Source organism: Ornithorhynchus anatinus, chromosome 3 (genome assembly GCF_004115215.2).
Source record: "Ornithorhynchus anatinus isolate Pmale09 chromosome 3, mOrnAna1.pri.v4, whole genome shotgun sequence".
In the NCBI taxonomy this organism is placed as follows: domain Eukaryota; kingdom Metazoa; phylum Chordata; class Mammalia; order Monotremata; family Ornithorhynchidae; genus Ornithorhynchus; species Ornithorhynchus anatinus.
In genome coordinates this window covers 5,743,567-5,859,370 of record NC_041730.1, presented here as the reverse complement: position 1 = coordinate 5,859,370, position 115,804 = coordinate 5,743,567, and the positions used below count along the sequence as shown (strand labels likewise).

The 115,804-nt window shown below is 55.3% G+C and overlaps 8 protein-coding genes and 1 long non-coding RNA gene across 12 annotated transcripts; 3 read left to right on the top strand and 6 right to left on the bottom strand.

Moving 5' to 3' along the window:
- Window positions 1–1,249: 1,249 nt before the first annotated feature.
- Window positions 1,250–12,350, bottom strand: DRAP1 (DR1 associated protein 1). 2 transcript variants are annotated; one of them, XM_029061540.2, is made up of 7 exons: window positions 12,312–12,350; window positions 11,802–11,874; window positions 11,540–11,633; window positions 3,194–3,313; window positions 2,053–2,143; window positions 1,785–1,876; window positions 1,250–1,385 (listed from the first exon to the last, which is right to left on the bottom strand). In XM_029061540.2, the coding sequence occupies exons 2-7, from the start codon at window positions 11,854–11,856 to the stop codon at window positions 1,286–1,288; spliced, it is 552 nt and encodes a 183-aa protein (XP_028917373.1). In that variant the 5' UTR covers window positions 11,857–11,874; window positions 12,312–12,350; the 3' UTR covers window positions 1,250–1,285. The 2 variants fall into 2 exon arrangements, with proteins under 2 accessions (XP_028917373.1, XP_028917372.1); XM_029061539.2 differs by lacking the exon at window positions 12,312–12,350 and adding an exon at window positions 12,012–12,126 and having other exon boundaries at window positions 1,251–1,385.
- Window positions 12,351–16,134: 3,784 nt separating this feature from the next.
- Window positions 16,135–18,528, top strand: C3H11orf68 (chromosome 3 C11orf68 homolog). The gene is made up of 2 exons (XM_029060659.2): window positions 16,135–16,323; window positions 17,725–18,528. The coding sequence occupies exon 2, from the start codon at window positions 17,741–17,743 to the stop codon at window positions 18,494–18,496; it is 756 nt and encodes a 251-aa protein (XP_028916492.1). The 5' UTR covers window positions 16,135–16,323; window positions 17,725–17,740; the 3' UTR covers window positions 18,497–18,528.
- Window positions 18,529–37,893: 19,365 nt separating this feature from the next.
- On the top strand, window positions 37,894–46,349 carry FOSL1 (FOS like 1, AP-1 transcription factor subunit). The gene is made up of 4 exons (XM_029059458.1): window positions 37,894–38,206; window positions 42,182–42,394; window positions 44,665–44,772; window positions 45,279–46,349. Exons 1-4 carry the CDS (start codon window positions 38,120–38,122, stop codon window positions 45,675–45,677), a joined length of 807 nt encoding a protein of 268 aa, XP_028915291.1. The 5' UTR covers window positions 37,894–38,119; the 3' UTR covers window positions 45,678–46,349.
- A 573-nt stretch (window positions 46,350–46,922) lies between these two features.
- CCDC85B (coiled-coil domain containing 85B) lies at window positions 46,923–47,785 on the bottom strand. The gene has a single exon (XM_029060628.1). The coding sequence runs from the start codon at window positions 47,625–47,627 to the stop codon at window positions 47,022–47,024; it is 606 nt and encodes a 201-aa protein (XP_028916461.1). The 5' UTR covers window positions 47,628–47,785; the 3' UTR covers window positions 46,923–47,021.
- Window positions 47,786–54,468: 6,683 nt separating this feature from the next.
- Window positions 54,469–67,604, top strand: LOC103166352 (FGF1 intracellular binding protein). Of its 2 annotated transcripts, XM_029060613.2 has the most exons (10): window positions 54,469–54,625; window positions 56,541–56,739; window positions 58,747–58,873; window positions 59,932–60,032; window positions 60,145–60,278; window positions 60,794–60,902; window positions 60,980–61,043; window positions 66,587–66,673; window positions 66,907–67,004; window positions 67,440–67,604. In XM_029060613.2, the coding sequence occupies exons 1-10, from the start codon at window positions 54,541–54,543 to the stop codon at window positions 67,507–67,509; spliced, it is 1,074 nt and encodes a 357-aa protein (XP_028916446.1). In that variant the 5' UTR covers window positions 54,469–54,540; the 3' UTR covers window positions 67,510–67,604. The 2 variants fall into 2 exon arrangements, with proteins under 2 accessions (XP_028916446.1, XP_039767292.1); XM_039911358.1 differs by lacking the exon at window positions 60,145–60,278 and having other exon boundaries at window positions 54,507–54,625.
- Window positions 67,282–68,634, bottom strand: LOC120638263. The gene is made up of 2 exons (XR_005659829.1): window positions 68,277–68,634; window positions 67,282–68,184 (listed from the first exon to the last, which is right to left on the bottom strand). It is a non-coding gene; the product is annotated as an uncharacterized LOC120638263 (long non-coding RNA).
- Window positions 68,635–69,795: 1,161 nt separating this feature from the next.
- On the bottom strand, window positions 69,796–77,306 carry LOC114810313 (cathepsin W-like). The gene is made up of 9 exons (XM_039911656.1): window positions 77,220–77,306; window positions 76,460–76,559; window positions 73,485–73,598; window positions 73,148–73,293; window positions 72,547–72,646; window positions 72,346–72,426; window positions 72,080–72,202; window positions 70,352–70,416; window positions 69,796–69,813 (listed from the first exon to the last, which is right to left on the bottom strand). Exons 1-9 carry the CDS (start codon window positions 77,304–77,306, stop codon window positions 69,796–69,798), a joined length of 834 nt encoding a protein of 277 aa, XP_039767590.1.
- Window positions 77,307–83,028: 5,722 nt separating this feature from the next.
- Window positions 83,029–91,967, bottom strand: LOC114810172 (cathepsin W-like). The gene is made up of 11 exons (XM_029060614.1): window positions 91,908–91,967; window positions 91,092–91,191; window positions 88,192–88,305; window positions 87,861–88,006; window positions 87,192–87,291; window positions 86,731–86,811; window positions 86,434–86,556; window positions 84,618–84,682; window positions 84,068–84,155; window positions 83,912–83,970; window positions 83,029–83,843 (listed from the first exon to the last, which is right to left on the bottom strand). Exons 1-11 carry the CDS (start codon window positions 91,932–91,934, stop codon window positions 83,739–83,741), a joined length of 1,008 nt encoding a protein of 335 aa, XP_028916447.1. The 5' UTR covers window positions 91,935–91,967; the 3' UTR covers window positions 83,029–83,738.
- A 14,930-nt stretch (window positions 91,968–106,897) lies between these two features.
- LOC100088953 (cathepsin W-like) lies at window positions 106,898–115,371 on the bottom strand. 2 transcript variants are annotated; one of them, XM_029059467.2, is made up of 11 exons: window positions 115,277–115,371; window positions 114,452–114,551; window positions 111,961–112,074; window positions 111,617–111,762; window positions 110,986–111,085; window positions 110,526–110,606; window positions 110,223–110,345; window positions 108,567–108,631; window positions 108,020–108,107; window positions 107,864–107,922; window positions 106,898–107,795 (listed from the first exon to the last, which is right to left on the bottom strand). In XM_029059467.2, exons 1-11 carry the CDS (start codon window positions 115,361–115,363, stop codon window positions 107,691–107,693), a joined length of 1,068 nt encoding a protein of 355 aa, XP_028915300.1. In that variant the 5' UTR covers window positions 115,364–115,371; the 3' UTR covers window positions 106,898–107,690. The 2 variants fall into 2 exon arrangements, with proteins under 2 accessions (XP_028915300.1, XP_028915301.1); XM_029059468.2 differs by lacking the exon at window positions 108,020–108,107 and having other exon boundaries at window positions 107,703–107,795.
- Window positions 115,372–115,804: the final 433 nt, after the last annotated feature.

Below are 115,804 nucleotides of genomic sequence, written 5' to 3'. Positions count from 1 at the left end.
GCAGTAAGCGCTCAGTAAGTACGACCGAATGAATGAATTGAATGCACTGTCCAATAAAGGAGCCCCACTGGACACATCACTCGCCGGAACGAGACCGGACTGGGCAGACCCCTCTTCACAAGACCCTTCCCTCCGGAGCAGGAGCTGACAGAGGAGGGAGGGGTGAGGTAGCCCAGGTGGTGGGGGGTTGGAGGAAGGTGAAATAAGGAGTTGGGGCGGCGGGGGGAGGGAGGAAGGGAGAAGCAACGCGCCCAGTGGCTAGCACCGCGGGCCGGGAGTCAGAAGGACCTGGGTTCTAATCCCGGGCTCCGCCACTCGTCTGCCGTGTGACCTTGGGCAAGTCGCTTCACATCCCTGGGCCTCGGTTCCCTCCGCTGCCAAATGGGGATTGAGACTGAGTTCCACGGGGGACGGGGACTGCGTCCAACCTCATTTCCTTGTACGATAATAATAGTGGCATTTGTTAAGCACTTACTATATGCCAAGCACTGACCTAAGCACCGGGGACGGACAAGGTAATCAGGTCGTCCCACGTGGGGCTCACAGTCTTCGACCCCATTTTACAGATGAGGTCACTGAGGCACAGAGAAGTTAAGTGACTTGCTCAAGGTCACACAGCTGATCGGGGCGGAGGCGGGATTAGCACACACGACCCCTGACTCCCAAGCCCGGGCTCTTTCCACTGAGGCACGCTGCTTGTATCCACCCCAGCGCTTAGTACAGTCAGTAAGCGCTCGACAAATACCAGTTATCGTGAGAGAGGCCGGGGCAGTGGGCAGCTCCCCGTAGGAGAAGGGATAAGCGAGGAGTCTCGGTTCCTCCTGGACCCCACCCTTGCCAGCTTGGTTCCCCTTCCCACTGAGGCTTCCTCAGGCCCCGGGGTGGGGATTTTGCTCAAGTGGACGTCGGGGAGGGTCGGACAAGCGACCGCCCGGAACCGCACACCTTGCGACGGGGGATGAGGGGGACGAGAGCTCGAGGGGGGCGGGAGACCGGACGCTCGTGGCGGGCCCGGAACGTGGCTACTGACGCTGTCACGGTGTCCTCTCCCCCAGCGCTCAGTCCAGTGTTCCGCACCCAGTTAGCGCTCAGTAAAATCCACGGACCGCCGGGACCGAAGAATCCTGGGCCCTGAAGGACGACAAGTGACACGCAGACTCGGCCGCTTTTCTGCTTTTTTTTTTCCTTTTTTTTAATAAATTTAAGAACGTCCCCACCCTCCCCGCCTCCCCCCCCCGGCAACTAAAACCAACTAAAAGGGGGTGCGGGGCTGGGGGGGGGCGGGCTATGAGTCATAATCTTCTTCTTCGTCAGCAGCGGCGGGAGCGGGGGGCGGCGGGGGCAGGGGCAGGGTTGAGGTGAAAGGCAGGAAAGGGGTCGGGGGGCTGGAAGTCGGGGCGGGGAGGGGGAGAAAGGAAAAAGAGGGGTCAGCATCGCCGACGGAAAACGGCCCCCACCCCGCCGCCCGTGACTTCTCTCTAAAACGGGGCCTCTCCCCTCCGGCGGCCGAGGCGAAGCTCTCCGCTCTCCCCCGTCGCCTGCCCAGCTCCAGACGGACGGACCTGCCGGACCGGGGCGGCCCCCCGCCCCTCCTCTGCTCCCCTCACGGCTCGTTCCGGGCCCGCCCCGGGCCCTGCCCGCCCCGAGGGGTCCCCCGCTCCCCTTAAACCCCTTCTTTCCTAGGAGGCTTTGGGCCAGGAAGGAGACTCCGCCCGGCAGCCCTTCTCCCCGCCACCGCCCCCTGGTCAGGGCCCCCTCGGCCCCCCGGCTCGGCCCGGAGCTACCTCTGGAACCGGGGCGGGGGGGGTCTGCCGGCCTGGGGCGGTAGCGGCGCCGTCTCCTCCTCCCCGTCCGTCTCCGTGCCCTCCGAGTCGTCCTGGAGGGGTCGAGGCGCGTCGGCGGGGACGGCACCGCCGGTCGACGGGTGAGGCCCGGGAGGCGCAAGAGAGGGAACCCCCGCCCCGGCCCCGACACCTCCCCCGACCCCCCGTGGCTCCCGCGGCGGGGAGGAGGGTGGGCGGCCCGCCGGGTTTCTGGGAAGGCTCTCCTCACCTCCTGCTCGGAGTCCGTCCCCGACTGCTTCTTATCCTTCCCTTTCCCGCCGGCTCCGCCGTTCTTCCGCCCGCTGCCGGACTTCCGGCCCCTGGAAGCGAGCGGAGGGAGAGCGTGGTCTCGTTCATTCACTCGATGGTGTCTGTCGAGCGCTTACCGAGTGCAGAGCACTCCGCCGAGCGCTCGGCAGAGGACGATACGACAACAGAGAGACACGCGCCCTGCCCGCGACGAGCTGACGGTCTAGAGGCCTGCCGGTCCGTCCCGATGCCCCCTGCCATCCCCTCGACTGCCCTGGCGCCGACCTTCTAGACTGTCGGCTCGCTGTGGGCAGGGAATGTGTCTGTTTATTCTTTCGTTGTGCTCTCCCAACCGCTGAGTCCAGCGCTCCGCACACGGTAAGCGCTCAATAAATACGACCGACCGACCGACCTCTCCCTCCACACCCCGCTTCCTCCTCCGTCCTGCTTTATTTTTTTTTAATGGTATCCGTTAAGCGCTTACGGCGCGCCAACCGCTCCACTGAGCGCTGAGGGAGTTATACGAGGTTAATCAGGTCGGTCGGGGGCCCGGAGGCTTCATCCCCATTTTACAGAGGGGGGAACCGAGGCCCCGAAGTGAAGTGCCTCGCCCAAGATCACACAGCAGACGAGTGCAGAGCCGGGATCGGTAGATAGGGCCTTCCGACTCCCGGGCCCCTGCTCTATTCACTAGGCCATGCCGCCCCATGATAATGATAATCAAAATAACTGTGGGATCTGTACAGTGCTTACGACGTGCTAAGCGGTGTGGTAAATGCTGAGGCGGATCCAAGCAGACTGGGAGAGACACAGTCCCTCACCATCCCACGATCCCCATTTTACAGATGAAGGCACTGAGGCCCAGAGAAGTGAGGTGACTTGCTCAAGATCACACAGAGCCAGAATTAGAACCCAGGTCCTCCCGACTCCCGGGCCCGAGCTCTAGCCACTAGGCCACACCGCTCCCTCCCTCCGAGGGAAGCCCCCCAATCCGGGCTGTGCCCCTTGTTCCGTTCCACCCCGTCCCGCCGCCTAGGACCCTGTGCCAGCCCCGCGCCCGCCCTCTCTCCGTCTCCGCCACCCCCCCCTCCAGCTCTCTCGGGGGGTCCAGGCTGCCCTACCTGCGGGTTCCCTTGTCCCCATCCACGTGGTTGTCCTCTCCGTCTCCCTGCATGTCCGGCACCGAGGCCACCAGGTCCTTCAGGAAGTCAAACTGCTGCTCCAGCTCAATGCACTGCTTCCTGGAGGCACAAGAGCCGGTGGGGGAACGGGAAGGGGGAGAGGTCGAGGCGGGCGGGGGGCGGGCACGAGACGAGGGCGAAGGAGGGGCAGGGCGAGGCCAGCTTTGGGTCTGAAGGGCCGCCCCCCTCCCTCTGATTTTCCGGATTTAGGAATGAGAGGATCTGGGTTCTGATCCCCGCTCTGCCGCCTGCCTGCTCTGTGACCTTGGGCAAGTCACTTAACCTCCCTGGGCCTCAGTTCCCTCGTCTATAAAACGGGGATTCGATACCCGTTCTCCCTCCCCCTTAGCCGGTGAGCACCATGTGGGACAGGGACAGCGTCCAGACCGATGACCTTCTAACTACCCCATTCATTCAATCGTACTTATCGAGCGCTTACTGTGTGCAGGGCACCGTACTAAGCGCTTGGAAAGTCCAAGTCGGCCACAGCTAGAGACGATCCCTACCCAACAACGGGCTCACGGTACAGAAGGGGGAGATAGACCACAAAACAAGTAGACGGGCAGCACAGGGCTTAGCAACCAGAAAGCACATAACAGATTCTGTCATTATCATTAATAAGAACCATCGGTCGTACTTATTGAGTGCTGTACTAAGCGCTTGGGAGAGTGCGGTGCAACAGTGTTGACAGACATATTCCCTGCCCAAAAGGAGTTGACAGTCTAGAGGGGGAGATAAACGTTACCATAAATAAATTACGGCTACGTACAGAAGGGCTGAGAGGATGAGGGAGGGATGGATAACGGGTGCTTAAAAAGGGGACTGATCCAAGCGCAAGAGCAACACAGAAGGGAAAGGGAGTAGGGGAAATGAGAATTTTGTCAGAGCAAAACGGTGTGATTTTAATAAGACGGGGAGCGCTGTCGTATACGACGGGGGAAGGGAGTCTCAGGCCAGAGAAACACTGAGGCCTGGTGGAAAGTCAGTCAATAGCATTTATTAATAATAATAGTGGTTTTGTTAAGCGCGTACTGTGTGCAGGGCACTGTATTAAGCGCTGGGGGAGAGTACGCTGTAACGAACACATTCCCTGCCCACAACGAGCGTACAGCTAGAAGGGGAGAGAGATATAAATGCATTTAAATCAATTTACACGTATGCGTGTGAGTGTTCTGGGGCCGGGAGGGGAGGATGAATAAAGGGAGCAAGTGGAAGAAAAGGAAAAGAAGGCTTCATCAGGGAAGGCCTCTCGGAGGCGACGTGCCTTCGATAAGTCTCTGAAGGGGGGAAGAGTCACTGTCTGACGAATCTGAGGGAGGAGGGCGTTCCAGGCCAGCGGCGGGACGTAGGCGAGGGGTCGGCGGAGAGGTGGATGGGCAAGGGTCTCGAGGATTTGGGGAGACGTGTCCGAAACGTTTCTGTAGAAAAAGGCCCCGGGCAGCAGAGTGAAGTATGGACTGGAGTGGGGGGAGGCCGGAGGCTGGGAGGTCAGCAAAGGAGGCTGATGCGGTCATCCAGGCGGGGTAGGATGAGGGACCGTATTAACACGATAGCGGTCTGGATGGAGAGGAACGGGTGGATTTTAGCGGTGCTGTGAAGGTCCAACCGACAGGATTTAACGAAAATGTGGGTCGAACGACCGAGAGGAGTCAAGGATAAGGCCAAAGTTCCGGGCTTGTGAGACGGGAAGGAGGGTGGGGCCGTCTACAGTGATGGGAAAGTCAGGGGGAGGGCAGAGTTTGGGTGAGGAAAAAAAAAATGTTGATATTTGTTAAGCGCTTACTATGTGCAGAGCACCGTTCTAAGCGCTGGGGGAGATACAGGGTCACCGGGTCGTCCCACGTGAGGCTCACGGTCTTAATCCCCATTTTACGGATGAGGTCACTGAGGCACAGAGAAGCGAAGCGTCTCGCCCACAGTCACCCAGCTGACGAGTGGCAGATCCGGGATTCAAACCCATGATCTCCGACTCCCAAGCCCGGGCTCTTTCCACCGAGCCACGCTGCTTCGCTGAGAAGATAGGGGCATGAACCTGGGAGTCGGACGATCTGTGTTCTAATTCCAGCTCCTTCACTCGACTGCCGTATGACCTTGGGCAAGGCTGGGCCTCAGTTACCTCACCTGGAAAGGGGGGATCAAATCCTACTTCCTCCCGTATAGACCGGACAGCCCAAGTGGGACAGGGTCTGTATCGGAACGGACTGCCTCGTATCTACCCCAGCATTTAGTACAGTGCCTGGCACCCAGTAAGCACTTAACGAGCACCATAAAAGAAAAGGAGGGAGGATGTGGGCAAGAGGTCACCGGCAAGAGAGGCGAGATGGAGGTACCGCGGGCAGGTTGGCGTCAAGAGTGGGAAATGAGTGAGGTAAAAGAGGAGGGTAGGAGTTGACCGAGGGCTTTAGAGCCAACGGGGTTTCTGTTTGAGGCCGAGGTGGAGGGGCAACCGCTGGAGGTGCCTGAGGAGGGGGGAAATGCGGACTGAACGTTTTGGTGGAAAAACGATTGGGGCAGCAGAGTGAAGTAGAGACTGGGGTGGAGAGAGAGAGGAGGCTGGGAGGTCAGAGAGGAGGCCGATGCAGCGATAATAATAATAATAATGATGTTGGTATTTAAGCGCTTACTATCTGCCGAGCACTGTTCTAAGCGCTGGGGGAGATACACAGGGTCATCGGGTTGTCCCACGTGAGGCTCCCAGTTAATCCCCATTTTCCAGATGAGGTCACTGAGGCCCAGAGAAGTGAAGCGACTCGCCCACGGTCACGCAGCTGACGAGTGGCAGAGCCGGGATTCGAACCCATGACGTCCGACTCCCAAGCCCGGGCTCTGGCCACTGAGCCGCGCCGCTCCTCATCAAGGCGGGATATAAACGCTTCGAGCGGCACAGTAGCCGGATAGGGAGGAAAGGGTCGGACTGCGATCCAAGCGAAGGGCGGGTCGGCAGGATTCCCTGGGCTGGACGCGAGAGACGAGTCGAGGAGGAGGCCGAGGTTTCGGGCTCACGAGGCAGGGAGGACGGTGGTGCTGCCTACGGTGACGGAGAGTCAGGAGGACGGGGCTGGAGGGGGGAAGGCGAGGGGGGTCGTTTTGGACGTCCTGGAGGCGGGAGGAAACGGGAGACCGCGGAGAAGGAGAGAGGAGAGAGGTCGGGGCTCGAGGGGGAGACTGGGGAGCCAGCCGCACAGAGACGCGAGTTGAAGCGGCGGAAGCAAGTGAGTTCTCCGAGGGAGCTGGGGGGGATGGAGAAGAGAAGCAGAGGAAGCGGCAAGAGCCCGGGCCTGGGAGTCGGACAGACCTGGGTTCTAATCCCGGCTCCGTCGCTCGTCTGCTGCGTGACTTCGGGCAAGTCACTTCACTTCTCTGGGCCTCAGTTCCCTCATCTGGAAAATGGGGACTGAGACGGTGAACCCCACGCGGAACAGGGACTGGGTCCAACCCGACGATTTTCTATTTACCCCAGCGCTTAGTAAGACCTCATCAGATACTTTTTTAAAATTTTTATTAAGGGGGCGGGGGGAGGTACCTTATTAGACTAGAAGAGAAGGGCGTCTTCTTCCCGCACCTAGAGACTTATCTCTAGACTCTAAGCGAGGTAAAGAAGCAGAGCACGGATCTGGGAGACAGAAGGCCCTGGGTTCTAATTCCAGCACTACAACTTGTCTGCTGTGTGACCTTGGGCGAGTCACTTCACTTCCCCTCTAAACTGAAGCTCATTGTGGGCAGGGAATGTGTCTACTGTTCTACTGTCCTCTCCCAAGCGCTCAGTACAGTGCTTTGCACGCAGTAAGCGCTCGATAAAAACGGAATGAATGACTTCTCTGGGCCTCAATTCCTTCATCTGTAAAATGGGGATTACGACCGTGAGCCCCATGTCGGACGGGGGCTGTGTCCACCACGATTTGTCCGCACTGACCCCGGCGTTTGGTACGGTGCCTGGCATCTAGTAAGCACCTATTGAATACTGCAGTTCTTACTATTCTAGGTGGGGAACGCAGAGAAGCAGCGGGGCTTAGGGGATAGAGCCCGGCCTTGGGAGTCAGAGGACGTGGGTTCTAATCCCGGCTCCGCCACCTGTCTCTGCGCGTAAGCCGCTTAACATCCCTGAGCCTCAGTTCCCTCATCTGTAAAATGGGGATTAAGACTGTGAGCCCCACGTGGAACAACCCGATGACCTTATATCTCCCCCAGCGCTTAGAACAGTGCTTGGCACACAGGAAACGCCTAACAAATATCATCATTATTATTATACCTGCCAATTCTGTTGTACTGAACTATTGTACTATCCCAAGTGCTTAGTACAGTGCGCTACACACAGAAAGCTCCCCAATAAATGCATTCATTCATTCATTCAACTGTATTTACTGAGCGCTAACTGACCGATCAGAGGGGGTCACCTGCGGTAGAGGCCACTGTGGCCACGGAGTCCGACGGGGCCCTGGCCCGCTGGCCGGATGCCAGGGCTTCCGTGAAGGGGCTGGGCAAAGGGGACCCTGGTCCCTGGTGGGGCCAGGGAGCAGATCGATCAATCAATCAATCAATCAGTGCTATTTACTGAACGCTTACTGGGTACTAAGCATTTGGGAGGGCACAATAAGGCCTTCCCCGATTAAGCCCCACATTCTTCTTCTCCCACTCTCTTCCGCTTCACCCTGACTTGCTCCCTTTTCGTTCGTGCATTCAACCGTCTTCTCTGAGCCCTTACTACGTGCCGAGCACTGTACTAAGCACTTGGGAGAGGACAGTATAGCAATGAACAGAATCCCCGCCCGCAACCAACTCAAAGTCCGGAGGGATCGAGTTGGACACAGCCCCCGTCCCACGGGAGGTTCGCACCCTGAACCCCCATTTTACAGACGAGGGAACTGAGGCACGGAGCAGCAAAGTGACTTGCCCAAGGTCACACAGCAGACAAGCGGTGGAGCCGGGATTAGAACCCACGACCTTCCGACGCCCAGGCCAGTCACCGGGGTCCGTATCTCTAATTTTATTTATCTGTATCGACGTCTGTCTCCCCTCCTCTAGACTGTGAGCTCGCTGTGGGCAGGGAAGGTGTCTGCCACAGTTGGATATCGTCCTCTCCCACGCGCTCAGTCCAGCGCTCTGCGCACAGTAAGCGCTCGATAAATACGACTCAAGTAATGAATTACCAGACCCGTTCCCGGCCCATACGGAGCCTTCGGTCTTTTGGGATTCCGGGAAAGGGCTAGAGGTTGGGAGCCTCGGAAGTCTCATTCATGCAACTGGATTTAGCGAACGCTCACGGTGTGCAAAACACTGTACTAAGCACCGGGGAGAGCACAATACGACAACAAACGGACACCTGCCCGCCCTCCACCGGCTCACGATCTAGAGGACACGTAGCCTCCCGCCAGGGCTGGCGAGATTTCTCCTGCTTCCTCCTCTCGATAAACCATCCTGGGACTCGTCTCCCACCTCTTCGTAAACTCTTCTTTCAGTCGTTTGTATTTACGAAGCGCCGACTGCGTGCACGGCACTGTAAAAGGCGCTGGGGAAAGGCCCTTACGTGGCGTAGCGGAGGGCGCACAGGCCCGGGAGTCGGAAGGCCGTGGGTTCTTATCCTGCCCCTGCCACTTGTCTGCTGTGTGGCCTCGGACAAGTCACTTCACTTCTCTGGGCCTCAGTTATCCGTAAAATGGGGACTGAGACTGTGAGCCCCACGTGGGGCAGGGGCTGTGCGTCCAATTTGCTAGAGAAGCAGCGCGGCTCAGTGGAAAGAGCCCGGGCTTGGGAGCCTGAAGTCGTGGGTTCTAATCCCGCCTCCGCCACGTGTCAGCCGCGTGACTGTGGGCAAGCCGCTTCACTTCTCTGGGCCTCAGTTCCCTCACCTGGAAAATGGGGATGAAGGCCGGAGCCCCACGGGGGACAACCTCACACTATCCTGTATCTACCTCAGCGTTTATTCTTGATTCTATTTATGGTGATGATTAAGTTGTCTTGTTTCTGTCCGCCCGTCTCCCCCGATTAGACCGTGAGCCCGTCACCGGGCAGGGATGGTCTCTATCCGTTGCCGAATCGTCCATGCGAATTGTACATAGAGCAGCAGCGTGGCTCAGTGGCCAGAGCCCGGGCTTGGGAGTCAGAGGTCACGGGTTCTAATCGCGACTCTGCCACTTGTCAGCGGTGGGACTTTGGGCGAGTCGCTTAACTTCTCTGGGCCTCAGTTCCCTCATCTGGAAAATGGGGCTGGAGACCGGAGCCCCATGGGGGACAGGGACCGCGTCCAACCTGATCTGCTTGGATCCACCCCAGCGCTTACTACAGTGTCTGGCACATAGTTAAGCGCTTAACAAATGCCATAACTATTACATTGCAAGCGCTTAGTTCAGCGCTCTGCACATAGTAAGCGCTCAATAAATACTATTGAATGAATGAACGTTTAAAAGAGTGCTTGGCCCATAGTAAGCGCTTAACAACTACCAATATCATTATTATTATTGAGAAGCAGCGTGGCTCAGTGGAAAGAGCCCGGGCTTGGGAGTCAGAGGTCGCGGGTTCTAATCCCACCCCTGCCACCTGTCAGCTACGTGGCTTTGGGCAAGTCGCTCCACTTCTCCGGGCCTCAATTACCTCACCTGTAAAATGGGGATGAAGACCGTGAGCCTCACGGGAGACAACCTGATGACCCTGTATCTACCCCAGCGCTTAGAACAGTGCTTGGCATGTAATAAGCGCTTAACAAACACCATCATGATTATTATGATTTTTATTAACAATCAACAGTTGCTGCCCACAACAAGCTCACAGTTTAGAAGGTGAGGAATAACTTGGGTCTCGTTAGACTCTTGCGGTGCTTGGTGACAAGGGCCCGGGCTCGGGAGTCAGAGGTCGTGGGTTCTAATCCCTCCTCTGCCGCTTGTCTGCCGCGGGACCCTGGGCAAGCCGCTTCACTTCTCTGGGCCTCGGTTCCCTCATCTGTAAGAGGGGGATGGAGACTGTGAGCCCCAGTGGGACGACCCGATCGCCTCGCTGCCTGTCTCCTTGTTTTGTTGTCTCCCCCCTTTTAGACTGTGAGCCTGTCGTCGGGCAGGGATCGTCTCTATCCGTTGCCCAATTGTCCATTCCAAGCGCTCAGTACACTGCTCTGCACACGGTAAGTGGACCGTCTCTGTTGCCGACTTGTTCATTCCAAGCGCTTAGTACGGTGCTCTGCACATAGTAAGCGCTCAATAAACACTATTGAATAATAAACGCGACTGAACGAATAAAGCCCCCCTTCTAGCCTGCGAGCCCGATGACGGGGCAGGGAGGGTCTCTGGTGCCGAACCGTCCTCTCCCAAGCGCTCAGTGCAGCGCTCTGCACACGGTAAGCGCTCAAGAAATACGAATGACTGAATGAAGCCCCCCTTCTAGCCTTTGAGCCCGTTGCTGGGGCAAGGGTGGTCTCTCTCTGTTGCTGAATTGTCTTCTCCCAAGCGCCCAGTGCAGCGCTCTGCACAGAGTAGGCGCTCAAGAAATACGACTAAATGAACGAAGCCCCCCCTTCTAGCCTGCGAGCCCGTTGTTGGGGCAGGGAGGGTCTCTGGTGCCCAACTGGCCTCTCCCCAGCGCTCAGTACAGCGCTCTGCACACGGCAGGCGCTCAAGAAATACGACTGAATGGATGAATGAATGAATGAATGAATGGGGCAGGGACGGTCCCTATGGTTGAACTGTCCTCTCCCCAGCGCTCAGTACAGCGCTGTGCACACGGCAAGCGCTCAAGAAATACGACTGAATGGATGAATGAATGAATGAATGAATGAATGGGGCAGGGACGGTCCCTACGGCCGAACTGTCCTCTCCCCAGCGCTCAGTACAGCGCTCTGCACACGGCAAGCGCTCAAGAAATACGACTGAATGGATGAATGAATGAATGAATGAATGGGGCAAGGACGGTCCCTATGGTTGAACTGGCCTCTCCCCAGCGCTCAGTACAGCGCTGTGCACACGGCAGGCGCTCAAGAAATACGACTGAATGGATGAATGAATGAATGAATGGGGCAAGGACGGTCCCTATGGTTGAACTGTCCTCTCCCCAGCGCTCAGTACAACGCTCTGCACACGGCAGGCGCTCAAGAAATACGGTCGAAGGAAGGAAGGAAGGACTAAGTTGTGTGGGTCCCGACCCGTCGGGGCCGTGGTCCTGCGGTTGGGGGCGGGGCCCGGGCCTCCTCCTCCTCCTCCTCCTCCTCCTCCTCCTCGCCCCCCGGGGCTGGGCAGAGCGTTGTGCGCACAGTGGCGGGCGGGGAGGGGAGGGGAGGGGAGGGAGGAGGGTCCCGTCACTCACAGATGCGAGGTGGTCATGGTCTTGGCGTTGCGGGCCTGGGTGACCTGGCAGGCCTTCTTCAGCAGCGACTCCAGGAAGAGCTCCAGGGCCCGGGCTGCCCGGCGCCGCCGCCCCCCGGTCAAGGAAAACCCCGTGCCCGGCTGGCCGGGGGGGGGGGGACGACGACGACGACGACCCCCAAAGGCCGGGCCCCCCGGGGCCTCCCTCCCCGCGCCGCCCCCCCCCCGCCCCTCCCCCCAGGACCGGCCGCCCCCCAGGATACAGATGATGACCGGCACGGCCGCCGCCACCTTCCCGATCTCCTCGTCCGTCTGCATGATCTTCTTGATCCTCGCCTAAGGCGCGGGGCCGGGACACAGAGGGGGGAAGGGGGAGCGGGATGAGGGGCAGGGAGCACCCCCCACCCCCCCGGGGCCTGCTCCGGCTGCTCCGGCTGCTCCGGCTCCTCCTCCCCGCCGCCCCCGAGCCTCACCGGGGGGAAGCGCGCATTGTACTTCTTCTTCTTGCTCGGCATCGCGGCGGCTGCTGCTCCTCCCGCTGCTCCTCCTGCTGCTGCTCCCTCCTCCCTCTTCCTCCTCCTCCTCCTCCTCCAGCAGCCGCCGCCGCCGCCGCCGCTTCCCGGGCCCCGCGCCGGCTCCCCCCGCGCCCTAGCGCCGCCCGACGGCGCGCTCCTCCTCCAGCCCCACCCGCCGCCGGCTCCCCTTGGGTCCTAGCGCCGCGCCTCGCCCGCTCCTTCGGCCCCAGCGGGCCGCCGGCTCCCCCTGGGTCCTACCTTTCATTCATTCATTCCATCGTATTTATTGAGCGCTTACTACGGGCAGAGCATTGGACTCGGCGCTTGGAATGGACAAATCGGCAACAGATAGAGACCGTCCCTGCCTTTTGACGGGCGCACGGTCTAATCGGGCAGCTCCCTCGTTTCCCCCCCCCCCCCCAACACCCCAATCTCTGGGCCCTGCTCCGCCCGCCCGGGATCCCTCTGGGTCTTAGCGCCTCCGTGCTCCAGCTCTAGCCCCACCGGCGGCAGACTCCCCTTGGGTCCTAGCGCCGCCCTCTTCCTGCAGCCCCACCGGCGGCCGGCTCCCCCTGGGTCCTAGATCTCAAGTCTCTCTCTCTCTCTCTCTCTCTCTCTCTCTCCCTCTCTCCCATCTACGGGCCCTGCTCCGCCCGCCCGGGCTCCCCCCGGGTCCTAGCGCCTCCCGTCTCCTCCTCCTCCAGCTTGACCGGCGGCCGGCTCCCCCTGGGTCCTAACTCCCTGCCTCCCCCATCCCCCGGGCCGGGTTCCGCGCGCCCCTCTCCGCCCCCGGCTCCCCCCCGGGTCCTAGCGCCGCCCGACCGATGTCCTCCTTTCATTCATTCGTTCAGTCGTATTTATTGAGCGCTTACTATGTGCAGAGCACTGGACTAAGCGCTTGGAATGGACGATTGGGCAACAGATAGAGACCATCCCTGCCCAACGACGGGCTCCCAGTCTAAAAGAAGGGCTTCTCTTCCTCCAGCCCGCCCGGCGGTCGGCTCCCCCTGGATCCTAGCTCTCTGGTGGCCCCCAGTTCTCAGCTCCTAGCGCCCTCCGTTTCCCCTCTCTGTAGTAATAATAATAATAATAATAATAATGATGTTGGTATTTGTTAAGCACTTACTATGTGCGGAGCACTGTTGTAAGCGCTGGGGGAGATACAGGGTCATCAGGGGGTCCCACCGTGAGGCTCCCAGTCTTCATCCCCATTTTACAGATGAGGGAACTGAGGCTCAGAGAAGTGAAGTGACTTGCCCACAGTCACACAGCTGACAAGTGGCAGAGGCAGGATTCGAACCCATGATCATAATAATAATAATAATGGTACTTGTTGAGCACTTACTATGTGCCGAGCATTGCTCAAAGCCCTGGGGTACATACAAGGTAATAATAATGTTGATATTTGATCAGGTCGTCCCACATAATAATGATAATAATTATGATAATAATGACGGTATTCGTTAAGGATTTACTATGTGCCAAGCACTGTTCGAAGCCCTGGGGGAGATACGAGGTGATCAGGTTGTCCCATGGGGGGCTCACAGTCTTTTTATCCCCGTTTGACAGATGAGGGCATGGAGGCCCAGAGAAGTGAAGTGACCGCCCCAAGGTCACCCAGCAGACAAGGGACAGAGCTGGGATTAGACCCCACGACCATCTTAGTCCCAGGCCCCGGCTCTATTCACTCTGCCACGTAATGGTATTTCTATTAAGCACTTATTATGCGTCGGACACTGTACTAAGCGCTGAGGTGCCATTTAGTTGCCATTGTTTTTACGAGATGTTCTTCCCCTCGACTCTATTTATCGCCGTCGTTCTCGTCCGTCCGTCTCCCCCGATCAGACCGTCAGCCCGTCAAACGGCAGGGACCGTCTCTATCTGTTGCCGACTTGTTCATTCCAAGCGCTTAGTCCGGTGCTCTGCACATAGTAAGCGCTCAATAAATACTATTGAATGAATGAATGAATGAATGAAGGTGGATACACACGACCCGTCCCCTATGGGGCTCACAGCCTTAAGCCCCATTTGACAGATGAGGGGACTGAGAGGTGAAGTGACTCGCCCAAGGCCACCCAGCAGACAAGGGGCAGAGAGGGGATTGGAACCCACGACTTTCTGACTCCCAGGCCCCGGCTCAAGCCACTAAGCATGTCGCTTCTCAGCTCAACGGTTTCCCTCCCTCCCTCCACCGGTCCTACCGCCCTCCGTTTCCCCTCATTCTGGTATTGTCGCTAAACGTTTACTCTGTGCTGGGCACCGTACTAAGCGCTGGGGTGAATCCAAGCGGGATTTACTGAGAAGTGAAGTGACCTGGGGCCCTGTGGATAGAGTCAAGCAACTCGGATTGGCCTCGGACCCCGTCCCACGTAGGGCTCACGGTCTCATGCATTCAGTCATATTCGTGAAGCGCTTACTGTGTGCAGAGCACCGGACTAAGCGCTTGGAATGGTCAATTCGGCAACAGATAGAGACCGTCCCTGCCCAACGACGGGTTTGCAGCCTCGAGCCTCATCAGACAGATGAGGGGCCTGGGAAATGAAGTGGTTTGCCCAAGGCCACACAGCAGACCAGGGGCGGAGGAGGGATTCGAATCCATGACCTTCTAACTCCCAGGCCCGCCCCCCTGGGTCCTAGCGCCTTCCGTACACCCCTCGTTAGGTTTGTGGGTTTTTAAAATAATAATAATGGTATTTGTTAAGCGCCTACTACGTGCAAAGCACTGTTCTAAGCGCTGGGGGGGGGGAAATACAAAGTGATCAGATTGTCCCACGTGGGGCTCACAGTCTTAATCCTCATTTTGCAGTCGAGGGAACTGAGGCACAGAGAATGAATTAATTAACGGTGGTATTTGTTAAGCGCTTACTCTGTGCAGAGCACTGTTCTAAGCGCTGGGGGAGATACAGGGTCATCAGGTTGTCCCCCGTGAGGCTCACAGTTAATCCCCATTTTACAGATGAGGTAACTGAGGCCCAGAGAAGTGAAGTGACTTGCCCAGAGTCACACAGCTGACAAGTGGCAGAGCCGGGACTCGAACCCATGACCTCTGATCCCAAGTCTGGGATCTTTCCACTGGGCCACGCTGCTTCTCTAGTTTTAAGCACTCATTCTGTGGCAGGCACTGTGTTAAGCGCTGGGGTGGATCCAAGCAAGTGGGGTTGGACCCAGTCCCCGTCCCACGTGGGGCTCCCGGTCTCCATCCCCATTTGACAGATGAGGGAACTGAGGCCCAGGGAAGTAATAATAATGTTGGTATTTGTTAAGCGCTTACTATGTGCAGAGCACTGTTCTAAGCGCTGGGGTAAACACAGGGGAATCAGGTTGTCCCACGTGGGGCTCCCAGTCTTAATCCCCATTTTACAGATGAGGGAACTGAGGCCCAGAGAAGTTAAGTGACTTGCCCAGAGTCACACAGCTGACAAGTGGCAGAGCTGGGATTTGAACTCATGAGCCCTGACTCCAAAGCCCGTGCTCTTTCCACTGCGCCACGCTGCTCCTCTGGAAGTGAAGCGCGACGGGCCCCAGGCCACACAGCAGACAAGGGGCAGAGGTGGGATTAATAATAATAATAACAATAATAATAATGTTGGTGTTTGTTAAGCGCTTAGTATGTGCAGAGCGCTGTTCTAAGCACTGGGGGAGATCCAGGGTCTTCAGGTTGGCCCACGTGAGGTTCAGTCTTAATGAATCCCTATTTTAATAATAATAATAATGTTGGTATTTGTGAAGCGCTTCCTATGTGCGGGGCACCGTTCGAAGCGCCGGGGGGAGGCCCAGGGTCATCGGGTCGGTCCACGTGAGGCTCCCAGTCTTCAGCCCCATTGAACAGACGAGGTCGCCGAGGGGCCGAGAGGTGAAGGGACTGGTCCAAAGTCACCCAGCGGACAGGCGGCGGGGGCGGGATTCGAACCCACGACCCCTGGCTCCTAAGGCCGGGCTCTCGCCACCTGACCCCCTCCCTCCCCCCTCCGGGCCCAGCGGCTCCGAGGGCCGGCGGCCGCCCCCGGGTCCTAGCGCCCGGCGGGTGTGGGGGTGCGTCGTGGCCCCGCCCCTTCCGGTGTGGGCGGGGCCTCGGGCGGGGCCTCGGGCGGGTCCCGGCCCGCTCTGCTCGGCTCCGCTGTTCTCCATAAAGTTGTTGTTGAAGGCAGCGCTGGCCGGCTAAGATGGCGGCGGGCTGAGGGAAGGGGAGGCCGGGGGGGGGGCGGCGGCGGGCCGGGCTCAGCCGAGCGGAGGCGCCTCAGCGCGGCGGAGACGAGCGGGCGGAGAGCGGGTGAGGGGGCGCCGGGTTGGCGGGAGGTGCGGGCCCGGCGCGGGGCCTTGGGAAGCGCCGCCACACTTGGGCCATCGGGAGGGGAGGGCACGGGAGACGGGGGGGCGGCGAGAGGGAGGGCGGCCGCTCAGGAGGCTCAGCTGCCCCGCCCCCATCCACTCCACCCCCCCATTCTCCTCATCCCCTCCCCCATTCCTCCATCCATCCGTCCCCCCCTTCCCTCCATTCCCTCTATTCATCCTTTCCTTCTATCCATCCTCTCCATCCATCTCCTCTATCCATCCATCCATCTCCTGTATCTATCCATCCATCCCCTCTATCCATCCATCCATCCATCCATCCATCCATCCCCTCCATCCATCCATCCATCCATCCATCCATCCACCCACCTATCTCCTCTATCCATATCCATCCATTTCCTCTCTCTGTCGATCCATCCCCTCTATCCATCCATCCCTTCTACCCATCCATCCCCTCCATCCATCCTTCCATCCATCCATCTCCTGTATCTATCCATCCATCCCCTCTATCCATCCATCCCCTCTATCCATCCATCCATCCCTTCTATCCATCTCCTCTATCCATCCATCCATCCATCCATCCATCCATCCATCCATCCATCTCCTGTATCTATCCATCCATCCCCTCTATCCATCCATCCCCTCTATCCATCCATCCCTTCTATCCATCCATCCATCTCCTCTATCCATCCATCCATCCATCCCCTCTATCTATCAATCCATCCCCTCTATCCATCCATCCATCCATCCACCCACCCACCTATCTCCTCTAACCATATCCATCCATCCATCCCTTCTATCCATCCATTTCCTTTATCCATCCATCCCCTCTATCCATCCGTCCATCCATCCATCTCCTGTATCTATCCATCCATCCCCTCTATCCATCCATCTCCTCTATCCATCCATCTCCTCCATCCATCCATCTCCTCCATCCATCCATCTCCTCCATCCATCCATCCATCCATCCATCCATCCATCCATCCATCCATCCACCCATCCCCTCTATCAATCCATCCATCCATCCATCTATCTCCTCTATCTATCCATCCATCCATTTCCTGTATCTATCCATCCATCTCTTCTGTCCACCCATCCATCCCCTCTATCCATCCATCCCCCATCCATCCTCTCCATCCATCCATCCCCCACCCCCCCATTCCCCTATCCCCCCTTCCATCCATCCCCTCCATCCATCCCTCATCTATCCCCTCTATCCATCCATTCCCTCTATCCATCCTCTCCATCTATCCCCTCTATCCTTCCCCCCCATCCATCCTCTCTATCCTTCATCCCATCCCTCCCTCCCCCCCATCCATCCACCCCCCTCCCCAACCATCCATCCATCCATCCGTCTCCATCCCCCCGGCCCCATCCCCAGTCCCCCCTTCTTTAGGATGGAGCCAGGGGACGAGACGGAGGAGGAGTCGTCTCCCGGAGGCGGCGAGGACGGCTTCACGGCCGAGCACCTGGCCGCCGAGGCCATGGCGGCCGACATGGACCCCTGGCTGGTCTTCGACGCCCGCAGCACCCCGGGGGCGGAGCTGGACGCCTGGCTGGCCGCCTACCCGCCCTCCCGGGTCTCCCGCTACGGGGGACCCGACGCCCCCAACCCCCAGCCCGTGGGCTGGATCGCGGCCTACGGCCCGGACTACGCGCCGGGGGCCGGCGACGTCCAGGGGCTCCAGGCGGCCTGGGAGGCCCTGCGGGCCGGCGGCCGCCCCATCACCCCCGCCACCCTGCGGGACCTGGCCCTGACCCACCGGGTCCTCACGGGCAAGTGGCTCATCTACCTGGCCCCCGGCTTCAAGTTGGACCACGCCTGGGCCGGCATCGCCCGGGCCGTGGTGGCCGGGAAGCTGCAGGTGGCCAAGGTGAGCCCCCGGGGCGGCGACGGGGAGCGGCAGGTCATCTGCGTCTACACCGACGACTTCACGGACCGGGCGGGCGTGCTGGAGGCCGACGCCGCCATCCGGGCCGCCGGCGTCAAGTGCCTGCTGACCTACAAGCCGGACGTCTACACCTACCTGGGCATCTACCGGGCCAACCGCTGGCACCTGTGCCCCACCCTCTACGAGAGCCGCTACCACCTGGAGAGCCGGCCCCGCTGCTCTCGGGTGCTGGACCGCGCCCGCAACGTGGAGCTCACCTAGGGGGGCCCGGGGTGGGGGGCGGCCGGCACGGGGAGGGGGACCGAATGGAGCCGGGGGGGGGGGGGCGAGGGGAGGCCTGTCGGGGCCGGGGGGGGGGGGCGCGGCAGCGACCGTATACCCCCGAACCCCGCGTCGTCTTCTCCCCGCCCCTCGGCGGGGTCGGCTCCTCCCTCTCACTCATCCGGAGGGGAAGAGGAGCCGCGCTGGCTCCCGGGAACTGGTTGACTTCCCGCCCCTGTCTCCGCGGGTCTTCCCATCGCTGCTGCTGCTGCTGCTGCTGCTAAAAATGTCAGGGAGGAAACCCGGCCCTCTCGGAGGCAGATCCCCTCTCCCTGCCGCCTCATCCCCGTTCCCCGGCTTCTCCCCCCCGAACGCCGCCGGTTTCTCCCTCGGTTTCCCTCTCCGGCGACTTGGGTGCCACAGCTGGGTGGAGAGGGGAGCGGTGCATGTTGAGAGTCGTGACCCTGATCGTCCTGGAGCAGGAGCAGCGGGGTCGGGCTGGGGGGGGTCCTGAGTATAAAACTCAAGGTCGCCACACTCCCCCCCAGCCTCTCCCCACACACATAACCTTCCCCCCCGCAACCCTGGACTGAGACCACGACCCCCGTCCTCTTCTATCACAGTTCCCTCTTCCTTTCCTATTCAATAAAGACCTGTGGGGTCCCTTCACGTTTTCTGTTAATTCCCTCTCGGGGTGGCCGCGTTGGTCGCCCGGCTCGGGGGCGGGAGTTTACGGGAGGCGGGACGGGGCCGACGGTTACGGTAGCTGTCGAGCGGTTACTCTACGACGAGCACCGTCCTAAGCGCTGGGGTCAACGCGAGATAGGTCGGACACGATCCCCGTCCCGCTTGCGGATCCCAGTCTAAAGGGGAGGACGGGTCTTTCGGCCCCTTTTGCAAATGAGGAAACTGAGGCCCGCGGAAGGCCAGGGATTTGCCCCAGGTCACCCAGCAGGCCGGGGGCAGTACTGAGATTAGAACCCAGGTCCTCTGATTCCCCGGCTCAGGCTCTTTCCAGTAGCGGTGGGAGAAGCGCTGTGGCCTAGATAGAGCTCTGGTCTGGGAGTCAGAAGGACCTGGGTTCTGATCCCGGCTCTGCCCCTTGGCTGCTGTGTGAGCCTGGACAAGTCACTTCTCTGAGCCTCACTAACCTCACCTGTAGGAAAAAATGGGGGTGAACATGGTGAGCCCCGTGTAGGACGGAGACCGTCCGATCCGATTTGCTTGCATTCACTCGAATTCGAGTGCCTACTGTGTGCACGGCACTGTACTAGACGCTTGGAGACTACAATTCGGCAATAGAGAATCCCTGCCCATACCGGGCTCAGAAGGGGCGAGACAGACATCCAAACAAGTAAACGGGCATCAATAAATAAATAGAATTAGAGATCCGTATACACAACGGAACAAGTGGAACGGGCATTTGTATCTACCCCAGAGCTTAGTATAGTGCTTGGCACATAGTGCTTAGCAAATACCACAATTAGTAGTATTGCGATGGTTATGGAGCAGTGTGGCCTAGTCGATGGAGACTGGGCCCGAGAGTCAGAGGGACCTGGGTTCTGATCGCGGCTCCGCCATTTGTCTGCTGTAAGATCCTGGGCAAGTCACTTCACTTGCCTCAGTTACCTCATCTGTAAAAAAAAAATAATGGGGATTAAGAATGTGAACCCCATGGGGGACAGGGACTGGGTCCAATCTGATTTGTTTGCGTCCGTCCCAGTGCTTGGCACCTAGTAAGTGCTCAACGAATGCAGGTATTTGTTAAACGCTTACTATGCGCCAAGCGCCGTTCTAAGCACGGACGCAAGGCAATGGGGTTGTCCCACGGGCTCACAGACGTAATCCCCATTTTCCAGATGAGGTAACTGAGGCCCAGTGAAGTGACTCGCCCAAGGTCACGCTACCGATAAGTGGCCGAGCTGGGATTAGAACCCACAACCTCCGAGTCCCAAGCCCGAACTCTTGCCGCTAAGCCCCGCTCGCCACTATGGTGGTTATTAGGCCACGCCGTGTCAGCGCGATAGGGGAGAAGAGCCGAAGGGCCTCTCGCTGGCGTCGGGAGAGGTGTCGGCTGGGGAGATGGGCCCCGGGGGGCACTGAGGGGAGGTGGGCCTCGTTAAGGGGGGGGGGTCCCCAAAAGGCTGCGCTGGCTCTGGGGAGGGGCAGGGATGGAGCTTACTGGGAGGCAGAGGTGGTGAGGGAAGGCGAGGCAAAGGAGGCCGCCGCGCCGGCCTTGACTCAGTCCCGGACCATTTGCCCCTTCCCGCCGTAGGGCCTCGCTCTCTCTTTCTCTCCCTTCGCCAGCTGCCCCCCTCCATCGAGGAACCGGTCCCGGGGGCTCATCGGTTGGCCCCGGGCCCGCCAGGATGCAGCTCTCGTGCCAGAGGTGACTCAGGCCCCAGAAGCCTCACGCCAATGGAATTCCAAAGCCAGGGAGCGGAGATGCCACGGGGGTGACTGGTGTCTCTGCGGGGGGCGGGGGGAGAGGTGGAAATGGGGTGAGTCACGGGGAAGTGAGGCTGGGGAGGGAAGAGCCAACTTTCCCCCTTTGGGGCTCCTCGGCCTCGGGGCGGGAGGCTCCCCGAGACGGAAGCCGGGAGTCCGGCGACCGCCGCGTCCAGCCCGCCCCGCCGCGAAGGAACCGAGGGGGCCCGTGGTGAGCGCTCGCTGCTCCCCCACCCCTCCATCCTGTAATCGGGGGTGATTCATCCGCTCTTCCGGGGATCCTTTGTCTCCCTTTACCTCCAGGGCCCACCGCCCCACCCTCTTCGGGCGCTATCAGGCCTGGCTCTTTGCCGGAAGCCTGCCAGCTTCCCGGGGCACACGCCGTTTGATGATGATGATGATGATGATGGCATTTGTGAAGCGCCGACTGTGTGCAAGGCACTGTTCTAAGCGCTGGAGAGGATGTACAAGGTGACCGGGTTGTCCCACGTGGGGCTCACAGTCTTCATCTCCATATTCCAGGTGAGGTCGCTGAGGCTCAGAGAAGTGAAGTGACTTACCCAAAGTCACCCAGCTGATAAATAGCAGAGCTGGGATTAGAACCCGTGACCTCTGACTCCCAAGCCGGGGCTCCTTCCACTGAGCCACGCTGCATTGGACAGCAAGGGATGCGTCCGTGGGTCTACCACCCCCGACCCCGCTCCGCTGCGATCAATCATTCATTCGATCGTATTTATCGAGCGCTTACTGCGTGCGAAACACGGTACTAAGCGCTTGGGAGAGTATGATAGAACCCTAAACAGACACGTTCCCTGCCCACGAGGAGCTCGCAATCTGGAGAGGGGAGACAGACGTTAATAGAAATAAATAAATTACGGAGCCGGACGTGAGTGCTGTGGGGTGAGGGAGAGGCCGCAGCATCAGTAATAATGATCTCTGTGGTATTTTTCTAAGGGCTTTCACTCACCCGTTCATTCAGTCGTATTTACTGCTCGGGAGAGCACTGTACTGAGCACTTGGGAGAGCGTCATATAACAGTATGACAGTCACATTCCCCGCCCACGGAGAGTTTACAGCTTAGGAGGGGGAGATGGACATCGATACAAATAAATACACGACGTCTACGTCCGTAAGTGGTGTGGGGCTGGAAGGGGGGAGGGATGAATAAACGGAGCGAGTCCGGGCGACGCAGAAGGGAGTGGGAGAAGAGGAAAGGGGGACTTAGTCAGGGAAGGCTTCTTGGAGGAGATGGGCCTTCAGGAAGGGTTTGAAGGTGGGGAAAGTTTTAGCAGCGTGGCTTAATAGAAAGAGCCCGGGATGGGGAGTCAGACGTCGTGGGTTCTAATCCCGGCTCCGCCACTTGTCAGCTGTGTGACTTTGGGCAAGTCACATCACTTCTCTGGGCCTCAGTTACCTGTAGAGTGGGTTTGAAGACTGTGAGCCCCACGTGGGACAATCTGATGACCCCAGTGCTGAGAACAGTGCTTGGCACATAGTAAGCGCTTAACAAATACCGTCATTATTATTATTATTATGAGGGAGGGCATTCCAGGCCAGAGGCAGGATGTGGGCCAGGGGTCGACGGCGAGATGGTGTGCCAGGGACTGGGGCAGAGGAAAGATAATCGGGCCGGGCGCAGTCCCTGTCCCACGTGAGGTTCCCAGTCTAAGGGGGGGTAAGGAAAACGGCCTTCTGGTATCACCGACCTTCCGGGATTGGGCTTCAGACCCCGCTCTATTTAGAATAATAACGATGGTGATGATGATATTTGTTAAGCGCTTTCCGTGTGCCAAGCTGCTGTTCTAAGCACTGGGGTAGATACAAGCTAATCAGGTTGGACGCAGTCCCCGTCCCACACGGGGCTCACGGTCTGGATCCCCATTTTATAGTTGAGATGACTGCGGGCCGGAGAAGTGACGTGACTTGCCCAAGGTCACGCAGCGGACGGGTGGAGAAACCAGGATTAGAAGCCAGGCCTTTCTGACTCCTAGGCCTGGGCTCTATCCACTAGGGCAGAGGAATCAGGCGGGAGAATCCCTCCGTTTCCCGCTTTGGAATCCTCCCCCTGCCCTGGGCCGGGTTGTAAATTCTCCCTCTAGACCGAGAGCTCGCTGTGGGCGGAGATGTGTCTGTTAATTTTTCTACTGTACTCTCCCAAGTGCTTAGTATCGTGCTCTGCACACAGTGAGCGCTCAGTAAATACGATCGCCTGGAGTTGCAGGGAGGAGGGGAACGTAGTGGCCTGGGGAGGGGAGGTGGGGTCCCCTTCTTCCCCCCCCCGCCCCCGTCATCATCATCATCATCATCAGCGGTATTTATTGAGAGCTTACCATGTGCACAACATTGTACCAAGTGCTCGGGAGAGTCCAGTACAACAGTTCTCTGTCCACTTAAAGGTCCCAGGCTGTAACCTGGGCATCATCGACTGAGAAGTAGCGTAGCCTAGAGGAAAGAGCCCAGACCGGGGAGTCAGAGGACTTAGATTCTAATCCTGGCTCGGCCGATGCCTTGCTGGGTGACCTTGGGCAAATCACAACTTCTCTGTGCTTCAGTTACCTCAACCGTAAAATGGAAATTAAATCCCTGTTCTCCCTCCTATTTTGTCTGGGAGCCCCACACGGGACAGGGACCGGGTCCGGACTTCCATTCATTTATTCAATTTGATCGTATCAATTGAGCACTTACCGTGTCCAGAGCACTGTACTAATAATAATGTTAATAATAATGTTGGTATTTGTTAAGCGCTTACTATGTGTAGAGCACTGTTCTAAGCGCTGGGGTAGACACAGGGGAATCAGGTTGTCCCACGTGGGGCTCACCGTCTTAATCCCTATTTTACAGATGAGGGAACTGAGGCCCAGAGGAGTGAAGTGACTTGCCCACAGTCACACAGCTGACAAGTGGCAGATCTAGGATTCGAACCCATGGCCTCTGTCTCCCAAGCCCACGCTCTTTCCACTGAGCCACGCTGCTTCGCTTGGGAGAGGACAGTATCACAATAGACACATTCCCTGCCCACTTAAAGTCTAAAGCTTTAAAGTCTAGTCTGTAATTACAGTCTAATTTGACTTGTAGTAACAATAATTGTGGCATTTGTTAAAAATAATAATAATAATAATGATGATGGCATTTGTTAAGTGCTTACTAGGTGCCAGGCACTGTTCTAAGCGCTCAAGGTAGTCAGGTTATCCCATATTATTATTATGGCATTTGTTACGCTCTTACTATATGCCAAGCCCTGTTCAAAGCGCTGGGAAAAATACAGGGTAAATCAGGTCGTCCCACGTGGGGCTCACAATCTTCAAACCCATTTTCCAGATGAGGTAACCGAGGCCCAGAAGAGTGAAGCGACTGGCCCAAGGTCACACAGCAGGCAAGTGGCAGAGCTGGGTTAAGCACCGTGTGCCAGGCACTGTACTAGGCAGTGGGGTGGGGACAAGCAAATGGGGTTGGCCGCAGCCCCCGTCCCACGTGGGGCTCCCAGTCTTGATCTCCATTTTACAGATGAGGGAACTGAGGCCCGGAGCAGTGAAGTCATTCGCCCAAGGTCACACAGCAGACGAGTGGCGGAGCCGGGATTAGAACCCGTGACCCCCTCTCTCCTCCTGCCCCCTGCCCCACATAAACACGTACCCATGACCGTCTGACCCCCGTGCTGTGACACATAGTAAGCGCTTAACCGACACCATTAAAGAAATCAAAAAACCGTCTCCCTCATGGTTATTCCTCTCCCCCCGCCACCCCCGAACTGCGCCCCGAGAACCCCCCCTTCGTCAGAGGTGCGGCAGGAAGGGGTAAAAAGGCGACAGGAAATGGGTGAGTGGAGAAGGATTGGGGTTTGGATGGGCCTCAAAGCCCCAAAATGGGGGAATTCCCTGGCCAGAGCTGCTCCACCCCTGACTCCGGGCCCGGGAGTTGGGAGGGGCCACCGATTTCCTCTCACGCTGGCCCATCCCCTGGCTGGGCCGGGCCCAAGCCGGGCCCGGGCCGGGCCGCCTGACACAGATCCATCGGTGGGTCACTGGCTGATTCACCCTCCGAGGGAAACTCCCGGCTTCTCTCCCCTCCGTCTCTGCGGTGCAGAGCGGTAAGCTGAGGCACGGGGAGGTCCCACCCAGGAAGATCAAAACCAGACGTCCACCCCTCCGGCTCCTAGTCCTCGGCCCGGGCCCGAGCCGGCCGGGCCGGCTGTCTAAGCGCTCGGGACGGTGCCCCGCACGCTGTAAGCGCTCAATAAATACCGTCGATCGATTTAAGAGGGACGACATTCGAAGAGAGGAGCTTATTCCGATGAGAAGAATTCGATATGAACTAAAATTAAAAAAAACAAAATGATGATAGCAGCTGGGTCCTGAGTATCTGTTTGAATTTTGGGAAGTTGGTCATACACTGAACAAATCACCCCCAACGTGAAGACCCGAGCGGGGATCTAACTCGGATCTAAATCTAGCGGGACTTATCGATCAGTAGGTTGGACACAGTCCAATAGCTCGGATCTCTCCCAGCGCTTCCAACAGGGCCTGACACACAGTGAGCAGTTAACAAATACCATAATTATTATTATTAGTTTTAATTGGGTATTTCTGGAGTTCTTGCAGAGCAACCCGCTGAGGGCTTGGGAGATAGTTAATACACCCACGATCCCTGCCCTGGAGGAACTTCCCATCTACCTGGGGAGAGACAGACATGAAATGAATCACAGGTAGGGGAAAAAAAATCGAGTACGAAAAAGATACGTCTTTACGTGTCACGGAGTGGCGGGGTGAGTATTGAAGTGCTCGGGGGAGATGGGAGTGTTGGAGTCGGGGTGAGATGGGGAGAGATTAGTCATTCATTCAGTCAGTCATTCATTCACTTACTGAAGCAGCCCGGTATAGAGGATAGAGTCATAATAATAATGATGATGATGGTATTTGTTAAGCGCCTACTGTGTGTCAAGCGCTCTTCTAAGCGCCGGGGTGGAAACAAGGTAATCAGGTTGCCCCACATGGGGCTCCCAGTCTTAATCCCATTTTCCAGATGAGGTAACTGAGGCCCAGAGAAGTTGAGTCACCCAGCCGATAAGTGGCCGAGCCCGGCCTGGCCTGGGAGTACAGGACGGCAGTCAGAGAGCCGGGGGTTCTCGGCCCGCCCCCCGCCACGCGTCGGCTGTGGGACCCTTGGGCAGGTCAGTTTACTTCTCTGGGCCTCAGTTACCCCCTCTGGAAAATGGGGATTGAAGCGGGGAGCCCCAGGTGGGACAGGGACTGTGTCCAACCCGACTATCTCGTATCTACGCAAGCACTGAAAACGGTGCCTGGCACATAGTGAGCGCTTAACAAATACCATAGTAGTGAATAATTATCATCTACCCCAGAGTTCAATACAGTGCCTGGCCCAGAGGAAACAACAAAGACCATCCAAAAAAAAAAGGCAGAGGTGTGCTTGGGTTGGGAGGGCGGGGAGGGGGCCCAACCCGAGGAACCGTTCCTCATCCCAGGAAATAGCTCCATCCTAAATTTTTAGGCCAGGCGGCCAGAGGCTGGATTAGAGCGGAGAGAAGTTGTTCCCACCAATAACAGCCTCCTTCTGAGGCTTGAATCCCTTCCAAACCCAAATCCCTTTCTTCGGAGTCAGACGCCGTGGCGCTTCCTGTCGTCCTGACCTCTGGCTACGGGACGGAGGCCCGTGGATGAAAGACCCTGCCCTCTGAAGCCTTAGAGAGCCCCCCTTCATTCATTCGTTCATTCAACGTATTTATTACTATTAATAATAATCATGGCATTCGTTAAGCGCTTACTATGCTCCAGGCACTGTACTAAACACCGGGGTGGATACGAGCAAATGGGGGTGGACCCGGTCCCCGTCCCACGAGGGGCTCACGGTCTCCATCCCCGTCTTACAGATGAGATGAGGGGGGCCCAGAGAAGTTAAGCGACTTGCCCAAGGTCACACAGCCGACGAGTGGCGGAGCGGAGATTAGAACCCAAGGCCTCCCGACTCCCAGGCCCGTGCTCTGTCCGCTACGCTGTGTATTTATTGAGCACTCACGGCGCGCAGAACACTGTACTGAGCGCTTGGGAGGGTACAAGAGAACAAGAAAGAGGCACATTCCCTGCCTTGGAGGAGCTTGCAGCCTAGAGCGGGAGACGGACATTAATAGAAATTTCTCTTCAGTGAGACTCTGAAACCTTACTGAAGCCTAGGAGACCGTAAGCTCCCCCCTCTAGACTGTAAGCTCGCTGTGGGCCGGGAACGTGTCTGTTTATTTTTGAATCGTGCTCTCCCGAGCGCTCAGTACGGTGCTCCGCACCCAGTAAGCACTCAATCAGAAAGGTTGAATGAATGAACGAATACAGGGAGGGGCCGAGGGGCCTCTGAGTGTCGCAATCGTTGGCCAAGTTAGGTGGCCATGGCTTTAAATCCTTTCCGTTGGCTGGCTTCGACGCCCTGGCAGTTTTCACCGCTCGTGAGTCACTCCTCCCTAATCCCCGCTGAGCCGCCGTCATCTAGCTATTAACTGGGTGACCCTGAGTTGCTTTCCCTTCTCAGAGCCTCAGTTTCCCCAACTTTAAAAAGGCAATAAGATCCATCCCTTGTATGTCTCCGACCCGGGGGTGCGAATAACAATAATCGTGGTATTTGTTAAGCGCTTACTATGGGCCAGGCACTGAACAAAGAGCTGGGGTAGGTACAAGATAATCGGGTTGGACCCGGTCCCTGTCCCACGCAGGGCTCACAGTCTCCATCTCCATTTTACAGATGAGGTAACTGAGGCCCCATTTTTCAGATGAGGAAACTGAGGCCTAGAGCAGTGATGTGACTGCCCCCAGGTCACAGAGCAGACAAGTGGCAGAGCTGGAATTAGAACCCAGGTCCTCTGACTCCTAGGCCCGGGCTCTTTCCGCTAGGCCACGCTGCTTCTCAGGGCGGCCCTACGGCAAGAGCAGAACACTGGGAGTCGTGAGATTCGGATTCTAGTCCCAGCTCTCACCCTTGTCTGCTGGGTGACCTTGGGCAAGTCACTGAACCTCTCTGGGCCTCAGTTTCCTCAGCTGTCAAATACAGACGTGCCCCTTACACTCCTTCCCTCTTGGGTGGCAGAACAGGGGATGTGTCCAATTTGATAATAATAATTATGGTATTTTTTAAGCGCTTACTATGTGCCGAGCACCGTTCTAAGCCCTGGGGGAGATACTAGGTCATCAGGTTGTCCCACGTGGGGCTCACAGTCTTCATCCCCCTTTTACAGATGAGGTCACTGAGGCACCGAGAAATAAAGTGGCTTGCCCGAGCACAGCAGACAAGTGGCGGAGCCGGGATTAGAACCCACATCCTCCGACTCCCGAGCCCGGGCTCTTTCCACTGAGCCACGCCGCTTGAATGATCTTGTGTGCACCCCAGCTTCTAGTCAATTCCACTATTATCATTAGTCACATGTCTGACAATTCTGTTGTATTCTACTCTCCCAAGCACTCTGCACATAGTAAGCGCTCAATAAATAGCACTGATTGATTGCTTTTTCTGGGGGCAGGGTGCCTGACTCCTTCGGGACGAACTTGACTTGAGGGGGAAGAGCCAAGAGACGGGAGGAGAAACCTGGTCAGAAAGTAGGGTCTTGAGATAATAATATTTGGTATTTGTTAAGCACCTACTATGCACCTTGTGTTTATTTGAATACATGATTTCTTATTCTATTTATTTTATCAATGATGTGTATATAGCTATGTTTCTATTTATAATAATGTTGGTATTTGTTAAGCGCTTACTATTTATCTATCTATTTTGATGGTATTGATGCTTGACTACTTGTTTTGTTTTGTTGTCTGTCTCCCCTCTTCTAGACTGTGAGCCCGTTGTTGGGCCGGGGTGGTCTCTATATGTTGCCGAACTGTAATAATAATGATAATAATGTTGGTATTTGTTAAGCGCTTAGTATGTGCAGAGCACTGTTCTAAGCACTGGGGGAGATACAGGGCCATCAGGTTGTCCCACGTGAGGTTCCCAGTTAATCCCCATTTTACGGATGAGGTCACTGAGGCCCAGAGAAGTCAAGTGACTTGCCCACAGTCACACAGCTGACAAGTGGCAGAGCCTGGACTCGAACCCATGACCTCTGACTCCCTAGCCCAGGCTCTTGCCACTGAGCCACGCTGCTTTTCCAAGCGCTTAGTCCAGTGCTCTGCGCTCAGTAAGCACTCAAAAAATACCGCTGATTGATTGACTGATTGATGGATAAGCTGGCTGGGATACATAAACGGGTCCTACAGGCCCTCACCGTCTCTGTAGGAGGGAGAACAGGGAATTGATTGAGCACTTATTGTGTGCAGAGCGCTGACCTAAGCACTGGGGGGAGTACAATAGAACAATGAGAAGACACATTTCCTGCCCACAGAGGGCTTACTGTCCAGACAATTCCCATTTTACAGATGAGGACACTGAGGAAGGGAAGTGACTTGCCTAAGATCACAGAGCAGGCAAGAGGCGGAGGCGGGATTAGAACCCGGGTCACCCGACGTTCAGGCCGGGGCTCTTCCCACGCGGCCACGCTACTTCTAGACTGCAAGCTGGTCGTGGGCAGGGAATGTGTCTGGTTGTATTGTCCTCTTCCAAGCGCTCGGTACGGCGCCCTGCACACAGTAAGCGCTCGATAAATACGACTGAATGAGTGAATGGCTCTCTGAGAAGAACCGAAGCGGCCAGTTTTTTCTGGCCCTTCTCCCCCAGCTCTTCCATTGACTCACTGGGCAACCTTGGGCAGCTCCCGCTCCGTGACTCAGTTACCCCAGTTGTTAAGGCGCTTTGAGCTCTTCGGATGGCGGGAGGCCGGGGTGGGGCCGATTTATGGGCCCCAGCGATTCCCCCGTCAGAGCCTTTCATCCCAGCATCTCAAAACCTGCCCCGGCCGGAACGCCAGCCGCTGCCAGACAAGACCAAGGAGCCTTTTCTCCATAATAATATAATAACAATGATAATAATAATGATGATGGTATCTGTTAGGCTCCGACTATGTGCCAGGCACTGTACTAAACGCTGGGGGGGATACAAGCAAATAGAGTTGGACACGGTCTCTATCCCACGTGGGGCTCGCAGTCTCAATTCCCATTTTACAGGTGAGGTCACTGAGGCCCAGAGAAGCAAAGTGACTTGCCCAAGGTCACGCAGCCGAGATCAGACAGAGAAGCAGCTGGCTTAGTGGAAAGAGCCCGGGCTCGGGAGGCCGAGGTCATGGGTTCTAATCCCGGCTCCACCACTGATCAGCTCGGTGACTCTGGGCAAGTCACTTGACTTCTCTGTGCCTCAGTGACCTCGTCTGTAAAATGGGGACGAAGACTGTGAGCCCCACATGGGACAACCCGATGACCTTGTATCCACCCCACTGCTTAGAACAATGCTCGGCATATAGAAAGCGCTTAACCAATTCCATCATTATTATTATTACTAATAACTCATGATCTGCTGACTCCCAGTACGCCATGCCGCTTCCAAAAGCGACCCTTCCCCTTCCCCCTCACCTCCCCTTCTCAGGAACCCCTCCCCGCCCCTGAGTGTCCCGATCCAGCCAACACCATGGAAGTGAAAATAATAATAATAATGACATTCACGATTAAGTATTTAACGGGGGCCAAGGGCTGGGGTAGATACAGGATAATGGGAATGGGCACGATCCCTGCCTTGCAAGGGACTCGCAGTCCAAGACCCCTGAAAGTGTCTTATCCCCGTTTTACAGATGAGGAAACTGAGGTCCAGAAAAGGGAAGTGAAGATTCTCTCATTCGGTTCATTCATTCATTCAGTCCTATTTAGTGAGCGCCTACTGTGTGCAGAGCACCGTATTAGGAGCTTGGGAGAGGACAATAGAACAGTAAAACAGATACATTCCTTGCCCACGATGAGCTGACGGCCTCGGAGGGGGCTAGGCTTCAGTAAGGCTTCAAAACCTTATTGAAGGTCCAACTCCTCCAAGAGGGCTTCCCTGACTAAGCTCTCATTTCCTCTTTTCCCACTCCCTTCTGCGTCGCCCGGACTCGCTCCCTTTATTCATTTCCCCCCCCCCCCAACCCCGCACCGCTTCCGTCCATATCCGGAATTTATTTTTTTATTAACGTCTGTCTCCCCCCTCTAGGCTGTAAGCTCGCTGTGGGCAGGGAATGTGTTTCTCGTGGCGCAGTGGAAAGAGCATGGGCTTTGGAGTCAGGGCTCATGAGTTCGAATCCCAGCTCTGCCACTTGTCAGCTGTGTGACTGTGGGCAAGTCACTTAACTTCTCTGTGCCTCAGTTCCCTCATCTGTAAAATGGGGATTAAGACTGTGAGCCCCACGTGGGACAACCTGATTCCCTTGTGTCTACCCCAGCGCTTAGAACAGTGCTCGGCACATAGTAAGCGCTTAACAAATACCAACATTATTATTATTATTATTATTATATTGTGTTGTATTCTTCCAAGTGTTTAGTACAGTGCCCTGCACTCAGGAAGCGCTCAGTAAATACGACTGATTGATCGATTGACCTGCCCAAGGTCGCAGCAGGGAAGTGGCGGAGCTGGAATTAGAACACTCCCAGGCCTGTGCTTTTTTCATTAGCCTTCCACCACTCCACGTCCCATAGAGAGAGAGTCCAGGCATCCCCCTGAGCCCCAGATCTGGTCCAGAGGATGTTTTTAAGGGTTGGTGGGAACCTCCAAGAGTCTACCCTGCGCTAAACGGGCCTGGAAGTCAAAAAGACCCGGGTTCTAATCCCGCCTCTGGCATTTGTCTGCTGTGTACGACCTTAGTCAAGTCATTTCACTTCTCTGGGCCTCAGTTCCCTCATCTGGAAAACGGGGATTAAAAATCTGCTCCCCATATGGGACATGTACTGTGTCCAACTTGACAAGTCACTTCGCTCCTCTGGGCCTCAGTTCCCTCGTCTGGAAAATGGGGATTAAAACTCTGCGCCCCATGTGGGACACGTACTGTGTCCGACCTGATTAGCTTGTATCTACCCCGGCCCTTCGAGCAGTGTCTAGAGTATAGTGAGCACTCAACAGATACCATTAAAATAAAAAAGTTATCATAAATCCTTGTCCAGCATGACGTAGTGGAAAGATCCCGGGCCTGCAAGTCAGGACTTGGGTTCTGAACCTGGCCCTGCCATTTGCCTGCTGTGTGACCTTGGGCAAGTCACTCAACTTCTCTGGGCCTCCACTCTAAAGTGGGGCTTCAGAGCACGTTCTCCCTCCCACATGGACTATATGGGACAGGGATTGCGTCTGACCCGATTATCTCGAATTTACCGCAGTGCTTGGCGTATAGCGTGCCCTTAACAAATGCCAAACTTGTTATTAGATTTTAGAAACCACCCCCAACTCCCCACCTCTCCAAACTATCCACTCCTCCACCCGGAGTTTCGCCTAAGGTGAGCAGACACTTCAAGAGTTTGAGCGGACTCTGGGCAAGCAAGAGGGCTCGAGCCCTTACCCGGAATCATTCATCCATTTGTTCATTCGATCGTACTTCCTGAGCGCTTACCGTGTGCCGAGCACTGTAATCAGCGCTTGGGAAAGTACAATACAACAAAAGCAGTGCCATTCCCTGCCCACAACGAGCCTGCAGTCTAGACCAGCGAAGCAGCGTGGCTCAGTGGAAAGAGCCCGGGTTTGGGAGCCAGGTGGCATGGGTTCGAATCCTGGCTCTGCCACCTGTCAGCTGTGTGACTGTGGGCAAGTCACTTTACTTCTCCGTGCCTCAGTTCCCTCATCTGTGAAATGGGGATGAAGACTGAGCCTCCTGTGGGACAACCTGATGACCCTGTATCTACCCCAGCGCTTAGAACAGTGCTTGGCGCATAGTAAGTGCTTAACAAATACCAACATTATTATTATTATTAGACCGGGGGAGACAGACATCCATATAAATAAATACAATTACAGATAATTTCTGATACAGATAAACTCCCCCCCTTCTAGATTGTCTCCCCACTTCTAGACTGCAAGCCTGTTGTTGGGTAGGGATTGTCTCTATTTGCTGCCGAATTATACTTCAGTACAGTGCTCTGCACACAGTAAGCGCTCAATAAGAGAAGCAACGTGGCTCAGTGGAAAGAGCCTGGGCTTGGGAGTCAGAGGTCATGGGTTCGAATCCCGGCTCCGCCACTTGTCAGCTGTGGGACTGCGGGCAAGTCACTTCACTTCTCTGGGCCTCAGTTCCCTCACCGGTAAAATGGGGATGAAGACTGTGAGCCTCATGTGGGACAACCTGACGACCCTGTAAATCTCCCCCAGCGCTAGGAACAGTGCTCTGCACCTACTAAGCGCTTAACAAATACCAACATTATTATTATTATTATTATTATTGATAAATATGATTGAGTGAATAAATGAATGATAGGTTTGAGGTCCCTTCTCCTTCTCCCTCTTACTTGTAAACTATCTTAATGTCTGTCTTCCCTGTTACATCAGTAACTCCTTGAGGACAGGGATATATCAATCAATCCATCAATAGTATTCAGTGAGTGCAGAACCGCATGGCCTAGGGGATACAGCCTGGCCCTGGGAGTCAGAAGGTCCTGGGTTCTAATCCCTGCTCCGCCACCCGTCTGCTGCGTGACCTTGGACAAGTCCCTTCACTTCTCTGGGCCTCAGTTCCCTCATCTCTAGAACGGGGATTCCGACCGTGAGCCCCGTGTGGGACAAGAGACTGTGGCCAACCCGATTTGCTTGTATCCACCCCAGCGCTTAGTACAGTAGTAAGTCTTAACAAATTATTATTATTATTATTTCTCAGTGCCTGGAAGAGTACCATACCGATCAATCAATAAATCATATTTATTGAGCACTTACTATGGGCAGAGCATTTTACTAAGCGCGAGGGAGAGTACGACAATAGAACAGACACGTTCCCCTGCCCACAGTGAGGAGGTTGGCATATGTTAGAGAAGCAGCGTGGCTTAGCGGAAAGAGCCCAGGCTTGGGAGTCCGAGGTGGTGGATTCTAATCCCGACTCCGCCACTCGTCTGCTGTGTGACCTGGGGCAAGTCATTTAACTTCTCTGTGCCTCAGTTCCCTCATGTGTAAAAATGGGGATTAAAAAATGTGAGCTCCATGTGGGACAATCTGATTACCCTGTATCTGCCCCAGATCTTAGAACAGTGCTCAGCACACAGTAAGTGCTTAACAATAATTATATTATTATTATATATATGACTTTGCTGACCCGGACCCTCCACCCAGGAGGAGATTGGTAAGTACCAAGGATTGATTGACTGGAAGTGTTCTGTCCCACTTAGCCTTCATGACTCTTTACCCATTCCTTTTTTGAGGAGGAAGAGAGTCAGATATGTTCACACACAATCACAAAAACATCAAATGGCATTCGAAAGGCCAACTCATCAAGGCCAAATTAAAACCAGATATCCTGCCTCCAATTCACCCCCAGAACGCAGTCATTCCACTCATCTCACTCAGCATCCCCACGACCGATAAGCGTGGGGACTTCACTCCTCCGAGTTCCCTTGAAGTTGCCTCCAAAAGGTCAGGGAGAAGGGCGATCCTTGAGTAAAGGAGGATGAAATGGGAGCACCTGAGAAATGGACTGGGTGTGACTACACCAATCCGTCGTATTTATCGAGCGCTTACTGCGTGCCAAGCACCGTGCTAAGCACTTGAGAGAGGACACCGCGGCAATATTACCGACCCATTCCCTACCTCTTGAGGGTCTGTCTGTTTTATGGGTGTGTGTGATTAAAGGGGGAGGAACCAGCAGCTGAGAAATGTAATGTTTGTGTGTATAGATGCGTATATAACGACGACACTTGTTAAGCGCTTACTACGTGCCGAGTTCCGTTCTGTCGGCAATATCCGCGTGCGTGGGTATACGTTTATAGAGGTGTGTATGCGTGATTGAAGCAGGAGGAGTACACCATTGTGGACAGGGAACGTTTCTATCAACACTGTCGTATTGTCCTCTCCCAAGCATTTAAGATGATACTCCGCACGTGGAAAGCGATTAATCAATATAATTGATTTAAATATAATAAATATAATTAAAAATACAATTGATTTATACACATAGTATATTTCTCCCTTGCTGGTTACTCCCCCTGCTATAACTATAATATATAATATAATACATTTTTATATATAACATATTTCATTCATTCATTCAATAGTATTTATTGAGCGCTTACTATGTGCAGAGCACTGGACTAAGCGCTTGGAATGTACAATTCGGCATTTATACCCTCCTTTCCTCTTGTTCTGCCCCCTTCTGCGTCACCCTGACTTGCTCCCTTCATTCGTCCCCCCCTCCCAGCCCCAAAGCACTTGTGTCCCCATCTGTCATTTATTTATTTCTATTCACGTCTCTCTCTCCCCCTCTAGATTATAAGCTCCCGGTGGGCAGGAAATGTGCCTGTTTGCTATTGTAGTGTACTCTCCCAAGTGCTTAGTATAGTGCTCTGCACACCGTAAGCGCTCAATAAATAGAGGGAGTCTGCTTTTGTTATAAGTATACCTGTGTGGGTGTGAGAGATCGAAGGGAGGGGGAGACATATGAATGAATTAATTATTGAATGAATATGATCGAATGAATTAACCGGCCGACGTGCTCCAGGCCCCGTGCATGTCGAAGCCGGACCGGCTAGGCCAGCGGCGTATTTGAGTGTCGGGTCGGATTAGCACATCCGCTTTCATTCGTTTATTCATTTAATCGTATTTATTGAACGCTTACCGTGCGCAGAGCACCGTACTAAGTGCTTGGGAAAGTACTACAATTCAACGATAGAGACAATCCCTGCCCACAAGGAGGTTGCAGTCTGGGGAGGGAGACAGACATCAATACAAAGAAATAAAACTACAGCTATGTACATAACCCTCCTCGATTTTGACAGTGACCCTCCCCACCTTCAAAACCTTACTGACGGCCCATCTCCTCCACGAGGCCTTCCCAGACTTTTCCTCATCTCCCACTCCCTTCTGCGTCACCCTGATCGGCTCCCTCTGTTCTTCCCGCCCCCCGCACGCAGGCCCACAGCACTTATGTCCAAATCTGTCATTTTATTTATTTGTATCGATGTCTGCCTCCCCCCTGCTCCCAGACTGTGAGCTCATTGTGGGCAGAGATTGTCACTGTATTGTTGTATTGTCCTCTCCCACGCGTTTAGTTCAGTGCTCTGCACACAGTAAGTGCTTAATAAATACGTTTGAATGACTTTTTCCTCATCTCCCACTCCTTTCTGCATCGCCCCCTCACTCGTTTCCTTTGCTCTCCTCCCTTCCCCGCCCCACATAATAATAATAATAATAATGGCATTTGTTAAGCACTTACTATGTGCCAAGCACTGTTCTAAGCGCTGGGGAGGATACAAGGTGATCAGGTTTGTCCCACGTGGGACTCACAGTCTTAATGCCCATTTTACAGCTGAGGCACAGAAAAGTTAAGTGACACATATCCGTGATTTTATTTATATTGATGTCTGTTCATTTGCATTGATGTCTGACTCCTCCCCGCCCCCCAAGACTGTGAGCTCATTGTGAGTAGAGATTGTCTCTCTTTCTTACTCTCCCAAAGGCTTAGTACAGTGCTCTGCACAGAGTAAGCGCTTAATAGATACGTTTGAATGAACTTTTCCTCATCTCCCACTCCTTTCTGGGTCTCCCCGACTCGTTTCCTTTGCTCTCCCCCGCCCCCCCCCCCGCCCCACATAATAATAACAATAATGATGGCATTTGTTACGGGCTTACCATGTGCAAAGCGCTGTTCTAAGCGCTGGGGAGGATATAGGGGGATCAAGTGGTCCCACGTGGGGCTCACAGTCTTAATCCCCATTTTACAGCTGAGGGAACGGAAGCACAGAAAAGTTAAGTGACACATATCCGTGATTTTATTTATTTATATGGATGTCTGTTTAGAGAAGCAGCGTGGCTCAGTGGAAAGAGCCCGGGCTTGGGAGTCAGAAGTCATGGGTTCGAATCCGCACTCTGTCACCTGTCAGCTGTGTGACTGTGGGCAAGTCACTTCACTTCTCTGTGCCTCAGTTCACTCATTTGTAAAGTGGGGATTGACTGTGAGCCTCACGTGGGACAACCTGGTTACCCTGTATCTACCCCAGCGCTTAGGACAGTGCTCTGCACATAGTAAGCGCTTAACAAATACCAAGGTTATTATTATTTTTATTGTATTGCTGTCTGTCTCCCCCCCGCCCCAAGACTGCGAGCTCGTTGTGAGTAGGAGTTGTCTCTCTTATTCTCCCAAGGGCTTAATACGGTGCTCTGCACAGAGTAAGCGCTTAATCAATACGTTTGAATGAAGGATGAATGAACGGGGCTGGCCTGCACAGAAAAGGGTGAGAGACCCCCGGGTCCCAGAGACCCCCGAGGAGAGTCGATGTGTCATCATGGCTTTGAATCCCTGCTCCGCCGCTTGCCAGTTGTGTGACTTTGGGCAAGTCACTTCACTTCTCTGGGCCTCAGTGACCTCATCTGTCAAATGGGGATTAAAACTGGGAGCCCCACGTGGGACAACCTGATCACCTTGTATCCCCCCAGCGCTTAGAACAGTGCTTGGCACATGGTAAGCGCTTAACAAATACCACCATTAGGCTTATTATTGTGCGTTTCTGGGGCTTGAGGCCTGTGTTTGCGCCTACGGTTGGGACTGTTGCCGACTTGTTCATCCCAAGCGCTTAGTACAGTGCTCTGCACATAGTAAGCGCTCAATAAATACTATTGAATGAATGAATGAATGACTCCCACTCGAGCTGTGGGACTGTGAGAACCGCCTCGACGCCCGGAGGGAGGGGAATCCTTTACTACGCCGGGCGCGGCCGAGGAAATTGCACCATATAAGGTCACCTACGTCATCCCCGACCTGAATCAACCGGACGGTACCAACACGGTGAAGCCGGCTCGGGGGAGGAAGGAAGGGCCTCGAAAGTCCCTCGGCCCGAGGACCGGCCAGCTCAGTATTTCAAAAAGCAAATCCACATTTAAAACGCTTAATAGGCCAGTGGGGAAGAGATGGAGAAGGGACCGGACCCCCGGAGAGGGCGGGGAAGATTGGAGTCTGTCCCTTGTCCCCCCCGCGATGACAATGGCTTGGTCCGGAGCGAGTTTTCATTCATAAAAAAGCAAAGGAGCCGGCCGGGGAGGGACTGAGTCAGATCCGAAGGGGACACGGGGAGGTCGGGAACCCGAGACCTTTGGGGAGAGGCGAGGATCATGTTCCGAGACTACGGGGAAGCCGGGCCCAGTTCGGGGGGCGTCCACTACGGCCAGTCCTCCCAGCCCCCCGCCTCGTCCCAGCAGGTGAGTGTCGGGGGGGAGGGGGGGGCGTGGGGAGGGGGGCGAAGCCCGGGAGGGGTCCCCGGTGACCCTGCCCCGGTGACCCCTGGGGTCCCGGGTGATCCCGCCCCGCTCCCGGCCTCTGGGCTCCGTGCCTCAGTTTCCCCCCGGGCAAGGGGCGCTAGCAGGGGCTGCCCCGTGAGGACCGGCCTCAAAGAGGTGTCACCGGGAGCAGGCCGCTCCGCCCCCGGCCAGGACCGCCTCCAGCCTCGACCACCTCCAGCCTCGACGTCTCTCCCGCTGCCCCCTCTGTCCTCCTCCTTTCCTGGAGCCCCTGGACCCACCTGGGCGACCTGAGGCCCGGGGCGGGCAGGGAGGCCTGGGGACGCCTCCTCCTCTGGGGCCCGTCCTCCCTGTCCGGCCTCAGTTTCCTCCTTTGAAGCTGGGGCAGAGAGCGAGAGAGAAAGAGGGGGACAGTCCGGCCGGAGATGGGGGAGACGCCGGCCTCCTGGCCTCCATTCAGTCATCCATCCATCCAGCGGGGTTTATCGAGCGCTTACTGGGTGCTGAGCACTGGACTAAGCGCTTGGGAGAGGAGCGGAACAATGAGCAGACACGTTCCCCGCCCGCAGCGAGCGTTGGGGCGAAGTACCATCTTCGGGCTCCAATTGACCCGCTTCCCACCTCTTTTCCCGGGGGGTTTCCCCCCTGCCTTCCCTCCTCCCGGCCTCCCCCTTTCCCCCGTCCCCAGCCGGTGGGGAGGGGTCCCGATCCCCCTCCCCGCGATAAGCAGGTGGGCAGCGGGTCCTTTTTGGTTTTTTGGCTGCTTTTTCATAGTATTCGTTTAGCGCTCACTATGCGTCCAGCCCTGGGGTGGAAGCAGCGTGGCTCAGTGGAAAGAGCCCGGGCTTGGGAGTCGGAGGTCGTGGGTTCTAATCCCGCCGCTTGCCAGCTGCGTGACTTTGGGCCAGTCACTTTTCACGTCTCTGGGCCTCAGTGACCTCGTCTGGAAAATGGGGATGAAGACTGGGAGCCCCACGTGGGACAACCCGATCACCTTGCGCTTAGAAGAGTGCTTTCCACATAGTGAGCGCTTAACAAATATCACCATTTTTTTTTCCCTCTGCGCCTCAGTGACCTCATCGGTAAAAGGGGGGGTTGCGATTACCCGGGATCTACCTCCTCCCCCCTAGGGTTTAGACTAGTGCCACTAGAGCCCCACGTGGGACAACCTGATTCCCCTATGTCTACCCCCGCGCTTAGAACAGTAAGCTCTGCACATAGTAAGCGCTTAACAGATACCAACATTATTATTATTACTAGTGCTTGGCCCCTAGTAGGGCCTAACAGACACCATCACTCTTGTCATTGTCATTAATTCGGGGCGGGGGGGGGGGGGGGGTTGAGCGAAGTTCCCGTCCAAGTGGGGCCGGGGTGGGGGGATGGAGGAGAGGGGAGGTGCTGGATGACCGAGGTGAGGGAGGAGGCCCAGAAGCCGGAGCAGGTGGCCACTTCCTGGCAGGCAGAGCCGGGAGGGAGCACATGTCCCCTGCAGGGAAGGGAGCCGGGAACCGCTTCGCCGAGTCACGGCAGTGAGTCACAGGGGGGTGGGGGCAGCGGGGCTGGGGGGGCTGCAGCCCCTCCCTTCCTGCCCCGGAGCGGACTCCTTCTTGGCCCGGGACTCCTGCTCCCCTCCCCAGCCTCGGCCGCCTTTGGGAACCCGGGGAGAAGGAGGATTCGAGCTGGACCAGCTTCCTCCCGGCCTTCTCCCCCCTCCCTTCTTGGGACGGGAGAGCGTCCTCTACGAGAGGTCGCCCAGACGGCCTCCTGGCCTCCATTCCTTCGACCGGATTTATTGAGCGCTGACTGAGCGCCGAGCACCGGACTAAGCGCCTGGGAGAGGACACTTGGAACAACGATCAGACACCTTCCCTGCCCACAAGGAGCTAGAGCGTGGCTCAGTGGAAAGAGCCTGGGCTTCGGAGTCCGGGGTCACGGGTTCGACTCCCGGCTCTGCTACTTGTCAGCTGGGTGACTGTGGGCAAGTCACTTCTCTGGACCTCAGTTACCCCCTCTGTAAAATGGGGATTAACCGTGAGCCTCCCGTGGGACGACCTGATGACCCCGTATCTCCCCCAGCGCTTAGAACGGTGCTCTGCACATAGTAAGCGCTTAACAGATACCAACATTATTATTATTATTATTATTATTATTATTGGAGAAGCAGCGTGGCTCAGTGGAAAGAGCACGGGCTTTGGAGTCAGGGCTCATGAGTTCGAATCCCAGCTCTGCCACTTGTCGGTTGTGTGACTGTGGGCAAGTCACTTAACTTCTCTGTGCCTCAGTTCCCTCATCTGTAAAATGGGGATTAAGACTGTGAGCCCCACGTGGGACAACCTGATTCCCCTATGTCTACCCCAGCGCTTAGAACAGTGCTTGGCACATAGTAAGCGCTTAACAAATACCAACATTATTATTATTATTATTATTATTATTAGAGGGGGAGACAGAGATGAATAGGAATAAATACATGACAGATAGGGACGTGAGTGCTGGGGGGGCTGCGGGGGGGGGTGGTGAATAAAGGAGGCAAGTCAGGGCCACGCAGGAGGACCGTGGGACAAGAAGAAAGGAGGGATTAGTCTGGGAAGGCTTCTGGGAGGAGATGGGCCCTCGATAAGGCCGGGAGGGGCGGCGTAATTGTCTGTGGGATCGTGGGTTCTAAACCTAGCTCTGCCACTTGTCAGCTGTGTGACCGTGGGCAAGTCACTTCACTGCTCTGGGCCTCAGTGACCTCATCTGTAAAATGGGGATTAACCGCGAGCCTCACGTGGGACGACCCGATGACCCCGTATCTCCCCCAGTGCTTAGAACGGTGCTCTGCACATAGTAAGCGCTTAACAAATACCAACATTATTATTATTATTCTCTGGGCCCCAGTTCCCTCATCTGTAAAATGGGGATTAAGCATGTGAGCCTCATGTGGGACAGGGTCCGTGTCCAACCTGATCACCTTAGAGCAGGGCTTGGCACATAGTAAGCACCTAACAAATACCATCATCATCATCATCATCATCATTATTATTATTATTGAGGAGGGAGGGTGTACCAGGCCAGAGGTGGGACGTGGGTGGGCGGTGAGATGGACGAGATCGAGGTACAGTGATGACGATGATGGTATTGGTTAAGTCCTGACTGTGTGCCAAGCCCTGTTCTAAGCGCTGGGGTAGATTCAGGGTCATCGGGGGGCTCACAAAAGCCCCCCGCCTTTTTTGGTGGTATTTGTTAAGCGCTTACCCTGTGCAAGGCACTGTTCTAAGCGCTGGGGGGCTACAAGGTGAACAGGTTGTCCCACGTGGGGCTCACAGTTTTTAGTCCCCATTTTCCAGACGAGGTAACTGAGGCCCAGAGAAGTGAAGTGACATGCCCAAAGTCACCCAGCTGGCAAGCGGCAGAGCCGGGATTCGAACCCCTGACCTCTGACTCCCAAGCCCGGGCTCTTTCCACCGAGCCACGCTGCTTTTCCAGACGAGGCCCAGAGAAGTGAAGCGACTTGCCCAAAGTCACTGGTGGCCTCCCTCCCCGCGAACCCCCCCTTCACCCTCAAGCTCCAGCCCAGAGTTAGCTTCCTTCTGGCGGGTGGGAGACCCGCCTCCCCCGCTTCAGTGGAAGGAGGCCGGGCTTGGGAGTCAGAGGTCAGGGGTTCGAATCCCGGCTCTGCCACTTGTCAGCTGGGTGACTGTGGGCCAGTCACTTCACCGGGCCTCAGCGACCTCGTCTGTCAAGCGGGGATTAACTGGGAGCCTCACGTGGGCCCACCTGATGACCCCGGATCTCCCCCAGCGCTTAGAACACTGCTCGGCCCATAGGAAGCGCTTAACAGATACCGACATTATTATTCCCTCCTCCGACCGGGATCTTCAGCGGCGGAATTCCCATCGGCATTCCCGCCGGGATGGCCGGGAATGACCGGAGCGCCCCCTTGCGTGTCTCCCGCAGAAATTCCCCTTCGTGCCCACCCTCAACGCGGTGAGCAGCAGCCAGGACCTGCAGTGGATGGTGCAGCCGCGCTTCCTCGGGCCCAGCGGCTCCTTTCCGTCCTGCCCCTACCCGCGACCTCTCCCCTACTCGCCCTTCGGCCACCCGGCGCGGCCAGGGGTCATCCGGGCCGTGGGCCCCACCCCGGGGGTCCGCAGGAGGCACAACGAGCAGGTAAGGGGGTGGGCCCGGCAACCTTCATCTTGCCCTTCCCAGATCCGGCTGCCCCTGCCTCGACGTACCCCCCTTCCGCCGTCCCCCCGCCCCGGCCCCAGCCGTCCCTCCGCACGCCACGGTGACATCCACCTCAGACCCCAGTCAACGCGACGCCCCAAGTCACCTGCGAGCGCCGGAGCCGTCAGCTGGGGATGCCGGCCGCCTCCGGGTCTCCGTTCTCCGTCGGCCAAGACCCCTCCACACACGCCCCTCACCCCGTCACCCCTCCGAGGTTACTCCCTCTTCCCCGCGGTCGTGGCCGTTAGTTGGGACGCTGCCTGACCCCAGAGCCAGCTGCCGTCCGGGGATGGCGATGGCGTTCCCGTCGGCGGACCCACTCCCCAGAGCCGGCCGCCTTTCGGAGTGACGGTCAGAGCCGTCCATCCGTTCCCCGATGGCCGGAGAACCTAGACCCACCTCCGGGACTCCGCGGCTGGGGCAGGACTCGGTAAACTGACCCCCTCTCCCTTCCTCGCCCTGCTCGCTCGATAGCGTTTATCGGGCGCTTACCGTGCAGGCCGCTGTACTAAGCGCTTGCCGCCCTTCTTGCCCCCATCCCCTCTCCCATAATAAAACTTCAGCCACCCTGGTAGCCCCACCCTGCCCACTCCCCACCTCCCACTGCCCCAGTGGGGGGAGGAACGGTAGCCACCGGTAGAAGTAATAGTATTTTCATTCATTCCATAGTATTTATTGAGCGCTTACTATGTGCAGAACACAGTACTAAGCGCTTGGAATATACGATCCGGCAACAGATAGAGACCATCCCTGCCCAGTGACGGGCTCACAGTCTCATCGGGGGAGACAGACGGACAAAAGACAACATAATCACGATATTTTGTAAGCCGCTCACTGTGTGCCGAATGCTGTGCCGGAGGCTGGGAGATCATGCACGTCTGGGAATCGGACCCGGTTCCTGTTCCTCAAGGGGGTCCCAATCTTAGAGTATGAGAAGGAAGAAGGGACCGGAGACAGGCACATGAGGAATGATGAAAAAATAAAACACAACGCGGATACATCTACAAAAGGAAACCAGAATCAGTAGGGTGCTGTGGTTAGAAGGGCAGAATTTCAGGCTCTTCGTGGCTAAGAGCGTGAGGAACGGCCGTAGCCACCGCTCTGAAAACCTTCGATCCCGGGTCCGTCCTCCTCTTCCCGTGGGCTTCGTTCTCTCAACGGGCTGGCCCATTCGTTCATTCGGTCATACTTTATTGAGCGCTTACTGTGTGCGAAGCACTGTACTAAGCGCTTCTCATTCCAAGGGCTCTAACCTGGGAACTCTATTTCTGGGGACAGGGCCCTCCCCGCGCAGGGCCCGTGGCAGCTCAGTGTTCCCCTTAGGGCCCAAGTCCTTGCCCGGAGCCGGGTGCCTTTTTAAGAAATTGTATTTGTTAAAGCGCCTACCAAGTGCCAGGCTCTGTACGAAGCGCTGCGGTAGATAGGAGAAGCAGCGTGGCTTAGTGGAAAGAGCCTGGGCTTGGGAGTCAGAGGTCGTGGGTTCTAATCCCCGCTCCGCCGCTTGTCAGCTGGGTGACCGTGGGCAAGTCACTTCACTTCTCTGTGCCTCAGTTACCCCATCTGTCAAATGGGGATGAAGACTATGAGCCCCACGTGGGACACCCTGATGACCTTGTATCTCCCTCAGCGCTTAAAACAGTGCCTGGCACATACTAAGCGCTAACAAATACCAGCATTATTATTATTATATGAGATAATTGGGTTGCACACAGTCCCTGTCCCACATGGGAGGCACGGTCTTAATCCCCATTTTACAGATGAGGGAACTAAGGCCAGAGAAGTTCATGGTGCTGTCCCCGTTGGTGGCGACCGTGACCCCTCTTTGGAACCAACCCTCTGGCTTGGCTCTGTCGCTGCGGGTTTCGCCGGGCCCCACCCTTTGGGCTCCCGCGGAGGCCTGAGGCCTAGATGCAGTCTCCATCCTGCTAGATTGTAAACTCCTCGAGAACAGGGCTCTTAATCTACCCTCTCTGTTGTACTGAACGCCCCCCAAGCGCTTCGTACAGTGCTCTGCACACAGTAGTACTCAGTAAATACCACCGCTCGGTTGATTGATCCCCATCGGCTCCCAGCTCCCAGGGTCACTTGGATCAGCCCCCTGCCTTCCCTCTCCAAATCCTTCTCTCTGTGGGGCCTGTGCGGCACTAAAACCGTCGCCTCCTCTCAGGTTGCCCTCCGGCTTAGCCCTCCTCTCCCACCCCCCTCCACAGATAAGCCCGGAGGAAGAGGAGCGACGAAGAGTGAGGCGAGAGCGAAACAAGCTGGCGGCGGCAAAATGTCGGAACCGGAGGAAGGAACTGACGGATTTCCTGCAGACGGTCAGTACGGTCTGGGGTCAGCTCCCCGGTCCATCCCTCCCCCGGGACCCCGACCTAATTGTCCCAGATCCCTGGGGGACTACCATTCCCATCAGCCCTGGGGACGCGGGCGGGGGAGTGGGGCGGGGGGCGATGCAGAGAAATTGGATGGGGAGGGGGAATCTGGGAACTTCGGAGAAAGGATGCCTCTTCCAGCTGCGACCTCCTTTCGAGTCCAGAATCCTCGGGACTGGTCTAGGAAATCCACAGCCCACCAGGGGAGGATGGAGGAGGCAGAGGGACTGACCCGCCGGGAAGGAGAGCTGGAATTCCCCGCCTTCTCCCAGGAGCTGATGGGAGATGTAGTCCCCCGGCCCCGGGGCCTACCCCCCGCCAGCTACCTAATAATCACGGTATCCGTTGAGCGCTTACACTGAGCCAGGCGCCGCTCCGAGCGCTGGGAGCAGGAGGGCCCCTTGACGACCCAGCGATCTCCCCGCTTCATCCTCCCCTCCCGCCCTCCGCAGGAGACGGATAAACTGGAGGAGGAGAAGTCGGGGCTGCAGAAGGAGATCGAGGACCTGCAGAAGCAGAAGGAACGGCTAGAGCTGGTGCTGGCGGCTCACCGACCGGTGTGCAAGATTCCCGGGGACGAAGACGAGGAGCGGGATCCTCCCGCCGCGCCCGCCCCGACCCCGGCCCGGCCCGTGCCCATCTCCCTGTCCCCCGTCTCCCTTCTGGAGCCCGAGGCCCTGCACACCCCCACCCTCATGACCACCCCGTCGCTGACCCCTTTCACCCCCAGCCTCGTCTTCACCTACCCCGGGACCCCGGAGCCCTGCTCCTCCGCCCACCGCCGCAGCAGCAGCAGCAGCGGAGACCCCAGTTCTGACCCCCTCGGCTCCCCGACCCTCTTGGCCCTCTGACGGCCCTCTGGACCCCGGCCCGTTGGGAGCCCTGGAACACCTCCCTGCCCGAGAGTCACCCCCACGGTCTGGACGCTCCGGAACCACCGCCCGCCTGGTCCGGGCCCGCCTCCGGCCCGGGGACCGGGGCCGCCTCCGTGGGGCGTGGGAGCCCCTGAGACGGCCCCGGAGATGTCTTCCGTGACTCGGACTCTTGGGAGCACCGACTGAATGTTTCCGGGCCCAGCTCCGTCATCCTGGAGGTTCCCCCGAGCTTTGGACTCGGCTCCCGTGCTCCCGAGTCCCGGAATCGGCCCGTCCCTGTCAAGAGCCCTCCGGGACGTCGGTCCAGCGCCCCTTTCCCTTTCTGTTGCCGGAACCATCTAGACTGTTCCGCCAGCTCCGCTAGCTTCTCTCCGAACCCTCCATCTCCCAATCCAGAGCACGGCCGCGGAGGAACGGGCGGATCTAGAATTCCACCCGGGCCTGCTTTGGCCGCTCCACCGTAACCGTGCCCCACCTCCCGAGGGACCGGGGCTTCCATGACGACCCCGCCGCCCGCCCGCCGCGGCCAGGGGTCCGAGCAGCCCCTTTCCCACCTTCCCTCGTTTACGGCTGCTATTTATTTTCCCAAAGAGGATATTTTTATACCGAGGCCCCGAAGGGAATTAAAGTCCTGACTTTCTGCCTTCCCGTCGGCCTCTCCCGATCTGGGGGGTTCGGGGGGCGGAGGGGTCGGTCGGAGCCGGGGTTGGGTGGGTCGGGTCGTTGCCCGGACCGATCGGCGGGAGGAGGAGGAGGATGCTCCCCCGGTGCCCCGGCACCCCCCCCCCCCCAGTCCAGGAGCCCGGAGGCGTCGGCTCCGGGGCGGACCGGGGCGACTCTCGGGGCGGGGAGGGGTGACTCGGTTCCTCTTTATCGGCATCTTCAAGCCGCCACCTGTTTCCTGCCCCATTGTCTTGGCCGGGGACCCCTTCCCGGCCTGGGCAGGAAGGAATCGGGAAGGGGATGCGGGGGCGGCGGGAGAAACGGCTCGGCCGCTCCCGCCGGCGCCCCGACAGGCCGAGGGCCGGGGCTGAAACCCGGAGTCCGGGGAGAAGATGCGGCATATCATCCCCCTCATCAATACCGACGGTATTTAAGCGGCCGCTCGGCCGCGCCGGGGACGGAGGCGGACAGCCCCCGCCAGCGGGTGCCCGTCCCAGGCGGGGCTCCCGGTCTCCTTGGCCGTTTTAGGGAGGGGGTAACTGAGTCCCGGAGCCGATCGTTCATTGAATCGTATTTATTGAGCGCTCCCGGCGCTTGGGGCTCCGTCCCAAGCGACGGGCAAGGGCGCTGAGGGCGAGGGGGGCCGGGCAGGGCGAGTCAGTCGTCCGGGGAGCAGGCCAGGTGGGGCTGGTCGGGGCTGCCCACGCTGCCCGTGCTGGAGCTGCCGTCGCCCAGGTCCCGGGGCCCGCAGGGCGGCAGGCCCAGCTCGGAGGGGGCGGCGCCCCCGGGGCTGGCGTCGCCGCGCGGGGCCCACTCCTCCTCCAGGGCCAGGCACAGCTCCTTGAGGGCCAGGTTCTCCCGCAGCAGCTCCTCCTGGCGCCCCTCCAGCTCGGCCAGCTTCTGCCAGCAGCCGCCCAGGTCGTCGCGCACCGCCCGGGACGCCTGGGTCCCGAACAGCTGCCACTCGCGGGCCACGCGCTTGCCCTTCTGCCGGTCGTTGTCCAGGAAGCAGCACAGGTCGCGCAGCTCGCGGTTCTCGTCCTGCAGCCGCCGGTTGACCTGCTTGAGCTCGCGGATCTCCAGGAGGTGGCCCTGCAGCTGGCGGTTGACCTCCTGGATCAGCCGGCCCCGCTGCACCAGCGCCGCCAGCTTCTCCGTCTCCTCCCGCCGCAGCCGCCGCACCAGCTCCTCCTTGCCCAGCGCCGCCATCTCGTCGTCCGTCAGGGCCCGCCCGCCTCCGCCGCCCGCCGGCTCGCCCTCCATCGCCCCGCCGGGCACCGGGGCATAGCCCGGGCTCCCCCACCGCCGGCCAGCGGGGCGGAGGGGGCCCAGCCCGCCGGGAACCTCCTCTTTCCCCGCCTCCCGGCGACCCACCGACGGGCGGCGGCGGCGGCGGCGGCGGCCCACGCTGGCAGGACCGGCCCGGGGCCCGGGCGCGGCGGGGCGGGGACGGGACGTCACGGGCGGCGGCCAATCGGGGACCTTCCCCCGCCCCCTCCCCCGCCCCTATTCATTCGCTCATTCAGTCAATCACTCGTTCGGTCAGGCGGGCCATCATTCATTCGCTCATTCAGGCCGTCACTCAGTCAGTCGGGCCCTTATGCAGTCGCTCAGTTCCTCAGAAGGTCAGCCATTCAGTCAGGCCGTCTGACAGTCATTCACTCGTCCAGGCAGTCACTCATTCAGTCAGCCAATCACTCATTCAGCCAGGCAGGAAATCATTCACTCATTCAGGCAGTCACTCATTCAGCCAGGCAGACCATCATTCATTCATTCATTCGCTCAGTCAGTCAATCACTCGTTCGGTCAGGCGGGCCAGCATTCATTCGCTCATTCAGGCCGTCACTCAGTCAGTCGGGCCCTTATGCAGTCGCTCAGTTCCTCAGAAGGTCAGCCATTCAAGTCAGGCCGTCTGACAGTCATTCACTCGTCCAGGCAGTCACTCATTCAGTCAGCCAATCACTCATTCAGGCAGGCAATCATTCGCTCATTCAGGCCGTCAGTCAGTCAGGCCCTTATTCAGTCGGTCAGTTACTCAGAAGGTCAGCCATTCTGTCAGTCTGACAGTCATTCACTCATTCAGGCAGTCACTCATTCAGCCAGGCAGGCAATCATTCACTCATTCAGGCAGTCACTCATTCAGTCATTCATTCAGCCAGGCAGGCAATCATTCATTCACTCATTCAGGCAGGCAATCATTCACTCATTCAGGCCGTCATTCAGTCAGGCCCTTATTCAGTCGGTCAGTCATTCAGTCAGTCTGACAGTCATTCACTCATTCAGGCAGTTACTCATTCAGCCAGGCAGGCAATCATTCACTCATTCAGGCAGTCATTCAGTCAGTCCCTTATTCAGTCAGTCAGTTATTCAGTCGGTCACTCATTCAGTTAGTCTGACAGTCATTCACCCATTCAGATAGTCATTCAGGCAGTTACTCATTCAGTCAGTCAGTCACTCATTCAGTCAGGCAGGCAATCATTCACTCATTCAGGCAGTCATTCAGGCAGTTACTCATTCATTCAGTCAGGCAGACAATCATTCAGTCAGTCAGTCCCATATTCAGTCGGTCAGTCATTCACTCATTCAGTCAGTTATTCAGTCGGTCAGTCATTCATTCACTCATTCAGGCAGTTATTCAGTCAGTCAGTCAGACAGGCTATCATTCAGTCAGTCAGTTATTCAGTCGGTCAGTCTTTCAGTCAGTCTGGCAGTCAATCATTCACTCATTCAGGCAGTCATTCAGGCACTTATTTATTCATTCTGTCAGTCAGTCACTCATTTAGTCATTTACTCAGTCAGTCAGTTATTCATTCAGTCAGGCGGTCAGTCAGTCGGTCATTCATTTAATCATTCAGTCAGCCATTCATTCAGTCAGTCGGTCGGTTGGTCGGTCATTCAGTCAGTCGGTCATTCATTTAGTCATTCATGCAGTCAGTCAGCCATTCAGTCAGTTATGCAATCAGTCAGTCAGTCAGTCAGTCAGTCAGTCATTCAGGCAGTTATTCATTCATTCAGCCATTCAATTAGTTATTCATTCAGTCAGTCCTTCAGTCAGCCATTCAATCGTATTCTCTGAGTGCTTACTGTGCACGGAGCACTGGACTAAGCACTTGAGAACAGTCATATTTTATTCATTCATTCATTTAATTGTATTTATTGAGTACTTCTATGCGCAGAACACTGGACTGAGCGCTTGGGAATAGTCTCATTTCATTCATTCATTCAATCGGATTTATTGAGCATTTACTTTGTATTGAGAGGACAATACAACAATAAAAAGACACATTCCCAGCCCACAACGAGCTACCTGGGGGGGGGAGTGGGGGGAGACAGGCAGCAGTATGAAAAAATAAAATTCAGTTACGGACATGAGTGCTGTGGGGCTAGGAAGGGGAAGAATTCTTCATTTCATCCCATCAGTCGTATTTATTGAGCGCTTACTGTGCGCTGAGCACTATACTAAGCACTCGGGAAAGGACACTATAACAGATTCAGTAGACACCTTTCCCGCCCACAAGGAATTTTTAGTCTAGAGGGGGAGACAGACGTTAAAATAAATGATAGATATGGATGTAAGTGCTGGGGGGCTGAGGGTGGGGTGAATAAAGGGGGCAAATCCAAGTTCCAGGGGGACACAGCAGGGACCGGGAGTAGGGGAAATGAGAAGTAGCATTGGTCTGTCCTCCCCTTCTCCTCTAGGACCAGGTGACCCCATCCCAAGCATCCTCCTTCTCCGCTCCTTAGCTGAGCCTGCCTACCCCTAATAATAATGTTGGTATTTGTCAAGCGCTTACTACGTGCAGAGCACTGTTCTAAGCGCTGGGGGAGATACAGGGGAATGAGGTTTTCCCACGTGAGGCTCACAGTCTTCATCCCCATTTTACAGATGAGGGAACTGAGGCACAGAGAAGTGAAGTGACTTGCCCACAGTCACACAGCTGACTCCCCAGCCACTCCCTTTCCGGGATCTTGGACCGGTGAGGGGAGTTAGGATCCCCACCCCACACAGCTGTTATCCCGCTTTCTCCTGTCGGGATGGGATGCGGATGCTTGAAATCCTGGCGGGGGCTGTTTTAGAACGGATGTTGGGGGAGAGGGGAGGAAGCGCGCCCTGACTAATTTCCACCACCCCAGTCGGGTCGTCCTAGCAGCCGTCCTTAGCCTTTCGGTTTTTGCAGATCTGCCTACTCCGCTCACTTCTTCATCTTATACTGGGCTCTCCCAAGTGCTTAGTACAGTGCTCTGCACACAGTAAGTGCTCAACAAATACCACTGAGGATGATGATCTTTCTGCACTCTTGCCTTTGCAGCTCTTTGTTTTTCTGCCTGCTCCTGCTGTTTGCAAATGGTGTCTGCCTAGCTTCCCCCCTTAGGATGTAAACTCCTCGAGGGATCAGGACCCGATCTTTCACCCCCGTGGTGTTCTCCCAAGCTCTCCGGGGCCCAAGGGAGAGTGTTCTGCACACAGTGGGAGCTCAATAAATACTGCTAGATAACTGACGGATTGAGAGGAGTTGAGGGGAAAGAGTTGAGCCTCCTGTCGTGGCTTACCCTACTCAGTCAATCTTATTTTTGCATGCAGAGCACAGTTCTAAATATTCGGGAGAGTGCCATATAACAGTATAACAGACACATTTCCTACCCACGACGAGCTTACGATCTAGTGGGGGGAGAGAGGAATTCACGTTGATGAATAAATTGCAGATATGGACATCCTTGCCGCGGGGCTGGGGCCGACTAGCTCTGCTGCCTGTTAGGCGCCATGTCTCGCCCGTCGGCGTTGGAAACCCGGACACTGGCGCCATGAGAGGACGAGGGTTGTGGGATCGGCAGCATCACAGACATCATTACCGGGAGCCCTTGGGGCTAGGGAGCAGCCGCCGCCCCCACACTTCCCCTTTCTCCGGCCCTCTGGCCTACCGGCTCCTCCCCAGAGACGGCGGAGGGCAGCGAGAGGAAGGACAGGGTCAACGGAGGAGTCCCTTCCATCCTCCTCCCCCACATCCCAAACCTTGGGGGTCTCCTCCAGACGCCCCCACACCCTCCCCAAAACTTCCCAGCAGTGTGGCCTAGTGGAAAGAGCCTAGGTCGGGGGTCAGAGGAACTGAGAGTCGGACCACTTGTCCGCTGTGTGGGCGAGTCATTTAACTTCTCTGTGCCTCAGTTTCCTCATCTACAAAAATGGGGATTCGATAGCTGTCTCTTGATTGTAAGCCTGTTGTGGGCAGGGAACAGGTCTACCCACTCTATTCTATTGTCCCCTCCCAAGGGCTAAGTACAACGCTCTTCACACAGTCAGTGCTCAATAGATAGGATTGACTGATTCTCCTTCCTATTAGAACGAGAGCCCAATATGGGACCTGATTATCTCGTCTGTAGTCCAGAGCTTAGGTCCGTAATTGCTTAACGAGTACCACCATGATTACGATTATTATTACTATGATTATTACTATGATTCCCAGACCCGATCAGGGTTACTCCCAACCCACCCCTCTCCCTCCTGTGTCACCCTGACTTGCTCCCTTTATTCATCACCCCTCCCAGCCCCACAGCACTTATGTCCCTGTCTTTTATTTTTTATACATATTTATTTATATTTATATCCCCCTCTAGACTGTAATAATAATAATAATGTTGGTATTTGTTAAGTGCTTACTATGTGCCGAGCACTGTTCTAAGCGCTGGGGTAGATACAAGGTAATCAGGTTGTCCCACGAGGGGCTTACAGTCTTCATCCCCATTTTACAGATGAGGGAACTGAGGCACAGAGAAGTTAAGTGACTTGCCCAAAGTCACACAGCTGACAAGCGGCGGAGCCGGAATTAGAACCCATGACCTCTGATTGTAAACTCATTGTGGCCAGGGAATGTGTCTGTTTATTCTTACATTGTACTCTCCCAAGCGCTAAATACTGTGCTCTGCACACAGTAAGCGCTCAATAAGTAGTTTTAGCTCACTGTGGGCAGGGAATGTTTATTGTTGCATGTGAAGATGATGATGATATTTGTTAAGCGCTTACTATATGCTAAGCACTGTTCTAAGCGCTGGGGGAGATATAGGGTAACCAGCTTGTCCCACGTGGGGCTCACACTTTTAATCCCCATTTTACAGATGAGGGAACTGAGACATAGAGAAGCGAAAACGACTTGCCCAAGGTCACCCAGCAGACAAGTGGCGGAGCCGGGATTAGAACCCACATCCTCTAACTTCTGAGCTCACGCTTTTTCTGCTAAGCCACACATGTACTTCCTCAAGCGCTTAGTACAGTGCTCTGCACAAAGTAAATGCTCAATAAATGGCTTCATGGAAAGAACCCGGGCCTGGGAGTCAGAGGTCATGGGTTCTAAACCTTGCTCCGCCACTTCATTCATTCACTTGTCAGCTATGTGACCATGGGCAAGTCACTTCACTTTTCTCGGCCTCAGTGACCTCATCTGGAAAATGGGGATGAAGACTGGGAGCCCCATGTGGGTTAACCTGATGACCTTGTATTCTCTTCAGCATTTAGAACAGTGCTTGGCACTTAACAAATGCCATCATTATTATTAACAATAATAATAATAATAATGTTGGTATTTGTTAAGCGCTTACTATGTGCCGAGCACTGTTCTAAGCGCTGGGGTAGACACAGGGGAATCAGGTTGTCCCACGTGGGGCTCACAGTCTTCATCCCCATTTTACAGATGAGGGAACTGAGGCACCGAGAAGTGAAGTGACTCGCCCACAGTCACACAGCCGACAAGTGGCAGAGCTGGGATTCGAACTCATGAGCCCTGACTCCAAAGCCCACGCTCTTTCCACTGAGCCACGCTGCTTCTCCAAATACCAAATACCAACATTATTATTATTGTTATTAATAAATAAGATTGACTAACTGAATATGATTGATAAGCGCTTAACAAATGCCATCATCATCATCATTATTATTATTATTAAATCTGTGTGGCCAAGTTAGATACATTACCATACCATTATTATTATTAAGCAGCGTGGCTCAGTGGAAAGAGCACGGGCTTGGGAGTCAGAGGTCATGAATTCGAATCCCTGCTCTGCCATTTGTCAGCTGTGTGACTGTGGGCAAGTCACTTCACTTCTCTGGGCCTCAGTTCCCTCATCTGTAAAATGGGGATTAACTGTGAGCCTCACGTGGGACCACCTGATGATCCTGTATCTCCCCCAGTGCTTAGGACAGTGCTCGGCACATAGTAAGCACTTAACAAATATCAATATTATATTATTACTTCACTTGTCTCAGTGATCTCATCTGTAAAATGGAGATTAACTGTGAGCCTCACGTGGGACAACCTGATGACCCTGTATCTCCCCCAGTGCTTAGAACAGTGCTCAGCACATAGTAAGTGCTTAACAATACCAACTTTATTGTTATCATTATTCTGGACTAGAACACTGTGAGCTTTTCTTAATAATAATAATTATGGTACTTATTAAGCGCTTACTATGTGCTGAGCACTGTTCTAAGCGCTGGGGTAGGTACAGGGTCATCAGCCTGTCCCATGTGGGGCTCACATTTTTTAATCCCCATTTTTACAGATGAGGGAACTGAGGCACAGAGGAAGTGAAACGACTTGCCCAAGGTCACCCAGCAGACAAGTGGCGGAGATTAGAACCCACGACCTCTGACTCCCAAACCCATGCTCTTTCCACGAAGCCACGCTGCTTTAACGCCTCCCTTCAAGATGAAATCGATTTTATTAGACGGGGAGCCGTCCATCCATGGCCGACTTGTCCATTTGGAGCGCTGAGTCCAGTGCCCTGCACCTCGTAAGCGCTCAACAAATACGAATAAATTATGAATTTGTGAATAATATTTACGAAGAATAATTTATGAAGGACAATAGGAAGCGTACACCATAATTAAAGATGAATAAAAATGTGAAAATATGGATAAATAGGAATGAGTGAATGAATGAATGAACGAATGAACGAACGAATGAATGAACGAACGAAGGACTGCCTGCCTGACTCAGCCTGCCGAGAGCGGAAGTGGTCCGTCGGGGAGAGCGGGCCGGGGGAACGAAATGGGCGCGGGACCCGGAAGTGGCCCGTCGGGGCCGGAAGTGGTCCGTCCGGGCTGGCGGTCCGCGGGGAACGAAATGGGCGCGGGGCCCGGAAGTGGGCCTGGCGGGCGGGGAGGCCCCGCGGGCCCCGCTCCACCATGACCAACGAGCTGGACATCTTCGTGGGCAACACGACGCTCATCGACGAGGATGTCTACCGCCTCTGGCTGGACGGGTACTCGGGTATGAGCCCGCAGGGGGAGGGGGTCTCCCGGGACGCCCCTCCCCCAGCCCGCCCCTCATTCATTCATCCATCCGTTCATTCATTCATTCCATCGTGTTTATGGAGCGCTGACTGTGTGCAGAGCACTGGGCGAGGCGCTCGGGAGAGGACAGTACCACAGTAAAGGGTGACGGTCCCTCCCCACTGTGCAGTCAGTTGTATTTATTGGGTGCTTACTGTGTGCAGAGCACTGGACGAAACGCTGGGGAGAGGACAGTGCAACAATAAAGAGTGACAACCCCGCCCACGATTCGTTCACTCTTTTTATTGTGCGATTACTTTGTGCAGAGCACTGGACGAAACGCTTGGAAAAGGACAGTGCAACAAGAAAGGGTGACAGTCCCTCCCCACAGTTTATTCAGTCGTATTTATGGAGTGCTTACTCTGTGCAGAGCACTGTAATGATCGTCATCATCATAATAATCTTGGTGTTTGTGAAGCGCTTACCATGTGCCAAGCACTGTTCTAAACACTGGGTAGATACAAGGTCATCATGTTGTAATAATAATAATAATGTTGGTATTTGTTAAGCGCTTACTATGTGCCGAGCACTGTTCTAAGCGCTGGGGTAGACACAGGGGAATCAGGTTGTCCCACGTGGGGCTCAAAGTCTTAATCCCCATTTTACAGATGAGGGAACTGAGGCACCGAGAAGTTAAGTGACTTGCCCAAAGTCACCCAGCCGGCAAGTGGCCGAGCTGGGATTCGAACCCATGACCTCTGACTCCAAAGCCCGTGCTCTTCCCACTGAGCCATGCTGCTTCCGTGGGGCTCACAGTCTTCATCCCCATTTTCCAGATGAGGGCACTGAGGCCCAGAGAAGTGAAGTGGCTTGCCCAAAGTCACACAGCAGTCAAGTGGCAGAGCCAGGATTAGAACCCGCGACCTCTGACTCCCAAGCCCGGGCTCTTTCCACTAGGCCATGCTGCTTTTCTGCGTACGAAGCGCTTGGGAGAGGGCAGTGCAGCAACAAAGAGTGACAACCCCTGCCCACAGTTCATTCAGAAGTATTTATTGTGCACTTACTGTGTGCAGAGCACTGGACGAAGCGCTTGGGAGAGTACAATACAATAAACAGACACGTTCCCTGCCCGCAGTGAGCTGACAGTCTATCGGAGGAGTCGGGGAGAGACGTGAATAGAAATAAATAAAATGAGAGAGAGGGACATAAGTAGTGTGGGAGGGGGAGGAGCAAAGGGAGCAAGTCAGCAGTGTGGCCCAGTGGAAAGAGCCCGGGCTTGGGAGTCAGAGGTCGTGGGTTCTAATCCCGACTCCGCCATTTGTCAGTCGGGTGACCATGGGCAAGTCACTTCACTTCTGTGGGCCTCCGTTACCTCATCTGTAAAATGGGGATGAAGACTGTGGACAACCTGCTTACCTTGTATTCTCCCCCGCCCCAAGTGCTTAGAACAGTGCTTGGCACATAGTAAGTGCTTAGATGCCATCATTAATTAAGTCAGGGCAATGCAGAAGAGAGTGGGAGAAGAGGAAGGGAGGGGCTCAGTCAGGGAAGGCCTCGTGGAGGAGATGGGCCTTCAATAAAGCTTTGAAGTGGGGGGGGGGGACTGTAAACTCTTATGAGCAGGAAATGCCTGTGGTTGTATTGTCCTCTCCCAAGTACTTAGCACAGTGCTTTGCATACAGCCAGTGCTTAATAAATACGATTAAATGAATGAATTTGAAGAGGGAGGGTCTTCCAGGCCAGAGGCAGGACGTGGGCCGGGGTCGACGGCGGGACGGGCGAGAAGGAGGCCCAGGGAGGAGGTGAGCGGCGGCGGCGGCAGAGGAGCGCAGCGTGCGGGCCGCGATGGAGGGGGAGAGAAGGGAGGTGAGGCGGGATGGGGATGGAGAGGTCTTCCGCCGTCGCCCCCGCAGTGTCGGACGCCGTGGGGCTGCGGGTGCGGTCCGGGATCCTGGAGCAGACGGGGGCCACGGCCGGAGTCCTGCAGAGCGACACCATGGACCACTACCGGACCTTCCACATGCTGGAACGCCTCCTTCACGCCCCGCCCAAGCTGCTCCACCAGCTCGTCTTCCAGATCCCGCCCTCCCGCCAGGCCCTGCTCATCGAGAGGTGCCCTCCGCCCCTCCCCCCGCCTCCCCCCACAGACACAACCCCCCACAGCCCCCGCCGCCCCCTCCCAGATCGGCAATGAGCCGTAAGGATGGCATTCGTGGAGCCCCTACCGTGTGCCCGGCACTGTACTAAGCGCTGGGCCGGTGGATACGAGCCAACCGGGCTGGACACGGTCCCTGTAATAATGATGATGATGGTATTTGTTAAGCGCTTACTACGTGCCAGGCGCTGTTCTGAGCGCTGGGGTGGATACCAGCAGATGGAGGTGGACACGTTCCCTGTCTCCCATGGGGCTCCCGGCCTTCATCCCCATTTTCCAGATGAGGGAACTGAGGCCCAGAGAAGTGAAGTGACTTGCCCGAGGTCACACGGCAGGCGAGCGGCGGAGCCAGAGTTAGAACCCATGACCTCTGCCTCCCAAGCCCACCCCAGTGCTTAGTGAGCCCTACGTGGGACAACCTGATTACCTTGTATCTACCCCAGCGCTTAGAACAGTGCTTGGCACATAGTAAGCGCTTAACAAATACCAACATTATTAGAACAGTGCCTAGCACATCAGTAAGCAGTTAACAAATACCATAATAGTTATTATTAGGACATTTGTATAGGGGTATGTGTGTGTATATATGTTTGGAGGGGAGAGCAGGTGATGTGAAGTACTAATAGCGTATCTCAAGCCTCCACCGGGTACGTTACGCTGTACTAAGCACTTGGAAAAGTACAACAGAAATGAGGGACTGGTTCCCTGCCCCAAAAGAACAGGGGCACTCTAACGGGAAAAAAAAGAAAATCATCCATTTAAATTACTTTATTTGTATATATTCTGATGTCCATCTCTTCCGTTAGACGGACATCAGAATATTTACAAATGAAGTGATTTAAATGGATGATTTTCCTTTTTTTTTTTTTTTTGGTATTTAAGCCCTTTCTTTGTGCTAGACGCTATCCTAAGCCCTGGGGTAGATACATGGTAATCAGGTTGGACCCAGCCCCTGACCCACATGAGGTTCACAGACTTCACCCCCATTTTACAGATGAGGGACCCGAGGCCCCACGAAGTGAAGTGATTTGCCCAAGGTCGCACAGCGGGACTAGGGTGGGGCTGGGATTAGAACCCAAGCCCTTATGACTCTCAGGCCCGAGCTCTACCCGCCGGGCCGCACTGTTTCCTCCGGGTCAGATCGCTTACGATTGAATGTACAGCTAGGGAAGCAGCGGGGCCTAGCGGAAGGAGTCCGGGTCTGGGAATCAGAGGAGCCGGGTTCTAATCCTGCCTCTGCCACGTGTCTGCTGTGTGACCTCGGGAAAGTCATTTTACTTCTCTGGGTTTTAGTGTCCCCTGTGTGAAGTGAGGATTAAATCCTGTTCCCTCCTAGTTAGACCGAGGGCCCCATGTGGGACAGGGACTGTGTCCTAACTGATTATGCTCCATCTACCCCTCCTCCCCCCAGTGCTTAGAGCAGGGCTTGGCACATAGTAAGTGCTAAACAAGTACAGTTATTATGATTACAGTGGAATAAGTGAAATATACAGAGAAGCAGATCGTCTGACTCCCAGGTTTGGCCCCTATCTTCTCAGAGAAGCAGCGTGGCTCAGTGGAAAGAGCCCGGGTTTGGGAGTCAGAGGTCATGGGTTTGAATCCCGGCTCTGCCACTTGTCAGCTGGGTGACTGGGGGCAAAGTCACTTCACTTCTCAGTGCCTCAGTGGCCTCATCTGGAAAATGGGGATGAAGACTGGGAGCCCTACATGGGGCAACCTGATGACCCTGGATCTCCCCCAGCGCTTAGAAGAGTGCTCTGCACATAGTAAGCGCTTAACAAATACCAACATTATTATTAGTATGAACGTGCATTTAAGTGCTGATTACTGTTGATTGATTGGATGGGGGCCGGGCAGGAAGGCAGCAGCCCCCCTCCTCCATCCCCCACATGGGAGTTTGGTCCCTCTCAGCCTCCCCTCCGCGACCCCTGACCGCTGACCCTCGGTCCCTGACCCTCCTTCAGGTACTATGCTTTCGACGAGGCCTTTGTGCGAGAAGTCTTGGGGAAGAAGCTGTCCAAGGGTACCAAGAAAGACCTGGACGACATCAGTACAAAGACGGGCGTCACCCTCAAGAGCTGCCGCAGGCAGGTACGAGGCGGAAGGAACACGGTGCCTGGGAGTCTGGGGATCCGAGTCCGAATCCCGACTCCGCCGCTCCTCATGGGATATTTTTCCTTTTTTTAATGCTATACGTTGAGTGCTCACCATACGTCAAGCAGTCAGTGGAATTTACGGAGCGCTTACCGTGTGCAGGGCACTGTCCTACATGCCCTGGGGTAGGTACAGATCAATCTGGTTGGACACAGTCCCTGTCCCATATGGGGCTCTACAGTCCGAGGAGGCGGGAGAATGAATATTAATAATAATAACTGTGGTGTTTGTTAAATGCGCATCAAGTACTGAGCTAAGCGCTGGGGTAGAGTCACGATCATCCGGTCCCACGTGGGGCTCACGGTCTAAAGAAGGAGGGCGAACAGGTATCGAATCCCCATTTGGCAGTTGAGGGAACAAGGGGGAGAAGTGAAGTGACTTGCCCGAGGTCATAAGTGGCAGAGCTGGGATTAGAACTCACATCCTCCGACTCCCAGACCCAGCCTTTTCTTAAGCGCTTCCCGTGGACGGAGCTCTGTTCCAGGTGCTTGAGAGATTCCAATAGAGTAGAAAGCTGGGAAACCCGGCCGTGTGCCCTTGGACAAGTCACTTAACTTCTCTTTGCCTCCGTTCCCGCATCTGGAAAATGGGGATGAAGACTGTGAGCCCCCAGTGGGACAACCTGATTATCTTGTATCTACCCCTGTGCTTAGAACAGTGCCTGGCACATAATAAGCGCTTAACAAATACCATAATATTATTATTACCCTCAAGAGGCTTGCCTCTTGTGCGACCTCGGGCCAGCCACTTCTCTGGGCCTCAGTTTCCTCATCTAAAATGGCCATTCAATACCGTTCTCCCACCGACCTGGTCCCTGTGCCCACCCCGACCGTCCTGGATCCGCCCCGGCGCTCAGTCCGGGGGTCGGCCCGTGATTATTCCCCGCCACCCTGCAGTCCTGGCCTTCTCCCGGGCCCTCGGGCCGCTTCCCCACGCGGTCCCCAGCTTGGCCTTTCCCCGAGAGACCGTCCCGTGTCCCTCCGACCGCTCCACAGTTTGACAACTTCAAGCGCGTCTTCAAAGTCGTGGAGGAGATGCGGGGCTCCTTGGTGGATAACATCCAGCAGCATTTTCTCCTCTCCGACCGGCTCGCCAGGTGAGGGGCAACCGGGACGGGGGGCGGGGGATGTCCGCCGCCCCGAGCCCGGCCGCGGTTGGCGGGCTGCCTTCCGCCCTCTGACTCCCTGTCTCCCCCGACCCCGGCCCAGGGACTACGCGGCCATCGTCTTCTTTGCCAATAACCGCTTCGAGACCGGGAAGAAGAAGCTGCAGTATCTGAGCTTTGGGGACTTTGCCTTCTGTGCGGAACTCATGATCCAGAACTGGACGCTGGGGGCCGTCGGTGGGGACCCGCGCCCCAAATCCCCCCACAGCCACGCGCCTGCCCGCCCTCTCAGGAGGGAGAATGGCCGACACCTGCCGTTCTCTTATCCGGCCAGCGATGGGTGCCCCCGTCCCCTAACGTAATAATAGCAGTAAGAACTGCTGTGCTATTTGTTAAGCGCTTACTATGTGCCAGGCACCATACTAAGCGCCGGGGTGGAGACCAGCAAATCGGGTCGGACGTGGTCCCGGCCCCACGTGGGACTCCCAGTCTCCGTCCCCTTTTTACGGGTGTTATAGCGGAGACAGAGAATGTGACTTTCCCGAGGTCACGTTCCCAGAACTGGGGGAGCCCAGGATCCCCCTTCCCACCCTCGGTCCCTCCACGGCAGGGTCCCCTGCCCCACCTAGGGACACAGGCCGCCCTCGGGTTTTGCCCCGCCAAACCTTCCCCAGCCCCGGCCTCCTACCCTCCCGGTTCCTGAAGCCGGCGGTCCTCACCCCGCCCCCCCGCCCCCCGGCTCTCTCTGGCAGACTCCCTGGTGGATGACATGGACGTGGACTTGGACAAGGAATTTCTCCAGGACCTGAAGGACCTCAAGGTGTTGGTGACCGACAAGGACCTGCTGGACCTGCACAAGAGGTGGGCCGGGAAGGTTCCAGTCGGGTCCGGGGGAAGCGGGAGGCCGGAGAGGACGCTGACCCCTCTCTCTCCGGCAGCCTGGTGTGCACGACGCTCCGGGGGAAGCTGAGCGTCTTTACGGAGATGGAAACCAATTTCAAGGTGAGCCCTTCGCCCGGCCCTTCCAACGGCTTCGCCCCCTCCCTCCGTAATAACAACGATAATAATAATAATGGCGATAATTGTGATATTTGTCAACAGGAAGGAGAACAGGTCCTCTGCCTCTCAGGCCCTCGCTTTTTCCACAAGGCCCCGGTGCTTCTCGCTGGAATTCTTTGATAATAACGGTGGCATTTGTTAAGTGCTTACTAGGTGCCAGGCCCTGTACTAAGCGCTGGGGCGGACACCAGCAAATTGGGTTGGACACAGTCCCTGTCGCACTTGGCGCTCACATCTTAATCCCCATTTTACAGACGAGGGAACTGAGGCACAGGGAAGTGAAGTGTCTCGTCTGAGGTCAGAGCTGGGATTAGAAGCCAGGTCCTTCTGATTGCCAGGCCTGGGCTCTATCCACTAGGCCATGCTGCTGCCTCTGATATTATTCATAATTGGGCTTACACTGTGCCAACCATTGTTCTGAGTGCTGGGGTAGATCCAGGCTAGTCCCTGACCCACATGAAGCTCACAGTCTAAGGTGGAGGGAGAACAGGAATTTCATGTCCAATTTACAGGTGAGGAACCCGAAGCCCAGAGAGGTTAGTTGACTTGTCCAAGATCTCGCAGCAAGCAAGAAGCGGCGTGGCTCAGTGGAAAGAGCCCGGGCTTGGGAGTCAGAGGTCATGGGTTCTAATCCCGCCTCTGCCACTTGTCAGCTGGGTGACTGTGGGCAAGTCTCTTCACTTCTCTGGGCCTCAGTCACCTCATCTGTAAAATGGGGATTAACTGTGAGCCTCACGTGGGACAACCTGATGACCCTGTATCTCCCCCAGCGCCTAGAACAGTGCTCTGCACATAGTAAGCGCTTAACAAATACCAACATTATTATTAACAAATACCCTAATCATTATTATTATTTTTATTTTACGAATGAATGAGTCAAAGAATGAATGAATGATGCCCTACACTGGCGTTTTCCTGAAGTTCCCCAGTGTCACCACCAGAGGGCACTGGCTGCCCACTCCTGGGCATTCATTCATTCATTCATTCATTCATTCATTCAACCGTAGCTACTGAGCACTTAGTGTGTGCAGAACACTGTACTAAGCGCTTGGGAGAAGACAATGCAACCATAAACAGTGACATTCCCTGCCCACAACGAGCTTACAGTCTAGGCAGAGGCAGAGAGACATCAATACAAATAAGTAAAATTACAGATATGGATATAACATAAGGGCTGTGGGGCTGGGGGGAGGAGGGAGAGCGATTTGGAGCAAATCAGGACGATGCAGAGGGAGGAACAGGAGATGAGAAAAAGTGGGGTTTAGTACCGGGCCGGGGCAGCCGCCGGCCAGTCAATCAATCAGTGGTATTTACTGAGAATTATGTGCGGACCACTGTACTAAACTCTTGGGAGAGTTAGATACCCCCCAGAATAATAATCAACTAATTAACTGATCAATCAATGATAGTTATTGAGTATTTACTGTGATTAGAACACCGTACTAAGCGCTGGGGAGAGTACAGAACAACAGAGTTGGTAGATATGTTTCCTGTCCACCAAATAGCATTGATCGTTATACCTGTTAAGATCCCACGTGGGTTTCCCAGCCTAAGGGGGAGGGAGAAAAGGTATTTCATGCCCATTTTGCAGATGAGGAAGCCAAGACCCAGAGAATTCAGTCGGTCAGTTGTATTTATTGAATGCTTACTGTGTGCAGAGCACTTGGGAGAATACAGTGTAACAGACACATTCCCAGCCCACAACGAGCTGGCAGTCTAGAGCAGGGGAGAGACGTTATTTATTACAGATATGTATGTAAGTGCGGAGGGCCTAATCAAGGCCACCAATCCAAGCGCAAGGGTGAATCTGAGGGGAAGCGGGGAAAGAGGAATTGAGATTTTGGTCATGGAAGGTCTCTTGAAGGAGATGTGGTTTTAATAAGCTTTGAAGGTGGGGTGAATGACTCTCTGTTGGATATGAAGAGGAAGGGAGTTTCAGGCCAGAGGCAGGAAGTGGGAGAGAGGTCAGAGCGGGAAGAGAGATAAGATCGAGATACATTGAGTATGCTGGCATTAGAGGAGCAAAGTTTGCGAGCTGGGGCGTAGTAGGAAAGCAGTGAGGTGAGGTAGGAGGGGGCAAGGGGAGTGAGGGCTTTAAAAGCAGTGGTGAAGAGTTTCTCTGTTTGATGCAGAGGTGCATGGGCAACTGTTAGAGGTTCTTGAAGAGTAGGGAAACATGGCCTGATGGTTTCTGTAGAAAAATAATCCAGGCAGCTGAGTGAAGTGTGGACTGGAGTGCAGAGAGACAGGAGGCAGGGAGGTCAGCAAGGAGGCTGATACGGTAATCAAGGCGGGGTAGGATAAGTTCTTGGGCTAATGGGGCAGCAGTTTGGATGGAGCAGATTTCAGCGATGTTGTAAAGGTTGGACCGACAGGATTTAGTGATGGATTGAATATGTGGTTTGAGTGAGAGAGAGCAGTCAAGGATAACACCAAGGTTCCGGGTTTGTAAGACAGGAAGGATGGTGGTGCCGACACAGTGATGGGAAAATTGGGGAAAGACAGGGTTTGGGTGGGAAGATAAGTTTTGTTTTAGGAATTTTAAGTTTGAAGTGACGGTGGGGCATGCAAGTAGAGATGTTTTGATGGCAGGAGGAAAGGCAGGACTGCAGAGAGGGAGAGAGATCAGGGCTGGAGATGGAGATTTGGGAATCGTCCACATACAGGTGGTAGTGTGAGTTTACCATGGGAATGGGTGCAGATGGAGAATAGAAGGGGACCCAGAACTGAGCCTCAAGGGACACCCACAGCTAGGGGGTGGAAGGCAGAGGAGGAGCGGTCAGAGAGATAGGAGAACCAAGAGAAGACAGGGTTAGTGAAACTGGGGTTGGATAATGTTTCCAGGAGAAGGGGCTAGTCAGTGGTGTCGAAGGCAGCTGACAATGAAGGAAGATAAGGATGGAGTAGAGGCTATAGGATCTGACATTGGTGACCTTTGAGAGGGCGGTTTCTGTGCAGCAAAGGGGACGAAAGCCAGATTGGAGGGCGTCAAGGAAAGAATCGGAAGAGAGGAACTTGAAGTGTAGACAACTTGCTCAAGGAGTTTGGAGAGGAATGGTGGGAGGGACCTGGGGCGATTACTGGAGAGAGGCGTGGGGTCAAGGGGAAGGGGTTTTTTCTTGGGTAGGGGAGACATGGGCATGTTTGAAAGCAGTGGGGAAGAAGCCAGTGGAAAGGGAACAGTTGAAGGTAGCAGGGAAGAAGGGAGGGGGCAGGTATTTTGTTAAAGTGCGAAGGGAGGGGTTGGATTTTGAGAGAAGGTGGGAGATCTCTTGAGATACTGTTGGGAAAGATGAGAGAGTTGAAGAAGGGGCAGGAGGGGGAAGGGGCAGGAGAGATTTTTAGGGCAATCATGCCTGATAGTTTCAATTTTCACAATAAAGTAGGTGGCCAGGTCATTAGGGGCAAGGGATGGGGGAGGAGGGGGGAACGGGGCTTTGAGGAGAAAGTTAAACATCTGGAAGAACTGACGAGCGCGATGGGCAAGGGTGTCAATAAGAAGGGAGAAATAATTGGGCCACTCAGAGGAGAGGGCAGAGTTAAAGCACATGGGGATAAACTTGAAGTGGACGAGGTAGGCCCGATATTCAGATTTCCGCCAGCAGCGCTCTGCGGCTCGTGCACGAGAGGAAGGTGGCGGACTGTGGAAGTGTTTCAGGGTTGCGGGTTAGTGGTTGGAGATCGATGAAGGGATAAGGGAGCGAGTGAGTTGAGTTCAGTAGAGAAGATGGTGTTGAGGGTGTCAGTTTGGTCATCAAGGGAAGGTAGTTTGGGTAGGGAGGCTAAATGGGGCAAGATGACTTGAGAAAATTGGATGGGGTCAAAAGATCAGAGATCTCTGTGGGGGAACAGTACAGATCTGCGGGGAGGAGGTGTGTGGGAGAGAAGGCAGAAGATGTGGTCAGGTAGAGGGGATTTTAGAGTTGATGAGGGTAGAGATCGTGCAGTAGCTAGAGATGATGAGCTGGAGTGTGTGTCCAAGTTGGTTGAGGTGGGGTGGAGCAAGAGGTCGGTGGAGTCGAGAAGCGATAGGAAACGGGCCGCGGAAGGGTCAGGAACGTGGGTGAGGGTAGTGAAGCCCCCCCCCAGGGATTAATGTGGACGTGGAGAAAGAAGGAATGTGAAAAAGGGAGCCAAATGGTTAAAGAAGTTGGAGGTGGAACCTGTAGAACCTAGAGCGGGTTGTAGAGGCGGATGATCCGGGCTTTGAAGGAAGGGAAAGAGAGGGATGAGGGAGATGGACAGACAAACTCTCTCCCCCTTTCAAAGCCTTACTGAAGGCCTATCTCCTCCAAGAGGCCTTCCCTGACTAAGCCGCCCTTTCCTCATCTTTCACTCCCTTCTGCGTTGCCCTGACTTGCTCCCTTTCATCCTCCTCCCTCCCAGCCCCACACCACTTATATACATATCTGTCATTCATTTATTTCTATTAAGGTCTGTATCCCTGCTCCTCTGTTATTATTATTATTAGTATTATGGTATTTGTTATGCGCTTACTCTGTGCCAAGCACTGGGATAGATACAGGGTAATCAGGTTGTCCCAGGCGGGGCTCACACTTTAATCCCCATTTTACACATGAGGTAACTGAGGCACAGAGAAGTGAAGTGACTTGCCTAAGATCACACAGCAGACAAGTGGTGGAGCCGGGATTTAGAACCCACGTTCTTTGACTCCCGAGCCCGTGCTCTTTCCACTAAGCCACGGTGCTTCTCTAGACTGTAAGCTCATTGTGGGCAGGGAATGTGTCTGTTTATTGTTGCACTGTACTCTCCCAAGCACTTAGAAGAGTGCTCTGCACACAGAAAGCACTAAATAAATACTGTTGAATGAATGACTAAATGAATGGTGCCAAAGTGGCATGGGGGCGGGAGAAGGAAGCCAACCCCTCCTCTTTTCCCAGTGAGTCCGGGGGAGGGGGTGAAGAAGAGGTCCCCACTGGAGATGGCAGCAGGGGAGACAGTGTCATCTGGGGAGAGCCAGGTTTCTGGGATGGTGAGGAGGAACACTGACTGAGTCGGAAACAGGTCAAGGTTGAAGGAGTGGGGATTCCCCAGGCTGCACTTAGTTGAGGCTGGTGGTTCTCAGGGAAGGGACGGTGTGAGAGGTGGGGAGGGCTTGGATGAGAGTGAGGTAAGAGACTTGCCCAAGGTAACCCAGTGGGTCCTGACTCTCAGGCCCGGGCTCTTCCCACTAGGCCCCTCCGCTTCTAAATCTCTTCCCGGGCATCGGGCCTGGGTTGAGGCTCCATGGGGCCGATAGATTAGGGGGCAGATCTGCCTCAAGGAGGGGGCGCTTCCGACGCCTTTGGCTGGGGCAGGGACCCAGTATGGGGGAGTTTGGGGATGGGAGGGGAGAACTGGTGGAAGGTGGAGGTAGGGGGGAGAGCCGAAGGGTGAAGGTGGAGGATCGGGTATGGGAGGGAGAGCTGGAGGGTGAAGGTGGTGGGAGGGAGACCTGAGGGGGAAGGTGGATTTGGGCTCCACAGAACCTGTCCCGAGGCCTGGTGAACATCGCCTCCAAGCTGACCCACACCAAGGACGTGCGCGACCTCTTCGTCGACCTGGTGGAGAAGGTGGGCCGCCCTCCCCCCAGCCCCTCCGCTCTCTATCTGCCTTTTGCCTTTCCCTGGGCTCCCCCGTACTGGCTCCCGTTTCCCCCACCCCCATTCCCAGCAGAGAGGGAGTCCAGTTTGGGAGGGGACTGGGGGAGGAGGGGGAGGGTAAAGGGGCCTGACAACTTCTATCTCTCTCTTCTCCACCGCATCCCCTCACTGACCTCCCCTCCCCCCACCTCCGCTCCGGCCAGTTTGTGGAGCCCTGCCGCTCGGACCGCTGGCCGCTCGCTGACGTGCGCCTCTTCCTCATCCAGTATTCGGCCTCCGTCCATTCCCTGGACGGCTTTCGGTGAGACGCCTCACCCCCCCTGCCCTCCCGGCATCGTTCGGGCCCCTTCCGCTCCTCGGGGCCACTGCCTCCCCCTGCCAGCTGGGATGGTCGGTTCCCAACCCCTACCCAGAGTGAGCTGGCCTCGAGGCGAATCCAGTGGGGGTTTCTCTCCCGCCCTACTCCGGTGCCAGAGTCTCTGCCTCTCTGGCAAGAGCCCTCCACCCCGGTCGCCATCCTCCAGCTCCCCCTCAACCCCCACTGCCCTCTCTAGTGAGGGAGCCTTCTCTAATCAATGTATCAGTCCATCCATCAGTCATATTTATTGAGCGCCTTCTAAGCTAAGTTTGCAAGAGGGCAGTAGCATTGACAGGCATGAGCCCTACCCTCCGGCAGCTTCCATTCGAGCCAACGGCCTCCTACCTGTGCTCCCCTTTCCTTCCCCTCCCCTGACAGGCACCAGGCGCTCTGGGATCGCTATATGGGGACCCTCCGGAGCTGCCTCCTGCGCCTGTATCACGAATGACCCCCCTCTCCCGGATGGCCGCCGCCCTCCTCCCCCCAGACTCGACTCCGCCCCGGCTCCATGGTGACAATAAAATGCCTGCGGCGGCGGCTACAGAGGCGGGTCCTGCTGCTCAGGGGATTGAGGAGACGCCCGGGCCTCAGCTGGGGACAGAGCAGCGAGAGGGAGAGGTGTGTGTGCGGAGGGACGGGGATGGGGGACCCAACCCTAACTAAACTGGAGGTCGGGGAGCCGGAGGGAGACTAAGGGGAGATGCTGGGGGAGTGGGCAGGGAGATGCAGCCCTAAGCGGGTGGTCAGGGGGCTGGAGGGAGGGGGAGGTGTGAGGGAAGTGACCTGGAGGGACACAGCTCTAAGTGGGCAGCTGGGGAACTGGAGGGGTCAGGGGAGTGGCCCAGACAGTCCATCTTCACCCATGAGGCCTCTCCCAGATCATTCCATGGACAGGCTGGGACTTGGGATTGTTTTGGGGGGAGCAAGAGCAGGGGTGGTCTCTACTGGAGCCACGGGGGAGAGGGACGGTGGGGGCGCTTAGGCAGTGCGGGCCATCGGGTAGACGGGGCTGACGGTCTCACGGTGAGCAGGAGACGGAGGATCTTTGACCTTTGACCACGGCAGTGACGGGATACTTGGCGATCCCACAGGCGTTGTTCCCACGATGCAGCCGGAAATAGCCCTGATGGGAGAGGTGGTGAGGGCCGGTCCAAGGGGAGCCCCGCTGCCCAACCTCCCCCGTCCCTCATTTCCCCTCCCCCAAGCCCAGCTCACCTCCTCTCCCCATTTTGGGCCCCAAGAATTCTTCAGGATCCAGTGAGGGTAACCACCATCTAGGGACGGAGGAGGAGGGAGACTGGGGGCTGAGGTGCTGACCTCAGCCTCCGGCCCCTCTCTTCTCCCTGGCCCTCCGAGCCTTCCCCAACTCACCGAAGCCAAAACCCACCAGCAGGACACTGTGGTTTAGCAAATCGGGGTCACAGTTAGAACGGGTCGGATGCAAAACTCCCCCGACGTACAGCTGGAGAAAAATTTCGGGGGGAGGAGCTGAATCGCGTTGAATACTGTCTTTGTACAAAGACGAGGGCTGCCAGCACTTCCCCCCCGCAACAAACACCGGTTACCCCCACACCCCCAAAGGTGGGCTGAATGAGAAGCAGCATGGCCTAGTAGAAAGATCCCACGCCTGGGAGGCAGAGGACTTGGGTTCTAATCCCAGCTCCACCAAGTGTTGGCTGTGTGACCTTGCACAAGTCACTTCGCCAGTTGTTCCAGGCATCTAACTCCCTCCTCAGACCCCCCCGTCCCGCCGCCTCCCCCATCCCTTGCGCCCAGTGATCTGGCCATTTACTTTATTAAGAAAATTAACACCCTTAGGTGGGACTGCCCTAAAATCGCCCCTGCCCCTCCTCGGTCCCTCCCCCTTCCGGCCCCCTCTTCAAGTCTCCCACCATCCTTCCCAGCAGTATCTCTAGAGGAGATTTCCTGCCTCCTCTCAAATGCCACCTCCTCCACATGCACGTCGGACCCCATTTCTTCACACCTTATCAAAACTCCCGCCCCCTCCCTCCTTCCCTCCCTAACAGCCGTCTTCAGCCGTTCACTCTTCGATGGCGGTTTCTTCACATCCTCATGTCTCCCCTATCCTAAAAAACCCTCCTTTGACCCCAAGGCTCTCTCCAGTTATCGCCCCAACTCCCTCCTACCATTCCTCTCCAAACTCCTTGAGCGAGTCGTCTACACCCGCTGTCGCATATTCCTCTCCCCCCGATTCTCTCCTGGGCCCCCCCCCCCAATCTGGCGTCCATCCCCTTCACTCCACAGAAACGTATCTCCTCCCTTGACCTCTCTCCCTCTCTCCAGGCTCACGTCTCCTTCCTGCAAGACATTTCTACTTGGATGTCCTCCCGTCACCTCAAACTTAACATGTCCAAACTGAGCTCATTATCTCCCCACCCAAACTGTGTCCTCTCCCTGACTTTCCCATCACTGTAGGCGGCACCACCGTCCCTCCCGTCTCACAGGCCTGTAACCCTGGCATTATCCTTGACTCCCTCTCTCATTCAACCCTCCTATTCAATCTGTCATCAGATCCTGTCGGTTCCACCTTCACCACAGGGCTAAAATCCGCCCTCTCTTCTCCATCCAAACTGCCACTACGTTAATACAATCACTCATCCTATCCCGCCTATATCCTGTATCGCCTGTCTCGCCGACGACCCCTGGCCCACGTCCTGCCTCTGGCCCAGAACGCCCTCCCTCCTCTGAGCTGATAGACCACGATTCCCCCCCTTCAAACCTTCTGCCACCCCTACAGACCTTATTCAAAGGCTTCCCTTTGAAGCCTTCAAAGCCTTATTGAAGGCCCATCTCCTCCAAGAGGCCTTCCCAGACTATACCCCATTTTTCCTCATCTCCCATTCCCTTTTGAGTCGCCCCTACCTACTCCCTTTGCTCTCCCCCTCCACCCACCTCCCAGCCCAACAGCACTTAGGTATATATCTGTAATTTTATTTATTTGTACTGTTGTCTGTCTCTCCCCGCCAAGAGTTTGAGCTTGTTGTGGGCAGGGAATGTCACTGTTTATTGTTGTATTGTACTTTCCCAAGGGCTTAGTACAGCACTTGGCACCCAATAAGCGCTTAATAAATATGATCGAATGAACGAATACACTTTACTGCCCTGGACCTCAGTTACCTCATCTGGATAATGGGGATGTGAGCCTCACGTGGGACATGGACTGGGCCCAACCCGGTGAACTTGTAACGACCCCGACGCTCAGAACAGGGCCTGGCGCATACTAAACGCTTAGCGTACCTTGTCAAAAAAGGCCTCACCCCCAGTCTCACCTGGAGCAGTGCCATGTTGATGGTTACGGTGATGGGTCCATTGTCAGCCACATAGCGGGCCATGTCTGTAGGGGTGGGGGAGGCGGGGGTTCATTCGTTTATTCATTCAATAGTATTTATTGAGCGCTTACTATGTGCAGAGCACTGTACTAAGCGCTTGGAATGTACAATTCGGCAACAGATAGAGACAATCCCGGCCCAATGACGGGCTCACTGTCTAATTGGGGGAGACGGACAAAAACAAGACGACATAATCACAATAAATAGAATCAAGGGGATGTACACCTCATTAACAAAATAAATAGGGTAATAAAAATATATAGAAAAGAGCACAGTGATGAGGGGAGGGAAAGGGAGAAGGGGAGGAGCAGAGGGAAAGGGGGCTTAGCTGAGGGGAGGTGAAGGGGGGAAGGGGGAGAGAACAGAGGGCAGAGGGGGAGCAGAAGGAAAAGGGGAAGCTCAGCCTGGGAAGGCCTCTCAGAGGTGGTGAGCTCTCAGTAGGGCTTTGAAGAAGGTAAGAGAGTTAGTTTGGCGGAGGTGAGAAGGGAGGGCGTTCCAGGACAGCGGGAGGACTTGAGCCAGGGGTTGATGGGGTAGGCGAGAATGGGGGACGGTAAGGAGGTGGGTGGCAGAGGAGCGGAGCGTGTGGGGTGGGCAGTAGAAAGAGAGGAGGGAGGAGAGGTAGGAGGGGGCAAGGTGATGGAGAGCCTTGTAGCCCAGAGTGAGAAGTTTTTGTTTTGTGCAGAGGTTGATAGGCAACCACTGGAGGTTTTTAAGGAGGGGAGTGACATGCTCAGAGCGTTCCTGCAGGAAGATGATCCGGGCAGCGGAATGAAGAATAGACTGGAGTGGGGAGAGACAGGAGGAAGGGAGATCAGAGAGGAGGCTGACACAATAATCCAGCCGGGATATTATGAGAGCCTGTACCGGCACGATAGCCGTTTGGACGGAGAGGAGAGGGTGGATCTTGGCGATATTGTAAAGGTGAGACCGGCAGGCCTTGGTGACGGATTGGATGTGTGAGGTGAATGAGAGAGGCGAGTCAAGGATGACATCAAGGTTGCGGTTATGAGGAGGGAGGGTGCCCCAGGCCAGAGGCAGGACGTGGGTGGGTAGGAGATCTGCAGATCTGAGGGACTGTGAGAAGATTAGCACTAGAGAAGAGAAGCGTGTGGGCTGGGTTGCAGGAGGAAGGGGCAAGGTGCTCGACTGCTTTAAAGTCGGTGGAAAGGAGTCTCTGTTTGATGCGGAGGTGGACGGGCAACCCCCGGGGGTTCTTCACTGGGGAAACACGGCCCGAACGTTTTTGTAGAAAAAGGATCTGGGCAGCAGAGTGAAGCATGGACTGGAGTGGGGGGACACAGGAGGCAGGGAGGTCAGCGAGGAGGCTGATATAGTAATCGAGGTGGAATGGGATAAATTACTGGATTAATGTGAGAGCAGCTCAGGATAGGCCAAGCATTGTGCTAAGCGCTCGGGTAGAGGCCAGGTAAGCAGAGTGAACACAGTCCTTGCCTCCCAAGGATACAGAAACTTCCCTCTCCCGTGGGAGCATAGCCCCTCGGCTTCCTTTTTCCCCCGGTTTCCCCAGCCCTCTCCAGCCCCCAGGGAGCCAACGGGAAGCCAGCGCAGACAGGAGCTGGGGGGAATCTGGTGGGATTCCCGTTCGAGTGGACCCCGGAAGAGCCGGCACCTCCCACCCCTGATTTCAGCCCCTAGGAGACTCACACTGCTCATCGCGGGGCAGCATGAGGAAGTCATGGATCCAGGCAGCCCTAAACTTCTGGGCCCGGCATCTGCCGGGCCTGACCTGGGCCTTGTAGGGGTAGTCCTCCTCTCTGGCCAGGCCTCCTGGATGCGGGCAGGAGATACGGTTCACTCCTGCCCCTCCCCCCCAGGAGCCAGGAGGGGAGGAGGAAGGAGGGCCTGGGCTCAGGAAGGGGCCCGAGGAAGTCGAGGGAAGAGGGGCCGTCGCGGGTGCTGCCGGCACTCACTGTTGCTGAGGACGGTGAGGAAGGCGTCCCAGGTGTAGCCACCCTCGCAACCATTCCCACATCGACCGCAGTCCAAAAGCTCTGCAGAAGAAGAAGAAGAGGGTCCGCGGGGGCAGGGGGAGCTGTCCCCATGATGGCCTGGGGTGTCCTCCCCCCACGTGGCGGCCTGGAGCCGAGCGGCCACGTCCCCCCGGGGGCTACCTTGCACCGAGAGAGAGACGAGTCGGTCACCGGACCTGAGGAACCACAGGGATTCCACGTTGCCGACGGCAGCAAAGGCCCAACAGGACCTGCAGGATCCCTGGGGAGAACGGCAGGACTGGGGGCGCCGCCCAAGACCCCAACACTTACCTCCACTCTCCAGTCAATCCATCAGTGGGATTTACGAGTGCCGATGGTGGGTGTAGAGCATTGGGCCAAGATCTTGGGAGAGTCCAATGCAACGGAATTGGTAGACACGATCCCAGCCCACAAGGAGCTTACCGTCCCCGTCGCCATCCCCCGGCCACCCGCTCTGGGCCTTTGGCCACCATTACAATGGGGTGAAGAGTCCACAGAGGGTGGAGACACATTGTATGTATGGAAGGGATCAGTAAAGGGTTTATTAGGCACCAAGCCCTGTGCTAAACACTGGGTAGATATCAGGACATCAGGTGGGGTGGGGTTCCGTCCCCCACAGGGAGAAGCTGGGGGAGCTGGGGCAGCCAGAGGCTCCTGGAGGTGAAGAGGATGAAGTCGGGGGTGATGATGGTTCCAGGCAGGGCAGAGTTAAGGGGAGGGCCTGGGGTCAAGGGGTCAGTACCTGATTTTTGACCGGCGTGACGGCCCGTCTTTTCCTCCAATCACAAGTCTGCCTGAGCAGAGGCCCCTCGGGGACCCTGGCCGTTTGATTTGCCCATCCGGAGGGCATCCTGAATCTGGGTGCGTAAAGACTGAGAAACTCGTCCTCTGGGGAGGCAGGAGAGGGGTCCTGGGAGGCCGCTCCCCCGGCCCACAGGGAGGCCGACGGGAGGACCAAAGGGGAGCGTGGGGCCAGAGAACCCTCCACCTATTCCCCCCGGGCCCCGGCTCTTAGTCTCCCCTTCCTCCAGAGGGGCTGGGGGGCCCGTGGGGAGGAGAGGTCCCGGGGAGGCACGTACCTGAGAGGTCACTGAAGGGAGTGACCCCAAACTCCGCCGTGCCCTGGTCCTCCTCCTGCAGCTTCCGGGCCCGGGCCAGGTTCTGGACAAAGATCTCGAAGCGTCGTACGTGCTCTGTGGGAATTAGCTGCTGTGAGCGGCAACCTCCCCCCTGCCAGGGGCTGGGCTAAAGTTTGGGGGGCTCGGAGAGGGGAGGGTTTGGAGAAATCCACCCACCCGGACATCTTTCGAGCATAGACCATGCACAGAACACAGGTTGAGCACTTGGGAGAATAGTCACTCAATAGTATTTATTGACCGCTTACTGTGTGCAGAGCACTGTCCTTAGCGCTTGGAATGTACAATTCGGCAACAGATATACGCAATCCCTGCCCAGTGACGGGCTCACAGTCTAATGGTACGTTGGAGTTGGTAGACGTGATGTCGACAGGGAATGTGGCTGTTGTTGTATTGTACTCTCCCAAGTGCTTAGTACAGTGCTTTGCACACACTAAGTGCTCAATAAATTCGATTGATTGAACGAATGAATGATCTCTGCCTTCAAGGAAGCAGCATGGCCCCATAGAAAGAGTAGGGGCCTGGGAATCAGAGGACGTGGGTTCTAATCCCAGTTCCGCCACTTGTCTGCTGTGTGACCTAGGGCAAGTCGCTTGACTTCTCGGTGCCTCAGCTAACAACTGTAAAATGGGGATTCATTCCTCTTCCCTTTGACTTAGACTTGAGTCCTGTGTGGGTCATGGACTGTGCCCAGCCTGATTATCTTGAATCTATCTACCCCAGCGTTTAGGACAGTTCTTGACACATGGTCAGGGTTTAACGATTGCCATTTAATGAAAGGAGTTTACGGTTTAGAGGGGGAGAATGATATTAAATTCAATTACAGGTAGGGGAAACAAATGTAAGTCCTAAGTGTATGGACATAAAGGCGGTGGAGCTGGGGGGAGTAATTAAGTGCTTCCTGGGTGTGGACTCCAGTACAGACGAAGCAGAAGGGAAAATAGGATGGGGAGATGAGAGATTAGTCGGGGAGAAGGCTTCCTGGAGGAGATGTGGTTAAAGTAGAGCTTTGAAGGGGGAGAACAGCATGGTGTAGTGGATAGAGCACGGGCTTAGGAGTCAGAAGGTTATGGGTTCTAATCCTGTTCCACCCCTTGTCTGCTGTGTGACTTTAGGCAAGTCGCAGCTTCTGTGTGCCTCAGTTGCCTCATCTGTAAAAAATGGGGATTAAGAGTCTGAGCCCAATGTGGGACAGAGACTGTGTCCAACCTGATTAGCGTGTCTCTCCCTCAGCGCTCAGACCAGTGCTTGGCAAATAGTAAGCACTTGACAAGTATCATAATTACTATTATTATTATTATTATTAGTGAAGTGAGAGGGAGTTCCAGGCAGGAGGAAGGGGTGAGCAAGAAGTCGAGGTGAGAGATTGGAGACCGAGGGACAGTGAGTAGGTCGGTGTTAGAGAAGCGAAGCGTGTGTGTCATAGTGGGAGAGGAGCGAGGAGAGGTAAGGGGGCGAGATGCTGGAGCACCTCAAAGCCGATTGTGGTGAGTTTCTGCTTGATACAGAGATGGACGGGCAGCCGCTGGAGGTTTCCAAGAAGTGGGGAGATGCGTGCGGAACGGTGTTTTAGAAAAACCATCGAGGCTTCGGAAGGAAGTATTGATGAGCGGGGAGATAGAGGAGGCGGGGAGGCCAGCGAGGAGGCTGATGCAGTAGTCGAGGCAAGATGGGACAAGGGTTTGGATCAGCATGGTGCCCGTTGGGATGGAGAGGATGGAGGAGATTGTGGAGCTGTTGTAGAAGATAGGACTGGTGGGATTTGGTGACCGACTGATAGCAAAAGTCACACTTCCAACCTCTCTCCCCCTGGGTCCCCACCTCAGAAATAAGTAGCCTCCTCTCCCTCGGCTCCCCCAAGGGCCGTCCATCCCCCCGACCTCCCCGAGGACCTAACAGCCACCCTCTCTGCCATCTTCACAGCCACCCACTGTGCCATCTTCACAGCCACCCCACTGCCATCTTCACAACCGCCCCCTGTGCCATCTCCGCAGCCAGCGGTGGGTAAGATTTGCCGGTAGCTGGCCTCTTTCCTCTCCACCTCCTCCCCCCGGGTGGATCCTTCTTCTTCCACCGACCCCAGGGCCTTAGCCCTTAGCGAGGGATCGCAGCAGTTTGGGGAGGGGAGAGAGACACAGCTGAGGAGTTGAACTAGGCCAGCCCACCCAGTCTTGGGAATCAAGGAGATAGAAAGAAAAGGGAACTGAAAAAGATGTTTGGGGGGTTGGGGAGAAGAGAAGAATAAACACTTCCTGTTTGGCTTTCACACCTTTACACCTCCCCCCCCCAACCTCTGTTCTGACACCTGACCTTAATCACCCTCTTCACACAATTGGAGGCATCCAGTGTGAGTTGTGGGGGTGGGGCAGGGGGGTCCAGAGTTTCCTTAAGCTATGTGTGAAGAAGGCAGCCTCAATCAATTAAATGATGGTCATTGAGCATTTACTTTTTTATGGTATTCGTTAACTGGTTACTATTTGTCAAGCACTGTTCTAAACGCTGGAGTAGACACAAGTCAATCAGGTAGGACACGGTCCCTGTCCCACATGAGGCTTATTGTATAAGTAGGACGGAGAGCAGGTACTCGATCTCCATTTAACAGATGAAGCAGTTGGTCCCAAAAGGGTGTGAATCTCGCCCAAGTTCTCACAGCAGGTCAGTGGCAGAGGCGGGATTAGAACCCGGTTCCTCTGACTCCCAAGCCGAGCTCTTTCCACTAGGCCCCGCTGCTGACTGTGTGCGGAGCCCCGGACTGAGACCTGAAGAAAGGAAGGATCCTTTTCTCTTCTAGACTGTAAACTCATCATGGGCAGGAAATGTCTGTTCTATTGTTCTTTTGTACTCTTTTAGTACAGTGCTCTGCAAACAGTAAGCGCTCAGTAAATAGATCGACTTACGGCCCCACAGCCCATCGGTACCTGCTTGGTCCCTGTAGTTCTTATTGTAGCGAATCTGGAATTCCTTAAATTTGTCCATCAGCTCCAGACGTGTGGCAGGGGGAGGCTGGGGGTGGTGATCCTGGAGGAGAGATGGAAGAGGGGACGGCACGGTGGGCAAGGTCAGCGAGGGATGTGAGTCACAAGATGAAGAATAATAATAATATCGGTGGTATTTGTTAAGGGCTTGCTGTGTGCCAGGCACTGTATTAAGCGCTGGGGTGGATACAGGCAAATAGGGTTGCACAGTCCCTGCCCCACGTAGGGCTCACCGTCTCAATTCCCATTTCACGGGTGCGGTACCTGAGGCCCAGAGAAATGAAGTGACTTGCCCAAGGTCACACAGCAGACAAGTGGCAGAGATGGGATTAGATCCTATGAGCTTCTGATTCCCAAGCCTGTGCTCTATCCATTAGGCCATACTGCTTGAGGGTCTTAAGTGGGGAATCAGAATCAAACCGATTCTCCTCACCCCCTGACATAGCGGGACCCCTCGAGGAAAGCGAGGAGCGGGGGCTTTGTCCGTTTGAAGGCCCCAAGAGGGGAGATGAGGCTGGGGGCTGGGTCGCCTGACCCCCGAGGAAGATTCAGGTCAGTGGGGAGCAAGGAGCAAGCTGGAGGGGAGGGGGCTCCTGGGCTGGTAGGGTTTGATTCTCGGTCCCCAAGGGACAGGTAGGTGAAGAAGTGTGAGGTGGGGTTGGGGCAGGGTTGCTGGAGAGGGGGATGTCGCCCCTAGACTTACCGGGCCTCTGGGCCCCGGGGAGGCCATGGCGACGACCCCTCCCAGCGGGGCCAGGAGGCAGGGGAGCAGCAGGGCCAGCGGGTCCATGAGGGAGGGCGGGAGCAGGCAGAATGAGCTACCAGGGGCAGGAAATGACCATATATACAGAAGGGGGTAGTGGGGGGAGAGAGAGAGGAAGGGGGGTGCTGGGCTCCTTCCCCCCTAAGCAAGAGGAAATGCGGGGGGAGACTTTCCCAGCGGGGAGGTGAAGGCAAGGCATGGGAGGGGGCAAAGGGTTGCCAAGGGCCTAGAAATTCCCCCACAGCAGCCTCCGGAGACTGTAAGCTCCTCGTAGGCAGGATTCTTGTCTCCATCGTGCTCTCTCAAGTGTTCAGTGCAGGGTCGGGTTGCCGTTAGCACTCAATAAATTCCACTGATTGACGACTGAATCTAAGCTCTCTGTGGGCAGGGATTGTATCTACGCACTCTATTATTAATAATAATAATTGGGGTATGTTAGGTGCTTACTATGTGCCAGGCATTGCCCCATGCCGCTTCAGAGCCCGGGCCTGGGAGGCAGAAGGTCATGGGTTCTAATCCCGGCTCCGCCACTTGTCTGCTGTGAGACCTTGGGCGCGTCCCTTCACTTCTCTGGACCTCAGTTCCCTCATCTGGAAAATGGGGGTGGAGACCGTGAGCCCCACGAGGGACAGGGACTGGGCCCAACCCGGTTTGCTCGTATCCATCCCAGCGCTTAGTGGAGTGCCTGGCACATGGAAAGCGTTTAACAAATACTTTATTTATCGTTATTATTGGAATGTACACTCCCAAGCGCTTAGCACAGCATTTGAGACCGGTAGAAGCAGCGGCAGCAAGAGAAACAGTGCGGCCTAGTGGAGAGTAGAAGGGAGAACCGCTAATCTTTTGTGGATTTTTTGGTTTTTTTTTTTGTTTTTTTAATACTAAGTGCATCCTCTGTGCTGCTTCCTCTGTGCCAGGCACTGTACTAAGCGCTGAGGTAGGTACTAGATAATCAGGTTGGACCCAATCCATGTCCCACAAGGGGTTCACGGTCTCCATCCCCATTTTAGTCAGTCAGTCAAAAGTATTCATTGAGTGCTTACTCTGTGCAGAACAGTGTACTAAGCACTTGGAAAAGAACAGTGGAATGACACAATCGACACATTTCCTGCCCACAAGGAGCTTACAGTCTAGAGGGGGAAACAGACATTAATAGGAATGAATAAATAAAGGTTATGGACAAAAGTGCTGTGGGGTTGGGAGGGGGGATTCATTCATTCAATTATATTTAGTGCTGCGGGGCTGGGAGGGGGGATTCATTCACTCAATCATATTTATTAAGCACTTACTGTGTGCAGAGCACTGTACTAAGCGCTTGGGGAAGTACAATACAACAATAAACACTGACATTCCCTGCCCACAACAAGCGTACACTCTGGGTGGAGGGGAGACAGGATGAATAAAGGGAGCAAATCAGGGCAGTGCAGAAGGAAAATAGGACCTAGTCAGGGAAGGCATCTTGGAGGAGATGTGCCTTCAATAAGTCTCTGAAGGTGGGGAGAGTCATTTGTCTGTCAGATAAGAGGGAGGAAGACGTTCCAGGCCAGAGGCAGGATGTGAGTGAGAGGCCGCTGATGAGAGAGAGAAGATTGAGGTACGGTGAGTAGGTTGGCATTAGAGGAGCCAAGTGTGTGGTCTGGGTTGTAGCAGGGTAGTTGCGAGGTGAGGTAGAAGGGGACAAGGTGAAGGAGGGCTTCAAAGCCAATGGTGAGGAACTTTCTGTTAGATGCGGAGGTGGAGAGGAAACCACTGGACATTCTGGAGGAGTGGGGAATATGGCCTGAACGTATCTGCCGAGGAGCCCGAGAAAGAGACTGAAACGAGCGGCCAGAGAGATAGGAGAAGCGGGAGAGGGCAGCGTTAGTGAAGCCGAGAATGGACAAGGTTTCCGGGAGCAGGGGGTGTTCGACAGTGTCGAAGGCAGCTGAGCAGTCAGGGAGGAATAGGATGGAGTAGAGGCCATTGGATTTGGCAAGGAGATAATAATAATAATAATGTTGGTATTTGTTAAGCACTTACTATGTGCAGAGCACTGTTCTAAGCACTGGGGTAGATATAGGTTGTCCCACGTGAGGCTCACAGTCTTAATCCCCATTTTACAGATGAGGTAACTGAGACACAGAGAGGTTTAGTGACTTGCCCACAGTCACAGAGTTGACAAGTGGCGGAGCCGGGATTCGAACCCATGACCTCTGACTCCCAAGCCTGGGTTCTTTCCACTGAGAGATACTTGGAGCAGGGATTAGAACCCATGACCTTGTGACTCTCAGGCCCTGGCTCTATCCACTATGCTGTGCTGCTGCTCAACACAGTAGGAGGGAGGTGAGGAGAGAACTGGAGGGGGCCGTGGGGTCAAGGGAGGATTTTTTAGGATAGGGGAGACATGGGCCTGTTTGAAAGCCGGTGGGAAGAAGCCATTGGAGAGCCAACAGTTGAAGATGGCAGTTAGGGAGGGAAGAAGGGAGGGGGCAAATGTTTTGATAAGGGATGGGGTCAGATGTGCAGACGGAGGGGCTGGATTCTGAGAGAAGGTGGGAGTTCTCTTGAGATATTGCTGGGAAAGATGGGGCAGTTGAAGAAGGGATGAGAGTGAGGAGGGGCAGGGGAGATTTTAGGGAGCTCAGGCCTGATAGCGTCAATTTTCTCAAAAGAGTAGGTGGCCAGGTCATGAGAGGCAAGGGATGGAGGAGGTGGGGTGACAGGGGGTTTGAGGAGGGAGTTAAACATCTGGAATAACTGGTGAATGGGCATGAGTCAGCCTGATACCTAGATTTCTGCCAGCAGCACTCTGCGGCTTATTCACGGTAGCAAAGGAAGGGGGTGTAGAGGTCATCCTGGGCTCTGGGTTAGTGGTACGAGATCGACGAAGGGATAGGGAAGCCAGTGAGCTGAGTTTAGTAGGGAGGGTGGGATACAGAGAATAACGTTGCACATAGTAAGCGCTCAATAAATACGATTGAATGAATGAATGAGAGTGTCACTTTGGTCAATAAGGGAAGGAAGTTGGGTATGGAGGCTAAATGGGGCATGATGACTTGAGAAAATTGGATGGGGACAAAAAATTGATGATCTCTGTGAGGGAACAGAACAGATTTGTAGGGAAGGGGGTGTGTGGGAGAGAAAGCGGGTGAGGAAGTTGTGGTCAGGTAGAGGGATTTGAGATTTGGTGAGGGTAGAAGCAGTGCAGTGGCTAGAGACGATGCGACGGAGTGTGTGTCCAAGATGGTGAGTGGGTGAGAGTGGGGTGGAGCAGGAGGTCAGTGGAGTTGAGGATCTGCAGGCTCACATCTCCTCCTGACTTCGACATCAGTACTAGGATGTCCTCCCATCACCTCAAATTTTACGTGTCCAAAACAGAGCTCCTTTTCTTCCCACCCAAACCCCATCCTCTCCCTGACTTTCCCATCACTGTAGATGGCACCACCATCCTTCCCGTCTCACAAGCCCGGAACCTTGGCCTTATCCTTGACTCCTCTGTCATTCAACCCACATACTCAATGCGCCACCGAATCCTGTCAGTCCCACCTTCACAACATCACTAAAATCCACCCTTTCAACTCCATCCTTACTGCTATTGCATCAATATGATCACTCATCCTATCCTGCCTAGATTACTGCATCAGCCTCCTTTCTGACCTCCCAATCTCCTGTCTCTCCCTACTCCAGTCCATACTTCACTCCGCTGCCCAGATGATCTTTCTACAGAAATGTTCAGGACATTCACCACCACCCCCCCCGCCCAAATCTCCAGTGGTTGCCTATCCACCTCCATAGCAAACAAAGATTCCTCACCATTGGCTTCAAAGCATTCCATCACTCGGCCCCCTCCTATCTCACCTCACTTCTCTCCTTCTACTACCCAGCCCACACACTTTGCTTTTCTAGTGCTAACCTTCTCACTGTGCCTCCATATCGCTTGTCTTGCCACCGACCCCTGGCCCACATCCTGTCTCCGGCCTGGAACACTCTCCCTCCTCTAATCCCAGAGACAATGGACTCTCCCTCCCTTCAAAGCCTTATTGAAGGCCCATCTCCTCCAACAGGCCTTCCCTGACTAAGCTTGCTTTTCCTCATCTTTCACTCCCTTCTCTGTTGCCCTGATTTGCTCCCTTTTTCTTACTCCCTCCCAGGCACACAGCACTTATGTACATATCTGTCATTCATTTATTTCTATTAATATTGTCTGTCTCCCTGCCCCTCTAGACTGTAAGCTCATTGCGGGCAGGGAATGTGTCTATTTATTGTTGTGATGTCCTCTCTCAAGTGCTTAGTACAGTGCTCTGCACATAGTAAGCACTAAATGAATACTATTGAATGAATGACTGAATGAGTGGTGCCAAAGTGGCATGGGGGCGGGAGAAGGAAGCCAACCCCTCCTTTCCCAGTGAGTCTGGGGGAGCGGGTGAAGAAGAGGTCCCCACTGGAGAGGGCAGCAGGGGAGACAGTGTCGTCTGGGGAGAGCCAGGTTTCAGTGATGGCGAGGAGGATCATTGACTGAGTCGGGAACAGGTCAAGGGTGAAGGAGCGGGGATTCCCCAGGCTGCACTTGGCTAAGGCTGGTGGTTCTTGGGGAAGGGACTATGTGAGAGGTGGGGAGGGCTTGGATGAGAGTGAGGTAAGAGACTTGCCCAAGGTAACCCAGTGGTTTCTGACTCCCAGGCCCGGGCTCTTCCCACTAGGCCCTTCTGCTTCTAAATCTCATCCTGGGCACCGGGCCAGGGGTGAGGTTCCATGGGGCCGGTAGATTAGGGGGCAGATCTGTCTCGAGGAGGGGGTGTTTCTGACGCCTTTAGCCGGGGCCCAGGATGGGGGAGTTTGGGGATGGGAGGGGAGAGCTGGTGGGGAGAGGAGAAGTCAGGAAGGAGAGCTGAAGGGTGAAGGTGGAGGAGCGGGGATGGGAGGAAGAGCTGGAGGGTGAAGGTGGTGGGAGGAAGAGCTGAGGGGAAATGGGGGGGGGCAGAGGTGGGAGAGAGTGCTGAGGGGGAAGGTGGATTTGGGCCCCCAGAACCTGTCCCGAGCCCTGGTGAACATCGCCTCCAAGCTGACCCACACCAAGGATATGCACAACCTCTTGGTCACCTGGTGGAGAAGGTGGGCTGCCCTCCCCCAGTCTCTGCTTTCTAGCTGCCTTTCCCTGGGCTCTTCCGTTTTGTGTGTCCCATCCCTCCAACCTGTTCCCAACAGAGAAGGAGTCCAGTTAGGGAGGGGGCTGAGGGTGGAGGGGGAAGGTAAAGGGGCCTGTTGAACCGTGACCCTCTGTCCCCATCCTCTCCCCGACATCCCCTCGCTGACCACCCCTCCCCCCACCTCCGCTCCCGCCAGTTTGTGGAACCCTGCCGCTCGGACCGCTGGCCGCTCGCTGACGTGCGCCTCTTCCTCATCCAGTATTCGGCCTCCGTCCATTTCCTGGTCAACTTCTGGTGAGATGCCTCATGCTCTCTGTCCTCCCGGCATCCTTCGGGCCTCTTCCCAGGCCATGCCCTTCAACTCCTTGTTCATTCCAAGTGCTTAGTACAGTGCTCTGCACATAGTAAGCGCTCAATAAATAAATACTATTGAACTCCTCAAGGCCACTGCCTCCCCTTGCCACGTGGGAAGGGACCCAACCCCTCCCCAGAATCAGCTGGCATTGAGGCAAATCCAATGGGGGAGTCTCCCCTGACCCACTCTCTGGCCAGAATCTTTGCTGCTCTGGCAAAGAATCCCCACCCTAACACCCTACTGCCCCTCTCCAATCAATGTATCAATCCATTCATCAATCATCTTTATTGAGCACCTTCTAAGCTGTTTGCAAAAGGACAGTAGAATACAAAGGCATAAGCCCTCCCCTCCGGGAGCTTCCAGTCAAGAGAACGGCCTTCTAGTTGTGCTCCCCCTTACTTCTCCCCCGGCAGGCACCAGGCGCTCTGGGACAGCTACAAGGAACCCTCCGGAGCAGCCTCCTGCACCCATATCCCGACTGACCCCGTTCCCCGGGGTGGGAGGACTGGCCGCCACCCTCTGCCCCCCAGACTTGATCCTTACTCTGGCTCAATGGTGACAATAAAATGGCTGCAATGACTATGGAGGCAGGGTCCTGCTGCTCAGGGGATTAAGGAGACACCCAGGCCTCATCTGGGGGCAGAGGAGCGAGAGAGAGAGAGGTGTGTGTGGAGGGATGGTGACGGGGGACTCAGCCCTAACTAAACTGGTGGTCGGGGAGCCGGAGGGAGACTAAGGGGAGATGTGGGGGGAATGGGCAGAGGGACGCAGCCCTAAGCAGGCATCAGGGGAAGCGGAAGAGATCAGGGGATTGGCCCAGACCGGCCGTCTCCACCTACAAGACCTCTCCCAGGTCATTCCAAGAATGGGCTGGGACTCGGGATTGTTTGGGGGGGGTCAGGAGTGGAGGTGATCCCTGCTGGAGCCACAGGGAGGCAAAGGGCAATGCAGGCCATCGGGTGGACAGAGCTGAGGGTCTCACGGTGGGCAGGAGACTTGGCGTTTGGAACCTCTGACCAGGGCAGTGACGGGACGATTGGCGATCCCACAGGCGTTGCTCCCACGATGCAGTCGGAAATAGCCCTGAAGGGAAAGGAGGTGAGGGTGGTCCAAGGAGAGCCCTCATTTCCCCTCCCCCACGCTCAGCTCACCTTCTCTCCCCATTCCGGGCCCCAAGAATTCTTCAGAATCCAGTGAGAGGAATTATTACCTAGAGACGGAGTAAGAGGGAGGCCGGGGGCTGCGGTGCTGACCCCGGCCTCGGGGCCCCCGTTTCCCCCCGGCCCCCCGAGTCTTCCCCAACTCACTGAAACCAAAGCCCACCAGCAGGATACTGTGTGATGACTTGGGGTTGCAGTTATGGTGGGACGGATGCATAACTCCCCCGACGTAGAGCTGGAGAAAAATTTTGGAGGGAAGGGCCGAGTGGGGCCCAACACTGTGTTTGTACAAAAGACAAGGGCAGCTCCTTCCCGCCCCCCGACCGGCAACCCCCCAACCCCCAAAGTCGGGCCAAATGAGAACCGGCGTGGCCTAGTGGAAAGAGCCCAAGCTTGGGAGTCAGAGGGCCTGGGTTCTAATCCCTGCTCTGCCTCGTTGTTGGCTGTTTGGACTTGGAGAAATCACTTCACTTATCTATACCTCAGTTACCTCATCTGGAAAATGGGGACAAAGACTGTGAGCCCCCCGTGGGATATAGACTGGGCCCACCCTGATTCATTCAATCGTATTTATTGAGCTCTTACCGCGTGCAGGGCACTGTACTGAGCTCGTATCTACCCCGATGCTCAGAAGAGGGCGTGGCACATACTAAGCGCTTAAGGTACCGTGTCAGAAAAGCCCCACCCCGAGTCTCACCTGCAGCCGCGGCATTTTGATGCTTACGACGATGGGTCCGTTGTCAGCCACGTAGCGGGCCATGGCTGCAGGGGTGGAGGGAGGCGGGGGTTCGGGCGTCAGGCTTCCTCCTCCTCCTCCCCTTCCTCCTCCTCCTGCTCCCCCTCCTCCTCCTGCTCCTCCTCCTTCTCCCCCTCCTCCTCCTCCTCCTGCTCCTCTTCCTCCCCCTCCTCCTCCCCCTCCTCTTCTTCCCCCTCCTCCTCCTGCTCCTGCTCCTCCTCCTTCTCCTCCTCCCCCTCCTCCTGCTGCTCCTCCTGCTCCCCCTCCCCGCTCCCGCCGCCCCCAAGGGGAGCCCCCGGGGCGGACCCCGGCCCTGCGTCTCGGGCCGCTGTGCCCTCCTCTGGCCACCAGGGGGGGGGGCGCGGCGCTCCCAACGGGGGAGGCCGGGGGCGCCGCGGCGACCCCTACTGGCCCGAGGCCCGCGGTGCGGCCAGCCAGCCCCCCGCCCCCAGGGACCCCGCAGCCGGCGCTCCAACACACCGGCGCCCTTCCCTCCTGCCTGCCTGCCTGCCTGCATTCAGTCCTATCTACTGAGGGCCGACTGTGTGCGGGGCACTGTACCGAGCGCTTGGGAGAGTAGACTAGAACAAGAAGCAGACACATTCCCCGCCCACAACGAGCTTACAGTCTAGAGGGGGACACAGACACTAGTAGCAGTCTGGAGATGACAGATACGGACCTAGTGCTGTGGGCCTGGGGAGGTGGGGGGAAATAAAGGCGGCAAGTCAAGGCAGAAGGGAGATGAAGAAAAGGAAAAGAGGGCTTAGTCGGGGAAGGCCTCTTGGAGGAGATGGGCCTTCAAAAAGGTTCTGAAGTGGGGGAGAGCCGTTGTCTGTCGCATCTGAGGAGGGAGGGCGTTCCAGGCCAGAGGCAGGATGTGGTCGAGATTGGTAGATCCAGGTACAGTGAGAAGATTAGCGTTAGAGGGGGGAAGTGCGAGGGCTGGGTCGTAGAAGGAGGGGACAAGGTGATTGAGTTCTTTAAAGCCACTGGGGAGGAGTTTCTGTTTGACCCTTGGGACTGTAATTGTTGTGCGCAGGGACTCTACTGTTCTATCGTACTTTCCTAAGTGCTTAGTACAGTGCTTTGCACACAGTGAGCGCTAATAAATACGATGGGATGAATGTGGTGATGGGTGGGCAACCGTCGGAGTTTCTCAAGCGGGGAAACAAGGCCTGAACGTTTTGGTAGAAAGATGATCTGGGAGGCAGAGGGAAGGATGGACTGGAGGGGGGATAGGCGGGAGGCAGGGGGGCCAGCGAGGGGGCCGATGGAAGCGGCAAGTCACTTAACTTCTCCGTGCCTCAGTTCCCTCATCTGTAAAATGGGGATTAAGACTGTGAGCCCCACGTGGGACAACCTGATTCCCCTATGTCTACCCCAGCGCTTAGAACAGTGCTCGGCACATAGTAAGCGCTTAACAAATACCAACATTATTATTATTATTATTAATCAAAGTAGGATAGGATAAGTGATTGGATTAATGTGGTCGCAGGTCAGGATGGGCCAAGCATTGTGTTAAGTGGTGGGGTAGAAACCAGCTCAGCAGACTGAACGGTCCCTGCCTCCCGGGGATTTGGAAGACTCCTCTCCCTTGGGAGCATAGCCCCTCCGGGCCTCCTTTTTCCCGGTTTCCCCAGCCCTCCCCTGCCCCGGGGAGTCAATCGGAAGCCAGACGCGGACAGGAGCCGGGAGGAATCTGGTGGGATTCCCGTTCGAGGGGACCCCGGAAGGGCCGGCACCTCCCACCCCTGATCTCAGCACCCGGGAGACTCACACATCTCATCTTTGGGCAGTGTGATGAAGCCGTGGATCCAGGCGGCTCTTGTCTTATTGGCCTGGCATCTGTTGGGCCTGGCCCGGACCTTGTAGGGGTAGTCCTTCTCACTGGCCAGGCCTCCTGGGGGCGGGAGATGTGGCTCACCCCGGTTCCTCCGGGGTCCCTCGTCCCACCCCCAGGAGATGGGAGGGGAGGAGGAAGGAGGGTCTGGGATCAGGACGGGGCGGTGGGAGTCGGGCGGGGACGGAGGAAGCCGAGGGAGGAGGGGCCGTCACGGGAGCTGCCGCTACTCACTGTTGAACCGCATGGTGATGAAGGCATCCTCGGCGTAGCCACCCTTACAGCCATCCCTACAGCGACCACAGTCCAACACCTCTGAAGAAGAAATAAAGAAAAAGAAGCATTATGGTATTTGTTAAGTGCTTACTAGGTGCCAGGTAATAGATACAAGCAGAACGAGTTGGACACAGTCCCTGTCCCACCCGGGGCTCATGGTCTTAATTCCCATTTTACAGATGAGGTAACTGAGGCCCAGAGAAGTGAAGCAACTGGCCCAAGTTCTCATAGCAGACAGGTGGCGGAGTTGGGAAGAGACCCTACGTCCTTCTAAATCCCAGGCCCGGGATCTAGCCACTGGACTCCACTGCCTAGGGGAGTTTGGGGGCGTGGCGGGGGGCTCTTCCCATGATGGGCTGGCTTGTCCTCCCCCTACGCTATGGCCTGGGACCGAACAGCCACGTCCCCCCGGGGGCTACCTTGCTCCGAGAGGGAGACGAGTCGGTTGCCGGCCCTGAGGTACCACGTGGACTCCACGTTGCCGACGGCGGCGAAGGCCCAACAGGAGCCGCAGGATCTCTGGGGAGAACGGCAGGACTGGGGGCGCCGCCCAAGACCCCAGCACTTCCCTCCACTCTCCCGTCAATCCATCACTGGGATTTACTGAGGTCTGACCGTGGGTGCAGAGCACTGGACTAAGTACTTGGGAGAGGTCAATACGATGGAATTGGTAGACGCGATCCCAGTCCACAAGGAGTTTATGGTCCCTGTCCCTGTCCCCATTCCCCACCCTCCCCTGGGCCCAGTCAATTTAGCCCAGTAAGGCTGGGAGGTGGGGTGGGTGGGGGGATATCTGGGCCTTTGGCCACTGTTAAAATGAGGCTGAAGGTCCACAGAGTGTAGAGGCACAGTGTATGTATCTACGGGAGGGCTTGATAAAGGGCTTATTAGGTGCCCAGCCCTCTGTTGTAGAAATAAGGCCATCAGGGGAGTTGTGGTTCCTTCCCCCACAGGGGGAAGTTGGGGAAGTTGGAACAGTCAAAGGCTTCTGCATGTGAGGATGAAATCGGGGAGGTGGCTGGGGGTGGTGAAAATGGGTCCAGGCGGGGCAGAGTTAAGCGGAGGGCCTGGGGCCCAGGGGTCAGTACCTGATTTTTGACCGGTGTGACGGCCCCGATTTTCCTCCAATCACAAGTCTGCCTGAGGAGAGGCCCCTCGGGGACCTTGGCCGCTTGATTTGGCCAACTGGAGGGCATCCCGAATCTGGGCGCGTAAAGACTGAGAAACTCGTCCTCTGGGGAGGCAGGAGAGGGGTCCTGTCAGGCCGTTCCCCCGGGCCGCGGGAAGGCCGGCGGGAGGGTCGACGGGGGCCGTGGGGCCGGAGAGCCCCCCACCTATTCCTCTACGACCCTGGGTCTCCGTCTCCCCTTCCTCCAGAGGGGGTGGGGGGAGGAGGAGAGGCCCCAGGGAAACACATACCCAAGAGGTCACTGAAGGGCGTGACCCCATACTCTGCCGTCCCCATGTCCTCCTCCTGCAGCTTCTTGGCCCGGGCCAGGTTCTGGATGAAGATCTCGAAGCGTCGCGCGTGCTCTGTGGGAATTAGCCACTGTGAGTGGCAACCTCCCCCCGCCAGGGTCTGGGCTGAGGGTTGGGGGGCCCGGACAGGAGAGGGTTCAGGGAAATCCACCCACCCGGGGCATCTATTGAGAGCACATTATGCACAGAACATGGACTGAGCACTCGGGAGAATATAATACGATGGAGTTGGTAGGCGTGATCTCTGCCATTGAGGAAGCAGCGTGGCTCAGTAGAAAGAGTCAGATCACGGGAGTCAGAGATTGTCGGTTCTAATCTGTGCTCTGCTGCTCATCTGCCGTATGACCTCGGGCAAGTCACTTCACTTCTCTGGGCCTCAGTTACTTCCACTGCAAAATGGGGATTCACTCCTCTTCCCTTTAACTTAGACTGGAGTCCTAGGTGGGACAGGGACTGTGCCCAACCTGATGATCTTGTCTCTACCTACTCCAGCGTTCAGAACAATGCTTAGTGTATAGTAAGAGCTTAACAGATACCATTTAATCCAAAGAGTTTGCAGTTTAGAGGGAGACAGATACTAAAGTCAATTACAGGTAAGGGAAGCAAGAATTGTAAGTGTATGGACATAAGGGCTGTGGAGCTGGGGGGAGTAAAGAAGTGCTTGGTGGGTGAGGACTCAAGTGCAAATGAGGCAGAAGGGAAAATAAGATGGGGAGGTGGACAGAGAAGGCTTCCTGGAGGAGTCGTGGTTTAAGCAGGGCTTCGAAGGTAGAGAGAGTGGCGGTCTGCAGGATGTAAAGTGAGAGGAAGTTCCAAGCAGGAGGAGGGGGTGAGCATAAGAGTCGGGGTGAGAGAGGAGACCGAGGCACTGTGAGAAGGTTGGTGTCAGAAGCGAAGCGTGTGGGTCACGGTGCGAGAGGAGTGAGGAAAGTTTGGAGGGGCGAGCCGTCAGCGCCTCAAAGCCGACGGTGGCAAGTTTCTGCTTGATGCGGAGAAGGACGGGCAACCGCTGGAGGTTTCTGAGAAGCGGTGACGTGTGCGGCACGGTGTATTAGAAAACGATCCGGGCGACAGAGGGAAGTTGGAAGAGCGGGGAGAGACAGGAGGCGGGGAGGCCAGCGAGGAGGCCGATAAAGGAGTCGAGGCGGGATAGGGACAAACGTTTGGATCGGCCTGGTGCCCGTTTGGATGGAGAGGAAGGAGGAGATTCTGGAGACGTTGCGGAAGATAGGCCTGGCGGGATTTGGGGACCGACTCTCAGCCTGGGTCTCCAACTCGGAAACAAGTAACCCCCCCACCCACAGCCTCTCCATCCCACCTGACCTCCCCACCAACCTAAGAGCCACCCTCTCTGCCCTCTCCACAGCCGGCAGTGGGTGAGAGTTGCCGGCAGCCGGCCTGTTTCCCCCCGGCTGGATCCTTCTTCTTCCATCCCAGATCCCGGGCCCTCAGCGAGGGGTCGCAGCAGTTTGGGGATGGGGGAGGGGCACGACTGGGGGGCTGGACCAGGCCAGCCCACCGCAGTCTTGGGAATGGAGGAGATAGAAAGGAAAGGGGTAATGGGAAAAGATGCGTTAGGGGGTCGGGGGAGGAGAGTGTAGCAGTCTGACCGTTCATTGTGGGCAGGGAATGTCACTGTCTATTATTGTACTTTCCCAAGCACAGTGCTGTGCCTACAGTAAGCATTCAGTAAATACCAACTGAACGATTGAATGAATGAGTGAGAAAAGAATAGACATTTCCCGTTTGGCTTTCGCAGCTCCTCCCCAACCTTTTGGGGTTCTGACACACAACTTTAGTCACCCTGCTCACACGATTGGAGGCATCCAGCGAGAGTTATGGGGGTGGGGCGGGGGGTCCAGAGTGTTCTCAGAGCTGGGAGGAGGGAGGAGCAGCCTCAATAGATCAATCAATGGGGTTCATTGATTGCTTTTTTATGGTATTTGTTAACAGCTCTCTATAGGTCAAGCACTGTTCTAAGCACTGGGGTAGATACAGGTAAAACAGGTAGGACCTAGTCCCTGTGCCCCATGAGGCTCCGTCCCTTGTAAGGTGTGTGGCCGTGGGCAAGTCACTTCACTTCTAGCATGGCTCAGTGGAAAAGAGCCTGGGCTTGGGAGTCAGAAGTTCGAATCCCTGCTCTGCCACTTAACAGCTGTGTGACTGTGGGCAAGTCACTTAACTTCTCTGGGCCTCAGTTACCTCATCTGTAAAATGGGGGTTAACTGTGAGCCTCACGTGGGGCAACCTGATTACTCTGCATCAGTGCTCTGCATATAGTAAACACTTAACAAATACCAACATTATTATTATTATTATTATTCCATCTGTAAAATGGGGATTGAGACTGTGAGCCCTGTGTGGGACAGGCACTGTGTCCAACCCTATTTGGTTGTATCCACCCCACCCCAGCGCTTAGTACAGTGCTTGGCACAAAGTAAGCACTCAAATACCATTATTATTATGATGAAGCTCAAGGTATAAGTAGGAGGGAGAACAGGTATTCAATCCCCATTTTACAGATGAGGCAGCTGAGAAGCTAAGGGACACCGCCCAAGGTCACACAGCAGACAAGTGGCCGAGGCAGGATTAGAACCCAGGTCCTCTGACTCCCAGGCCGAGCTCTTTCCACTAGACCCTGCTGCTGACTGTGTGCAGAGCCCCGCACTGAGGCCTGAAGAAATAAAGGATCTGTTTCTCCTCTAGACTGTAAACTCGTCGTGGGCAGGAGCTGTCTGTTCTATTGTTGTTTTGTCCTCTCCCAAGCTCGTAGCACAGTGCCCGGCACACAGTAAGCGCTCAATAGAACGATCGACCGCGGCCCCGCGGCCCACCGGTACCTGCTCGGTCCTCGTAGCTCTTATTGTAGCGAATCTGGAATTCCTTGAATTTCTCCATCGGCTCCAGACGTGTGGCGGGGGGAGGATTGGGCTGGAGGTCCTGCAGGAGAGATGGAAGAAGGAACGGCGTGGTGGGGAGGGAGGGCAGCTGGGACCAGACTTCGGGGTCCATATCCCAAAGCGTAAGTAAGGCGTGCGAGCCACAAGGTGAAGAATAATGATAACGCTGGCGTCTGTGAAGCGCTTACTAAGTGCCGGGCACTGTACTGAACGCTGGGGTGGATATAAGCAAATAGGGTTGGGAACAGTCCCTGTCCCACGTAGGGCTCACTGTCTCAATCCCCATTTAACAGGCGAGGAAACACAGAGAAGTGAAGTGATTTGCCCATGGTCAGACCCAGCAGACAAGTGACAGAGCTGGGATTAGAACCCATGACCTTCTGACTCTTTAGCCCATGTTCTATCCACTCTGCCACGCTGCTGGAGGGGCTTAGGGGGAGAATCAGGATCGGACCGGTTCTCCGCACCCCCTGACCACGCAGGACCCCCATGAGGAAAACGGGGAGTGGAGGCTATGCTCCTTTGAAGCCCGGGAGGGAAGCAGGGGCTGGGGGCTGGGTCGCCTGACACCCAAGGGGGAGTCAGGTCAGTGGGGGGCACAGGCCATATTGGAGGGGAGGGGGCTCTTGGGCCCAGGATCCCCATTAGGGTTTGAATCTCGGTTCCCAAGGGTCAGGCGGGCGAAGCAGTCTGAGGTGGGGTTGAGGCAGGATTGGGGCAGAGTTGAGGGGGAGGTGATGTCGTCCCCAGGCTTACCTGGCCGCCGGGTCCCGGGGAGGCCATGGTGGCGACCCCTCCCAGCGGGGCCAGGAGGCAGGGGAGCAGCAGGGCCAGCAGGTCCATGAGGGAGGGCGGGAGCGGGCAGAATGGGCTGCCAGGGGCAGGAAATGGCCATATATACAGGACAGGGTTGGGGAAGGGGGAGGGGAGGTGCAGGGCTCCTCCCCACCGAAGCAAGAGGAAATGTTGTGTGTGTTGGGGAGGGCGGTGGGCAGAGACTTTCCCAGCGGGGAGGTGAAGGTAAGGGGGCTGGATGGGGTTGGGGCACAGGGTTGGCAACCACCCAGAAATTCCCAGCAGCAGCCTCTGGAGACTGTAAGGTCCTTGCGGGCAGGAATCTTGTCTCTACGGTGATTTGGTGGATGGGCAACCACTGGGGGTCCTGGGGGAGTGGGGAAACATGGCCGGGAAGTGTTCAGTGCAGGGCTGGGCACGCTGTGGCACTCAGTACATTAACGTTAACTCCCACCACAAACCCCCTGTCCTCCAGGATCCAGGAAGGGTTTTCTTAGGATAAAGGAGTCATGGGCATGTTTGAAAACCGTGGGGAAGAAGCCATGAGAGAGCGAACAGTTGAAGATGACTGTTAGGGAGCGACGAAGGCAGGGGGCAAACTCCCAAACGTTTAGTACAGCATTTGAGAGCAGCAGCAGCAGCAAGAGAAAGAGTGTGACCTAGTGGAAAGTCGGTTGGAGAACAGGTATTTGTTTGTTTGCTTCTTTTTTTATTGGTAAGTGCTTACTCCATGCCAGCTATTATACTAAGCAATGGGGTAGATCCAAGATAATCAGGTTGGATAAAGTCCATGTCCCACAAGGGGCTCACAGTCTTAATCCCCATTTTAGTCAGTCAGTCCATCGAATTTATTGAACACTTACTGTGCGTAGAGTTTGGCTTCAAGGTTCTCCATCACCTTGCCGCCTCCTACCTCAGCTCCCTTCTTTCTTTCTACTGCCCACCCAGTATACTTCGCTCCTCTGCCGCTCGCCTCCTCACCGTCCCCCGTTCGCGCCTATCCCGCTGTCGACCTCTGGCCCATGTCCTCCCGCTGTCCCGGAACGCCCTTCCTCACCTCTGGCAAACTAACTCTCTTCCCGTCTTCAAAGCCCTACTGAGAGCTCACCTCCTCTTAGAGGCCTTCCCAAACCGAGCTTCCCCTTTTCCCTCTGCTCCCTCTCTGCTCCCCCTCTGCCCTCTGTTCCTCCCCCTTCCCCCTTCAGCTCCCCTCAGCTAACCCCCTTTCCTTCTGCTCCTCTCCCTCCCCGCCCCCAGCACTGTGCTCATTTGTGTATACTTTTATTACTCTATTTATTTTGTTAATGAGGTGTACATCCCCTTGGTTCTATTTATCGTGATTATGTTGTCTTGTTTTTGTCCGTCTGTTTCCCCCGATTAGACTGTAAGCCCATCATTGGGCAGGGATTGTCTCTATCTGTACAATTGTACATTCCAATCACTTAGTACAGTGCTCTGCACATAGTAAGCGCTCAAGCAGAGAAGCAGCATACATAAATACTACTGTATGAATAGAGCACTGTACTAAGCACTTGGACGAGAACGGTAGAACGACAGAACCGACACCTTCCCTGCCCACGAAGAGCTTGCAGTCTAGAGGGGGAAACAGACATTAATATGAATGAATAAATAATGTGTATGGACATAAGTGCCGTGGGGCCGGGAGTGGGGATGAATCAAGGGAGCGAGTCAGGACAGTGCAAAAGGGAATGGAAGAGAAGGAAAAGTGGGCCTAGTCAGGGAAGGCATCTTGGAGGAGATGTGTCCTCAATAAGACTTTGAAGGTGGGGAGAGTCACCGTCTGTCAGATAGGAGGAGGGAGAGCGATCCAGGCCGGGGGCGGGATGTGATCGAGAGGTCGGCGACGAGATAGACGAGATCGAGGTACAGTGAGGTGTGAAATGTGCGGTCTGGGTTGTAGTCGAGTCGCAAGGTGTGTGGTCTAGGTTGTAGTAAGACAGTAGCGAGGTGAGGTAGGAGGGGGCAAGGTGATGGAGGGGTTTAAAGCCAACGGTGAGGAGCTTTCTGTTGGATGTGGAGGTGGATGGGCAACCACTGGAGGTTCTGGAGGAGTGGGGAAACGTGGCCTGAAAGTATTTGTAGAAACGTTTTGTAGAGGCAGAGAAGGAGCCCGTGAAAGAGACTGAGAATGACTGGCCAGAGAGATAGGAGGAGAACCAGGAGAGGACAGTGTCATTGAAGCCGAGGTTGGATAATGGTTCCGGGAGAGGTCGGTGGTCCACAGTGCCGAAGGCAGCTGAGCGGTCGAGGCCGGAAAGGATGGAGTAGAGGCCATTGGAATTGGCAAGAAGGACATCACCGGTGACCTTTGAGAGGGCAGTTTCTGTGGAGTGAAGGGGACGGAAGCCAGAGTGGAGGGGGTCAAGGAGAGAATTGGAAGAGAGAAACTTGAGACAGCAGGTGTAGAACTGTTGCTCAAGGAGTTTGGAGAGGAATGATATCAATAATAATGATGAATGTAATATTTGTTATTAATAATAATAATGATGATGATGACGTTGGTGTTTGTTAGGCGCTTACTCCATGCCTAGCACTGTTCTAAGCGCTGGAGTTGATACAAGGTAATCAGGTTGTCCCATGTGGGGCTCATGGTCTTTATCGCCATTTTACAGATGAGGGAACTGAGGCACAGAGAAGTGAAGTGACTTGCCCAAGGTCACACAGCTGACAAGTGGCAGAGCGGGAATTAGAACCCACGACCTCTGACTCCCATACCTGGGCTCTTTCCACTAAGCCAAGTGCTTACTATGTACCAGGCCTTGTATTAAGCCTTTGGGTGGATCCAGGCAAATCATTTTTTCATTCCGTTTTATTTATTGTGGACTTACCGTGTGCAAAGCATTGTATTAAGCGCTTGGGAGAACACAATATAACAACATTGTACTCTCAACACCACCCCCTCCTCGACTGAACTCAACTCACTAGCTCCTATCTCTACGGCCTATCTCTAAGCCACAGGCCTAGATCACCTCACACCCCCTTCCTTCGCTCATGTGCAGGAGCCACAGAGCGCGGCTGGTGGAAATCTAGGTATCAGGCTGACCTCGTCCACTTTGACTTTATCCTTACGTGCTTTAACTCTGCCCTCTCCACCACCCGGCAGAATTTTTTCTCCATCCTATTGATACCCATGGCCTTTCTCTCACCAGTCATTCCAGATGTTTGACTCCCTCCGCAAACCCTCTGTCCTCCCCCTCATCCCCCATCCCTTCCCCTCATGATCTGGCCACCTACCATGTGGAGAAAATCGATGGTATCAGGCATGATCTCCCTAAAATCTCCCCTGTCCCTCCTCACTTTCTCCCCCCAGCCGCCCCCTCCCCCGTCCCTTCTTCACCTCTCCCATCTTTCCCAGCAGTATCTCAAGAGGAGATCTGCCTCCTTCTCTTGGAATCCACCCTCTCTACCTGTGCATCTGACCCCATCGTTTCGTGCCTTATCAAAACATTTGCCCCCTCCTTTTTTTCCTCCCTAAATGCCATTTTCATCTGTTCGCTCTCCATTGGTTTCTTACCTTCTGCTTTCCAACATGCCACAGCTCCCTCCGCTTATCGCCCCATCTCCCTCCTACCCGGCTGAGAAGTGGCATGGTGGAGCGGTTAGAGCAAGGGCCCTGGAGTCAGAAGCCAGCTCAGTCGCTTGGTTGCTGGGTGACCTTGAGCAAATCATTTCACTTCTCTGGGCCTCGGTTCCTTCATCTGTAAAATGGGGATTGAGACCATGAGCCCCATGCGGCACAGGGACAGTGTCCAACCTGATTTGCTTGGATTTGCCTAGTACAGTGCCCGGCACATAGTAAGCACTTTAGAAATACTATTATCATCATTGTTATTATTATTATCATTCCAAACTCTTTGAGCAAAAGATTTAAACCCGCTGCCTCAAGTTCTTCTCCAGTTCTCTCCTCGACCCCCTTCAATCTGGCTTCTGTCCCCTTTGCTCCACAGAAACCACCCTCTCAAAGGTCACCTATGATCTTCTTGTCAAATCCAACAGCCTCTACTCCACACCTTATTCCTCCTCAACCGCTCAGCTGCCTTCGACACTATCTACTACTCCCTTCTCCAAGAAACATTACCCAACCTTGAGTTCACTTACACTGCCCTCACACTGTCCTCACCTGGTTCTCCTCCTATCTCTGTGGCCGCTCATTCTCAGCTTCTTTCATGGGCTCCTCCTCTGTCTCTACAAAACATTTCTACAGGTACGTTCAGGCCATGTTTCCCCAGTCCTCCAGAACCTCCGGTGGTTGCCCATCCACCCCTGCATCCACCAAAAAGCTCTTCACCATCGGCTTTATAATCCTCCATCACCTTGCCCCCTTCTACCTCACCTCGCTACTCTCCTACTACAACCCAGACCACAGACTTCACATGTCACCATATCTCGATCTTATCCATCTCACCACCAACCTCTCTCTCACGTTCTGCCTGTGTTCTGGAACTCCCTCCCTCCTCGTACCTGACAAACAATGACTCTCCCCACCTTCAAAGCCTGAATGAAGGCACATTTCCTCCAAGAGGCCTCCTCTGACTAGGCCCTCTTTTCCTTCTCTCCCTTTGCCTTTTGCCTTTCCCTGACTTGCTCCCTTTATTCATTCTCACTCCCAGCCCCATAAACACTTACTCAATAGTATTGATTGAGTGTTTACTATGTGCAGAGCACTGTATTAAGCGCTTGGAATGGACAATTTGGCAACAGATAGACAATCCCTGCCTATTGATGGGCTTACAGTCTAATCGGAGGAGACAGACAGACAAAAACAAGACAACTTAATCATGATAAATAGAATCAAGGGGATGGACACCTCGTTAACAATATAAATAGGGTAATAAAAATATATACAAATGAGCAGAGAGCTGAGGGGAGGGGAAGAGAGAGGGGGAGGAGCAGAGGGAAAGGGGGGGAAAGGGGGTTTAACTGAGGGGAGGTGAAGGGGGGCAGAGAGAGAGCAGAGGGAAAAGGGGAAGCTCAGTCTGGGAAGGCCTCTCGGAGAAAGTGAGCTCTCAGTAGGGCTTTGAAGAGGGGAAAAGAGTTAGTTTGGCGAAGGTGAGGAGGGAGGGCATTCCAGGGCAGTGGGAGGACGTGGGCTAGGGGTCGACGGTGGAATGGGCGTGAATGGGGGATGGTGAGGAGGTGAGTGGCAGAGGAGTGGAGCGTGCGGGGTGGGCAGGAGAAAAAGAGAAGGGAGGAGAGATGGGAGGGGGCAAGGTGATGGAGAGCCTTGAAGCCCAGAGTGAGAAGTTTTTGTTTCGTGTGGAGGTTGATAGGCAACCACTGGAGGATTTTAAGTAGCGGAGTGACATGCCCAGAGCGTTTCTGCAGGAAGATGATCCGGGCAGCAGAATGAAGAATAGACTGGAGCGGGGAGAGACAGGAGGAAGGGAGATCAGAGAGAAGGCTGACACAATAATCCAGCCGGGATATTATGAGAGCTTGTACCAGTAAGATAGTCGTTTGGATGGAGAGGACTGGGCGGATCTTGGCGATATTGTAAAGATAAGACCAGCAGGCATTGGTGATGGTTTGCATGTTTGAGGTGAATGAGAGAGCTGAGTCAAGGAAGACAACAAGGTTGTAGGCTTTAGAGACGGGAAGGATGGTCGTACCATCCACAGTGACAGGGAAGTCAGAAAGAGGACAGGGCTTGGGAGAGAAGAAAAGGAGCTCAATTTTTTGACATGTTGAGTTTTAAGTGGCGGACAGCCATCCAGGTGGAGACATCCTGGAGGCAGGAGGAGATACAAGCCTGAAGGGAGGGGGAGAGAACAGGGGCAGAGACATAGATGTGGGTGTCATCTGCGTAGAGATGATAGTTGAAGCCGTGAGAGTGGATGAGTTCACCGAGGGAGTGAGTGTAGATGGAGAACAGAAGAGGGCCAAGAACCGACCCTTGAGGAACCCCAACATTTAGAGGATGGGAGGGGGAGGAGGAGCCTGCGAAGGAGACTGAGAATGAATGACCCGAAAGAGAAGAGGAGAACCGGGAGAGGATGGAGTCCGTGAAGCCAAGGTGAGATAAGGAGTGGAGGAGAAGGGGATGGTCGACAGTGTCAGAGGCAGCTGAAAGGTCGAGGAGGATTAGGATAGAGTAGGAGCCGTTGGATTTGGCAAGAAGGAGGTCGAGGGTGACCTTTGAGAGAGCAGTCTCGGGTGAGTGGAGGGGATGGAAGCCAGATTGGAGGGGGTCCAGGAAAGAGTTGGAGTTGAGGAATTCAAGACAGTGAGTGTAGATGACTCGTTCTAGGAGTTTGGAAAGGAAAGGTAGGAGGGAGATAGGGCGATAACTGGAAGGGGAAGTGGGGTCGAGAGAGGGTTTTTTAGGATTGAGGAGACATGGGCATGTTTGAAGACAGAGGGGAAGAAGCCATTGGAGAATGAACGATCAAAGATAGAAGTTAAGGAGGGGAGGAGGGAAGGGGCGATAGTTTTTATAAGGTGAGCAGGAATGGTGTCTGAAGGTCAGGTGGAGGGGGTGGCACTTGCAAGGAGGGAGGAGATCTCCTCTGAGGATACTGCAGTGAAGGATGGGAAAGTAGAGGAGAGGGTTAGGATGTGGGGGGAGCAGAAGGAGGAGGGGTGACTTTGGGGAGCTCAGACTTGATTGTGCTAATTTTCGTGATGAAGTAGGTGGCCAGATCATAGGGGGTGAGGGATGGGGGAGGGGGAGGACAGGGGGCCTGAGGAGAGAATTAAAAGTCCGGGACAATTGGCTGTGGTGACGGGCATGGGTGTCAATGAGGGAAGAAAAGTAGTTTTGCCTGGCGGAGGAGAGGGCAGAATTAAGACAGGAAAGGATCAATTTGAAATGGATAAGGTTGGCTTGGTGCTTGGACCTTCGCCAGCAGCGCTCAGCAGCTCGAGCGTAAGAGCGAAGGAGGCCATAACTATCATTTATTCATTCATATTAATGTCTGTCTCCCCCTCTAGACTGTAAGCTCCCTGTGGGCAGGGAATGTGTCAAGTCTACTCTTATATTGGACTCTTCAAAGCACTTAGTACATTGTTCTGCACGCACTAAGCGCTGAATAAATATGATTGAATGACTAAAATTGGGCTTAAGACTGTGAGCCCCTTTCTGAACAGGAACTGTGTTCACCCTGATTACCTTGTATCTACCATCAACTACCATCAACTACTATCTCTGCACAGATGATATCCAAATCTACATCTCCTCGCCTGATCTCTCTCCCTCTCTCCAGGCTCGCATCTCCTCCTGCCTTCAAGACATCTCTACTGGGATGTCCTGCTGTCACCTCAAACTTAACATTTTCAAAACAGAGCTCCTTAACTCCCACCCAAACCCTGTCCTCTCCCTGACTTTCCCATCACTGTAGATGGCACCACCATCTTTTCCATCTCACAAGCCCATAACCTTGGCATTATCCTTGACTTCTCTCTCTCATTCAACCCACATATTCAATCAGTCACCAACTCCTGTCAGTCCCACCTTCACCACATCGCTAAATCTGCCCTTTCCTCTCCATCCAGCCTGCTACCACATGAATACAATCACTCATCCTATCCCGCCTAGATTACTGCATCAGTCTTCTTGCTGACCCCCCAACCTCCTGACTCTCCCAACTCCAGTCCATCGTTCATTCTGCTACCTGGATGATTTTTCTACAGAAACCTCTGGACACATCACCCTGCTCCTCAAAAAACTTCAGTGATTTCCCACCCACCCCCAAATCAAAGAAAAACTCCTCTCCATTGGCTTTAAAGTATTCCATCACCTTGCCCCCTCCTTCCTCACCTCGCTTCTCTCGTTCTACAACCCAGACCACACACTTTGCTCCTTTAGTGCTAGCCTTCTCACTGGGCCTCCAGCTCACCTGTCTTGCCACCGAACCCTGACCCACATCCTACCTCTGGCCTGGAACGCCCTCCCTCCTCTGTTCCAACGGACAATGACTCTCCCTGCCGCCTTCAAAGCCTGATTGAAGGCACATCTCCAAGAGGCCTTCCCAGACTAAGCCCCACTATTCCTCATCTCCCACTCCCTTCTGCGTCATCCTGACTTGCTCCCTTGGCTCTTCCCCTCTTGCAGCCCCAGAGCACTGATGTACATATCTGTAATTTTATTTATTCCTTTGCTCTTCCCTGCTCCAGGCCCCGAAGTACTTACGTACTTATCTGTAATTTTATTTATTTGTATTGATGTCTGTTTCCCCTACTCTACACTGTGAGTTCATTGTGGGCAGGGAATGTGACTGTTCATTGTTGTACCGTACTTTCCCAAACGCTTAGTACAGTGCTCTGCACACAGTAAATGCTCAATGAATATGATTGAATGAATGACCTTCTGACTCCCAGGCCCGTGCTCTATCCACTACGCCATGTCGCTTCTCAGCATGGGAAGAGGGAGATGGAGAGATAACTGGAGGGAGCCACGGGGTCAAGGGAGGGTGTTTTTAGGATAGGGGAGACATGGGCATGTTTGAAAGTAGGGGGAAAGAAGCCATTGGAGAGTAGACGGTTGAAGATGGCAGTTAGGGAGGGAAGAAGGTAGGGGGCAAATGTTTTGATAAGGTGCAAAGGGATCGGATCAGATGCGCAGGTAGAGGGGCTGGATTCTGAGAGAAGGTGGGAGATCTCTCTTGAGATACTGCTGGGAAAGATGGGCGAGTTGAAGAAGGGACAGGAGGCGGGAGGGAGAGAGGCAGAGCAGGGGAGATTTTAGGGAGATCATGCCTGATAGTGCCAATTTTCTCAATAGAGTAGTTGGCCAGGTCAAGAGGGGCAAGGAATGGGAGAGGTCGGGGAGGGCAGGGGGTTTGCAGAGGGAATTAAACACCTGGAACGACTGGTGAGAGAATGGGCATGGGTGTCAATAAGGACAGAGAATTAATTTTACCGGACATTGGAGAGGGCAGAGTTCAAGCATGCAAGATTAAATTTGACATGGACAAGGTCTGCCTGATATCCAGATTTCCTGCCATCAGCGCTCTGTGGCTTGTGCACAGAAGCGAAGTAGGTGGACTGTGGAGGTGATCCAGGGCTGCGGATTAGTGGAACGAGATTGACGAAGGATAGGGGAGCGAGTGAGGTGAGTTCAGTAGCGAGGGCAGTGTTGAGAGTACCATATTCTTATATTGTACTCTCCCAAGCACTTAGTAGGTGCTGGGCTTCTTCCCAACAAAACGAGAGGGAACGCGGGGGAGACTTTCCCAGGTGGGAGGTGAAGGCCAGGGGGCTGGCTGGAAGCAACAAGGTTGGCCACTGCCAAGAAATTTCCCTCAGCAGCCTCTGGAGACTGTAAGCTCCTTGCGGGCAGGAATCTTATCTCTATTTAACTCTCCCAAGTGTTCAGTGTGGGCCGGTCATGCTGGAGGCTCTCAATACATTCCATTGATTGATTGATGGATTGATTGAATCTAAGCTCCCTGTGGGCCGAGGTTGTGTCTACTGACTCTACTGTAATAATAATAATAATAGGGTTATATTTTAGGCGCTATGTTCCAGGTACTCTATTAAGTGCCATGACGCTTCAGAGCATGGGCCTGGGAATCAGGAGGCGGTGGGTTCTAATCCTGGCTCTGCCATTTGTCTGTTCTGTGATACTAGGCACGTCGTTTCACTTCTCTGGGCCTCAGTTACCTCATTTATAAAATGGGGTTTGACAATTACAAGCCCCACATGGGACAGAGACTGTGTCCAACCCCATTTGCTTCTATCCACCCCAGCGTTTATCACAGTCCCTGGCACATAGTAAGCATTTAACAAAGACCACAATTATTATTGTAATGTATGCTCCCAAGCATTTAGTACAGCATTTAAGAGCAGCAGCAGCAAGAAAAACAATATGGACAAGTAGAAAGAAGGAAGGAGTACAGGAAATTTTAAATTTTGTTTTTAATGGTAAGTGCTTACTCTGTGCCAGGCACTTACTGAGCACCGGGGTAGAACCAAGATAATCAGGTTGGACACACTTCATATCCCACAAGGGGCTCACAGTCTTAATCCCCATTTTAGTCAGTCAGTCCATTGTATTTATTGAACATTTCCTGTGCATAGAGCACTGTTCTAAGCACTTGGACGAGAACAATGGAACAGTAGAACTGACACAATCCCTGCCCACGTAGAGCTTGCAGTCTAGAAGGGGAAACAGACATTAATATGAATGAATAAATAATGTGTATGGACATAAGTGCCATGGGGCTGGGAGTGGGGATGAATCAAGAGAGCGAGTCAGGACAATGAAAAGGGAATGGAAGAGAAGGAAAAGTGGGCCTAGTCAGGGAAGGCATCTTGGTGGAGATGTGTCCTCAATAAGACTTCGAAGGCGGGGAGAGTCATTGTCTGTCAGATAGGAGGAGGAGGGCGATCCAGGGCAGGAGTGGGATGTGATCGAGAGGTCGGCGATGAGATAGATGAGATCAAGGTACAGTGAGGTGTGAAGTGTGTGGTCTGGGTTGTAGAAAGGGAGTAGTGAGGTGTGGGTTATAGTAGGAGAGTAGCGAGGTGAGGTAGAAGGAGGCAGGGTGATGGAAGGCTTTAAAGCCAATGGTGAGGAGCTCTCTGATGGATGAGGAGGTGGCTGGGCAATCACTGGACATTCTGAAGGAGTGGAGAAACTCGGCCTCAACGTATCTGTTGAAACATTTTGTGGAGGCAGAGGAGGAGCCCACAAAAGAGACCGAAAATGAGCAGCCAGAGAAGTAGGAGGGAGAACCAGGACAGGAGTCAGTGAAGCCGAGAAGGGTTTGGTCAACGGTGACTAAGGCAACTGAAAGGTTAAGGAAGAATAGGATGGAGTAGAGGCCGTTAGATTTGGCAAGAAGAAGATCAGTGGTGTCCTCTGAGAGGACAGTTTCTATAGCCTGAAGGGGACAGAAGCCAGATTGGAGGGGACCAGGGAGAGAATTGGAAGAGAGGAACTTGAGACAAGGGGTGTAGAACTGTTACTCAAGGAGTTGGGAAAGGAATCATAATAATGATAATAATAATGATGATGACGGTATTTGTGAGCGCTTACAATATGCCAGGCACTGTACTAAGCACTGGAGTGGATCCAAGCAAATGGGGTTTGACAAAGTCCCTGTCCCACATGGGACTCACAGTCCCCATCCTCATTTGACAGATGAGGGAACTGAGGCCCAGAGAAGTGAAGTGACTTTCCCAAGGTCACCCAGCAGACAAGTGTAGGAGCCGGGATTAGAACACACGACCTTCTGACTCCCAAGCCCATGCTCTATCCATTCTGTCATGCCACTGCTCAGCGTGGTGGGAGGGAGGGAGAGAACTGGAGGGAGCTGTGAGGTCAAGGGAGGTGTTTTTTAGGATGGGGAGACATAGGCATGTTTGAAAGCCATGGGGAAGAAGCCCCTGGGGAGCGAACAGTTGAAGATGGCAGTTAGGGAGGGAAGAAGGGAAGGGGCAAATGTCTCGATAAGGTGTGAAGGGATGGGGTCGGATGCACAGGTGGAGGGGCTGGATTCTGAGACTGGGCAGGAGATCTCTTCTAGAGATACTGTTGGGAGAGATGGGAGCAAGGCAGGGCGACACAGAAGGGTATGGGAGATGAGGAAAAGTGGGGCTTAGTCTGGGTAGGCCTCTTGGAGGAGACGTGCCTTCAGTAAGGTTTTGAAGGTGGGAAGAGTGATTGTCTGTCAGATTTGAGGAGGGAGGGCGTTCCATGCCAGAGGGTCGGCGGCAAGACAGGCGAGATTGAGGCACAGTGAGAAGGTTAGCACTAGAGAAGTGAAGTGTGTGGGTTGGGTTGAAGAAGGAGAGAAGTGAGGTGAGGGAAGAGGGGGCAAAGTGATGGAGTGCTTTGAAGCCAATGGTGAAGAGTCTTTGTTTGCTACGGAGGTGGATAGGCAACCACTGGAGATTTTTGAGGAGGGGGGTGATGTGCCCTGAACGTTTCTGTAGAAAGGTGAGCTGGGCAGCAGAGTGAAGTATGGACTGGAGTGGGGAGAGACAGGAGGTTGGGAGGTCAGAAAGGAGGCCGATGCAGTAATTAGGCAGGATAAGATGAGTGATTATATCAACATGGTAGCAGTTTGGATGGAGAGGAAAGGGAAGATTTTTGGTGGGGAGGAGATGTGCCTTCATTCAGGCTTTGAAGGTGGGGAGAGTCATTGTTTGTCAGACAGGAGGAGGGAGGGCGTCCCAGGCCACGGGCAGAACGTGAGCGAGCGGTCGGTGGTGAGATGGCTAAGATCGAGGTACGGTGAAGTGTGAAGTCTGTGGTCTGGGTTGTTGAGGGAGAGAAGCGAGGTGATGTAGAAGGGGGCAAGGTGATGGAGGACTATAAAGCCGAGAGGGAGGAGCTTTCTGTCGGATGCAGGGGTGGATGGGCAACCCCTGGAGGTTCTGAAGGACTGGGGAAACATGGCCTGAATGTACCTGTAGAAACATTTTGTAGAGGTAGAGGAGGAGCCCATGAAAGAGGCTGAGAACCAACGGCCATAGAGATAGAAGAACCAGGTGAGGACAGTGTAAGTGAAATCGAGGTTGGATAATGTTTCTAGGAGAAGGGGGTGGTGGACAGTGTCGAAGGCAGCTGAGTGGTTGAGGAGGAATAGGACGCGGAATAGAGGCCGTTGGATTTGACAAGAAGATCATTGGTGACCTTTGAGAGGGCGGTTTCTGTGGAGCGAAGGGGACAGACGTCAAATGGAAGGGGGTCGAGGAGAGAATTGGAGAAGAACTTGAGGAAATGAGTGTAAAACTTTTGCTCAAAGAGTATGGAATGATAATAATAATAATAATGATAATAATAATGACGATTATAGCATTTCTTAAGTACTTACTATGTGCCAGGTACTGTACTAAGCGCTGGAGTGGATCCAGGCAAATCAGGTTGGTCACAGTCCCTGGGCCACATAGGGCTCATGGTCTCAGTCCCCATTTTAGAGCCCGGGCCTGGGAGTCAGAAGGTCATGGGTTCTAATCCTGGCTCTGCCAGTTGTCTGCTTTGTGACCTTGAGCAAGTCACTTAATTTCTCTGGGTCTCAGTTACCTCATCTATGAGCCCCACGATGGACAATCTCATTACCTTGTATCTACCCCAGCACTTAGAACGGTGCTTGACACATAGTAAGTGCTTAACAAATACCATAATAATAATAATTTTACAGATGAGGGAACTGAGGCCCAGAGAAGTGAAGTGACTTGCACAAGGTCATCCAGCAGACAAGCAGCGGAGCTGAGATTAGAACCCATGACTTTCTGACTCCCGGGCCCATGCTCTATCCACTCTGCATGCCGCTTCTCAGCATGGGAGGAGGGAGATGGGGTGATAAACGGAGGGAGCTGTGGCATGTTTGAAAGCCGTGGGGAAGAAGCCAATGGAGAGTGAACAGTTGAAGATGGCAGTTAAGGAGGAAAAAAGGGAGGGAGCAAATGTTTTGACAAGTTGTGAAGGGATGGGGTCGAACGCAGAAGTGGAGGGGCTGGATTCCGAGAGAAGGAGGCAGATCTCCTCTTGAGATACTGCTGGGAAAGATGGGAGAGTTGAAGAAGGGACAGGGGAGGAGGTGGTGGCGGGTAGATAGTGAGGAGGGACAGGGGAGATTTTAGGGAGATCATACCTGATAGCATTGATTTTCTCCACAGGGTAGGTGGCCAGATCATGAGGGCAAGGGATGGGGGATGAGGGGGAGGACAGAGGGTTTGTGGAGGGAGTTAAACAACTGGACGACTGGTGAGAGAATGGCTATGGGTGTCAGTAGGATGGAGAAATAATTCTGCCGGGTGGAGAAGAAGGCAGAGTTAAAGTAGACGTGGACGAGGTCAGCCTAATACCCAGATTTCCGCCAGCAGCCCTCTGTGACTCCTGCACAAGAGTGAAGGAAGGGGGTGTGAGGTAATCCAGGGCTGCGGGTTAGTGGTACTAGATCGACTTAGGAATAGAGCAGCTAGTGAGTTGAGTTCAGTCAAGGGGATGGTGTTGAGAGTACAACGTTGTTATATTGTATTCTCCCAAGCCCTTAATACGGTGCTTTGCACACAGTAGCCCTCAGTAAAGAAAACTAAACGAATAAATGAATGACAGTCTCAACTTGGTCACCAAGGGAAGATAGGTAAGGAGGCTAAATAGGGCATGATTTTTGACTTGGAAAATTGGATGGGGTCAAAAAATCAGGGAACGGATTTGCGGGGAGGGGAGTGTGCGGGAAAGAAGGCAGGTGAGGAAGTTGTGGTCAGAGGGATTTGAGAGTTGGTGAGGCTAGAGATTTTGCAGTGGCGTTCCAGGCTAGAGGCAGGCTGTGGCTGAGATGGGCAACATCCAGGTATAGTGAGACGATTAGCATTAGAGAAGGATAGTGTGGAGTGAGAAAATTAATGTTAGAGGAGGGAAGTTGCAAAGGTTGGGCGGTAGTAGGAGGGGGCAAGGTGATTGAGGAAGTTGGGGGAGCAGAGGTGGGAGGGAGAATGGAAGAGGAAGGTGGATTTGGGTCCCTGCCCCGACGCCTGGAGAACATCACCAGCAGGGGGGAAAGATAAAGAGGCCTGTCAAACTGTGCCCCTCTATTCCCCTCTCCTCCCCCACATCCCCTCGCTGACCACCCTTCCCCCCGCCTTCCCTCTTTCCAGTTTGTGGAGCCCTGCCGCTCAGACCGCTGGCCGCTCTCTAGCGTGCTCCTCTTCCACATCAAGTATGTGGCCTCCGTCCGTTCTCTGGATGGCTTCGTGTGAGACACCTCACCCCCTCCGCCCTCCTGGCATCCTTTGGGCCCGGACCGTGCCCTTCAACTCCTCGAGGCCACTGCCTCCCCCTGCCACATGGGATGATGGGTTCCTGTTGATCAGGAACCCAATTCCTCCCCAGAATCAGCTAGCAATGAGGCAAATCCAAGGGGGGGTGTCTCTCCTGACCCACTCTCTGGCCAGAGTCTTTGTCGCTCTGGCAAAGTACCCCCACCCCAACACCCTACTGTCCCCTCTAATGCCCCCTCTCCAAACAATGTACCAATCCATCCATCAATCATCTTTATTGAGCGCCTTCTAAGCTAGGTTTGCAAAAAGACAGTAGGATAGGCAGGCATGAGCCCTCCCCTCCGGGAGCTTCCAGTCGAGAGAACGGCCTCTTAGTGGTGCTCCCCCTTCCTTCTCCTCCCCTGGCAGGCACCGGGCGCTCTGGGACCGCTACACGGGGACACTCCGGAGCTGCCTCCTGTGCCTGTATCACGACTGACCCCCTTCCCTGGGGAGGGAGGACTGGCCGCCGCCCTCCGCCCCCCAGACTTGATCTTTACTCTGGCAAAATGGTGACATAAAATGGCTGCAGAGACTATGGAGGCAGGGTCCTGCTGCTCAGGGGATTAAGGAGACGCCCAGGCCTCATCTGGGGGCAGAGGAGTGAGAGAGAAGGTGTGTGTGTGGAGGGATGGTGACAGGGGGACTCAGCCCTAACTAAGCTGGTGGTCGGGGAGCCGGAGGGAGACTAAGGGGGGATGTGGGGGGAATGGGCAGGGGGACGCAGCACTAAGCAGGTGGTTGGGGGGGTTGGAAGCGGGGAGAGGTGTGGGGAAAGTGGGCAGGGGACGCAGCCCTAAGCAGGCAGTTAGGGAACCGGAAGAGATCAGGGGAGTGGCCCAGACCAGCCGTCTCCTCCTAGAAGCTCTCTCCCGGTTCATTCCAAGGATGGGCTGGGACTCGGGATTGTTTGGGGAGGGTCAGGAGTGGGGGTGGTCCCTGCTGGAGCCACAGGGAGGGGACAGTGGGGGGCATAGGGTAACTCAGGCCATTGGGTGGACAGGACTGAGGGTCTCATGGTGGGCAGGAGACGCGGCGTTTGGAACCTTTGACCAGGGCAGTGATGGGATAATCGGCGATCCCACAGGCGTTGCTCCCACGATGCAGTCGGAAATAGCCCTGAAGGGAAAGGAGGTGAGGGTGGTCCAAGGAGAGCCCTCATTTCCCCTCCCCCACGCCCAGCTCACCTTCTCTCCCCATTCCGGGCCCCAAGAATTCTTCAGGATCCAGTGAGAGGAATCATTACCTAGAGACGGAGTAAGAGGGAGGCCGGGGGCTGCGGTGCCGACCCCGGCCTCTGGGCCCCCGTTTCCCCCCGGCCCCCCGAGTCTTCCCCAACTCACTGAAACCAAAGCCCACTAGCAGGATACTGTGTGGTGATTTGGGGTCGCAGTTATGGTGGGACGGATGCATAACTCCCCCGACGTAGAGCTGGAGAAAAATTTCGGAGGGAAGGGCCGAGTGGGGCTGAACACTGTGTTCAAAAGACAAGGACACGTCCTCCCCGCCCCCCCTACCGGTAACCCCCCAACCCCCAAAGTCGGGCCGAATGAGAACCGGCGTGGCCTAGTGGAAAGAGCCCAAGCTTGGGAGTCAGAGGGCCTGGGTTCTAATCCCTGCTCTGCCTCGTTGTTGGCTGTGTGGACTTGGGGAAATCACTTCACTTCTCTATACCTCAGTTACCTCATCTGGAAAATGGGGACAAAGACTGGGAGCCCCCCGTGGGGTATAGACTGGGCCCACCCTGATTCATTCAATCATATTTATTGAGTGCTTACTGCGTGCAGAGCACTGTACTGAGCTCGTATCTACCCCAATGCTCAGAAGAGGGCGTGGCACATACTAAGCGCTTAAGGTACCGTGTCAGAAAAGCCCCACCCCGAGCCTCACCTGCAGCTGCGGCATTTTGATGCTTACGACGATGGGTCCGTTGTCAGCCACGTAGCGGGCCATGGCTGCAGGGGTGGAGGGAGGCGGGGGTTCGGGCGTCAGGCTTCCTCCTCCTCCTCCCCTTCCTCCTCCTCCTGCTCCCCCTCCTCCTCCTGCTCCTCCTCCTTCTCCCCCTCCTCCTCCTCCTCCTGCTCCTCTTCCTCCCCCTCCTCCTCCCCCTCCTCTTCTTCCCCCCTCCTCCTCCTGCTCCTGCTCCTCCTCCTTCTCCTCCTCCCCCTCCTCCTGCTGCTCCTCCTGCTCCCCCTCCCCGCTCCCGCCGCCCCCAAGGGGAGCCCCCGGGGCGGACCCCGGCCCTGCGTCTCGGGCCGCTGTGCCCTCCTCTGGCCACCAGGGGGGGGGGCGCGGCGCTCCCAACGGGGGAGGCCGGGGGCGCCGCGGCGACCCCTACTGGCCCGAGGCCCGCGGTGCGGCCAGCCAGCCCCCCGCCCCCGGGGACCCCGCAGCCGGCGCTCCAACACACCGGCGCCCTTCCCTCCTGCCTGCCTGCCTGCCTGCCTGCATTCAGTCCTATCTCCTGAGCGCCGACTGTGTGCGGGGCACTGTACCGAGCGCTTGGGAGAGTAGACTAGAACAAGAAGCAGACACATTCCCCACCCACAACGAGCTTGCAGTCTAGAGGGGGACACAGACACTAATAGAAATCAAAAAATGACAGGTATGATCCTAAGTGTTGGGAGGTTGGGGGGGCAAGTCGGAGCGACTTGCAGAAGGGAGTCGAAGAAAATGAAAAGAGGGCTTCGTCGGGGAAGGCCTCTTGGAGGGAATGGGCCTTCAAAAAGGCTCTGAAGTGGGGGAGAGTCGTTGTCTGTCAGATCTGAGGGAGGGTGTTCCAGGCCAGGGGCAGGATTTGGGCGAATTGGATAGATCCAGGTACCGTGAGAAGATTAGCGTTAGAGAAGGGAAGTATGAAGTGAGAAGATTAGTGTTAGAGGAGGGAAGTTGCAAGGGCTAGGTGGTAGTAGGAGGGGGACAAGGTGATTGAGTGCTTTAAAGCCAGAAGTGGGGAGTTTTTGTTCGATCCTCTAGACTGTGAGCTTGTTGTGGGCAGGGTGTGTGTCTGGTTGTTTTTCTACTGTTGTCTCCCAAGTGCTTAGTACAGTGCGGTGGATGGGCTACCGTCAGAGTTTCTTGAGCGGGCAAACACGACCTGAACGTTTTGGTAGAAAGATGATCTGGGAGGCAGAGGGAAGGAATGACTGGAGTGAGGATAGGAGGGAGGCGGGGGGGGGAGGGGGGGCGGTGTCAGCCAGGATGCTGATCAAAGCGGTAATCAAAGTGGGATTGGATAAATGATTGGATTATCGTGGTCACAGGTCAGAATGGGCCAAGCATTGTGTTAAGTGGTGGGGTAGAAGCCAGCTCAGCAGACTGAACGGTCCCTGCCTCCCGGGGATTTGGAAGACTTCCTCTCCCTTTGGAGCATAGCCCCTCCGGGCCTCCTTTTTCCTGGTTTCCCCAGCCCTGCCCTGCCCAGGGGAGTCAGCCGGAAGCCAGACGCGGACAGGAGCCGGGAGGAATCTGGTGGGATTCCCGTTCGAGGGGACCCCGGAAGGGCCGGCACCTCCCACCCCTGATCTCAGCACCCTGGAGACTCACACATCTCATCTTTGGGCAGTGTGATGAAGTCGTGGATCCAGGCGGCTCTTGTCTTATTGGCCTGACATCTGTTGGGCCTGGCCCGGACCTTGTAGGGGTAGTCCTTCTCACTGGCCAGGCCTCCTGGGGGCGGGAGATGTGGCTCACCCCGGTTCCTCCGGGGTCCCTCGTCCCACCCCCAGGAGCTGGGAGGGGAGGATGAAGGAGGGTCTGGGCTCAGGGCGGGGCGGGGCAGGTAGGAGTCGGGCAGGGCCGGAGGAAGCCAAGGGAGGAGGAGCCGTCGTGGGCGCTGCCGCTACTCACTGTTGAACCACATGGTGATGAAGGCATCCTCGGGGTAGCCACCCTGACAGCCGTCCCTACAGCGACCACAGTCCAACACTTCTGAAGAAGGAGTAAAGAAGAAGAAGCATTATGGTATTTGTTAAGTGCTTACTAGGTCCCAGGTAATGGATACAAGCAGATCGAGTTGGACACGGTCCCTGTCCCACCTGGAGCTCATGGTTTTAATCCCCATTTTACAGATGAGGTAACTGAGGCCCAGAGAAGTGAAGCAATTGGCCCATGGTCTCACAGCACACAGGTGACAGAGTTGGGATCAGAACTTACATCCTCTGAATCCCAGGCCTGGACTCTAGCCACTAGACTCCGCTGCCCAGGAGAGTTTGGGGACACAGTGGGAGGCTCTCTCCACGATGGGCTGGCTTATCCTCCCCGCAAGCTGTGGCCTGGGACCGAGCCGCCACGTCCCGCCGGGGGCTACCTTGCACTGAGAGGGAGACGAGTCGTTTGCCTGCCCTGAGGTACCACATGGACTCTGCGTTGCCGACGGCGGCGAAGGCCCAACAGGAGCCACAGGATCCCTGGGGAGAACGGCAGGACTGGGGGCGCCACCCAAGACCCCAGCACTTCCCTCCACTCTCCCATCAATCTGTCAGTGGACTGAGTCCCCTGCAGAGCACTGGACCACATGCTTGGGGGAGTCCAATATGACGGAATTGTTAGACGCTGATCCCAGCCCACAGGGAGCTTATAGTCCCTATCCCCGTCCCCATCCCCCATTCCCTATCTGGCCCCAGCCAACTTATCCAAGTAAGTCTGGGCCAGGGTGGGGTGGGGGCCTTCGGACAAAGGCAAAGGGTCCACAGAGGATGGAGGCATAATGTATGTATGGGAGGGATTGATAAAGGAGCCTATTAAATTCCAAGCCCTTTGATAAAAACTGGGTAGATATCAGGTCATCAGGTGGAATGTGGTTCCTTTCCCCACAGGGAGAATTTGGGGAAGCTGGGGAAGCCACGGCCTCCCGGAGGTGAAAAGAATGAAGTCGGAGGTGACGACGGATCCGGGTGGGGCAGAGTTAAGGGGAGGGCCTGAGGCCCAGGGATCAGTACCTGATTTTTGACCGATGTGATGGCTCCTCTTTTTCTCCAATCACAAGTTTCCTTGAGGAGAGGCCCCTCGGGGATGCTGGCCATTTGATTTGCCCAACCAGAGGGCATCCCGAATCTGGGCGCATAAAGGCTGAGAAACTCCTCCTCTGGGAAGGCAGGAGGGAGGTCCTGGGTGGCCGCTCCCCTCAGCCACGGAGAGGTCGACAAGAGAGCCGTTGGGGACCGCGGAGCCAGAGAGCTCCCCACCTATTCCCTCCTGACCCCGGGTCTCCATCTCCCCTTCCTCCAGAGGGGCTGGGGGTCAGTGGGGAGGAGGGAGGAGGAGAGGCCCCGGGGAAACATACCCGAGAGGTCACTGAAGGGCGTGACCCCATACTCCGCCGTCCCCACGTCCTCCTCCTGCAGCTTCCGGGCCCGGGCCAGGTTCTGGACGAAGATCTTGAAGCGTCGCACGTACTCTGTGGGAATTAGCTGCTGTGAGCGGCAACCTCCCCACTTCAGGGGCTGGGCCGAGCGTTGGGGGGCCCGGAGAGGAGAGGGTTGTGGGAAATCCACCCACTCAGGGCATCTATTGAGAGCACACTGTGCACAGAACACAGACTAAGTACTCGGGGGAATATAATATAATGGAGTTGGTAGGCATGATCTCTGCCATTGAGGAAGAAGCGTGGCCTAGTGGAAAGAGCCAGGTCACGGGAGTCAGAGGTTGTCGGTTCTAATCTGTGCTCTGCTGCTCATCTGCCGTATGACCTCGGGCAAGTCACTTCACTTCTCTGGGCCTCAGTTACTTCCACTGAAAAATGGGATTCATTCCTCTTCCCTTTAACTTAGACTGGAGTCCTAGGTGGGACAGGGACTGTGCCCAACCTGATGATCTTGTCTCTACCTACTCCAGGGTTTAGAACAATGCTTAGCACATTGTAGGTGCTTAACAGTTACCATTTAATCAAAGGAGTTTGCAGTTTAGAGGGGGAGACAGATATTAAAATCAATTACAGGTAGGGGAAGCAACAAGTATGAGTATATGGACATAAGGGCTGTTGATTTGGGGAGAGTAATGAAGTGCTTTGTCGGTGTGGACTCAAGGAGAGATGCAAGATTAGTCCAGGAAGGCTTCCTGGAGGAGGTATGTTTAAGTAGGGCTTTGAAGGTAACGAGAGAGGTGCTCTGTGGGACGTAAAGTGAGAGGGAGTTCCAGGCAGGAGGATGGGGTGAGCATAGAAGTCAGGGTGAGAGAGAGGAGACCAAGGCACAGTGAGAAGGTCAGTGTTAGAGAAGTGAAGCAGTGTGGGTCGCAGTGGAAAAGGAGCGGTGAGAGGTTGGGACAGGGAGCCAACGGAACATCTCAAAGCTGACAATGGGAAATTTCTGCTTGATGTGGAGATTGACAGGCAACCGCTGGAGGTTTCTGAGAAGCGGGGAGAGGCGTGTGGAATGGTGTTTTAGAAAAAAGATCCAGGCGACAGTGGGAAGTATGGACAAGCGGGGAGAGACAGAAAGTGGGGAGGACAGTGAGGAGGCTGATGCAGTAGTCGAGGCAGAATGGGACAAGCATTTGGATCAGTGAAGCACCAGTTTGGATGGAGAGGAAAGAGGAGATTCTGAAGATGTGGTGGAAGATAGGACTGGTGGGATTCAGTGACCAACTGAATAGTCAGCAAACAGTCACACTTCCAACCTCTCTCAGCCTGGATCCCCACCTCAGAAGCAAGTAGTCCCCCTCCCCCTGTAGGGGTCTCCCCCAAAGCCTCTCTATCACACCCGACCTCCCCGAGAACCTAGCAATCACCCACTGTGGCATCTTCACAGCCAGCAGGGGCTGAGGGTTGCCTGCAGCTGGACTCTTTCCTCTCCAGCTTTTCCTCCTGGCTGGATCCTTCTTCTTCCACCCCGGAACCCAGGGAGGGGTTGCGGCAGTTTGGGGAGGGGGAAGGGGCACGGCTGGAGGGGGTGGGCCAGGGCAGCCCACAGCAGTCTTGGGAATTGAGGAGACAGAAAGAAAAGGGAATGGAAAAAGATGCATTGCGGTGTGAAGGGAAGAGACTGTAGCTGTCTGTCAGCTCATCGAGGGCAGGGAATGTCACTGTTTATTGTTCTATTCTACTTTCCCAAGCACTTAGTACTGTGCTCTGCACACAGTAAGCACTCCACAAATAGGATTGAATGAATGAATGGGAGAAGAATAGACCCTTTCCTGTTTGGCTTTTACACCTCCCACAATTCTCCGAGTCCTCACACTAGACCCTGTTCGTAAGATTGGAGAAATCCAGTGAGAGTGTGGGATGGGGTGGGGGGTTTCCGAGTATTCTCAGAGCTGCTTGGGGGGGGGCATCTCAATCAGTGGTGTTCACTGAGGTCTTACTTTTTTATGGTATTTGTTAACTGCTTACTATGGATCGAGCACTGTTCTAAGCGCTGGGGTAGATACAAGTCAATCAGGTAGGACACAGTCCCTGACCTACATGAGGCTTGTGGTATAGGTAGGAGGGAGAATAGGTATTCAATCCTTATTTTATATGAGGTAGCTGAGAAGCTAAGCGACACGCCCAAGGTCAGATAGCAGACAAGTGACAGAGGAGGGATTAGAACCCAAGTCCTCTGACTCCCAAGCCGAGCTCTTTCTGCTGGGCCCCGGCTGCTGACAGTGTGCAGAGCCCCGGATTGAGGCCTGAATAAACAAAGGATCCTTTTCGCCTCTAGACTTTAAACTCATCGTGAGCAGGAAATGTCAGTTGTATTGTTCTATTGTACTCTCCCAAGCGCTTAACACAGTGCTCTGCACCTAATAAGTGCTCAATAAATACAATCGATTGCAGCCCCACAGCCCATCGGTACCTGCTTGGTCTTCGTAGCTCTTATTGTAGCGAATCTGGAAGTCCTTGAATTTGTCCATCAGCTCCAGAGTCATGTCAGGGAGAGGCTTGGGGTGCTGGTCCTGGAGGAGCAATAGAAGAGGATATGCTGTGCTGGTGGGGAGTTGGGGGGATGGACTTGGGACCCGACTCCTGATTCCATATCCCAATTCTAAGGTGAGCGAGGGGTGTGAGCTGCAAGGTGAATAAAAATAATGATAATAATGGAGGTATTTGTTAAGTGCTTACTGTGTGCCAGGCACCCTACTAAGTATGGGGGTGGAGACAAGCGAACAGGTTTGGACAGTCGTTGTCCCATGTAGGGCTCACAGTCTCAACCCTCATTTTATAGATGAGGGAAGTGTGGCCCAGAGAAGTGAAGTGATTTGCCCAAGGTCACAAAGCTGACAAGTGGCAGAGCTGGGATTAGAACCCATGACCTTCTGACTCCCAGGCCTGTGGTCTAGCCACTATGCCATACTGCTGGAGGGGCTTAAGGGGAGAATCAGAATCAGATCAGTTCTCCTCACGCCCTGACAATGCGGGGCCCCCACGAGGAAAATGGGAAGTGGAGGGTTTTCCTGTTTGAAGGCCCCAGGAAGGGAGCTGAGACTGGGGGCTGGGCCTCCTGACTCCCAAGCGGGAGTCAGGTCAGTGGGGGACAAGGGGCAAGCCGGAGAGGGGGCCCACAGACCCTATTAGGGTTTGAATCTCTGTCCCCAATGGTCAGGTGGGGAAGGACCCTGAGGTGGGTAGAGGCAGGGATGGGGCAGAGTTGAGGGGGAGAGGATGTCGTCCCCAGGCTTACCTGGCCACCGGGTCCCAGGGAGGCCATGGTGGCGACCTCTCCCAGCTGGGCCAGGAGGCAGGGGAGCAGCAGGGCCAGCAGGTCCATGAGGGAGGGCGGGAGTGGGCAGAATGAGCTGCCAAGGGCAGGAAATGACCATATATACAAGATGGGGGAGGGGGGGAGGGGGGGAAAGGGGGATGCTGGGCTCCTCCCCACCCAAACAAGAGGAAATGTGGGGAGGGACTCTCCCCAGGAGGGAGGTGAAGGCAAGGGGGCTGGGTGGAAGTGGGGGTGGGGGTAGGGTGCAGGTTTGCCAACTTCCCAGAAATTCTCTGCGGCAGCCTCTGGAGACCATAGGTCCTTGCGGGCAGAGATCTTGTACCTATTGTGCTCTCGCAAGTGTTCCTTGCAGGGCCGGGCCCACAGTGGTGCTCAATAAATTCCATTGATTGATTGATTGATTGAGTCTAAGCTCCCTGTGGCAGGGATTGTGTCTACTAACTCTATTGTAATAATAATAATAATAATCTTGGTATTTGTTAGGTG

Excerpts from the sequence above, each read along its gene's own strand:
- CCDC85B (XM_029060628.1), bottom strand. The coding sequence starts at position 47,627 with ATGGAGGGCGAGCCGGCGGGCGGCGGAGGCGGGCGGGCCCTGACGGAC.
- LOC100088953 (XM_029059467.2), bottom strand. The coding sequence starts at position 115,363 with ATGGACCTGCTGGCCCTGCTGCTCCCCTGCCTCCTGGCCCAGCTGGGA. Across the intron at positions 112,075-114,451 it reads GAGCTACGAAGACCAAGCAG|AGTACGTGCGACGCTTCAAG; the intron begins GTACCGATGGGC and ends TAATTCCCACAG. Across the intron at positions 110,346-110,525 it reads CATCACCATGTGGTTCAACA|GAGGCCTGGCCAGTGAGAAG; the intron begins GTGAGTAGCGGC and ends TCCCGCCCCCAG.
- C3H11orf68 (XM_029060659.2), top strand. The coding sequence starts at position 17,741 with ATGGAGCCAGGGGACGAGACGGAGGAGGAGTCGTCTCCCGGAGGCGGC.
- LOC103166352 (XM_029060613.2), top strand. The coding sequence starts at position 54,541 with ATGACCAACGAGCTGGACATCTTCGTGGGCAACACGACGCTCATCGAC. Across the intron at positions 58,874-59,931 it reads TCAAGAGCTGCCGCAGGCAG|TTTGACAACTTCAAGCGCGT; the intron begins GTACGAGGCGGA and ends ACCGCTCCACAG. Across the intron at positions 67,005-67,439 it reads CATTCCCTGGACGGCTTTCG|GCACCAGGCGCTCTGGGATC; the intron begins GTGAGACGCCTC and ends CTCCCCTGACAG.
- FOSL1 (XM_029059458.1), top strand. The coding sequence starts at position 38,120 with ATGTTCCGAGACTACGGGGAAGCCGGGCCCAGTTCGGGGGGCGTCCAC. Across the intron at positions 38,207-42,181 it reads CCCCCGCCTCGTCCCAGCAG|AAATTCCCCTTCGTGCCCAC; the intron begins GTGAGTGTCGGG and ends TGTCTCCCGCAG. Across the intron at positions 44,773-45,278 it reads TGACGGATTTCCTGCAGACG|GAGACGGATAAACTGGAGGA; the intron begins GTCAGTACGGTC and ends CGCCCTCCGCAG.
- LOC114810313 (XM_039911656.1), bottom strand. The coding sequence starts at position 77,306 with ATGGACCCGCTGGCCCTGCTGCTCCCCTGCCTCCTGGCCCCGCTGGGA. Across the intron at positions 72,427-72,546 it reads CGTCTCTCTCTCGGTGCAAG|AGCTTTTGGACTGCGGTCGA; the intron begins GTAGCCCCCGGG and ends CTTCTTCTGCAG. Across the intron at positions 70,417-72,079 it reads GCTGCCCCGCGATGAGCAGT|ACATGGCCCGCTATGTGGCT; the intron begins GTGAGTCTCCTA and ends CCACCCCTACAG.
- DRAP1 (XM_029061539.2), bottom strand. The coding sequence starts at position 12,053 with ATGCCGAGCAAGAAGAAGAAGTACAATGCGCGCTTCCCCCCG. Across the intron at positions 1,877-2,052 it reads GGACGGACTCCGAGCAGGAG|GACGACTCGGAGGGCACGGA; the intron begins GTGAGGAGAGCC and ends CGACCCCTCCAG. Across the intron at positions 1,386-1,784 it reads CCCCCGCCCCGGTTCCAGAG|CCCCCCGACCCCTTTCCTGC; the intron begins GTAGCTCCGGGC and ends CCCGACTTCCAG.
- LOC114810172 (XM_029060614.1), bottom strand. The coding sequence starts at position 91,934 with ATGGCCTCCCCGGGACCCGGCGGCCAG. Across the intron at positions 88,007-88,191 it reads GCCCTTCAGTGACCTCTTGG|AGGACGAGTTTCTCAGTCTT; the intron begins GTATGTGTTTCC and ends CTGCCTCCCCAG. Across the intron at positions 83,844-83,911 it reads GCCCGGAATGGGGAGAGAAG|GGCTATTTCCGACTGCATCG; the intron begins GTGAGCTGAGCG and ends CTTTCCCTTCAG.